Below are 144179 nucleotides of genomic sequence, written 5' to 3'. Positions count from 1 at the left end.
CAGGGTATTCTCGGTAAGCCAGTGGTTGAGATGCAGAGTTTGGGGGCAAAAGCTCAGCTAAAGTTTTCAGCTAAATTAAAAGTCATGTGAAATAATAAAAAGCACTATATATGAAGTAAAGACAAAGCAGATGAACTACTCCAGAAGATGTTCTCCTGATATAATGGCAGGCAATACTTTTTCAATATCAAGATCCTATAGAAATGGTGGGGTATAAGGTAGTTCACAAATGGTGTAAGAATTAAGCTCAGAGCATAGAGTGGGAAGAACACTTAAATGACTCAAAGAAAGCCGAAGGTAGGCTGCAGAATTCACATGGGAGGTTTTTCATTGGGTGAGCTCATATGAGGCAAAGACTAAAAATAGTCCTCACTGAACTTATGTAAGCTGTGCAGGATCTGAGGTACAGGATAGGATTCCTTAGGTAGATCAAAATGGATAAAAGTTTGCATAACTTCTTGTCTTTGACTTTGAATGGGATGAGGTAAAGGAAAAGACAGAGATGCATCTTGGAGTATCTTAGAGATTTAATGCCCAATTAATCATACTTCAAGATCCGCACTAGACTGACCAGGAATATAGAGCTTTGTTTAACAATCAGCGATGGATTCAATCAGTAATATGTACATCGTAGTCATGCTTTGTTAATTGTGTAGTCATTTTGTTTAGTAGAAACTCCAGAATTCAGGTACTATATTCAGCGGTCAATGAGCAAGGGAGATTGGGTATTGCAGCATGACGAATAGGGTACAGCCACTCCACATGTGCTGGTACTACGGTCCAAATGTCGATGACCAAGAACCCCCAAGGCTGTTACTTATTAGACTATTAGAATATACAGCCCTAATATTATGGGGAAGAGATTTAAACATTTTAATAAATAACACATTAGATAGATCCACTGTCTGAGAAAAAACTAAAATGCGTAATAAGGGAAGGTGCCTTAAGAATCTTTTAGAAGATTTGGGACTCATAGATTTATGAAGGAGGAGGATGGGACAGTAAAATTTTAATTCATTTCAGAGTAAAAATAAATATGGTCATGGATCCAAATTACATTATTGGTTCATTGACCGTAGATATGCAGACTAAGTAAAACAGGTCAGATACACTCCAGCATTTTTATATGATCACGCAATGCTCTGGTTGGAATCAGCGGTGGTTGGTAAATCTTCGGGTAATAAATGGATCATGGAGAGGTGACTGTTATCCTGAACAGATTTAATCAGGGAACTTCAAAACGGTAGAGTATATGAATACACATGGGATTACATGGCCAGGTCACTGGGGAAGTTTGGTATACCGCCTGAATATCTAAGATGGGTGCAATTGATATACACAGGACCCATGGTGCGGGCCCGGATCGGGAATCACATATCTGGTACATACCCAGTGGGTAGAGGCACCCGTCATGAATGCCCGCTGTCACCCCTGCTCTTTGTGCTCGCGTTAGAGACTCTGACCATCAAGCTACGGATAGAGGCAGAGCAAACAGGGATCAGACTGGATAATGTGACACACGTGCTATCAGCATATGCTGACAATATAATTCTATATGCCAAGGACTTGCTCAGTGATCTAGGACCGATCCCCGAAATCTTCAGTCAATTTGAGCTAGTCTCGGGACTGGCCATCAATGAGACTAAATCACATGTCTTCTTCTTTCATCCTGGCGTGCGCCCAGACAGACTGCAATTTGGGCAACTCTCTTTAACAGTTGCACAGCATACCTCCAAATACTTAGGTATAAGTAATTGAAAGTCTACCATGCAAACTGTAAACGTGCCAAGGCCACTTATATTGCTTCTACTATCACCCTTGCACAAAACTGTCCTCGGACTCTTTTCGCCACCGTAAAGAAACTTACAGGAGCAGACACCACTCCTTCTCTGCCGGCCTTGGATGGCACACAATGTAATGTCATTGCGGATTTTTTCATATCTAAGGTTGAGGGCATCTATCAATCTTTGGCCTCCCTCTCATTGCCAACTGATTCCCTCCAACCTGGCCCTTCTTGTAGTGTTTCTTTCTCTCCCACTGCATTTATTTATAATTGGTTACCATTTGATGACTCCTCCTTCCTGTCGTGTCTAAATAGTATCCGTTCGGGATCTCCTCGGGACCCAGTTCCTATGAAGATACTAAAACAACTAGACCTTGAACCACGGAGATTCTTAATGAGGTTATTAAACATCTCTCTTACCGAATCTCTGGTGGCACAGGAATGGAAACATGCCATGGTCGTCTCCTTGCTCAAAAAATCTGGTGCTGACACCACAAATTTAGCCAACTGTAGGCCTATATCCCTGCTGCCAGCCTGCTCCAAAATATTGGAACGCCATGTCAACACTCAGCTCAATGAGTTTGTTGAAAACGTGGGATATCTCCATCCATCCCAATCAGGCTTTCGCGCTAATTACTCCACCGAATCCGCACTCCTTAGGGTGACCGAGAGACTCCGACACGGTATCGATAGCGGTGAGACCTTTGCGCTTATTCTTCTTGACTTAAGCGCTGCATTCGATACCGTGTCTCATTCCACTCTTCTGGAGTCCCTCCGCTCCCTTGGTGTTGATGGATCAGCGCTTGCCTGGGTGGCCTCATTTCTCAATGAGCGCACCTTTCAGGTTTTCTCAAACAAGGCTGAATCTGCGATTCATTCTTCAGTTTACGGCGTCCCTCAAGGGTCTATATTAAGCCCATTGTTGTTTAATATTTACATCAGACCTCTTGCTTCCATCGTAGAGAACGCCGGTCTGTCCATATATTCATATGCAGACGATACACAGATTGTGTTTTCTCTTTCTAGCAGCAGGGCCCAGGAAGTCTCTGCCCTCAAAATTGGCCTATCTCACGTTGCTGCTTGGATGCAAGACCATCTGCTGAAGCTCAACGGAGACAAGACCGAGGTTATCATATTAGGCAAGCACAAATATCTGTGGGGCTCTAGACACTGGCCCTGTGATATGGGTCCTCTGCCTACCCCTGTGCCTGTTGCTCGTAACCTCGGATTCCTGATTGACGACAAACTCTCGATGAGGCAGCAGGTGACTAAGGTCGCTGCAGTCTGTTTTTCCATCTTACGCTGGCTGCAGAAGATCTTATGGATGCTGCCTGAGTCCACCCGCAGAATTGTCGTTCAGGCCCTTGTGATGTCCCGCATTGACTATGGCAATGTGCTTTATCTTGGAGCGGATAAAGCAACAATTAACAAACTCCAAGTGGTACAAAATTCAGCCGCTCGCCTCTTGCGTAATGTTCCACGGAGAACGTCCGCAATGCAAGCCTTGCGTGACCTACACTGGTTGAGAATCTCAGATCGCGTGACCTTCAAAACACTGTGTTTTTTGTTCAAGACCCATCAGGGTTCTGCTCCTACTTACCTCTAGAAACCTTGTCCAGCCTTATCTACCTGGCCGTTCGCTAAGGTCATCTAATAATGGTAATCTTTTGATTCCAAGAATCCGACTGGCTAAAATGGGAGGTCGTTCGTTCGCATATCTTGGACCTAAGATGTGGAACGCTCTTCCGTTGGCGTTAAAAACAGAAACTAATCTTCTGGCGTTTCGCAAAAAATTGAAGACTTTTCTGTTTTGATCTCTTCATTTCGTGATCTCTTTTTTGCACTTGCTTGTTCTCTTTCTTCAGTCTGTCCCTGGCGCCGGGAAACCCATTGAGGGTAGCTGAGCGCAATACAAATCCAATAAAATAAAATAAAAATATAAATATATACAGAGAAAAGCAAGACTTAATAGAGGGTAATCTGGCCAGGGCGATTAGGGCGATTCGATCCCAGATGGCATTCTAGGTCTCGCTACCACTATCTGTAATGGGACGGATGGCAATCTCTAAATGGTCCCCCCCCATTAATACTATACTACTTTACAAACTTCCCAGTGATAATCCCTGCACCTATATTCAAAACACTTGAAACACTACTATCTGACTTGATCTGGGGAAACGGCCACCGGTGGGTGAGCGTAGCCAAGATGCAGCTTGAGACGGACAGAGGAGGGCTGCGGGCCCCTGATCTCCGTGCATACTGCTATGCGAGCCAATTACAGTGGCTCTCGTTCTGGCTGGCAGGTTGCAATCTGCACGAATTGGTCCACAGAGCTCAGGACCTCAACCGTGGGACTCAGCATTCACTCCTACTGCCCCGATCTCGGGTTCCCGGGATGCCCAAAGCTATTACACACAGCTTTGGCACACTGGAATAAAGCATTACATTACACGCGCCAATGCACCCCATACTCAAACAACATACCACTACTCGGTATCCCTATGCCCACAGGCCTCATCACAGAGCGGAACACCCATAGCTGGTTTGAGGGAGGAGTCACTACAGTAGGGGAACTCTTAAGTGCTGTGGTTCTCATGGATCACACCAACTTTGCCAGGGAAAATAGGGTCCCCAGGAATTTATATATAACATATGCAGTGCTAACCGCATATGTCAAGAGGCACTGGGCTCCTGCAAGAGAGGAGCCTCCGACACATGCACTTGTACAAGCAATGTATCTGATAGGAGAGTGGCGACATTTCACAAGATGGCTATACAAAGGTATTCGGGCACACGCTGGGATCGCGCTTACTGATCTGTGCAATAAATGGTCAACGGAACTAGGGAAGGATCTATCAGATAGGGAATGGACCACATTGTTGGAGTATCCCACGAAGGTGTCACGCAATGGAAATTTTTTATTTATTCAGCATATGGTCCTCCATAGAGCTTACCTCACCCCACACCGCTTACATCGTATGTTTCCGTACATGCAGCAACATTGCCTAAGTTGCAAGGCGGACGATGCAGACGTTCTACATATGTTGTGGTCCTGCCCTGCGCAGCCGGAATGTCAGGGCGGTGGCTGGTATTCCTACAGAGGAGACAGCTGGAAACTGTATACTGGAGATGTACCGGCGACCAAAATCGCGAATGGTACACTTGCGGTTTGCTGACTGAGCATTTATCCTCGCAAAGCGTGCAATAACCATGAGGTGGAAAGCAGCAAGGGGCCCATCAGTGTACCAGTGGCATGGGGAATTGGTGGGATGGGGCAATACGGAGAGTGCTGCCATTAGACGGGAAGAGGCCCCAGGGCTGCGTAAAACAGATATCTCAATGGACTGGGACTTAATGTTAGAAGCGCTTATTTAAAGCCTTAGAACCTGCGCCTGTCCCAAAGGCACATGATACATAGAGGAGTATGCATAAACAGTCCCCCGATGGCACGATCCCAACCCAAAATGTTAATATGTGCAATGCCACTAAATCCAAATAGTATTAATTGTGTCAACATGAGTAGAAGAAGAAACCTGGGTGAACTAAGCGCCATAGGTAGTAATTTTAAGGAAAGCCAGAGGGTGGGGGTATAGGGTTTGATAGTTGTTGAAGTTAACATAGATGCACTTGCCAGAATATCCTGATGCTACAGTGTTACCTCTTAAATAAGGTTCCTGCAAAATGTACTGTAAGAAATGTTGCAAATGCTTGAAGACACTGGAACATTGTGACACACATCTGTAGTTATGCAAGATAATCACTACCAGAACGTTTTTTAAAAAACAGTATATAATGCAATGTACGATTTATGAAACCACCAAAAACTCAATAAAGTGTGTTTTAAAAAAACGAGTATATGAATATACATGCAGGTTGCTGCTTGGAAAACAATGTGTGGATGCATATAAATCCTACATAAGAGGTATAATCACAAAATGGTCAAAATCATTTTTCAAATCAAAAAAGAAAGGGGAGAGATTATTGCAAGAAGAAATGAGAAAACTAGAAAGGTTGTAGTCAAATCCTTGAGAAGGACTATGAATAACTTAATTTGGACTTAGAAACTTGTCAGTATAATTTAACAACACTAAGTGACAAAAACTCAAAGATAAGTGGGAAGCTGGAAACTTGCAATACTACAAGTATGGTGAGAAGGTGGGGAAAATACTTGCATGGAAAGAAAGACACGAGCAATGATATATCATGCATTCAGGATAGTCAGGATGGCCCTGAGCTGACAGTTTTAAGAAATCGGGAAAGTGTTTCAAATGTTCTATAAGGATCATAGATCATAAGCTTCATTCTCTTGGTACAGAGGGACAAAATGTTTTATTACAAGAAATAACAGATAAGGAAATATTTTTGGTCCTATCAAGAAAAACAAGCATTTGCAATGCAATAGGTCTCGCAGTTACACAAGTTTAAGCTATTGGCATTGTAAATGACAATGCCTTTTATTTATGTTTTTAAAACGAAAACAAAAATAAAATGCATTGTTATTTGCAATGTCAATAGCTTAAACTCGCGTAAATGTGAGACCTATTGCATTGCAAATGCTTGTTTTTAGAAGTCATTCCGAATTCGAGAAGCAGATTTCAACTTTTGATAATGGTTTTACTATGTACCTTGACTAATAATCCATGCTGAGGGTAGACGGGATTCACAACATAGAAACTGTCAGTAGACAAGTGCATGCAAGGGGGTGGGAAATTCTGACAAATCAGGTGAGCTCATTTTTATAACAAGGAGAGCCTCGTTGGGTGTAAGGGCAGAAAAGGAAGCCTTTTATCTTCTTTGACTAGCGTAAAAGATGTGCTGTGAATGGAAGGGCCGTGGCTGCTTGAATCAATAAGTTGAGACCCCAGCGGAAAGCTTCCTGGTTAGCCGTTAACTCGTCTTTCTCAATGGAAAGTGCAATGAGCGGGACTAATTGGCTTTCAAATTCTTGGAAAATTGTGAACTGTGATCAAACTTGAAATGTAACCAATCAGATGAACAGATGAAGAAAAAAAATCACCGGCGTGCATGTGCTAAGGCGAATTAAAAGGACCCTGTATGCAAAATATGGCAAGAAAACAAGCATGACATTGGCTTTGATCCCCAGGTCACAAGCATTTGCAATGCAATAGGTCTCGCATTAGGAAAGTGTGAGCTATTAGTATTGTAAATGACACATTTTTTTAATATGTGTTGGCTTTGAAAATATATAAATTAATAGCATTGTTATTCACAAAGCCAATAGCTTACACTTTCCTAAGGCGAGTCCTATTGGCTATGGCAATGCTTATTGGTAGCAAGCAAGGACAGTGCTGTTGTGGTGCTGAGGGATGATGTGGTTGGGCTGAGTGATGTGGTGGTGTATTAGAGTGATGTGGTGGTGTCCCAGAGTGATGTGATGGTGTCCCAGAGTGATGTGGGGGTGTCCCAGAGTGATGTGTTGGTGTCCCAGAGTGATGTGGTGGTGCCCCTGAGTGATGTGGTGGTGTCCCTGAGTGATCTGGTGGTGTCCCCGAGTGATGTGGTGGTGCCCCTGAGTGGTGCCCCTGAGTGATGTGGTGGTGTCCCTGAGTGATGTGGTGGTGTTCCCGAGTGATGTGGTGGTGTTCGTGAGTAATAGGGTGGTGTCCCGAGTGATGTGGTGGTGTCCCTGAGTGATGTGGTGGTGCCCCTGAGTGATGTGGTGGTGTCCCTGAGTGATGTGGTGGTGTCCCCGAGTGATGTGGTGGTGTCCCTGAGTGATGTGGTGGTGTCCCTGAGTGATGTGGTGGTATCCCTGAGTGATGTGGTGTATTCCTGAGTGATGTGGTGGTGTTCCTGAGTGATGTGGTGGTGTCCCTGAGTGATGTGATGGTGTCCCTGAGTGATGTGGTGGTGTCCCTGAGTGTTGCCCCTGAGTGATGTGGTGGTGTCGCTGAGTGGTGCCCCTGTGTGATGTGGTGGTGCCCCCGAATGATGTGGTGGTGTCCCTGAGTGAAGTGGTGGCGCCCCTGAGTGATGTGTTGGTGTCCCTGAGTGATGTGGTGGTGATCACGAGTGATGTGGTGGTGTCCCTGAGTGATGTGGTGGTGTCCCAGAGTGATGTGGTGGTGTCTCTGAGTGATGTGGTGGTGTCCCTGAGTGATGTGGTGGTGTCCCTGAGTGATGTGGTGGTGTCCTTGAGTGATGTGGTGGTGTCCCTGAGTGATGTGGTGGTGCCCCTGAGTGGTGCCCCTGAGTGATGTGGTGGTGTTCCTGAGTGATGTAGTGGTGTCCGCGAGTGATGTGGTGGTGTCCCCGATTGATGTGGTGGTGTCCCTGAGTGATGTGGCGGTGTTCCTGAGTGATGTGGTGGTGTTCCTGAGTGATGTGTTGGTGTCCCTGAGTGATATGGTGGTGCCCCTGAGTGATGTGGTGGTGCCCCTGAGTGATGTGGTGGTGCCCCTGAGTGATGTGGTGGTGCCCCTGAGTGATGTGGTGGTGCCTCTGAGTGATGTGGTGGTGTTCCTGAGTGATGTGGTGGTGCCCCTGAGTGGTATCCAGTGTGTTGTTGGGCCCAGGTCAAGGAATGGAATGGGCCCCTTGGTTCCTGCCTAGTTTAAAATAAAGAAATTATCTGATTTAATGGATCCCTGAGGCCTGTGTCCCGGGGCCACTGCACCTGCTGCACGAACGGAAAGCGTGTCTCTGAAAGCGCGGATGCAAGGGAGGGGAGAGGCATGGTGAGCTCAGCTGTGGTTGGTGTTTACTCAGAAGGACCCTGTAGGACGTTGTAGGTGACAAAGCAAGTCACCACAAAATATATATTAAAAAGAAAATACGCATTGGCATAGTCAATGTGTCATGGGCTGCATGTAGTACAGGGAAGAAAATGGGCTCTTGTGTCTGCTTGAATTATGAAATAAAGCGGTAATCTGGATTCTGTGGATTTTTGGTGCACAGGGCCACTGCTTCTGCTGTACATAAGGAAGGTTCGGCCCAGAAAGTGCAGTTGAATAGGCTTAGGCTTAGGGAAGGGGAAAGAGGAAACGAAAGTTATGTTTGGGGTGGGAAGGCAGAGAAGAACACCTCTTGCCCGGGGATGTAAGGAAAGGACACAGCTGTGAAGGAGCATACTTGGTAATTTCGAACGGGTTGGAAAGGCAGGCAGGATGGAGTGTGGTTGCTATCGTTAGTACACAATTCAACAAACAGTGAAAATAAAACCCAGGAACAAAAGCAGCACGTGAATGTAGATTTAAAATGTAATTGCCGTTGTGGATTATATAACACGAAGGGAGATTGTGAAGCTTACAAATGAAAAGGTAGACAGTGAGTCAGAGTGTGGGGGGGCGGGGCAGGCAGGTGGTGGAGAGTTACTGAAATTCTGTGATCGGGGTTTGTAGTTATTTAGAAATAACAGGGGTGACTAAAAGCACAACTGGCGTGGATGAGATCAAGAGCACACAGGAGCGAAGCTGACCACGCTGGGGAGTAAAACGTAAGTGATAAATTGTGAGGTAAGGAGAGAGAGCTGGATGAAGAACAGACCATGAAAACAAGTAAATAAAGGCTCACGAGAGCGAGGCCAGCAAGTTCGGGAGCGCATTCCTTTGAAGTCTGATGGGGGGGCGGGGGAGCGGGGGAGCGGCTTCCTTTTAAGTCTGATACCGAGGCTCAGACAGATGGTGGTGTGCGAGCGGCTTCCTTTCAAGTCTGATGGGGGGGCGGGGGAGCAAATGGTGAGCGCGCGCCCGGCGCACATTCACTGGCCATAATCCGCATTCTCTGGCAGGCTTTGCTGGAGCTCCTACATAATTCTCGCGGAGCAATGCGCAAGCGCATTGGCTCAGCGAGACCTAAAAACAGCACCCCAATAGCAGACCGGCTAAGCAGGAAGAACACACACCATTACAGTCGCAAGTCAAAGACACTGCTGCACAGTTTGCACTAGAGGATCACAACTGGAAAAGATAAAAGTGCCTTAACTGCAAATAGGTTTATTCTGTAAAAAAAATTGGTTCCTTTAAAATGACAGGTCTACAAACTGAGCTCAAAAGGCAATTCTGTGAGCAAATACGTTGTTTAGTGCTCCTATGGGAGGCTACATGTGAGTCGTTCCCGACTCCATTAAAATGCTTTGTATGTGACCCTTCAAGAGAGTCTGTAACCTTGTTGGGAAGCAAGTACATGAACTCTTAACATACTCTAATCTACTGTATGGTGATATGTATGTTCCCTGTAATACACGTGTGCCCAGGCAAAGTATGTGCCCCTTTATAATACCATGGTCGGCTAAATGCTATGTCCTCCATCCTGGCGAAAACTCAGTTCTATAAAAGGCAATTAATGAGCCCCTACAAGAGGATCTGTTTCCCTGCAAGTATACATTTTGTGCAAATGTGCATGCCAGTCTCTATTTTTGTAACACAGAAGGTCTGTGTCCCTAAGACGTTCTGTATCTCTGCAATATGCGAAGTATGTGCCTCTGTAGGGAATGATGTGCTCTTGCAAGATGCTAAAATACGCCTGCACCCAGAAAGTTCCCACGTGTGTTCTGTAGTTAAAGGTTCTGCAGCTTGCATGCTGCTATCAGGTGACTAGTTAAATGTATACTTGCGTGCCAGGGGCTACATATTTAATCCTTGCACCTGTAAGAGATCCAGGTAAAACGACAGGCTATTAACACCAATATTCTATTGTTTTCCTTTGTAAATTGGCATATCTGCGCTCCAGTAAGACGTTCTGAGTCTATGCATGATAGTAAATATTTGTGCATCTGACATTCTCCGCCCCTCTAAAATGTTACAATGCGCATCGCTGTAAAACATTCAGTTATTACAAAGTGCCTTTGTAAAATGTTTTGCACCCTCACCGGTTGCTATGTGTGATACACATCATTTATTGCCAACATGTGTTACTGTCACAATAAACAAATACAAAATAAGACATAAACGATTAAGGAGCAATAAGTTGTCCGATGGCCCTATTAGGTTTTGATGATGTGACCTCCGTTAAGTCGTTCACCACGCCAGCAACATGGCATGTTCCATTAATAAGTTATTTATTTCATTGTAAGGTGGCTTGAACGCACACCTTCTATGTTATGCAATACTTGTACGATACAAATAATGCTTCCCCATGAAGTTGTTTAGTGACTGAGCCGGTGACTGGGCTGTTATAATACATCACTAGCTGCAACATGAAAATAAGCCACTTAGGGGGGTCCGCTCCCTTGTACAAGTACTGTCAACAGAAGCTCCATCATCTAAACATACTGTTTGACAGTAGTTGTACACAAGAGCTGAAGAATGGAGCATATCTGACTGCCTGGTAAATTTGTATGCCAGGAGAGGTGCCCCCTGTCCCTCTACCCGTCTGACCCCACCTCAGCACAACGCTCCATACCCGACCCGTCCCTTAACCACAGATGAAGGCTCTCGCAGAGCTCGGAGTCGGTGTCGGAGGTTTATTTTCAGGATGCAGCTATTGCAGTTTTATAAAAGCCCAGCCACCGGCACAGTCATGTTACAAAACAAGCGGGGCCACCTCCTCGCCGTGTGCTCCTGGACAGCTCCTGTGCGTGGTCACGCTCGCCGTGTACTCCTTGACAGCTTCTGTGCGGGCCACCTCCTCGCCGTGTGCTCCTCGACAGCTCCTGTGATTGGTGACCCTCGCCTGCACTCCCCGCCGTGTGCTCCTCGACAGCTCCTGTGCGTAGTCGCTTTCACTCTTCGCCAGCTCCCGTGCGTGGTTACCTCGCCGTGTGCTCCTCGCCAGCTCCTGTGCAGGGCGACCGTCGTGCCAAGTGCCTCCTGCAACAAAACCACTAATGACGGGTGCAGATCTCGGGGGATACTTTCCTTCTATTTAATTAACACAATTCCTAGCTGAGCTGTAATCCTTTCTGGCTGCCTACTGCAACTTCAGCAGAATGTACAGGTCACAGCGTGGCTGCTAGGCTGCTGCCGACAAAGAAAAAAAAAACAAGCCGTGAGCTTGCACATGGGCTGTCCAGGCGCCCTCGCTCGCGAAAGTGAAAGCGCGGGGGAGCACGAAAAGAAATGCTGCGAAGGCCGCCATACACATTCACAGCTTATGTCTCCAAAAGCACGCATTCACAGCTCATGTCTTCAATGTGTTCTCAAAGCTCGTGCACCTCTCCTGTCCCACTTCGCTAAGCAAGTTTTCAGGGTCAGTTTTCTCTATTTAGGTAAAGGGGTATTTTTATGTTTCAGGGTCAGTTTTCAGTTTTAGGGTAAAGGGGTATTTTAAGAGTTCTGGGTCAGTTTTGAGTTTGTGGGTAAAGGGGTATATTTAAGGTTCAGGGTCAGTTTTCAGTATTTGGGTAAAAGGGTATTTTTAGGGTTCAGGGTCAGTTTTCAGTTTGTGGGTAAAGGGGTATATGTAAGGTTCAGGGTCAGTTTTCAGTTTTTGGGGAAAGGGGTATAATTAATGTTCATGGTCAGTTTTCAGTTTTTGGGTAAAGGGGTATTTTTAGTGTTCAGGGTAAGTTTTCAGTTTGTGGGTAAAGGGGTATATTTAAGGTTCTGGGTCAGTTTTGAGTTTGTGGGTAAAGGGGTATATTTAAGGTTCAGGGTCAGTTTTCAGTTTTTGGGTAAAAGGGTATTTTTAGGGTTCAGGGTCAGTTTTCAGTTTGTGGGTAAAGGGGTATATGTAAGGTTCAGGGTCAGTTTTCAGTTTTTGGGGAAAGGGGTATAATTAATGTTCAGGGTCAGTTTTCAGTTTTTGGGTAAAGGGGTATTTTTAGTGTTCAGGGTAAGTTTTCAGTTTGTGGGCAAAGGGGTATATTTAAGGTTCTGGGTTAGTTTTCAGTTTTTGGGTAAAGGGGTTTATTTAAGCTTCAGGGTCAGTTTTAAGTTTGTGGGTAAAGGGGTATATTTTTTTTTTTTATTTTTTTTTTTTTTTATAAGACCTTTATTGCACACTTAATTCAAGACATAGTTGAATGCCTACAACCTCTGGGGCCGGTCTCAATCAATTCAGCAACCAAGTTTGAATGTGGAAGTTTACACAGCCGTTTAGCCGGCATCCCTGAGGCCCGGCGGCAATCATATCTAGCGTGCATCATTACTTCGCCAATTTTGTCGGTAGACATAAAGGTCTGCTTTTTAGGTTTTGCCCAGCGAAAGCTGCGCTCTGCGCAGCTTTTCGCGCAGGCGAAATCCTGTTGAGAACTGTAGGGTGCTTTGGGTCGGCCCTCGTCATTGATTGGCTGGCTCCGTAAACGGAGCCTTGCCATTGGACGAGGGGCCTGTCCGTCAATGCCGGACCAGACACGGGGGCGTTCCTGACATTCTTTGCCTTTTGCCGACGTCACGCGACGCCGGGAACGCCCCCGAGTCTGGTCCGGCATTGCCGGCACCTCCCTTGCTCTACTGTCATCACCACAACACTGCGCCCATTTTATCCCAAGCTAAACACTCGGAGAGGCGCAGTGACCGGGTCTTTGAAGGCCGCTCTCCCAATGAAAACAAGTTTTCTCTCCGAGTCAGCACGAGCAGGAAGACGAGCAGCGCGCCTCCCAGCTGGCCTCTCGCATCAGCATCCAGAGCTGCCCTGCGCGGTGTGTAGCTTCAGTGGAGCTTCAGAGTGCAGAGTGGAGCTTCAGAGTGGAGCTTCAGAGTGCAGAGTGGAGCTTCAGAGTGGAGCTTCAGAGTGCAGAGTGGAGCTTCAGAGTGGAGCTTCAGAGTGGAGCTTCAGAGTGGAGCTTCAGAGTGGAGCTTCAGAGTGGAGCTTCAGAGTGGAGCTTCAGAGTGGAGCTGCAGAGTGGAGCTTCAGAGTGGAGCTTCAGAGTGCAGAGTGGAGCTTCAGAGTGGAGCTTCAGAGTGGAGCTTCAGAGTGCAGAGTGGAGCTTCAGAGTGGAGCTTCAGAGTGGAGCTTCAGAGTGGAGCTTCAGAGTGGAGCTTCAGAGTGGAGCTTCAGAGTGGAGCTTCAGAGTGCAGAGTGGAGCTTCAGAGTGGAGCTTCAGAGTGCAGAGTGGAGCTTCAGAGTGCAGATTCAGAGTGGAGCTTCAGAGTGCAGAGTGGAGCTTCAGAGTGCAGATTCAGAGTGGAGCTTCAGAGTGCAGAGTGGAGCTTCAGAGTGCAGATTCAGAGTGGAGCTTCAGAGTGCAGAGTGGAGCTTCAGAGTGCAGATTCAGAGTGGAGCTTCAGAGTGCAGAGTGGAGCTTCAGAGTGCAGATTCAGAGTGGAGCTTCAGAGTGCAGAGTGGAGCTTCAGAGTGGAGCTTCAGAGTGCAGATTCAGAGTGGAGCTTCAGAGTGCAGAGTGGAGCTTCAGAGTGGAGCTTCAGAGTGGAGCTTCAGAGTGGAGCTTCAGAGTGGAGCTTCAGAGTGGAGCTTCAGAGTGCAGCTTCAGAGTGGAGCTTCAGAGTGCAGAGTGGAGCTTCAGAGTGGAGCTTCAGAGTGGAGCTTCAGAGTGGAGCTTCAGAGTGGAGCTTCAGAGTGCAGCTTCAGAGTGGAGCTTCAGAGTGCAGAGTGGAGCTTCAGAGTGCAGCTTCAGAGTGGAGCTTCAGAGTGCAGAGTGGAGCTTCAGAGTGCAGATTCAGAGTGGAGCTTCAGAGTGCAGAGTGGAGCTTCAGAGTGGAGCTTCAGAGTGCAGAGTGGAGCTTCAGAGTGCAGAGTGGAGCTTCAGAGTGGAGCTTCAGAGTGCAGAGTGGAGCTTCAGAGTGCAGAGTGGAGCTTCAGAGTGGAGCTTCAGAGTGCAGAGTGGAGCTTCAGAGTGCAGAGTGGAGCTTCAGAGTGGAGCTTCAGAGTGCAGAGTGGAGCTTCAGAGTGGAGCTTCAGAGTGCAGAGTGGAGCTTCAGAGTGGAGCTTCAGAGTGCAGAGTGGAGCTTCAGAGTGGAGCTTCAGAGTGGAGCTTCAGAGTGGAGCTTCAGAGTGGAGCTTCAGAGTGGAGCTTCAGAGTGGAGCTTCAGAGTGGAGCTTCAGAGTGGAGCTTCAGAGTGGAGCTTCAGAGTGGAGCTTCAGAGTGGAGCTTCAGAGTGGAGCTTCAGAGTGCAGAGTGGAGCTTCAGAGTGGAGCTTCAGAGTGGAGCTTCAGAGTGGAGCTTCAGAGTGGAGCTTCAGAGTGGAGCTTCAGAGTGGAGCTTCAGAGTGGAGAGTGGAGCTTCAGAGTGGAGCTTCAGAGTGGAGCTTCAGAGTGGAGCTTCAGAGTGGAGCTTCAGAGTGGAGCTTCAGAGTGGAGCTTCAGAGTGGAGCTTCAGAGTGCAGAGTGGAGCTTCAGAGTGCAGATTCAGAGTGGAGCTTCAGAGTGGAGCTTCAGAGTGGAGCTTCAGAGTGGAGCTTCAGAGTGCAGAGTGGAGCTTCAGAGTGGAGCTTCAGAGTGCAGAGTGGAGCTTCAGAGTGCAGATTCAGAGTGGAGCTTCAGAGTGCAGAGTGGAGCTTCAGAGTGCAGATTCAGAGTGGAGCTTCAGAGTGCAGAGTGGAGCTTCAGAGTGGAGCTTCAGAGTGCAGAGTGGAGCTTCAGAGTGGAGCTTCAGAGTGGAGCTTCAGAGTGGAGCTTCAGAGTGGAGCTTCAGAGTGGAGCTTCAGAGTGCAGAGTGGAGCTTCAGAGTGCAGAGTGGAGCTTCAGAGTGGAGCTTCAGAGTGCAGAGTGGAGCTTCAGAGTGCAGAGTGGAGCTTCAGAGTGCAGATTCAGAGTGGAGCTTCAGAGTGCAGAGTGGAGCTTCAGAGTGGAGCTTCAGAGTGCAGAGTGGAGCTTCAGAGTGGAGCTTCAGAGTGGAGCTTCAGAGTGGAGCTTCAGAGTGGAGCTTCAGAGTGGAGCTTCAGAGTGCAGAGTGGAGCTTCAGAGTGGAGCTTCAGAGTGGAGCTTCAGAGTGGAGCTTCAGAGTGGAGCTTCAGAGTGGAGCTTCAGAGTGGAGCTTCAGAGTGGAGCTTCAGAGTGCAGAGTGGAGCTTCAGAGTGCAGCTTCAGAGTGGAGCTTCAGAGTGCAGATTCAGAGTGGAGCTTCAGAGTGCAGAGTGGAGCTTCAGAGTGCAGATTCAGAGTGGAGCTTCAGAGTGCAGAGTGGAGCTTCAGAGTGGAGCTTCAGAGTGCAGAGTGGAGCTTCAGAGTGCAGAGTGGAGCTTCAGAGTGGAGCTTCAGAGTGCAGAGTGGAGCTTCAGAGTGGAGCTTCAGAGTGCAGAGTGGAGCTTCAGAGTGGAGCTTCAGAGTGGAGCTTCAGAGTGGAGCTTCAGAGTGCAGAGTGGAGCTTCAGAGTGCAGATTCAGAGTGGAGCTTCAGAGTGCAGAGTGGAGCTTCAGAGTGGAGCTTCAGAGTGCAGAGTGGAGCTTCAGAGTGCAGAGTGGAGCTTCAGAGTGGAGCTTCAGAGTGCAGAGTGGAGCTTCAGAGTGGAGCTTCAGAGTGCAGAGTGGAGCTTCAGAGTGGAGCTTCAGAGTGCAGAGTGGAGCTTCAGAGTGGAGCTTCAGAGTGCAGAGTGGAGCTTCAGAGTGGAGCTTCAGAGTGGAGCTTCAGAGTGCAGATTCAGAGTGGAGCTTCAGAGTGCAGAGTGGAGCTTCAGAGTGCAGATTCAGAGTGGAGCTTCAGAGTGCAGAGTGGAGCTTCAGAGTGGAGCTTCAGAGTGCAGAGTGGAGCTTCAGAGTGGAGCTTCAGAGTGGAGCTTCAGAGTGGAGCTTCAGAGTGGAGCTTCAGAGTGGAGCTTCAGAGTGGAGCTTCAGAGTGGAGCTTCAGAGTGCAGCTTCAGAGTGGAGCTTCAGAGTGCAGAGTGGAGCTTCAGAGTGCAGATTCAGAGTGGAGCTTCAGAGTGCAGAGTGGAGCTTCAGAGTGGAGCTTCAGAGTGCAGAGTGGAGCTTCAGAGTGGAGCTTCAGAGTGCAGAGTGGAGCTTCAGAGTGGAGCTTCAGAGTGCAGAGTGGAGCTTCAGAGTGGAGCTTCAGAGTGGAGCTTCAGAGTGGAGCTTCAGAGTGGAGCTTCAGAGTGGAGCTTCAGAGTGGAGCTTCAGAGTGGAGCTTCAGAGTGGAGCTTCAGAGTGCAGAGTGGAGCTGCAGATTCAGAGTGGAGCTGCAGAGTGCAGATTCAGAGTGCAGAGTGGAGCTTCAGAGTGCAGATTCAGAGTGGAGCATCAGAGTGCAGATTCAGAGTGGAGCTTCAGAGTGCAGAGTGGAGCTTCAGAGTGCAGATTCAGAGTGGAGCTTCAGAGTGCAGAGTGGAGCTTCAGAGTGCAGATTCAGAGTGGAGCTTCAGAGTGCAGAGTGGAGCTTCAGAGTGGAGCTTCAGAGTGCAGAGTGGAGCTTCAGAGTGCAGAGTGGAGCTTCAGAGTGGAGCTTCAGAGTGCAGAGTGGAGCTTCAGAGTGCAGAGTGGAGCTTCAGAGTGCAGAGTGGAGCTTCAGAGTGGAGCTTCAGAGTGGAGCTTCAGAGTGGAGCTTCAGAGTGGAGCTTCAGAGTGGAGCATCAGAGTGGAGCATCAGAGTGGAGCATCAGAGTGGAGCATCAGAGTGGAGCTTCAGAGTGGAGCTTCAGAGTGGAGCTTCAGAGTGGAGCTTCAGAGTGGAGCTTCAGAGTGGAGCTTCAGAGTGGAGCTTCAGAGTGGAGCTTCAGAGTGGAGCATCAGAGTGCAGAGTGGAGCTTCAGAGTGCAGAGTGGAGCTTCAGAGTGCAGATTCAGAGTGGAGCTTCAGAGTGCAGAGTGGAGCTTCAGAGTGCAGAGTGGAGCTTCAGAGTGCAGATTCAGAGTGGAGCTTCAGAGTGCAGAGTGGAGCTTCAGAGTGCAGAGTGGAGCTTCAGAGTGCAGAGTGGAGCTTCAGAGTGCAGATTCAGAGTGCAGAGTGGAGCTTCAGAGTGGAGCTTCAGAGTGGAGCTTCAGAGTGGAGCTTCAGAGTGGAGCTTCAGAGTGGAGCTTCAGAGTGGAGCTTCAGAGTGGAGCTTCAGAGTGGAGCTTCAGAGTGCAGATTCAGAGTGCAGAGTGGAGCTTCAGAGTGCAGATTCAGAGTGGAGCTTCAGAGTGCAGATTCAGAGTGGAGCTTCAGAGTGCAGATTCAGAGTGGAGCTTCAGAGTGCAGATTCAGAGTGGAGCTTCAGAGTGCAGATTCAGAGTGGAGCTTCAGAGTGGAGCTTCAGAGTGGAGCTTCAGAGTGGAGCTTCAGAGTGGAGCTTCAGAGTGGAGCTTCAGAGTGGAGCTTCAGAGTGGAGCTTCAGAGTGCAGAGTGGAGCTTCAGAGTGCAGAGTGGAGCTTCAGAGTGGAGCTTCAGAGTGCAGAGTGGAGCTTCAGAGTGGAGCTTCAGAGTGGAGCTTCAGAGTGGAGCTTCAGAGTGGAGCTTCAGAGTGGAGCTTCAGAGTGGAGCTTCAGAGTGGAGCTTCAGAGTGGAGCTTCAGAGTGGAGCTTCAGAGTGGAGCTTCAGAGTGCAGAGTGGAGCTTCAGAGTGCAGAGTGGAGCTTCAGAGTGCAGATTCAGAGTGGAGCTTCAGAGTGCAGAGTGGAGCTTCAGAGTGCAGATTCAGAGTGGAGCTTCAGAGTGCAGAGTGGAGCTTCAGAGTGGAGCTTCAGAGTGGAGCTTCAGAGTGGAGCTTCAGAGTGGAGCTTCAGAGTGGAGCTTCAGAGTGGAGCTTCAGAGTGGAGCTTCAGAGTGGAGCTTCAGAGTGGAGCTTCAGAGTGGAGCTTCAGAGTGCAGAGTGGAGCTTCAGAGTGCAGAGTGGATCTTCAGAGTGCAGAGTGGAGCTTCAGAGTGGAGCTTCAGAGTGCAGAGTGGAGCTTCAGAGTGGAGCTTCAGAGTGCAGAGTGGAGCTTCAGAGTGCAGAGTGGAGCTTCAGAGTGGAGCTTCAGAGTGGAGCTTCAGAGTGGAGCTTCAGAGTGGAGCTTCAGAGTGGAGCTTCAGAGTGGAGCTTCAGAGTGGAGCTTCAGAGTGGAGCTTCAGAGTGGAGCTTCAGAGTGCAGATTCAGAGTGGAGCTTCAGAGTGCAGAGTGGAGCTTCAGAGTGGAGCTTCAGAGTGCAGAGTGGAGCTTCAGAGTGCAGAGTGGAGCTTCAGAGTGCAGAGTGGAGCTTCAGAGTGGAGCTTCAGAGTGGAGCTTCAGAGTGGAGCTTCAGAGTGGAGCTTCAGAGTGGAGCTTCAGAGTGGAGCTTCAGAGTGGAGCTTCAGAGTGCAGAGTGGAGCTTCAGAGTGGAGCTTCAGAGTGCAGAGTGGAGCTTCAGAGTGGAGCTTCAGAGTGCAGAGTGGAGCTTCAGAGTGGAGCTTCAGAGTGGAGCTTCAGAGTGCAGAGTGGAGCTTCAGAGTGCAGATTCAGAGTGGAGCTTCAGAGTGCAGAGTGGAGCTTCAGAGTGGAGCTTCAGAGTGCAGAGTGGAGCTTCAGAGTGGAGCTTCAGAGTGGAGCTTCAGAGTGGAGCTTCAGAGTGGAGCTTCAGAGTGGAGCTTCAGAGTGGAGCTTCAGAGTGGAGCTTCAGAGTGGAGCTTCAGAGTGGAGCTTCAGAGTGCAGCTTCAGAGTGCAGCTTCAGAGTGGAGCTTCAGAGTGCAGAGTGGAGCTTCAGAGTGCAGATTCAGAGTGGAGCTTCAGAGTGCAGAGTGGAGCTTCAGAGTGGAGCTTCAGAGTGCAGAGTGGAGCTTCAGAGTGGAGCTTCAGAGTGCAGAGTGGAGCTTCAGAGTGGAGCTTCAGAGTGGAGCTTCAGAGTGGAGCTTCAGAGTGGAGCTTCAGAGTGGAGCTTCAGAGTGGAGCTTCAGAGTGGAGCTTCAGAGTGGAGCTTCAGAGTGCAGATTCAGAGTGCAGAGTGGAGCTTCAGAGTGCAGAGTGGAGCTTCAGAGTGCAGAGTGGAGCTTCAGAGTGCAGAGTGGAGCTTCAGAGTGCAGAGTGGAGCTTCAGAGTGGAGCTTCAGAGTGGAGCTTCAGAGTGGAGCTTCAGAGTGGAGCTTCAGAGTGGAGCTTCAGAGTGGAGCTTCAGAGTGGAGCTTCAGAGTGGAGCTTCAGAGTGGAGCTGCAGATTCAGAGTGGAGCTGCAGAGTGCAGATTCAGAGTGCAGAGTGGAGCTTCAGAGTGCAGAGTGGAACTTCAGAGTGCAGATTCAGAGTGGAGCATCAGAGTGCAGATTCAGAGTGGAGCTTCAGAGTGCAGAGTGGAGCTTCAGAGTGCAGATTCAGAGTGGAGCTTCAGAGTGCAGAGTGGAGCTTCAGAGTGCAGATTCAGAGTGGAGCTTCAGAGTGCAGAGTGGAGCTTCAGAGTGGAGCTTCAGAGTGCAGAGTGGAGCTTCAGAGTGCAGAGTGGAGCTTCAGAGTGGAGCTTCAGAGTGCAGAGTGGAGCTTCAGAGTGCAGAGTGGAGCTTCAGAGTGCAGAGTGGAGCTTCAGAGTGGAGCTTCAGAGTGGAGCTTCAGAGTGGAGCTTCAGAGTGGAGCTTCAGAGTGGAGCTTCAGAGTGGAGCATCAGAGTGGAGCATCAGAGTGGAGCATCAGAGTGGAGCTTCAGAGTGGAGCTTCAGAGTGGAGCTTCAGAGTGGAGCTTCAGAGTGCAGCTTCAGAGTGCAGCTTCAGAGTGCAGAGTGGAGCTTCAGAGTGCAGCTTCAGAGTGCAGAGTGGAGCTTCAGAGTGCAGAGTGGAGCTTCAGAGTGCAGAGTGGAGCTTCAGAGTGCAGAGTGGAGCTTCAGAGTGCAGAGTGGAGCTTCAGAGTGGAGCTTCAGAGTGGAGCTTCAGAGTGGAGCTTCAGAGTGGAGCTTCAGAGTGGAGCTTCAGAGTGGAGCTTCAGAGTGGAGCTTCAGAGTGGAGCTTCAGAGTGGAGCTTCAGAGTGGAGCTTCAGAGTGGAGCTTCAGAGTGCAGCTTCAGAGTGCAGCTTCAGAGTGCAGAGTGGAGCTTCAGAGTGCAGCTTCAGAGTGCAGAGTGGAGCTTCAGAGTGCAGAGTGGAGCTTCAGAGTGCAGAGTGGAGCTTCAGAGTGCAGAGTGGAGCTTCAGAGTGCAGAGTGGAGCTTCAGAGTGCAGAGTGGAGCTTCAGAGTGGAGCTTCAGAGTGTCAAGAGCAATGCCAATAGCTCTAACTTTAACAAAGGCAAAACCATTGCATTGTAAATGCTTGTTAACCTTGGAACCAAACAGCACCAAACAACAAGGGCACAGTCGTCGAATAAAACCACAGAGCGTTCCCAGCGGGCAAACAGACTTGTATCCATCATCAGATCATCATAACAGTAGTGACGTAGTTCATGGCCTCTCCCGGCTCCACCCTCCCTTGCTCTAGTCAGGCATCCACCAAGGCTGCAGATCTCAGCAGCACACATTTCCCAGCCACATGCTAAATCTTAATCTGACAACCCCTCATCCAACTCCTCTCTCGGTGGTTCACAGATGTTTCCTCTGTATACGTTCCATGCCCCCCAGATCTGACCCCATTTCTTGGGGCAACCCCTCCGGACAAACACCGCCTTCTCCGCCACCATTGCGTCATCCATATCATTGCACCAATCTCTCAGTCGGGGCACTACAGGCGACCCCCACAGTTTAGCCACATTGCGCTTCGCAACCATCAGGCCCAACACCACCCAGTCCCGCTGTCGATGGGACAAGTCCGTGGCCTCCCATACGTTTAGCAGGCAGCAGCGTGGGTCTGGCCGCAGGGAAACAGTCATAGTCTGGGAAATAGTGCGGAGCACCGCTGTCCAATACCCTGCCAGCCTCCCGCAGTCCCAGATGGTGTGGTAGAACGTCCCCCTTTCTCCGCAGCCGCGGAGGCAGTACTCCCGATCAGCCTTTCCTATTTTATACAGAACCGTCCTGGTATAGTATGTACGGTGCAGGACTTTCAGTTGCACCAGCTTAAGCCTGGAGGGAATCGCCGACTCGCACGGGGACGAGAGAGCTTCCTGCCACTCCGAGTCGTCAAGGTCACCTATGTCCGCCACCCAACTGGAGCGCAACTTGGACAACATGTCAGGTAGATTGTTAACCAGCTTCCGGTATGTGTATGAGGTGGCTTTTTGGGGCATGTGTTCAGTCAGCAGACGGTCCTCCAGGGGGGTAGACTCCTGCAAAGTCGCACCTGCTGGAATGGCTGCCCCTAGCGCGTGGCGTATCTGCATGAATCTGTACCGTTCGGACTCCCCCATACCATATTTGGACTGTAAAAACCCAAAATCAACGATTCTGTGATTTTTCCAGAGGTCCCCCACCACTGAAATTCCAATGTCGTCCCATGCCTTAAACCCTTTGGTATTGCCCATGTAACCCAACCTATGTGAGTCCCATAGGGGAGTCATCAGTGTAACAGTGTGTGCGCAGTGCAGGTGTCTGTGTGCCTTATACCAGAGTTGGATCGTATGGCGTGTCGGGCCCTGTAGCTCAGACGGGACGGTGCGACCATATAGGTTTCTCAGCAGACCTCTGGGTTCGACATTCTGCCTATCCGCCCTGTAGGCGGGGTCCGTGTGTGGGGCATGCAACCAGAAGTTGATCTGTTTAAGGTGTGCAGCCCAGTAATACAGTTCAATACTAGGGAGCGCTATCCCCCCATCGTACCAGTCCCGCACCAGCTTGTTCTGCGCAATGCGGGCCGGTTTCCCGTCCCAGAGCAGATTAGAAATTGCCGCCGAGATGGCCTTAAAGTAGGCCGGGGGCACCGGAAACGGCGTATTCTCCAGGAGGTACAAAAAACGAGGCAGAGCCATCATTTTAAACAGGGCAGCTTTGCCCAGAAGAGTGAGTGGAAGGGAGCGCCATACCTTGACATCACGAACAAACCGCTCCAGTGGGGGTCTCAGGTTCAAAGCATGGAATACGTCCGGACTAGGAGTAACGTAAATCCCCAGATATTTAAAGGGGGCAGCAGTGTATGCCAACGGACAGCCCCTCGGAAGGGGGGGGGGGTGGCCAACAAGAACGAAAAGAACTGACTTCGACCAGTTAATTCTATAGCCAGATACCCTCCCGAACTTCTCGCAGACATTGAGCAGCTCCGGGACCGACTTCCGTGGGGCCGTGAGGTAGAGCAGGACATCATCGGCGTACAGCGATATCCGATCTTCCCACGTTGGCGACCACCGGATACCCTTAATTGATGGTTCCCATCTAACCCAAATTGCCAACGGCTCGAGGATTAATGTGAACAGTAGAGGAGACAATGGGCAACCCTGTCTCGTTCCACGGCCAAGCGGGAAGGTCCTAGAGATATGGCCATTCGCCACCACCTGCGCCAGGGGGCCAGTGTACAACAGTCGGACCCACGCACAAAAGCGGGGCCCAAAGCCCATGCGTCGGAGCACTGCGAAGAGGTAAGGCCACTCCACCGTGTCGAACGCCATAGTGGCGTCCAGTGAGAGCAGTACCGCAGGTTCCCGTATACTTTCCCTGCGAGCCAAAACCGCCTGCAAACGCCGCAAATTATGTGAGGTATTGCGAGTCTGCATGAAGCCGGATTGGTCTGGGTGTATTAGAGTGACAAGATGGGGGGTCAACCGCAACGCCAGTAACTTGGCTAGGATCTTCGGCTCCGCGTTGAGCAGGGAGATGGGGCGGTAGGAAGTGCATTCCTCTGCCGTTTTACCAGGTTTGTGGATCGGGATGATGGCGGCCAGGCGCTGGTCACTCGGCAGCATGCCCATTTCTAGGCTGTCCGTGAGCATGGCAAGAAGATGGGGGGCTGTCGTCTGGGACGTTTGTTTGTACAATTCCACCGGGATGCCGTTGGGTCCCAGGGCCTTCCCAGACGCCAACGCCTCGGTCGCGTCCCGTACCTCCTGCACGGTAACCTCGGCCTCTAACAAGAGTGCCGCCTCTGGCGAGAGACAGGGGATCGTCAGATCCGCGATGTAGTCATATGCCTCCTCCGTCGAGAACCCTGCCTGAGGGGCGTAGATAGCTTCGTAGTGGTCCGCCAGCAGGCCAACAATGACCTCGGGGTCAGAGGTCGCCCGTCCGTCAGGCAGCGTCAGTTGAGCAATAACCCTGCCCGCCCTTTCCTTTTTATCGAGCCAGGCCAGCATCTTTCCTGCTTTATCGCCCAGTTCATACACTCTATGGCGGGTGGCCTGGAGTGATGTCCTAACCGATTCCCTCTGGTACGCCATCCATTCTATGCGGCACAGCCGAACCGCCTGGGCGGCCCCCAGCGACGGATTGGATTCCTGTCTAGAGATGGCCTCTGTAAGGGCCTCCTCCAGTGCGCTGAGTTCTTGCTGTTGCGTCCTCCTGTGGGTTGCTACCGATGTGATCGCCTGCCCCCGCAGCACCGTTTTAAACGCTTCCCATAGAGTACTCTGGGAGGCCACTGAACCCACATTCTCCTGAAAATAGTGCTCGGCAGTCGCGGTGAGCGATTTTTTCAAAGGGGCATGGTGCAGATAGCTCGCATGGATCGGAAACGTACGGCACCTGTGCGCGTGGCGATTCGTGTACGTGAGCAGGAGAGGGGAGTGGTCGGAGATACCTCTGGGGCAGATGGTCACCTCTTCGACTCCGCAAAGCCCTTCACCGGACATGAACACATGGTCAATTCGCGAGAGGCAGTTATGGGTAGCTGAGTAGTATGTGTAGTGTCTGTCGTGGGGGTGTTTGTATCGCCAGCAGTCCGTCAGTCCTAAGGCGTCTACCAGACCGGAGAGTCGCCCGCCTCCCCGTACCGTCGCAGCCTGTGGGTGTCTATCAAGGGCATGGTCCATCACGTCATTGAAATCTCCCCCTAAAACCAGCGTCGCCGTCGGTAATGCCAGGAGAAAGGAGGCCAGTGCAGTGTGAGCCTCAGTATGTAGGTTAGGCGGGATGTACACAGACACGAAATTAAAGAGCTGGCCTTCCCACTGTACTGTTACCGCTGCGAAGCGGCCCTGAGTGTCCACCCTAGTTTGTGTGCATATCAATGGGAAATTTTTTCTTATAAGGATTCCAGTCCCCCTAGAACCGGACGTAAAGTCCGCATGAGCGACGAATTTGTACCCCCACCTGTCCATCGCTCTAGAGGCCGTGCCCACTAAATGGGTCTCCTGCAGCATAACTATCGCCGGTTTACAGCGTTTCAAATATTGTAGCACTAGGCCTCGTTTTACTCTGTCACCCAATCCTCGGACATTCCATGTGAGTGCCGTCAGTGTTAGAGAGCGGGAGGGGCGTGTCATGGGGAACTCAGGTGTAGCCTGTGAGAGCGTCGCCATCGATCAAGGTGTGATATGAGCCCAGGAGGAACGAATCTAAGGAAGCAACGTCACCTATGAACAAGTCGCCCTCATTCGGTGCCGTGTAGCTTGTGCTGTGCCAAACAATACAACAGGTAAACAAACAACCTAGAGCTAAAACAACCATCCAAACCCCCCCACCCCCCTCCCTGCCTCCCTGCTGTACGGGTCTGAAACCGCCCGCCTCCCCCAACTTAGCAGAGCGCTTTGTCCCATCACAACCCATAGTACTTGCTTGTCGGGGGTGTGAAGCTCTCCAACCCGACGGCAGCTCCGAGCTACCTCAGCCTCCCGGCCCTGCACAGGGCCCAAGTGTCCACAGGCAATGCGTGACAAACGATCGCCGGTCCTCACTCCTCGGAATACTCTCTCTCCTCCAGACCCGGCTCTGCAAACAGGTCTTGGCTATGGCCCTGAGATGGTTCCTGGCCCGATTGTTGCGGGGGGCCTCTGTCGCGTTGAGATCTGCCATCTCGCCTGGGTGCCTCCACTCGCCTCCATCCGTCCAGCCATTCCCTCGCCGCTTCTGGCGTGTCGAAGAACCATGCCCTGTGATTGTCCACGACCCTCAGTCGTGCCGGAAATAACATCGAGTATGGTATGTCCTTGTCCCGCAGGCTTTTCTTGACGTCGATAAAAGTCTTACGTCTTCGGGCCACCTCAGCCGTGTAATCAGGGAAGAACGCTATAGTGGAGTTCAGCACTTTGATTGGGGCGGAATTCCTGGCCGACTGGAGTATGGCATCCCGATCCCTGAAGTTAAAGAGTCTAGCCAGCACCGGCCGCGGCGCCGCCCCAGGCTTCGGCGTCCCCCCCGGGACTCTATGCGCCCTTTCGACTGAGAAGAATCGGGAGAGACCCTTCGGCTGCAGCTTAGTCGTGATGAGCTCCTCCACATATAAATCCATCGAGCGTTTGCCTTCGGATTCCGGAATGCCCAGGATGCGGACGTTGTTCCGTCGTGACCTCCCTTCTTGATCGTCCAGGCGGTCTTGTAGCTTTTTGGCAATCGCCTCCAACCGTTCAGTGGCCAACTGTAGTTCAGAGGTGTCCTCCACCAGCGATTTAGTGACCACCTCCACCTGGGCCACCCGCTCCGTCATTTTGTGGAAATCCGCCCTCAGCAGCCCAACATCAGTCGAGATTGCTCCCACTGTCGCCTGCACGCTCGTAAGCATCCTCATCAGGTCCTCTAAAGTCACTTTCTTGGTCCCCTCACCTACCGGACTCTTGCCCCCCGAGGGACGACTCTCGGAGAGAGGTGCGGCACTTTTTTCAAAGGCATATTTTTCCAGCTTCGCCTGTGCAGCTGCGCTCCTGTGACCCCTGTTAGCCATGACTACAGGTCGCGAGCACGAGGGGGGCCGTTGTAGAGGATCCTCGTGACTGAAAATGGCGCTGAACGTGAAAGCGCTCCCACTCCTCCGGGTATGCTGCGCGATAGTGCTGTTGGGCAGGGGGCAGCGGTCAGAGTCCTCCGGCGCGCGAGGGCCCCCGAAGGACCTCGCAACTCAGGCTCCTGTGTCGCTCCAGGCGGCTGACGTCCCCACAGCCTCCTTCCTTTCGTGGCCAGAATCAGAGCCAGGCAACTGCAGGCGCGGAGGCCTCAAAGATCCACCAAGTCGTGCGTCGCGGGCCAGGGGGGTGCAGCTTTCGCGCCCAAAAGTCCGGGAATCTGGCTCAGCGCCAGGAACTACCGCCACTCTCAGCCCTGGGGGTCAGGGGCACCTCACTCTCCCCCGCACTGCCAGGTTATCGCACCCTCCTTCACAGGACGCACTGTCCGCCGCCCGGCAGTCTGTTATGGAAGGGCGGTCAAGCGCTCAGTTATCGCCGATTATCAGCCCCACCGCTCACACAGGCAATGGCGCACTTCGCTCCCGCTCTCCCGTCCTGGCCTCGTACCTGCCGCCGAGCCGGTCACAGCGTGCATGTGGAGCCTCCACGCCCCAGGGCAGTCCGAACGTGCTGGAGGGCTACTCCTTCATGGAACCCTCGATCGCAATGTCACAGCACTGATGTGGGAGCTGCAGACACTTCTGCAAAGGATCGGCACTTCCAGCACCTCCTTCCGGTATAGCCTCCCGTCTCGCGGCCACTTCCGGGCGGCGGGCAGCGCTACGGCAGGCCGGGGCTCTCTCACCCGGCAGGGCCGTCACCGAAGCACTCCCGTCACACCGGTAATCGAAGTCCAATTTTAACCGGGGAAGCGCCGGCCGGCGTCGCTAAAGTGCCTCACGCCGAATCTTTCGCCTGTGGCACACTGGAGGCGGATTTTGTGTCGGATCAATGGCAAAGGAGCTGCCTCGGTGTGAGAGCTCTCTCACTACGCAGCCATCGCTGTCGGCTCGTAGCCACGCCCCTCAAGGGGGTATATTTTTAGGTTCAGGGTCAGTTTTCAGTTTTTGGGTAAAGGGGTATATTTAATGGGTCAGGGTCAGTTTTCAGTTTTTGGGTAAAGGGGTATATTTTTGGGTTCAGGGTCAGTTTTCAGTTCTTGGGTAAAGGGGTATTTTTGGGGTTCAGGGTCAGTTTTTAGTTTTTGGCTAAAGGGGAATATTTAGGGTTCAGGGTCAGTTTTCAGTTTTTGGGTAAAGGTGTATTTTTTAGGGGTCAGGGTCAGTTTTCAGTTTTTGGATAAAGGAGAATTTTTTGGGTTCTGGGTCAGTTTTTAGTTTTTGGCTAAAGGGGTATTTTTAGGGTTCAGGGTCAGTTTCCAGTTCTTGGGTAAAGGAGTATATTTTTGAGTTCATGGACACTTTTTAGTTTTAGGGTAAAGGGGTATTTTTAGGGTTCAGGGTCTGTTTGGGTATATAAAGTGTGAGAATTTTTAAAAAAATATTACAAATATTTGAAATTTTTGAGTGACAAATACTTGCTATATTTTATGCTAATAATAATTTTTTGAACTACTCAGCAAAAAATATACAAAAAAATATGTTTATAATATTTATACAATATATATAAATATTTGACAATTTTTACTCAACATTATACTAAAGTAGCTATTCTAATTTATACATGGTCAGTCTTCAGCACCTTTCCAGATATTATTTTCACTTGAGTAGGAATAGTAAATAATAATTGGTCAGTGTCCAGCAACTTCTCTGATAATACTTTGAGTGGAGTAGGAATAGCAATTATTAATTGGTCAGTGTCCAGCATATTTGCATATAAATTTATTTAGTGTGTTATTATATTACAAGACAATGCAAAATGGATGTTTTTACAAAACTTTATTACAATTTTTTTATTTTTTCATGTGTAATACAATACAATCACTATCAAATATAACATAAAGATTTTTAGAAATGTTGTATTTGCAGAATAACACATTATCATTTATGTACATGTTTTAATTTGTGACACAAAAATTTTTCACAACATTTTTTATGTCAAAACAAAATCTTATTATCAATCACTTTCTGTTACAAGTATTTATATTGAAATAAAAAATATACCAGTTATTTTTCTGTTTCTTCCATTTATATTTAATAATGTTAATATTATATATTAATATTATTAAATATTTAATTTTTATATTTACATTTGTATAAAGTAACATGACAATTATTATATTTCCTCAAGATATGGAAATACTAATTAAGACATTTTTTTACACATATTTCTGACAATGTTGTTTTTAAATTATACATATAAATATATTATGTTGTTAACTTTATAACTGTAAAGGGGAATAATATGTATAATAATAATATCTGGTATTGGTAAAAGATTATTTATGCAATTATATACTTTTATAATACTTAGAAATTATTATTAAAAATGTATAATTAATTAACAAAAATAATCACAAATATAATTATTATTATTAATTAATTAACTTAAACATTTATCTTTTCTTTTCACAAATACATACATTCAGAGAAATAAAAATACATTATTTAAGGCAATTATTTATATAGTAAATGGTTATAAATTTTATATTAATAATAATAAATAAGTTATATTATTTATTATTATTAATTATTAACAAAACAATTATTCATGTTTAGTTATAAAGAAGCACACAATTTTTCTTATAAATGTACACAAAAATAAATTTTTTACATATATTAGTTCAAGTGTTACATACTTATTTAATATTATTAATATATATTAATTAATATTAATTTTTTTTTTTTAACAGTTTAAATTATAATGAGTCTACTGTATTAATTTGTTACAATAACAATGTGTATGTATTATATTTTTAGACTATAACATTGTATTTTCTATGATACCTTCTCAAAATTGGTTTAAGGGGACTACTTTTTTACCGCGTAAGGTTATTGTGCTTATTCAGGACTGGAGAAGCTCGCGGTTGGGTGTTGCTTCGTGTGGAGAGAGGTAAGGTAAATTTTATATACTATTTATGACTGAGTGGTAATGTGTGAGGGTATATTCGAACTGTGTAGTGTTTTTGAGTGTATGTATGGTTTGTTTATGTAGCGTTTAGGTGTAATGTCGTCGTTATAGATGCGTCGTGTATGTTTTAGTTATAGTGTTATTTGAATTGTTAGGAAATGTCTTTTTACATGCTTAATGTTAATTGTGAGTGTATTTACAAATGTTATAGGCTATTTGTGGGTGTTTTTCGTTATGTATGTTTTTTTACAGGTTCCGGTTCCTCGCATGAAAACTACATGGAAGGAAGCGTGTTCTTTTTTTGGAGATACTAATGTATGACTTATTATGGTTATATTTTTACGTGTATCTCCTATTTTTCGTGTTTGCCAGGAGCGGATTTTAATATTTTTTACCTTTTTTCGGGTTTTTTGAGGGTTTCGTATTGGATTGATACATTGGTATGCGTCAAGGTTTTTTTTAAGTTGTGTGTATATCACTTTAAATAATAAAGTGTCCACACTACTGTTTTCGGGATTTCCTGGATCGTTTATTTTATTTTAACATTATTTTCGGGTTTTTGGTGGTTTTCCATATTGGATTTCTCTTACTTTGTAATGGATTGTATGGATTGTATTTTGCTTCATTACGTCTCTGTCATCTACAAAAATTGTAAGTAATTTTATATTTCTATTTATTGGGTGGGAAATGTCGATCTTTATGTAATGTGTATGTGTGATGTAATTATAAATATTGCATATTTGTTCAGAAATAATGTCCAACATTTTGATAAGTTAGTAAAACAAATATGTATTATTTATAATTGTTTTGAAATGTTTATGATTGTTATATGTACCATTATTGTAAGAAGATATTAGTATATTTTGTAGACATTTTTATAGTAGGGTTTTAGCTATTATTGACAGATATTCTAATCCTCTAGTTGTAGGGTATAGTGTGACTTGACTTTGCAGTAGTCGGAACATTTGTTTAGTTTGTTTACTTAGTTTTGGACCAATTTGGGTCACTGATTGTTCCATTCTTAGTTCTTGATAGCTTTGTTCTTTTATCAAAGCTTGTAGTAGGTTATGGAATGTGGGTCTGGTTCTGCTTGTCGTAGCTTGGAAAGCATTATGCCACCCTTCTACACTGTTGTTAGTTTTTGCCTCTTGGTTTAAAGTACTAAGATAGACATTCCACCAAGGGATTTGGAATTTGGGTTGGCGTCGATGTCCAGATCTGTTTAACCTTCCCACCCAAGTATCTTCGAAATAATCCAGTAATGGGGTTAGTTTATCTTCATTTCTCTTGTAATATGTGCTGTCAATTAATAAATTATAGTGTTCCGCTACATCGGTAACAGGAACGTAGGCCAGTGCTATCAATTTTTTAATTTGATAGGCAAAGGTGCTATCTGTTGAGTACAAAATACTTAATGTTGATTTTTGGAGATGTCTCCATATGCTCTGATTGAAATGATAGTAACAACCCTGGATTGCTGTGTGGGGAAATATTTTCAAAATGCTATTAATCATAGCTAATTAGAAATCAATAATTATTTTTTCTGGAAAATAATTATTCATTTCATTTTTGAGAACATTTAATATTTCTGTGTAAGTGTTTTGCTGTTTGTTTGGTAGCAAACAGTAAATGAAAGGGATGTTATAGTTATGATATAACCCGTGGATGGAATATAGTTGATAAAAAGGTTTTGGGAATGGTTTAAATGTTCCATCCATCATCCATTGGGGACACTGTTGGATTTTTCTTAAATTACTTGCAGTTGCAAACATTATGATTCTGTTTGTACTGCTTTCATTGTCAAAAAGGATACATTTGTCTTTATTGTGTGTGATGGACATTTCTGGTGAAATGATAATTTCCTCAAAAGTAGTAGGGTTGGGTGGAGTTGTGGAAGAGCGTCTTTTAGTGTATGCAATTGTGCGTTTTAGTGAGTCAATAGAGGGTAGTTGACCTGAAGCATGGGCTGGGACTTTTAACAGTTCCTCTTTAAGGATTTGTGTTGTTGGTTTATCACTTTGTGTGCTAGCAGTCTTTATACTTTCTAAAGCATCTCTTATTTCAATTTCTGTGACATTGGGGGGATGATTGTGTTCCCTGGTAAATAGCACATTAGTTTCCTCTGTAGTAGCCCTTCCATAACATTTGTTGGAGTAATATTTTGTACATTTCCAGAAAACTTTTCTACCACTTTGTCTTTCCTGACTATAAACATAACCCATATAACATAACAGTAATTTATTTTTCTGTGACATTACAAATTCTGCACCTTCTGTCATTTTGTTTTACTTGTTCTAGGAAAGAGTACAAAGAAACAAAATCAAATAACATATATTTCACTTAGTGGTGCAAACATAATTAATGTTGTATTTATACTTACGTTTACTAAAAGTAGTAATCACAAATGCAGAACTGTATTTTGAAAGACTTTCTTGTATGTATTTCTTTATTTTCTGTTGGTATGAAAATATAGAAATGCTAAGTTAATGTTTATACATAACACACGTTTTTCCTAGGAGAAAGCAGTTTTTTAATTTGCTTAGTACTACATTTGATGTGAACATTACATATACTTACTTGTTTAAATAGTTGAGTTGTAGTATTTGGTGGAGTACATCAAGGTAGTCAAGTTTAGATCTGTAGAGAAGATAGAATAAATACATGTCACATATTATAAAATTTATTTTTTACCGTTGGGAAATTGGAAATATTTAAAAGTATACTAACTTCTAAATATGTACTTTTCTTTGCTGTAGGTAGAATAGATGTATGATGTATTCACAATATCTGTAGAGGAAATATAAAATACATAACATGGTGTTAAGAACATAGTTCTTGTTTTTTTTTCTGAAGTTTTAGACTAATTGATGTATACTTACATTTTTTACAAGGGTAGTCTTGTCTTTTGGTATAGTTGATGTAGGATGTTTTTATTGGATCTGTAGGGAAGATGTAATATGCAAGATATGTTGTTTAGAAACTAGCATTTTTTAATTTGGTTGTTTAATAACAAAAACATATATACTTACATGTTTAATTAGTGTAGTTCTATACATTTGTAGTGTTGAAATCGGAAAATCGCTGAATATCTGTAAATAAAATGTTTTAAGTAAAGTATGAATCTTGTGAAATAGTGTTTAAAAACAGCTGTTGTTGTAGAACAGAGCATTAATATATACTTACTATCTTATTTTGCAGGGGAAGAAATAGGAGCAGGTATTAGGATTTTGTTTTTAGTAGTTTCTATCAGAAAAGTAGGAGGAGATAAAAATGACATAAGTGGAAGAGTTAGGAGATATAAGTAAAATAGTAGACTACTAATTTAGATTTTTAAATAATGCAATGTAACTTACTTGAATGATTAGCTAGTGAGCTGGATCTTTAAAGATGTTTGTTCAGGAACAAAATCTTCATAGTGTTGGCATCTTCTTTCTATAGAGTTAGCAGCAGCAAATGGTAGAATGGATTTATCCCTTTTATAGTATGTGTATTTTGTGTGCTTGAATTTGATTGGTTGTAGGATGAAAACAAGAATTGTATAGGCTAGTTTGAATTTTTTTTAAGTTAATTGGTGTGTTTGGTGATGTGAGAATGGTGGTATGTGGTGGTTTCCGCATTAAAGCAGGTTAGTTGTTAAATAAAATAGATGTGTAAGTATAAAAATATTATGAAAATTTGAGTTACATGTAAAGATTCTTTTTCAAATGATATAACAAATTTAATATAATGTATAGGAAATGATGATAAATAGTAATGTTATAAAAGTAACAGGTATTATATGTAAAATGTTTTTTGTATAGAGCAATGACTTTTATAGACGAGTAATATGGTATTTTAGACATGAAAGGGTACAAAAAATAACTCGATATTTGTTTAGAAACGATATTTTTGTACTCTATATTTTAGTAGTCGATATTTTGGTAGTGTTAGGTGTAATTTCATGAACAACGATATATTAGTAGTCGATATTTAATAAGACGATATTTATGTACTCGATATTCTAAGTACTCGATATTTTGTAGTCGATATTTTTGTATTTTGTGTAATAAGTATACAAAGTCGATATTTTTGTAGTCGATAATTAATCAACGATATTATTGCTAGTCGATAATGTGACCGTCGATAATATTTCAGTGATCCACCCATAGGGGTCTCAAGGCACTGGGAGTCGTCGGGGAGATTAAGTGTGCTATTGCCCAGAGTCACAGGATGCTGAGCTGTCGTCCGTGATCGAACCTTGAGCCCCGTGCTCCGGAGTCAGCTGCTCTGGCCACTGCACCACTTCTGTCCAGTTACGGGGGACATCAAAGAAGAAATCACAAAGTGTGTGAATCCCTCTGTGAAGCTTAAGATCTAAAAATACCTTCAGTGCATGGGACATGGGCTGGATACTTGCCAAGCTAGCAGTTGGAATCGTATTGCAAGTATTTTACCATTCTTTAATCCACTGTCAAACCTGCTATGCTTAAGAAGAATCATATCTTCACTTTGCATAGGGTATACCGGACGCCACATATGATCTCTAAACTGAATGGGGCATAAGAAGTCTTATGCAAGAATTGTGCCTCCGCTAATGTAGATGACATCCATATGTTTGTGAATTGTCCGGTGTTGAATTTGTTCTGGGGAGAGATAAGTAAAGAAATATCTGAAGTCATAAAACACAAATTTGAGGTAAGCCTTTTTTTATTCATATTTGGTACCCAACAAAATGAACATAATAAGCACAGAAGGAGGACAAATTAATTTTCTACTTGATGTTGATCACCAGACATATGATTTGCAAAAGGAGGCTAGATTCTAATCCTTTGCAGATTAAGGATGAGATTAATGAAGTAAAAAGAGCCTGTAATAGAGAGATAGACCTTAAAAATAAGAAGAAATTTTGGAATTGGCTCCAGTGTCTGAATGGTGGAATTCAAACATGTATAGTTTGGTCCAATGATTACACCAGCATTATGTTCGGATCAGCTGGGATACGAAGCAGACATTTCTTTTATACTTGTCTGCCCTTCACATGAAGGCCACAGAACAATAATCATTATTGCCACTTGTGTGGATGAAAAATACCCACTGGATATATAGTTATTTTGGGCGCCAAACATTCAGAGGTGATATGGACTATATATATATATACATTTACATTGCCGCAACTCTGGTCTAGCTGTTTCCTGTTCAATAGACTCACAATTTTTTTTATATTCAAATCGTGTTAGAGTATTGAAAGGTAGGACCTTTGTCATTACCCTGAAGTTCTGGAGTTTTTCATCACAGAAAAGGGAAGAAATTGTTATATTTCAAACTATATCATGATATTTGCAGTCAATTCTAGGTAATAAAATGTATGGATATGTGCAAGCCACATGCCAGTGGATCCTCTGTATCTCTAGTTTCTAGAAATGTCTGGGGTTAGGAGGTTCCCATGGGAGCCAGCTGACCATGGCCTGAAAACTACATATATGCCTAAGACATTTCCCCCATCAACACATTCACTGGTGTCTAGTGAGTGGATCCCAGCTCAAACCCTAGAAAAACCTATCCATGTCTGATAACCCCACACTCAGATAACCAAGCGGAACACAGATTTGGGTTAAGACTTTGAAGGGATTTGTTCCTCTTTGCGGAAGACAACCATCATGTTTAGGGGAAAAATGCTACAAATCTGACAAATATGTTCAGTACAATCTCCCTGCCCGCCAATCGCCTACCACTGTAGTGTCTGCACACGCAGTTTGTAACTGTCATGTCGACCTGGCAAGTGCATCTACTTGCCAGGCCCGCCTTCCCTTTTCTTACATGTAAGGCACCCCTCTGGTAGGCCCAAAGTACCCCCATGGGCAGGGTACAGTGTGTGTAAAATGTAGGATACGTGCTGGTGTGTTTTACATGTCCTGATAGTTAAATACTGCCAATTTAATTTTTCTCTATGGAAAGGCTATCTGTCCCATAGACGAACACAGGAGTTACTTTGTAACACCTTACAAGTATAACTTTCCATTGGGACCAGATAGAGAAATGGAGTTTAGGCTCTCTGAACGCAGAATTTACTAACACATCTTTTTTGAACAGGGTTTTTAAATTGTGTGTTTGAAAATGCCACTATTAGAAAGTATGATAAACCAAGAAAAATACCAATATTGCCACCTTATTAGAACACTGGATCTCAAGTGATCTCTCGAATGACTGAATGAAGCAGTAATTCTCAATGAACCATATTTCAGAATGAATCAGTTTTTATTCTAAACTTAGATGCATGTATCAATTCAGTATGCAATTTTCGTTTTTTGATTAATGGAACATTTTTTTAGTTCCACACTGAGCACAGATATTAAAGCAATTGACAATAAGTACAAAACATAATTTGACCACAAAATCACAACTCACACTCATCATTCATACCACATAAAACAGTCAAGATATAATACATTTATTTACAATCTATACAATATCACAGTTGTAATACAAACACAGCATTGGAAATGAATAAGTACACAACGTTATTAGTTTTTGAAATGATCAAAGGTTCCTAATGCCGGATGGAAGAGGTCTACGCGTTTCGATAACCCCTGGGTATGGGGAAATCTCATCAGGACCGTGTGCCTGTGAATGGAGAACGAGAGTCTATCAGAGGGGGGGACAAAACCAGCTACCTCACAACGCTACATTGAGAGAAAAGGGCAAATCCTACCTCTTAGTGGAAGACTTTGCTTTTGTGGGTCTCACTGTTGGATAAAAAATGAGGTGGATTTTAAAAAAACCTTCTACAGAGAGGATGCCAGGAAGGCAATTAGTAATCTCAACATGAACATTCACTCGTGTCTACTTACATCGTGTTGCGCCTACTGCGGCCGTTTGTTGAACTGGAAGGACCAGGTTGGTGCGGAAGGCTGGGGGATAAGGAAATGGCTTGTGAGCTTAATTTGAGGGGGGGCGAGCCACTCTGTCACTATATGGTGTGGATTTAACGGAAAAGGGGGGCACTTACTTTTGTATGTTGAGCGCAGGGAACCAGGAAGTGAATTTAGACCCAAATGAACACGAGAGCGAAGTCACCGACTGGATGGTGCCGGTCACTGGACTTACTGAACAGAGATCGACGAGTGCAGACCCCCCCATGAAGACAGCGGACACGACGCTCACAGGTAAAATGTTAACATAAGCAAGTAAATCACTGCAAATTCGGCGATCTTTTCACGCAATTCAGATATCTGATACTTGCTCCATTTCACTGACAGGAAAACAGGAGCACGCAACTGACTCACTCCACGAAACCCGAGATACAATTGAAATCCCTGCGCTCAACATACAAAAGTAAGTGCCCCCCTTTTCCGTTAAATCCACACCATATAGTGACAGAGTGGCTCGCCCCCCCTCAAATTAAGCTCACAAGCCATTTCCTTATCCCCCAGCCTTCCGCACCAACCTGGTCCTTCCAGTTCAACAAACGGCCGCAGTAGGCGCAACACGATGTAAGTAGACACGAGTGAATGTTCATGTTGAGATTACTAATTGCCTTCCTGGCATCCTCTCTGTAGAAGGTTTTTTTAAAATCCACCTCATTTTTTATCCAACAGTGAGACCCACAAAAGCAAAGTCTTCCACTAAGAGGTAGGATTTGCCCTTTTCTCTCAATGTAGCGTTGTGAGGTAGCTGGTTTTGTCCCCCCCTCTGATAGACTCTCGTTCTCCATTCACAGGCACACGGTCCTGATGAGATTTCCCCATACCCAGGGGTTATCGAAACGCGTAGACCTCTTCCATCCGGCATTAGGAACCTTTGATCATTTCAAAAACTAATAACGTTGTGTACTTATTCATTTCCAATGCTGTGTTTGTATTACAACTGTGATATTGTATAGATTGTAAATAAATGTATTATATCTTGACTGTTTTATGTGGTATGAATGATGAGTGTGAGTTGTGATTTTGTGGTCAAATTATGTTTTGTACTTATTGTCAATTGCTTTAATATCTGTGCTCAGTGTGGAACTAAAAAAATGTTCCATTAATCAAAAAACGAAAATTGCATACTGAATTGATACATGCATCTAAGTTTAGAATAAAAACTGATTCATTCTGAAATATGGTTCATTGAGAATTACTGCTTCATTCAGTCATTCGAGAGATCACTTGAGATCCAGTGTTCTAATAAGGTGGCAATATTGGTATTTTTCTTGGTTTATCATTGTTCTGGTGAGGCTTGTCCTTATTGCCAGTAAGCCCAGACCCTGTGTATGGTGTTAATACTATTAGAAAGTAGGCATTTTCTTGTTTAACCCTCCTGTGTGCCTCTGCTGCTTTGTATTGACTGTTTGGTTTTGGAGTGACAGGAGCTGGGGCTGTGCATTCATTGTAGACAGCCACCAGGGAGTTGAAGTGTGTCCTGCCGTTCCTGGGTGACTCATAGCTGACCTGAATAGACCTTGGCTGCATTTAGAGTGGTGGGAGGAGTTTCACTTGCACCTGAATAGGCATTGTCTCCTTTGCACAATGCTGTCTCCACCTCCTGAGGTCATGCTGCACTATAGAGAACAGAACTGGTTTGGACTGGGCTCAGCAACACTGGCCACAAAGAGAACAAAGAGAAACTGGGGTATAAGTATTGGACCCTAAACCCCAGAGAATTAGGTAACTTCTGGACTCAAGCGGAAACTCTGCTAAGGAGAAGAGCTTGAGAGATGTAAGGAGGAGTGCTGGCCCTTTGCAGTGTGTGCTTTGCTGGGTTGGCCTTCAGTGGCTGCTTCTGCCAAGGAGAGGACAAAGACTGGAACCTTGCTGTGAACCTGCTTGAAGAAGAATCTCCAAGGGCTTGTGTGTGTTGGCCTCCTGTTCCGAAGTCTCAGGAATACAAAGATTTCACCTGCAAACCACTGACCAGCACCAGGACTCCTCTTGGGACTCCTGCATTCAAAAGGGTACCAATTTCAGCTCTTGGGCCCTGAGAATTGTGTTGTTCGTGCTGCAAAGCAAGAAAAACAACTCAAACGCCATCAGCGCCGCCGCAAGTGACATTGTGACCCACACAAGGCTAGGGGCGCCTCTTGAGAAATTGCATGACGCACCGCCCTGCCAGCACTGCAGCTCCAATGCGCTTTGACTCCTGCAGCACTCGCACCGATGCCATCACCACCAGTGCCTGTATCCCGTTATCACAGAGCCGATAACCGAAGATGATGTCTTGACGAACTCTTTGACTTCGCATCAACTCACTGGAACTGATGCCTCACCACCAGCGCAGCCTAACTTCCCCTGTCTTGGAGTCGACGCCTTGCCTCATCACTGACTCGAATCCTCATCTCCCTGGTGGCAACCATGGAACCGGCCTCAACCTCGGCACCAACGCCTTACCTCCACAACGCCGTGCATCGACCATAGACTTAATTTTCCAAGTTTCTGTTGTTTGAGGATCCGTGTGACCCTGTACCCGACGCCACGCACCTCATGGTCGGTGCCGTACTTTGGATTTATGCCTGTCACGAAGTTGTAATAGCCCCAGTTGGATCTATTTTGTTTCTACAGGTGATACCTTTGAAATAACTGTTCTAAAGTCATCATTTGATACATGTATGTGGGATTTTTGTCGTTTTGGTCTTGTTTGGTTTAGATAAAGATACTTTATTTTTCTAAACTGGTGTGGTGTCCATTTGTGGTGTTTTCACTTTGTTACTGTGTGTTTTGAGTAGAAATACTTTACACATTGCCTTGGGGATAAGCCTGTCTGTTCGTGCCAAGATACCAAGAGGGTGAGCAGGGGTTATCTAAACTGTGTAACTCCCTTATCCTGACTAGAAGGAAGGGTCCCTATTGGACAAAGGTGCATACCTCTGCCAATTAGAGACCCCAATTTCTAACATCCCGGAATCAAGATATTGAGGGAAATAATTCCTTGGTTAGCTTTCTGAGATTTGAGTTTGTCCATTAGAAAAATGCAACAAAATACTGAAAAGATTTGTAAGAAAAATAAAATAAATCCACATATGTAAATATTTCTTTAGACTGCAATGAGATATAAAGGCATGGTTTGCACTAATACATAAACTTGATGCATGTGTTGGAAAAACAGTTTGCATGGATGCACAAAGAGACCAAAGAGATGCATGTGTATGAAGAATTAATGCAGATTTATTTAAAAAATACTACAGGACAGAAGTGTCAAACACCCAGAAAGTAAAAGAATTCATAATCTATCCAGTCCATTACTGTGGACGAAAGCCAGTCTTAGCAATAAGCATAAATGAAAGAACATATATAAACTTACCCGTCAGGTGAAGACTGCTTAATCACTTCATGCGATCAAGAAAGCCAATAACACTCCAGTTTTTCTTTATAGAAACAATCATAATCGAGAACTTGAGCCCAAGTGGTACAACTGAGGTACATGGTCTAGAATTCCAAGATTGCACTGGAAAGTTAAATAAACACCTAAAACTGGAGAAGAGTGTCCCCGATGAAATCTGCTAACCTTAAACCAAACAAACTCCAGTCCTACCATCTTATCCGGAAGACTCCCTACTACGGGGCGGCCTGCCATGGAGCAGGGTGTCAAGCGTTGTCCAGAGTGACAAGGGTTTGACAGCAGGAGAAATTAACTTTTTTTACTCACTTCACTGTCTCTGAAAACCAATAGCGTTTTGGCAATGATTTTAGCAACACATGCTTTCCAAAAGGCAAATATAATTACAATGTTATTATTTTTTGTAATTATTATATTAGGTTTTTATCAAACGTTGTAATCGTCTGCATATGCATGTTTTGTTAATAATATTTGAGAAAATAATTTCCGTTAATTTATCAAATATATATGAGCTTGCGGGTACAACATATCGCTCAACAGACAATTTTGGGGCGAAGGACAGACAAGTCTCTTATAAATTTATAAATGCCAGCTTAGTGTGGATTTGCTAAAACCTACTCTCTGCTGATGACACCTGGAGATCGCCATTTGTGTAAAACATGTCAAAATATATGACAATGAACTAAAGTGATTTCTATATATTCAGTAATACTTTCCTATGCTCGTAAATAGCTTTTGAGTGGACCTATATATCGTAAGTCTAGATTTAATCGGTTATAATGCGGTGTACATTTCCAATGTTTCATTGCACGTGGCTGTGTATTTTAACCATTATTGTACTTTCAGAGTCGGGCCTTTCTCCAAACTTCAGCCATGCTTTGCTAACAGTACCTCTGCCACATATCATAGAAGCTGTGTTTGAAGAGTATTGTTCATTTGTTCAGAAACTATTTCTCTATTGTGTAAGCAATATCGTTCGACTAACTGGCGATCGGCAGACAGTTCCAGGCTAGATACATGAAATCAGCAAGGACATATGCACACCTGCTACATTGTGATCAGTTGAAGGATCTATCTTATGCAGAATCCTAAGGGTGCAGTAGAGCCTGCTTAGAAATTTAAAGTGTGAATTGTATTGGTTCATGTCTGTGGTTGATAAAACCAACCTAGTGTGTTTGGAGCAATATTGCTAGAATCTGGTGTCTATATCACACCTCACGTCAGTTGCCTACTTTTTAGGGCAGAATAATCTACTGTAAATAGCGTGTTCAGTCTATACTTGCATCAGCTGACTTAGGCCGGCATGTACCAGACCAACAATTACAACTCTATCAAGTGTAGGCACCGAGAACGGGCTGCGAGTTAAGCTAAGAGCAGTAGAGTTAGGTATGCATCTGACCCTCCGCTTTGGCCATAATCCTGACCATTTAGTGTGCACATTTGACTTTATAAGTGTGCTGGGTTTAGGCATACTGCAAGCCTAGGCGGTTTTAAGGTCTCTCTTTTGTACTTGGTCTCTTTCTAAAAGGCAAATTTGGTGCTGTCCTTACCGGGCCCATCCAGTTCATTGTGAAGTGTGAATGTGCTGAACAGAAGTATCTTTCAAGAGCAGAGTCTGCAAAGCCTCCCTTCTCATATGGCAATGTCAAAGTTTTCAGTCGGAGCCTAGGATAACTACCTTCCCAGGCCTAATCAATTGTGACGAAACTTGGCAAAAATATGCTGGGGGGTAATTGTATCCACCTATAACCCTGCCCCAGTTAATTAATTAATTGAAGGCCTATAATTATTCCTGAGCACCAGCTCCCTAAATTAGTTAATGAAAATGCATATATATTTAACTGAGTTTTCTTGCCTAATGAGGGGGTACGTACGTGTTGGTTTGCCTGTGTACTCTGTGAGGGACAAATCTGACTTGGACCAGCTAGCTTGAACTTCGGAGAAGCTGTCATCTCACTTACAACAATCCCAAAATTGGTCTGTGGATATTTAAAGAAAAAGAGCAGTATGTCATCCACTTTTAAGGCTAGCAGAAGACTATCAGTGGGGAAAGTGATGCCTCTCTTAATGGCACTCTCTGAGCTAGCAGGCTAGAGGTTACATTACTACAGCAACAAGCATGTCGTGTATTTCTATAGGTTCTGAATCAGTCCCCCTATTCCTGACCCTATTCTGGTTAAACTAACTATCAAGTTAACTAACAGTCAGCCCATGAGGCAAGAAAACCCCCATGATGCAGATACCGTTATCTGACGCAGTCACACTACGGCACAGGAACGTGTTATCTGATTAGGTCATAACGCTTGAGATCTAATTAGACAAGCGACATTCCTCCAGCCCCTGATAAGGCATACGACGTTCTCATAACAAATCAAACCTATGACAACCTGGACAATCCGTGCGGCCATTGTTTTGATTTCACAGAGAACTTTAGTAAAGAATGTGCTAACGAGCAAGTCGTATGACATCTTTATTGACGTATCTATGTCCATCCTTACGTCAATCTCGGCACCTTTAAGGTATAAATATTGCCGACCTTGCCCTATGCAAACACACGCGTGGTGACAAGACGGAGCAGCCATACTTGCCGAAGCCGAGAGCAGAAGCAGACCCCGCTGGCAGCAGCCCCGCCTTCCTGACGCGCTGAGAGACGCGCTGCTATCTCAAGCCGAGAGACCCAGCACCGGCGTTTCTGGGCAGCCCTCGCAGGCAGCCTGGAATATCGAGAGCAGAGAAAGAGATACCATTCCTCATTCATCCTAACTTCCAGGTACAGAACTGAATAACCCCTCACAGAGAATTCTTTAGTTATTCACTTGGCAAAAACAAACTTAACTTAAACTGTAACTTTCTATTCCCGCCCACGCATTAGACTTAGGTCAGGTACACGGGGTAGGCGTATTTAGAAACACCAGTTGAGTACGTTTAGTCAAATGTATATGTGTATGTAAATATATTTTAATCATTTTAAACATCATATGGCTCAGAAACCATATCAATGTTTTTACAGTATTATTTTATACTATTGCTTTTAATGTATGCACTTTACTTAACTATAAGTATTGCAATAATATCGATCCATTTCTCTTGTACGAGAAAAGAGACTGATCAATAAATAACATCTTTTATTGAACACGCCCGTCTCTTCCTTTTCTCTACATTCTGATGAGACTAAGAATGGACGTACTGACTGAGTAAAATAATTGCCTTGTGCTCACACGACTCTTGAGATTGACTCTTGATTAGGGGAGAGCAAAGTTGTCATGTTCTATGGTTGTCAGAAACTAAATCCCTTCTTGTCTAATCAGGGGAGTTAATTCCTTCCTTGAACATTCGAGAAAGTTTCTAGCGAACTCTGAGCTTAGCTGGCAAACCCAAAAATTAAGTCTAGTATCGACAGTAGTAGACCTAGTTAACGTCTGGCCTAGGCCTTTACTGCTGTAGGTACTATTCCAATGCGCAGAGCCTATTGGGAAAATAGGAGCTACACTACAAGCATTTGCAATGCAATAGGTCTAGCATTTCTGAAAGTTAGAGCTCTTGGTGTTGAAAATGCCTATGTTTTTAATTTTTGTCTTTTTATTTGCAGTGGAGTGATTACATTTGCATAGTGCTATTGCCATTTGTATGGCTTTGTGGTGCTGTAGAACCTGGGAATAGTGTATGAGGGAGGGGAGACAAGAGTGATATGCTGCAGAAAAAAAGTTACAGAATCCTTGAAAAAGCGAAACACATATAGGTAATGCAAGATTAAGTAAAGCATGTGAAATGTAAGCAGAAACAAGAAGCTCTTCTTAAGAAACCAACTTACCTGTTTGGATAGTTTCAGAAAAAAAAAAATCCTAAATCAAGCAATCAAACTACCTTGTGTTCACGTCGTTATACACATACACATACACGGTATTTAGTGATTACTAAAACCCATTCAGTGGCGGCAGTAAAATACAAAAAACTACAGACTGAATGTGTTAATCAGAGTAGCTGACCCTTGTATTGAAATTAGCGTATGGAACTGTTAAAGGAGGGCTAAACTATACTTTATCCAGGACAAAGCAAAAGGTGACTGGGTAAGGTTTGCGCAATAACAAATAATAAAGTGTTCTTCAAGTCAAATGGCTCAAGGGAACAAGGGAAAGTGGCCACCTGCGTCCCCCAGGCGAATCCTCTAGGGAGATAGAGGATTCAAAGACAAAACAAGTAGTTCCCGAGCACAAGCAGATTTCTTGTAGTCTCAAGAGAAAAGATGTCCACTATTAAATCAATATTCTTTCAAACGTCCAATGGGTTAATTCTTTTTATTTTCTCGTCATACATCTGAGAATTCTTCATCATAGTCTCAGTCTTCAAAGTTCATCAAATTCATATAAGACGTAGCCAATAGAAAAACCAATGCCAACACGTGTTTCGTCATGGGGCACAGTCACCCAAATGACTTCTTCAGGGCATAAAGTTATAACAAATATGGAACCCATTTGATGGTGTTAGGGAGTATTCTCCTAGTTCAAATTCCTTACTTGAGAAACTACTGATTTCTGGAATTGGCGTATATATTTTGAGACGTTTTATCTTTATGCCCTGAAGAAGTCATTTGGGTGACTGTGCTCCATGACGGAACACGTGTTGGCATTGGTTTTTCTATTGGCTACGTCTTATATGAATTTGATGAACTTTGAAGACTGAGACTATGATGAAGAATTCTCAGATGTATGACGAGAAAATAAAAATAAAATAAAAAGAATTAACCCATTGGACGTTTGAAAGAATATTGATTTAATAGTGGACATCTTTTCTCTTGAGACTACAAGAAATCTGCTTGTGCTCGGGAACGACTTGTTTTGTCTATACTTTATCCATGCATTTAATAAAACCCTGACTAACCTGCGGGTCTGTGCTAGTGGAGCATGACATTATTGCATTGTTTTAAATCGCAATGCCGATATGATTAAAAATCAGTTTCAAATTGGTTTTAGGAGGACACTGTAGGACCGTGCCAGATGCAGAAAACGTGAAGATACGATTCTGCTCTGTAGCAACAGATGTTTATGGGATGTCAGTTTTATTAATGTGTTGTCAAATAATTACACCTGCACACTGCTGTCTAAGAAAGAAAAGTGTTCACTATCCAAGGCATTAAAGACGTAAACGTTTCATTTACCTGAAAAAACAAAAACGGCGTATCAAAATGAAGTGTGGGAATTCATTTTTCCGACATAACTTTTAGCATTGGACCTGATGATGGACAAGATAACTTTTATTCAGATGAAATCTAGTGCTCTCTTGGCGTCCTTGTTTTGCACGAACTTTGTGGAGAAGGGGCTCTTCTTGGTGGGTCTTCCGTTTTTGGCAGGGGAGCCGCACTGCTGACATCACTGGGGGGCACCACTCTAGGCATGCTGTTTCAAAGAAACACAGAGCTCACAAGCCAGATATGAACGATCAGTACAGCTCAGAGTCCGTAGGTGGCGGAGCGCCGGCGGGCAACGTGAGCCAACACACAGATTATTAAACCTAGAGAGGTTTCACAGACTTCCACAAACAAAGCTGCTGGAGTTCACAAAAACCGAGGCAGGTCCAAAATTCTCTACTCAGTGCCCACCAATGTCGGTTTCGCGAAAGGGATATGTAGATATAAATGAAGGACAACATACAGCAACGCGCACAGTTTCTGTGGTTTCTGCTAAAACAAATGTAAATAAAAGTATTGCTTTTATAGAAATAAAGCAGCCCTTTTCATTAAAATTGGAGCACAACAATACGTGCTTCACTTTTGATACCCGGTGCACATTGTATACTATGGAATTTCCAACATGGCGATTAGGTGCACTCCAAACAATTTAAGACAGAACAACATCGTCCTCTCAGACCTCATTCATGTGCGAATGCTGAAGGTGGAATTTAAGGAACATTTGTGTAATGACTCGAAGTGTGTAGATCGCAAATAATGTCTGTTACCAAAAGCTGAAACCATCTAGTTTGTGGCATCCATTTTGTCAGCTATGAAATTCTTCCATCCTCTGCTGCTCGTCTTTTTCCCTGCCTGTGCTGTCTATTTTAGTTAACTTGCTGACTCAGCTAAAAGCTATATGCATGCCAGAACACCTGGTCTCAGACTCAACTGTCAATCTCTTAGTGCTGCAATAAGCACTCCTGCTCCCCCTCCCACTTTGCTGACTAACTGGCAGATGCATCAACCAAAATAGCTCCCGGTAAAATTGCGAATCGGTAAAACAGGCCGTTATCGAACAAAAAACCTGAAATCCCAATGCATCAACCCCAATACCTAAAAAATTAAAGAATCGCAATAAAACTCCTGTGGTAAATGATCAAATCGCAAAATAGCGATTCGGTAATACCGAGAAAAACATTAGCTCCTGGAAATACCAAATCGCTACTAAAAATTCGCTACGAAATGCATAAAAAATCGCAAATAACGAAAATGCACAAAATCGCTTTTTAGCATGAGCAAAATAAGGGGAATCTCAACCAGGAGGTAAAGTTGGTTGAAGGGAAAAAAAAAGATAAAACAAAATGCAAACAAGTTTATACAATCAGAAACCCTTCAAATATGCCTCTGGAGACCCTGTATGTCTTCCAAAATGGCTGCCCTCTACGTGCTTGCTAGGAGGATGAGAATCAATGCTGCAGCACAGCTTAGGAGGAGGATCCAGGAGAGGGCATTCAGGGTGTGCATCACATTGCTGGGCCAGACTGAGGAACTAATCTATGACAAGTACAGACTGAATCGTGCAATGATCATGCGCCTCATTGCTGACCTGGGACCACTACTGCAGCACCAGACCCGTAGGACCAATGCCATCCCAGCCCACGTCCAGGTCCTATGCAGCCTGCACCAGGTGGCGTCTGGAAGTTTCCAGAGGGTTGTAGCAATAGCCGGAGGCGTGTCGCAAAGCTCACTTTCACGCTTCTTCTGCAAATTCCTATATGCCATGCTGACATTGATTCACACATCACCTTCCCCACAACCTCACAGCAGTTGAACAGCACCAAACAGGACTTCTACCAGGTGGCACAATTTCCCCATGTCATAGGATGCGTTGACTGCACGCATGTGCCCATCTGTCCCCCCTCAGCCAACGAATATATATTCCGCAACCGGAAGTCCTATCACTCCATTAACGTGCAGGTCGTGTGCAATGCCAAGCACATCATAACGGACATTGTAGCACAATTTCCTGGAAGCACACACGACGCATACATATTCCGACAAAGTGGCATCCACAGGCGTTGGCTCAACGGTGAATTTGGAGAGGGACACCTACTAGGTACATACTTATGCCTAATCATTAAATCCATCCTCACATATGTAATTGTATTCATGCCGCTAACCCTTTGCTCCCCACCACCCTGCAGGTGACAACGCAATAGCCTTGCGTGAATATCTCCTCACTCCCTACCTCAACCTAGCAACACCTCAGGAGCAGCGCTACAACGCAGCACATATCAGTACCAGGAATGTGATAGAGCGAACCTTTGGCATCCTCAAGAGTCACTTCCGGATCCTACACAAGACAGGAGGTGCCTTGCAGTATGACCCGGTAACCTGCTGCTGGATAATAGCGGTGTGTACCCTGCTGCACAACATTGCCACAAGAAGGGGGATACCAATAGAGGTGGACGGAGATGACAACTTGTGTGCACAGCAACCCCCCCACAACACCAACAGGCACACGTGCCTAACACAGCTGAAGGTCAAAGGAGGCGGACATACATCACACAACATCACTTCAGAGACAGGTAAGAATGAGCCATCACTACGTAATCTGGTGTGCAAATGTTTAATACACATGAGCACTTGTCAGGTGAATATGAATGATACGTCTACATGACGCAGACTCAAAACATTGTTAAGGATACATATCCGTTGTCATCACGGGTGTATCTTGAAGTAATGTAAGTGGCCCATGGTTACATCACATGGCCAAATACCCGGTAGTACATGGCTATTTACGCCTTCCACGTACCCCCAGCCTCCTGTCGCGTGACTCCTCCACATCATCACGATGTGTGTCAGTGGCTGTGGAGCTGCGTGAACTGCGCCTCCTATCGCTGGGATACGGCACAGAGACCACTGCTGACGCTTGATGCCGCCTCACTCCCCTCCTCCACTCCCAAATTGATGGCACTAAAAGTCCCAGACTGCAGATGCTCCACTGCAGTGGTCACTTGGCCCAAGGCCTTGGCCACATCACCACATTAATGGCCCAGGTCGACATGCAGTGACACAGATCTCCGTGAAAGTACAGCTGTGCTGTTGCAGAGCTTTGTGATGGCCCTAATGGATGCATTGGAACGGAGCGAGTTCTGGCGATGCCTCCTGCACTCGCTGTGTTGCCCTGCTAGGACGGCACAGGTTAGCTCCTGTAAGCACAGTTTGATGTCTCTGTTACCCTCAGCAATGGCTGTGGTAATTTGACGCACAGCGTCTGTCATCGTGCCCATTTTGCTAGCCAATTTTGCCATGTTAATGTTGATTGCTCCCCTGTGTCTCCCCTGCAGGCGCTGAACACGCAACATCCGTGACTCAACCACACCGTAGCCTTGTGTAGGCTCTTCAGATCCCTCTCCAAGTCTTCCTAGGGGCCTGCCCCGCTGTCTCACTCGGACACGTGCTGGTGTTTCAGCTGGCGGAGTGACAATTGACTGTTGTGGGACATTTGTGGCTGCTGGCCTCTGCTCCGTCTCCATCACCTGCAGGGAGGGGACAATTGCCCTGCGGCTTGGTGGTGTTGTCCGCGGTGGTGGTGGTGATGGTGTTGGTGGTGGTGGTGGTGATGGTGTTGGTGGTGATGTGGCATGACTTCCCTGCGGAGTTTCTACATCAGTCCCTGCCGGTGTTTCTGATATGATGAGGCGTCCGCTGTCATCAGAGTTCAGGGGTGATGCATCTGTGTGTGAAACAGTGCATTGTTATAATTTTGTCTAAATGTATGTTTTGCATTCTTTCTACATCATAAATGACATATTTGGACAGACTGTTGGCCCTGTGCTGCTGGTCTAATTTCTTTAACATTGGGGATCATACATGCACACTTGGATGACATGACTACAATTCCCATGATGCAACACTTCGGTGAGGGCATATGCGTCAGGCACTTCTACCTGTGCACTGTGATTGGCCTGGGGGATGGTCATGGGTAGACAACACGCTGCGTATCAGCACTGGCATGCATCTTACCTTGTTCTCCTGGCGCAGCGCCGGAAGTGTCCAATTGGGTGACCCCCACGACTGCCTCAGGCTCAATGGTACCCTCAACGAGGTCCTCAAGGGCTGTGTTGGGTGTTACTGTGGATGTCCCCCCTCCTGTGCCAGCTGCATCCTTCACCCTTTCAGGAATCCTCTCCTTCACCCTTTTTCTGAGGTCATACCACCTCTTCTTTAGGTCGTCTATGCTGCGGTGCGTGACTCCAACAGCATTTACCCTCTCCTTGATGCGCAGCCAGATCTTGCTCTTCTCCGCCTCAGGCACCTTTAGTGACAGCTTACCAAACAGCCTGTCATGCTTGCTGCTCACCCCCTCGATCAGAAGTTCCAGTTCTTTGTCAGAAAACTTCCTCTTCCTCTTTCTGGGCGTGTCTGTGTTTTGGGGTGCATCCTTCTCCTTCCTGGAATGCAGTGGTATTGCTAGTTTGTGGGATCAGTGTTTTTCTCCTCAGCTCCTGTGGTCTGCCTCCTCCTCTGAGCTCCTCAGGGCACTGAATGAAGCATGGGCTGGAAGACTTCCTGGTTGTGATGTCATCAACCGGCTTCCAATGCGACTATTTTTTTGCGAATTCGTTAATACCGAACTCGTAAATACCGATTCGGTATTTGCTAATTCGGTATTCGCTATTCTTTATTTTGGACTCTCGCTATCGGGATTTCGGTATAATTTAACGATTTTTTGCGATTCGGTAAAAAATACCGAATATGTTGATGCATCGCGGAAAACGAATCCTTATTTGCGATTCCTTATTTATCACAAATAAGAACTCGTTTTACCGATTTTCGATGCATATGCCCATAAGTGATTTCCGCATTTGCCCATGTTTGTCGATAGTTATTCCTGTGTAGGTCTGTACCTTCTATTTGTAACTAAATGCTTACCAGTGCTTAACATCAAGTATAAAAGACCCATGGTCTGTGTATTCAAGTCACTACCTCCTGGAACACTCGAGGGTGTTGTATGGACTTGGTCTCACTCGCGAGTGAATAAACTTGTTATTTTCAATTTCAGCTCCAGTGTCAATCTCTATTTTGTTGGTCTGAAGGACCCGTGGACAGATAAAGGTGAACCCCTGCACCGGTGGGCCTCTAAAAAGGCTAATTTCCACAGTTTGGCACCTGAGACGTGGGGCTCATCGGAGACGCGGTAGCCCGAAGGAGTGGTCTTGACGGAAGAATGGAATCTTGCTGAGGCGACATCCTGCATGAGGAGACCCTTGTCTTTGCAGACCGAAGTGTTTTTCCTGTTTTCTCGATATTGACCCTCCGGGTGGTGGCTGGTTCCCGACTGAGATTTCCTTTGGCACCCGTTTTTGCAGTGACCATTAGGTCGACCAAGACATTGGCAGTTGGAGGTTGGAGACTTCTGTTTGGTAAGGTCGCTGAAACAGCACTCTTGGTTTTGGATTTGCTTGGCCAATATTCTGGTTTTGTTTGTTTGTTTACCTAATGCAATAGTTAAAGGCAGGTAATGTGGAGATTGTCCTCTACTTTGATATATCTGGGATAAATAATATTTTACTATAATTTGGTAGCTTGCCTGCTCCTAGCACACTTCGTCGGTTGTGTTGCTGTCTTAGTGGTACCAAAATGGATTTAGAAAGAAGTCAGCCGACTCCCCTAGAGGGGACACCTAATAGGCATATGTGCATTAAATACAGTATTTCTTTCATAATGTATAGTACACTGTGGAACAAATATAAGAAAAAGGATCCTGATCTATGGTGGCCAGTAAATGGGTCATTTGATTTAAAAAAAAATTCAGTATGTAGAGCAGTGTCTGTTTAAACAAGAGTCGACAGATATATTTGATTGTGTAAGAATGTGGGAGAAAGAAGTGCATGAGAGAGTGAGGAAAGAAGAAGCTATAGCAGAAAAAGAACAGAAAAAGCAATCTATAAAAAAGTGTTAGAATTAAAAAATAAGGAAATGAAGGAAATAAAAGAAAAAGAGGAAAGGGAGCGTTGTTTAGAGGTAACTGGCCAGTACCCTATTAGGCGCCCCATTTATCCCATACTTAATAGACCTCAAAATGATTCTATTTTTTTATATAGACCTCCTCCCCCGTATAAATTTCCTAGTGCCCCATGGAAGGAAGTTTCTGATGAGGAGCATTGGTCATCTGGTGAGAAAGATATGGATAAACAAGACGGGCGGAGGACTTGCTCTACTTTAACTACTGAACGCAAGGCCACTCTTAGATCCGCTGCTCGTAAAGCAGCTAGTTGGAGTGACTCCGCCCCAGACCTCATAGCAATGGTTCAGCAATGGTCAGATTTAGAGCAGTTATATTTTTTTGGGAGACGTTTACTTGGGAAGTAATACTCAGTTTTAGAAAACATTCTGATGATCTACAGCCCTCTGATATACATTCTGATCATAAACAGTTAAGTGATGGCACCTTTCTGTCTTCACAGGTGCCTGATCTAACTAGGCGATTGGTTAAATTGCACATTGAGGCACTTCATCTGCGAGAGGAGAAAAAGGCAGCTGGTAAAGCTACAACTGAATAAACAGTTCAGACCCCACTGCAACAAGAAGGAGCTACAGTGACAGATAAAGACACTAGTGATATTGTAGTTACTGTAAAACCGATGCGTAAAGCTGAACTTTGTGTGTTCCTCCAAAAGGAGGGGAAACAAGTGAGGATAAAACTTCAGATGATGCGAAGGGATATTTTATTTATAATTGGGTCTATAACCCTTGGAGTAGGGCAGGCTTATAGCTCTAAAGGCTGCTTTGCCTGATCTGTAAAAAATCTGGCAGCTTTTATGAAGAAGTAGAAGGAGCTATTAGCTCCTGCTCTATTACATTGCCTGATATTGCCATGTTTTTTGGACTTATTTTACCCCCTGATATGTGGAGAACAATTCGGAAGGTAGGCAATATTGCAGCTTATGGTGATACTTGGGTGCATTTAGAGGAAATAGATGTGGCTAGAGAACCTGCGTAGAAACCACAACAGGCGATATTAGATTTTCCCAACGCTATTGTAACTAAGTTAAAAACTCTCATACCCCCTAAGAAAATACATTGGGCTGCATTAGCGTCTTGTAAGCAGAAAGCGGATGAGTCAGTTTCTGATTTCTTTACACGATTTGAAGAGAAATTCCATGACTTTAGTGGGCAGTCATCGACAGATAACACGGGTAAGCATTGGTTCGTCGACAAATTTGTCACTAACATGTTGCCAGAAATAGCTAGTCGCCTAAAGGCCAGCGAGAGTTCATGGACCACGTCTTCCCCAGCTCCCTTTTGACTATGGCTCAGTATTATGAGCGTCAGGAATTGGAAGCAAAAGGCAAGGAGGATAAAAAGGTTAAGGATTTAAAAATGAAAGTTATGTTGGCTCAAGTCTATGGTCCACCATTTAGAGGTAGAGGAAGAGGTGGACGGGCAGTATATACCCCTGGTATACCCCCTTTCTCTCGAGCAACTTTGTCTTCTAATCAGTGTGCTTATTGTAAAGAGATTGGACATTGGCGTTCTGAGTGCGCCCTTTTGCGAGGTGGAGGAAGTATGAGAGGCCGCCCAGGGAATACAGGAAATAGGGAAAACAGGGATAATCATGCCAGATTTGAGGCAGTTGAACACAATCCAACTTCTTTTAATACCTTTGATAGACGAAACCAATACCAAATGTCTGAATATTCGGCTGATGGTCCTAAGGATTCTGATTATGCATAGGAATGCCTAGGATGGGGTAAGGAACCGGTTAAGGTCCCAGAAGATCACATGGGTCCCTATGTCGATGCAAACGTCCTGGGGTCTACTGATCAGTTTCTGGTTGATACAGGAGCTACTCGTAGTGCTCTGTCTAAAAAAAATTGGTTCCTAGGGCTTCCCTGTCTGGCGCAATGATAACATCGATAGAATTCGATGGGACACCTACACTTAGCCCACTGTCACAGCCACTTGCATTTAGTCTTGATAAATTCACTGCAGCATGTCAATTTTTCCTTTCCCCCTAACACAGTGGATAACATTTTGGGTATCAATATGCTTAAACATTTCCATGCTACAATATATTGTTCCCCAGAAGGTGTGAGTGTTATTTTAAATGATAACTATCCAATGGTTGAGAGTTCTTGTCTCATTAAAGAGGATGTTGCTCTGGCATTGTTACCTAGTACTTTGTGGGCTACTTCAGATAAAAATGTAGGACAAATGGTTATTCCACTAGTACATATTCAAGTCAGGAATGTGCTTTGTTGCCTCAACTGCCCCAATATAAAATATCTCGGGAAGGCGAAGAAGCATTATTACATATTGTTCAGGATTTGATCAGAGTGTGGGTTGTGGAAGAAGTCACTTATAACATTAGTAATAGCCCTATTCTTCCTATTTTGAAAAAAGACACTAGCACTAAAATATATTGATTCATCATTGACTTACGAGAAGTCAACAAAATTGTAGTGCCCCAATATCCGGTAGTTTCTGACATCACAACACCTCTTACTATGGTTCCTCCTACTGCAACTACATTTAGTGTCATTGATTTGAAACATGCATTTTTCTCAATACATACTCATCCTGACAGCCGTTATTTGTTCAGCTTCACTTTGAATAGTCGATCCTTCAGATTCTGTAAAGCTCCACAAGAGTATACAGAGAGTCCTAGCATTTATAGCCAGGCATTGAAAAGGCAGCTTCATTCTTTTCCTGTGCCAAAAGGGGTGGCTCTTATTCAATATGTCAATGACAACTTGTTGGCTGCTGATACCCCTGAACTGTGTGAAGAAGGTACACTGTCATTTCTCTCATACCTTGCTTCTCATAATCATAAAGTATCTCGAAAGAAATTGCAATATTGTAGACAGCAGGGGATCTACTTAGGTCACCTCCTGTCTAAGGAGAGACATGCACTCACACCAGACCGTATTCAAGCTATTTTAGACACGCCTGTGCCCCATATTCAGAAGGATGTTCGTGCACTGATTGGTCTTATTTCTTGCTGTAGGCAGTGAATCCCTAGCTTTTCTCACATTATTAAACCCTTTGTCAGGTATCACTGCAGTCCCAGGCAGAAGTCACCGTTCCCCAGGAGCGAAGCTAATGTCTCTACCTTTTCTGAGACTACCACCCTTGCCGCGTAACCATAAAACACACAAGAGAAGGTAGGTAATTCCAGAAAATGAAGAGACCCAGAAATGACGTATCTCCAAGTACATCAAAGAATTTAAAGGAAGGTATGTCCAAGGCAGGATTAGGCAGGATCTGCATAGAAGAAATAAAACATACAGAATTATTGTAGGGTTTCTTAATTGTCTCAAACTTAAAACTAGCTTAGTTACGAATATTGCTATTATGAAGATTGTGTGCCATCCCACCCTTACCTGATTAATGACTGAAGAGGATGCTCAAAGTAGAATCAAAATATTCCTAGGTCTTGAAATCAAAAGTATCAGGAATAGGAGGGTTTTCATTGGTCAAAAAGTGCATAAAAAATAAATCGGAGACTTCCAGTGCAGGATAGTGTGGGGAAGAGAGTAAAGATATCTTTTTCTGTCCTCAAACCCCCTAAAATCCTCTTTGAGTAATGTCTGAAAAAACGGAGTCCAGAAAATAAGTCCAATCCTCACGCTGGCCCGTTCCTGCAGCGTCAGAGGAGACAGACGAAAGAAACATTAATCATCGCGCACCGCGCGGGTAACAGGGATCCAATTACGAAGGAGTCTGGAACACGTGGCAAAAAAATCCTTAACGCGTCCTCGCGTTTACAAATGTTCCTCTTCAGCCAAAAGATTGTGGCGCTTCGGAGCGCTGAATAAAGATTTGTTTTTCAATAATAGGCAGAGCACCCAAAAAAGAAAAACACATGCAAAACGCGTTTTCATCCAGCACGCGTTCGCGGAGCACATTAAGAAGTCCAGCGGCTAAAAGTCGTCACAATTGAAAGGTCGAGGGAGTCTGAAAGCCAGCAGAGATACAAGGAGGAAAAAGCGTAAATAATTCACGAACAGCACACGAACAAAAAATAAGGCTGGAAACAATAAAAGAGCTCAGTATTCACCAATATATCTGGAACTCCAAAAAGGCACGGACAGGGAGTAATCAAGAGTTTCTAAGTCCAGGACACATTCCAGGGAAGCTAGCAAGAAGGCCAAGCGCTGCTAGCTTACACCTAGAGGTTTAAGAACCTCCCCATCACCTGATCAGTCCCAAGGCAGTATGGGACAGCACACAACCCTGTTCCCTGGCAGCGTTATGTAGTGTGATTAGAGAACAAGTCGCTCGAGATCTTACACCCTTGTTGGCCCTTTTGACTAACGGCACTCCGATGCCTCTCCCATGGACTACTGAATGCCAGAATAATTTTCAACAGTTACGTCACGCACTTTGTTCTGCACCAGTATTAGGAACTCCAGACTACACTAAGGCCTTTACACTCTATGTACAGAAGAGGGACGGTCATGCTCTCTCAGTTTTAGTACAGACACACGGTGATAAGCAGCGTCCTGTGCATATTTCTCAGCTGTCCTTGATCCAGTTTCTCGTGTGCTGGCTGGTTATTTTCGAGCGGTGCCAGCGACAGCTGTGTCCATACGTCAAAGTTAGGGAATAGTCTAGTCAAATAGATTGCTTGTGCTAGTACCCCATTCAGTTGATGCTCTGTTAAATCAAACGGAAGCCCAACCTTTGACTAGTGCCCATTTGACAGGATATGAATTACCACTTTTGGCCCCTTATAACACGTTGAAAAGATATTTGACTGTAAATCCTGCTACATTATTGCCATTTCCATCTACTCGGTCAAAAGAGCTACTTGACTGTATAATCCTTACTGAAGAACAAACAAAGGGTCGTGTTGACCTACAAGATACACCTCTTTCTAATGTTGATGGAGAACTGTGGGTTGATGGGTCTTGTCTGAGGTTGCCTGATGGCACGACATCTGCTGCTTATGCAATTACAATACTTCAGACAGAAGTTGAGACAGCTTGCATCCCACAGAAGTCATCTCAAGCAGCTGAGTTGATAACGCTGACAAGAGCATGTGAGCTTAGTACTGATCTGCTTGTTAACATCTACACTGATAGCCGATATGCTTCCGGAGTGGCTCATGATTTTGGGCAACTCTGGAAGGAAAGAGGATTTCTTACTTCACATGGGACACAAACATTGCATGGAGAATTAGTACACAATCTCCTTACTGCCTTGATATATCCCAAGAAAGTAGCGATTGTTAAGTGTAGCGCAAACAAGAAAGTGACTGATAAAATAGGACGAGGCAATGTCTTTGCGGATCACACAGCGTGTGAGACCGCAATGCAGCAAAGTACTACACCCATGTATGTAGTTAAGTCACAGGCTGAACGTTGGCATGATGCCAGGCAAGGGGTGCTGGACATGCAACGATCTGCTTCTGTTGATGAAATAGACCAATGGTCTAAGGAGGGAACATTGGATGACGAGGGCTGTTGGAGGAATGAAGAAATGACCAAATGGAAGTTACCCACAGCCTTTTTACATCCTATGATTCACATGGGCCAGCACATATTGGAGCATCCTCAATGACGAAGCAATTTACGCAAGTTTGGGATTATCCAGATATTGCTGGCACAGGTAAAAAGATAGTCCAGTCTTATCTGATTGGTCTTCAGTATAATCCTGGAAAAGAAACATGAACTGCAGCAGGAGGGTTTGCCATATCTACTGCACCTTTTGAGGTCCTTCAAATGGATTACATCCAGGTTGAACACTGTAATAATCTGAAGTATGTCCTAGTGGTGGTTTGTGCCTTTAGTAAATGGATAGAAGCATACACTACGAAAGATAATACAACTCTTACTATAGCAAAGGTGGCATATGGCATTTGTCAAATTTTGTGGAATGACAACGGACCCCATTTCATTGGGAAAGTTGTTGATTACCTCATGAAATGATTGGGAATTAAGCAGAAGTTCAATGCTGCTGTTCACCCACAATAAGCAGGGCGAGTAGAACAACACAACTCTACCCTTAAAGTAAAACTGGCCAAAATACAAGCTTCCACATCTTTAAAAAGGCCTGATGCACTACCCTTAGCATTGCTATCTCTGAGATCGATACCACATACACGATCTGGCCTCACACCGTATGAGGGGTTTTTGGGAAGCCAATGAATATTTGGGGGATTTCTAAGCCACACCCTATACATGATGTACCCTATGTATTGATGAATGACTATTCGTCTCATTTGACTGACAGTTTGTCTTCTATTTATCAACAGATTCGGGAGACCCTTCCAGACAGGTCGCAGGGTGAGGGCCAAATCTACAGCCCGGGGACTTTGTTTTAACAAAGTCCTTTCAGTGGACCAGCTCCCTAGCACAGAGGTGGCGTGGCCCTGAGCAGGTGCTCATAGCAAACAGGACTGCTGTGCGAATGACCAACCGGAAAAACTGGGTGAATGCAACCCACTGCAAAAAAGGTTGCCGGACCTAGTGAGCCCAGCTGTGTTGGCAGATCATTGCAACATCCTGGACACAGAGAAAGTACAAGCCACGTCACCTGAAGGACCTAAGGATGTTTTCCTGGACCACGTGATCCCTGGTACATCTAGATATCTGATGCGACCCCGGAAGAGAGAAACGACGTTGCTGAAAAAAACGGTTTGAGTCACTGTCCTCGGTTAGTGAAAGCCTGAGTTACAAAGGGGGGGTACTCTTTTAGTGGCTACTCTTCTCAACCTCAGCCAAGAAACCAACGTCTGCCCAGGACCTTAGCGCACCATCTGTTTTGTTGTTCAACGCTGAGATGAACATGCCTGCGGAAAAGAAATCAATTGCTGTAAGAGTCTGTGATCGAAGGAGTATGTTCATTATTAGACTCACTTCAATTATTGTTCTGATTGCTACAATAACATGAGTTGTAGAGGAAGTAGCTCCTGCTCGAAATCTACTGACTGCTACTACTCCTGTCCCCATCGAGCATGTCTATTACCTTATCATGAGCAAAAACACAGCCTGTCTTATCTCAACAATACGTTCATTCAAATGTTGCATCACGCCCATAATGCTACGAACATCTCCAACTGTTGGGTGTGTGGAATGATGCCAGATCATCAGAAAAAGGGAGGAACGCCTTTTATTCCTGTGCCGTTTTCACACAATGGCTCCTGCAAAGCCTGGTTTATGCTACTATGGGCTTCTAAAGTTGCTAACATTACTTATGCTGATGTAGGTGGACTGAATGCCCAGCTGAACAGAGCTTGTTATCCTGATGAGGAAGGAGATCCACAAGCTAAAGGAACTGTATGGGAAATGGAGGAGTATCGAAGAGGAAATTCCTCCACGCACTATGTTTTCCCTAACTCTCGAAATGTCAAGGGTAATGGACCTCCTGTTAAAGCTAGAGCTCAAGCAGACCTTTGTGTGAGCAGTATTGGCAGTATTCCTATGGGGAAAAGTGACTGTACTATGGTGTTAAATGTTAATGGACAATAGCAGTTTTTTGTCATCACATAACACCAATTTCATTTATGGAAGTAAAGGCTATTACCACCTACCTTGTGGGTGGTCTGGAAGCTGCTACGTGTCCTTTTCGCTACCACCTGTATTTTTGGTACCGGCATCCTACCACAAAGACTATAAACTATATAATGACATTTCTAAGAGCCGAAATAAGAGGCCAATAAATCATGATGAGGTGGATGAAACTGATACTGCACTGCAGCAGTACGTTGACTTTAATTTGGGACTATTCTTCTTTGTTGGTGCAGCCTTAAACAGCAGAAAGATAAGGCGTTTGACACGTGTTGTGGATGCTGTAATCAATCAGACAGCCATGGCACTTGGAAATACCACAGAAGAACTACAAATTGCAATAATTGTGGCGCTCCAAAATAGGATGGTCCTTGACGTCATCCTGGCCGACCGTGGTAGAGCATGCCGCATCATTGGGAGCAGCTGCTGTGTATATATTCCTGAACACGCCCCTTCAGTTTTTGAAGTGATTTCCAAGCTGCACAAAATAGCCACTGAAGTCCATCAGGATTCAGGGACATGGACTTTGACTGGATGGCTATGGACTATGTTTACTGTATGGGGTTGGAAACTATTGTCAGCTCTATGTATATTTACTGCGATTCTTTTAGTTTTTTGCTTATGTATACAATGTGGCCTGATGCTTTGTTCCCTTTGCATTTCTACTTGTTCCTCATGTATACCGACTAAATGAAATTTCACAAACGTAAATGCTCACTTGGTAATGGACCAAGAAATGACTGAATTAATGCAGATAGATATGCACAATGTTTTCCGTACTCCCTCAAAAGTATGCGAAGATGTCTTCAGCATATGCTAAAAGGGCCGTCTGTGGAAATCGCAAATAATCTGTTAGCATAAGCTGAAACCATCTAGTTTGTGGCATCCTTTTTGTCCGCAATGAAATTCTTTCATCCTCTGCTGCTAGTCTTTTTCCCTGCCTGTGCTGTCTATTTTAGTTAACCTCCTGGCTCAACTAAAAGCAATATGCATGCAAAAGAGTTTGTAGCTGCCAGAACACCTGGTTGCAGACTCAACTGTCAATCTCTTAGTGCTGCAATAAGCACTCCTGCTCCACCTCCCACTTTGCTAACTAACCCCAGATTCATCATTGTCCCGTTTTGCGAGTCCTTAATAGCGATTATTAAGGAATCGCTATTAAAGACTCGCAAAACGGGATTCATGTAGAAATCGCAATTTTATTTGCGATTCCTACATCTTCCTTATTTGCGATTAGCAAATTGCTAATCGCAAATAAGGAATGACTCCCCATCCAAATGAGGATGTGATTTCAAGGGTGCCAGGGGTGTCCAAAGGACACCCTGTAGCACCCCTGAAATGTAAATGTAGACTGATGTTGTGCACACACATGTCCAAAGGATGTGTGTGTGTGTAACATACAACTTAGAAAAATGCACTAAAGTGCATTTTTCTAAGTTTTCGCTATTTATCACGAAGTCAGACTTCGTGGTAAATAGTGGCCAAAAATAGCGATTTTGCAATTTTTAAAAGGTTCATGAATAGCATTTAAGGAATCTCAAATTGAGATTCCTTAAATGCCATCGCAATTTGATAAATCGCAATTATTTGCGATTTTTCAAATTGCGAGTTCATGAACCATTGTTGAATCTCAAATGCCATTTTTTCGGGCGCAAACAGCCGAATTTTGCGATTCACACGGTTTGCGCTCGCAAAAATGCTTGATGAATCTACCTGTAAGTGATTTCCACATTTGCCCATGTTTTTCGGTAGTTATTCCTGTGTAGGTCGGTACCTTCTATTTGTAACTACATGCTTACCAGTTCAGAAAATCAAGTATAACAGACCCATGGTCTGTGTATTCAAGTCACTACCTCCTGGAACACTCGAGGGTGTTGTATGGACATGGTCTCACTCATGAGTGAATGAACTTGTTATTTTGAATTTCAGCTCCAGTGTCAATCTCTATTTTGTTGGTCTGAAGGACACGTGGACAGATAAGGGTGAACCCCTGCTCCGGTGGGCCCCCATAAAGGCTCATTTCCAGAGAGGATGCAGGTTTGCAACATGGCGATTAGGTGCAAGCAAACATTTTGAGACGGACGGAACGTCGTCTTTTGAGTGCGCAATGTGGTACTCAAGAAAGATTTGTTTAAGCCCTTGCATGCTCGTGACGGAACCATTCCGTCACGAGGCACGGTGGTGCTGTACTGGTGACGGAATGGTTCCGTCACGGCCCGGCTGCCATGCCTGCGCGGCGCTGATTTCGCGCCTGCGCTGAGCGTTCTATTAGGCGGGCGGAGCCGTGACGGAACCATTCCATCACAGGCACAGTGCCACCGCGGCTCCTGACGGCGTGGTTCCGTCACTAGCATGGCGGCACCGCGCGGCCCCCCCTTACCCCTAGCGCCGCGGCGGAATTACCGCCGCAGCCAAGGGGTTAAATCATCAGAGTGAACAGGACAAATCTAATTAAGTGGGATCCTCATTGAATCACAAGCAGGATATGAAATAAGTAGTCCAGAAAGGAACACATAATTACCTACCACACAAATAAACTGTAGTTGGCCTGGCTCCTTAGAAAAAAATGGAAATGATGTATCGTGCACCAGCCAATCTGGAGCCAGGAAAAAAAGGGCAACAGAGGAGTGAAAAAATGGCAGGCAGCAGGCGGGATTAGGTGGGATTACCCTCTGTAGAGTGTTTACCAGAGGTCTTCCAGACAGCGCATGCACTGCCTAGGCTCGACCTAAAAAGCAGAGCCAACAACAGGCATCCTTGCTTATGTCAAACGGGCTGGAGATATTTCCCTTCATTGGTACTCTGGTACTAGAGTCATCATACAACAGTTTAAATCAGGTTTGTAATATGATGGCTCCCACCGATTCTGCATCTCACCACTGTAAGGGAAGCCACATCATTTCAATGTTTGAGGAGGTAACAACATCTATATTTGTCAAGATTTCTTGGAAAATATATATCCAGCGGGCCGCAAAAGGCCTTAGTTGTTTCGTCTTCCTTGCTTACAATATTTTTTTAATTTCTTACACTAGGTTTAGCATAAGAAAAAAGAAACCCAGAATATAGGGCAGGTCATACACATCATGGTGGGTGGCCAACCAATTTACTAGAGGCCTGGCCTGACAAATTTAGAGATGTCTGCCTGCCTGCCTGGTGGGGATCTCTCTGATGTAAGTGCTTCCACCACTAAGGTGGATGCACTTTTGTCTCTACTACTGCCTGCCAAGAAGTCTGCTGTGTTTTTTATCAGCTCGCTAAGTATTTTTTTTTAAATAAACTAATACACAATCAAGGTTTGCTTCTGAAAAAGAAAAACTCACTGGCCCAGACGCATAGTTTTAGCAAAGCACGTGGGAGTCATTGATTGTTTTCCTAGCAAGGAATGGCTGACATGGGTAGGGAAAACCACAGACAAACAATTGTCCAAAATAGAACGGTGTGGTTCCCACCATTGTGGCTAGCAGAGGCTCCTCTAGCAGAAACTTGGTGGTTCTACCACCTATAAATGGGGCAGAGCGACCCAAAAAGTTTTCACATGGAGCATATGCTATTTTTTGGTTGATGCATCTGCAAACCTAAAACGACCTCCGTCCCCTTTTGATTGTTTTTATTCAAGATGCTCATCTCTGTTTCACCTCCCTTATTTGACTAGTTTCCAAAGATTACATGGCTGACATTTATTCTGATAAATTGAAAAAAGAGTTTTGGTATACATTTCTGAGAGGAAATGTCCGCTCCACTGCAATGCTTTAACTTGCTTGCAATATTTCTGTCTCCATAATAAATGTGAGAAAGATTACTATGACAGTTTGGGAAGGGTGACTTTTTTAACGCAAGGGGGAGTTCGACATTACTCTCTTCAGGAAAAATAACGCTGTTAGGGACGATGCGCCCCCCGATTAGGAAAATTAGTCCTTTCTCTTTAGGTCTTGCTGAAAGCATTGCTTTAGCAATGCTTGTTTGGCGAGATTATAGTAAATCTACCCAAACTGCGGATTAGCTACAGTTCATGTGAGCCAGGCGCGTGCACATCACATCACACACCATTTGTTATCAGCTTTTGAGCCTCTGCATCAGACTTCAAAGGATCCGCCCCCCCCCATCAGACTTCAAAGGAATCCGCTCTGCTCCTCCGCCACCCCACGCAATGCCGAGGGCTTGTTTTTCGCTGCTCTGACTGCATGCTTGTTTAATGTGGTGGATACTCACTGCCATCTAGTGGCCATGTTTTATTGTGAAAAGCTTCAGTTTTTCCAGTAGGTTCATATAAGATCACTGCCGGTCTCTTGTTTACTTCTTTAGGTGCGTTGTTATTATTTTGTTTCAGTCTTTCCCCACTTGTTTAAGTACTAATGAAAAAGCTTCGTAAAAATGCATTCCATGTACCGACATGAAACACTTTTTTACAAAGCATTTTCATTTGTACTTAAAAAGCAAAACAGCAGCTGCAAAGAGTTTTACACGAAAATCTGACACAGCAATCGTTGGCCATACTGGTTTTGAGATTTATTTTTTGACCATACAATATTTAAGCGCTATTTGCCACTGAAATGATGTTGCCAGTTCTTGGACACCAGTCTTCCAAATGTTTTCCAGACCCTTTTAGTTTCCAATTGTGTCTCTCCTCTTAGAACACAGTGCACACACCTCATCTTTTGTTTTCATACACTAATTACCTCCCAGTCATATTCATTATACTGCGTCCAAGTTTTCTTCATCAGCGAGGAGATATATAGCCAATCAACTCAGCTGGTCAGCCGGGAAAATAAAACACACCAGAAATATTTCTTTGATGAAAAATATCAAATTAGTCCAGGGCTCCAGCCTCGCGCCGCTTCCCAGCCTCGTGCGTTTCCTATCCTCATGCCGGACCACAGCCTTGCGCACTTCCCAGCCTCGTGCCGCATCCCAGCCTCGTGCAGCTTCCCCTCTCATGCATACACCCCTTCTTCGGAGGTCTCCCGTGTGCCGCCTAACCCCTCTGTTTATTTCTTTATTGCATACACAAACAACCCCCCCACACACAACCCCCCCCCCACACACACACACAGACCCCCCCACACACACACCCACCCCCACACCCCCACACACAACCCCACACACACACAACCCCCCACACACACAACCCCCACAGACACACCAAACCCCCCACACACACAACCCCCCCACACACACACTACCCCCCACACACAGCCCCACACACACAACTCCATACACACAACCCCCCACACACAACTCCCCACATCCAATCCCCACACATACACCCCCACACACCCACACATCCCACACACACACCCACGCACACTCACACACACATGGAGACCCACACCCCCACACCCCCACACACATAACACCCCCACACACATACCCCCCCACACACACCCCAACACACACAACCCCACACACACAACCCCCACACACACATAACCCCCCACACACACAACGACCCCACACACACACACACCCCTCACGCACACAACCCCACACACATACAACACCACACACATACAACCCCAAACACACACTACCACACACAACTCCCCCCACACATAACTCCCCCCACGCACACACAACCCCCCTCACACACCCACACAACCCCCTCACACACACACACCCCACACACAACCCCCCACACACACCCACACAGCCACCCACACACTCATCCCCACACACACACACACACACACATTCCCACACACACACCCCACACACACAACCCCCACCCACACAACCCCCCCACACACAACCCCCCACACACACAGCCCCTCACACACAACCTGCCACACACCCCCACACACACAACCCCCCACACACAACCCCCCACACACACACAACCCCCACACACACAACCCCCCACACACACCCCACACGCACACAACCCCACACAAATACAACCCCACACACATACAACCCCACACACATACAACCCCAAACACACACAACCACACACAACTCCCCCCACACACACAACCCCCCCACACACACAACCCCCTCACACACAAAATCCCCACACATACACAACCCCCCACACACAATCCCACACACACACAACCCCTCCACATACAACCCCCCAGACACAACCCCCCAGACGCAAGCCCCCACACATAACCCCATACACACACAACCACACAAACACAACCACAACCACACACACAACCACACACACAACCACACACACAACCACACACACAACCACAAGCACACCCACAAGCACACACAACCACACTCAACCAGAAAACCACACACACAACCCCACACACACCTCACACACACACCTCACACACAACCCCACACACACAACCCCACACACAACCCCACACACAGCCCCCACACACAACCCCCACCCACACACATACCCCCACCCACACAACACCCCCACACACACAACCACCCCACACACAACCCCCCCACACACAACACCACACACACACAACCCCCCCACACACACAACCCCACACACACACAACCCCCCCCCACACACACAACCATCTATCTATCTATCTATGGCCCTCACTCTATCTATCTATCGCACTTTATCTATCTCCCTCACTCTATCTATCGCCCTCACTCTATCTATCGCCCTCACTCTATCTATCTATCGCCCTCACTCTATCTATCTATCTATCGCCCTCACTCTATCTATCTATCTATCGCCCTCACTCTATCTATGTATCTATCTATCGCCCTCCCTCTATCTATTGTCCTCCCTCTATCTATCGCCCTCCCTCTATCTATCGCACTCACTCTATCTATCTATCGCACTCACTCTCTCTATCGCCCTCCCTCTATCTATCTATAGCACTCACTCTATCTATCTATCGCATCACCACAGCATCACTCAGCACCACCACAGCATCACTCAGGGGCACCACAACATCACTATGCGCTACCACAGCATCACTGAACGCCACAGCATCACTCGTTGCCACCACAACATCACTCAGCGCCATAACAGCATCAATCTGTGCAACCATTCAACAACAACTGGTTCAAATATGTTCTCTCAATATTTCAAGCTTTATTACAAATGTCACAAAAAAAGTTAATATTTCACTTCTTGGATTTTCGTCACAATAAAATACACTGAACATAATCTTCACAAAAGTCATTTACAAAAGTTTAAACTATTGCCATTATAAATTACAATAACTTTTATTTAAGTATTAATTAAAAAAAATAAAAGCCATTGTTATTTGTAATATCAATACATCTAAGTCACGTAAATAAAACACATATTGCAGTACAAATGCTATAGGTGTCACGTTTGCGAAAGTTAAAACTATTGGCATTGTAAATGGAAAAGCTATTAATTTCGCTATTTTCAAAACCAACACATTAATAAAAAAAATTGTCATTTACAATACCAATCGCTGAAACTTTCCTAATGCGACACCTATTGCATTGCAAATGCTTGTTTTAACATGGCACCACACTGAAGTCGCACATCCACGCTGAACGTGTTTATGTGAAGACATCGCCATCATGGTCACAAAAAGCAACTGCGGATTTTTATGCGAGGAGGCCTGCTTCACGTCACAAACAATTTTCTAGTCGAGTCCCTGTGAGTCAGTTCTATCTTTCACAGGCGACAGAACAGCCTGAGCAAAAAAGCAATAAACTTCGGGCAATTTAAAAGCTAATCACATCCATACTGCAAAGTCTGCATGAAGCCGAGATCAGGCAGAGGTCAGCTTCCAGCGGGTTTCAATTTCTGGCTATCAGTTTAGCAATTCAGATGTCTGGGTCAAAAGCAGGTTGGCAGGCACCCCTCCAAGCTCGCCTCGTGAAAAGCAGACACAAGCTGTCCTTCAAGCGTGTCCAGTGCAAAGCAGACTGGACCTATTCTCAAAAACAGTCTCGCGATATACTCCTATCAAAACATTTTCAATTATATTATATGAGTTATTCTCAAGGGTGTCTCATAAAAATATCTTTCCTCAACACTACACTGTAAAATTAGACAGAACCTCTTGCCAAGACTGTTTCATAGAAAACACATAATAGCAGACTTATTATTCAACACTATCTTGTAAAAATGAGAAACATCTTCTCATGACAGTGTAAAGTTTCCTTTAAACAATATGTCGAAGCTCCTTTTTCATTTGTATCATTCTTTAAAATAAATTTTGAGTGCTGTGGCAATGGAAAAATATGAGAAACACCAGCCATTTAAATGTGCAATAAAAAAAGCTCATAATCGGAAATCCAGCAGATACAAGTTTCTTGTTTACCCTGAGAACGGCCTTCATGCATTAATACATGCTTAGTGGGTGCCTGGGTCAGGGGACAATAGCCACTTCCCCCACTGGCTATTTTGCATCGTGACTGGTGGCAGTTTTACTGATCACACGAGTACAGCCACTTGAAAAGTAGTGCATTAAGCGCAAGTGCATTGTATCTGGGCTTCTAAGTAATTCCTTTACTTTTATACTTTTGCCAATTTTTTTCGCATTTTTTCAAAAAAGAATAAAATAACAAGCATTTGCAATGCAATAGGACTCGCATTATTAAAGTTAGAGCTGTTGGCAATGAATATGTTATTAATTTTTCTTTTGTATCTGCAATAATAAATAGACTCCTTATAAGCAAAGCAACCTATTTATAATTTACCAAAATGCAAAAAGATACAGCAGGTTATGCAAATGATAGGAAATATATGGAATACAATGTAGTTAGTTGCGAATGTGAATAATGTAACAGGTATGGAAATGTTGTTAAGAATATGAAGGTGATATGTATTGTGTATGGTAATAGTTGTGTAATGTTAGTATTTTGGAAAACATGTGTATTGTTAGTTTGTAGGCGAATGTTTTAGGCATTATATGAATTGTAATATCGTCAAAACTGAATGAACAATATAAAAGGTAATCATTTTTTATTAATAAACCAAACTGTTAAACTTTTTATTAGTACAATATTAGTGTTACATTCCACAAACCAGTAAATATGACATGTTTATATCTTTCCACAAAATATAGTTAGTCTGGTGTGATATCTTTTGTGATTTCTGTAATACTGTCATTGCAAAAAATTACTTCGAATGTCCTTGGAAATCCTTCCCTATGGCAGTTCAAAACTTTGAATATGCAGGTATGTGTGTTGCTACCACAATAAAAACTCATAAATGTTTTCACATCTTTTTTCTGCGTCTTTCAGAACCTCTATTGCAGTCCATCATCATTCGACACCACAGCACATTTATTACTTGAGCTATCGTTGTCAACCGTTTTCATCCAAAGTTCCAATTGTTCAATCGTTTTGGCTGTAGCAATGGTGTAATTCAGCAAGGGATTACCAAAAACCCAAAGTTGTTCCTGGATTTCCTTGTTCCTTACACAGACTACTATAATTTTAGCACAAATCATCTCATCTGCCATACCATGAAAACTGCACAATATAGACAGTGCCCTAAGTACTGTAACTTGGGGCCAGATGTAGGTGGGTAAATACCGATCGGTAACACCGAAATTCGGTACATTTCAGCGTTACCGACCGGTATTTAGCCATTCCTAATGTAGGTAAGGAATCGGTAAATAAGGAATTGGTAAATACCGATTCCTTAATACCGATTCCTTGTTGCTCTTGCAGTTAAGGAATCAGTAATACAGATTCCTTAAATGCAATGTAGGAAGCACATTGAGGAGTGCTTTTGAGCCTTAAGAAATCGGTACTTACCACCAACTTCAAGTTGGTGGTAATTACTGATTTTCCTTAAAAAAGCACTTTTTTGCTTTTTTTTTAAGTGCCATGTGGCACACATCTGTGCCCTTAGGGCATGTATGTTCACCACATGTGCACACATGTACATTTCAGGGGTGCAACAGGGTGTCCTTTGGACACCCTGGCACCCTTGAAATACCTCCTGGTATTACCGATTCGGTGATACCGAATCGCTAATACTGAATGTCTTCACATTCATTCCTATGGGCCTCCAAGCCCATAGAAATGAATGGGTAGGTATTCCTTATTACCGAATCTCAATTACCGATTCTGTAATAAGGAATATTAAGGATTCAGTATTTTTTACTGAATCTTTACCTACATCAGAAATACCATTTTCTTAATAGCGAATCGGTAAAATTAGCTATTAAGAAATCGGTATTTCTCATTTACCTACATCTGGCCCTAAATCATCTAATTACTTTGCTTCACGTTGACTTCCAGTATAGAATTTCAATCAAACCAATACAATACTAATGACAGGTTTAAACCTCTTTTCCATTCTCATTAAAGCTTCCATAAATTAATCATGGTCCCCATCATCCTGGAACCTCACTTGTGCCAAAGTTCTAAAGATCACTTGCCTCTCAGAACCTAAACAATGTAAAAATATGATTTTCTGTCTTTCAAATGACATACCAGCTCCAATGGCTTGCATAAAAATCAAAAACTCTTCTTTCCATCTGGCCCATGGAATAAGTGGTTCACCTTATTCTGAAGAAATTTGGGAGGAGGATCAAATTGCATAGTGATATCAATAGCAACAAGAAAGAATTATAACATTGTACCTACAAATTTCTCCTCAAATAATCTTTTTAAAACCCAGCCAAATGTTCCACAGGCACATGGTGTGCGTATGTTGCGGTCTGAGCGCTGTATGATTCCTTTTTTCCCATTTTCCTTACTGGTGGGTTAGCGGGCGGGAACACTGTGGGCGGGTTTGCGGGCGGGAACACTGTGGCCGGGTTTGCGGGCGGGAACACTGTGGTCGGGGTTGCGGGCAGGAACACAGCGGACTGACATTGCGGGCTGAGACATTGCGGGCGGGACCTTGTGGGCGGTTACGCTGCGGGCGGGATTAATAGGCGGGACTCCTGAGGGCGGAAAAATTGCGGGCAGAAATGGGTGGGTAGAAGCTTGCGGGCGGGATTAGGAGGCGGCACCACTTTAGGCGGGAATTCCATCTTGACGCTGGGTAGGTGGGCAGGCATCTCCCTTCTGTTTTCTGCCTTGTGAGAGGTGGGTGGGAAGGGCCTTGGTTACTATTTAAGGCATGTGCTCCCTCCTTTCCTTGCTTGGGTTCTCTACCGGTTTTCGGCCCCGGAAGTACTTTGGCCTTGCTATCCTGGCGTCCTGCTGTCTGGATCTTGTGTTCCCTGCTGCATGGTGATTTCTACCTTTGGACTCCTGTTTTTGGCCCATGATTGGATTCTCTTTTGCTGTAAAGGACTTGTCTGTTTTCCGGCTGAAGCAGACTCTTCGTGGGACATCATTTCCTCTACAGTTTTAAATTGGATATACCAGGAATCATCTTGGAGGGCTTGAAAACAAGCAGTGGATTTCTTGTGGACTCTAGGCGAGATATATTGTCCATATTTTTCAGTTATTTATTTTTGTTATTCAAGTGCACTGAGAAGGGATTTTGCCTAGCGGGTTTTTTGGTCACTCGTATTCTGGAGGGGTTCATTTTTTTCCCGCAATCTGGAAGAACCTGGTGTTATAGAACTGCCCTTTCGGGGATACTCTTCCTCATCCCTATTTTCTTTCATTCATCAAGACACCTCAACATTGCCTTTAGAGCGATTTCCACATTCCATTTTGGGTATGTGAAGGATAAAGGGGAAGGGGTATATAGGGTGATATCATTGTTTGCATAACATTTATTCCAGTGGGTCTATCCTTTCTTTCTAATCTGCTATCTCTTTTTGTTTCTTCTTGCTGCAGTATGTTCCTGGTACGGAGATGTGGTATGCCTGCAGTCTAGAGGATGGCCATATAAATACCTGAATCACCTTGAATAGTTGACGTTAACCGGTTCTTCCCCGGGTGTGTTGCCCGCTCGGGTTATTGTAATTGAATATCACTCGAGGGGTTTAGGCACTTTAGGGGGTGACTCGGACCATCTTCGCTCCTGTAGTACCTGTGTTATCAGGTAAGTGGGGTCGGAACCCAAGCCCACGAATTGCATACTACCCGAGCGAAGATGGATGTGGACCCATTGCCCAGGAGCATTGGGGGGGTCCTTCTTTACAGGAATTGGCCCAGGCTCTCACATCTTTACATCAGGAGGTGAGGGGTTTGAGGCAGGAAAATCAAGGATTGCAAGGTGAATTAAATACCTATAAAGCTAAGGAACGGGTGGGGGTTGGGAAAACACCGGTGCAACCCGCCACTTTCCTTTATGATCGTGCCTCTAGTGGCTCAGGTAGTGTGCCAGTTGCAGTTACGGTTAATACACCTGTATCAGTGCCTTTGGCAGTCCATGAGCGTTTTTCAGGGGACAGCAATAAATACGACATATTTATGAATCAATGCCATTTGCACTTCATGTGCAGACCAACGGCTTTTCCCAATGATGCAGCAAAGGTTGCCTTTGTGATATCTTATTTGGCTGGTAGAGCTGCATTATGGTCTGTTCCCTTGGTGGATAATGATGATCCCATTCTATATGTTTTTAAGTCTTTTAAGGAGCAGATGCGACGTTTGTTTGCGAAGCATACTTTTATGCAGGCTAGCGATGCTGAGCTCCTTAAGTTACGACAGGGTAAACAGGACCTATTGGTGTATATAGCCACTTTCAATCATTTGGTATCAGAGACACATTGGCCCAATGAAAACGAACTTCTCTTTTTTTATCAGGGTCTATGTGAGGAGTTGAAAGATGTGATATCACAGATTGTTGATCTCCCTGAAGACTGTACTGAGTTTTTTGACCTAGTGGCCAAAGTGGATCACAGGTTATCAGAGAGGAAGGGGGAGAGGTATCGCTTGCCCATGTCTAGGTATTATGCTGGTCGTAGCGAGGTTAAACTGAGGCAGGAGAAAAGAATCATCCTGAGCCTATGCAGATAGGGGGTGTACGAGGTCCCCTGTACAAGGAGGAGAAAGAGAGGCGACGAAGGCTTAACCAATGTTGATATTGTGGTGGGAACGGGCATTTTGCACGTAAATGTACAGTTAAGCCCTCTTCAGTGCCGGTACGGAAGTACGTATCCTTTGTCGAACAGGGAGGAATGTTTACTGCACAGGAAAATGTACATGATTGTAATCCTTATGATGTGGCAGGGTTGGTATCTCGAGTACCGCGTCATTTTACTATTACAGTTACCTTGGTATTATCTGGTAACAAAAGAAACACCTTTCCTGTTCTCCTTCATTCCGGTGCCACTGGGAATTTTATGGATATACAGTTGGCCAAGACATTTGACATCCCTTGTGTTTGTAAGACCCACCCAGAACCAGTGAGGGCAATTGTTGGCACTGAATTGTCCCCCGGATTGATCATGAAACAAACTGAGCCACTAATTCTGATCTGTGATAACGGTCACTCAGAGTCTCTGAGCTTTGATCTTATTGATGCCCCGGCCTTTGGTGTGATTCTGGGGGTGCCCTGGTTGCAAATCCATAATCCCAAAATTGATTGGGTGAGACGTACAGTTACCCTGGACTCAGGATATTGTTTGCAAAATTGCTATCAGAAGGCTTCTAATTGGGTATCCCCTTTGGTATGTGCTACTGGATGTGCCATGGCAGGTGCTGGTATTCCACCAAACTTTATGTCATTTGCGGATGTCTTTGATACAGTCAAATCCGGTGTTTTACCACCTCACCGTTCTTTTGACTGTCGCATAGACTTGGTTCCGGGGGGGGGCGAGTTTGCCTTGTAGCAGGATTTATGCCTTATCCGAACCAGAAACACAACATCTCCAGTTATATTTGGACGAGATGTTAGCTGCATGTTTTATTCGGCATTCCTCATCCCCCGTTTCCTCTCCTCTCTTCTTCATACCGAAGAAGGGAGGAGATTTACGCTCTTGCATTGATTATAGGGCATTACATTTGGTGACCATTAAAAACAAATACCCTCTCCCATTGATTTTGGTGTTGTTGGACCAGCTACGGCATGCTACCTACCATCTTTACAAAACTGGACCTGCGGGGGGCTTACCATCTCATTCGTCTCCGTGATGGGGACGAATGGAAGACCACCTTCAGAACGAAGTTCGGTCTTTTCGAGTATTGCATTATGCCCTTCGGGCTGTGTAACACCCCCGCACCGTTCCAGTTTTTTATCAATGAGGTGTTGAGGGATTTGTTGGATATTTGTGTCATAGTGTATATCGATGACATTCTGGTCTTTTCACAGCATGTTGGGGATCATGAAAAACATGTGTCTCAGGTCTTACAGCGTTTGCGGGATAATCTGTTGTTTGTGAAACTCGAGAAATGTATCTTTTAAACATCGTGTATGGAATTTCTGGGTTTTATTATAACCGCTGTAGGCATACAGATGGATCCTAAAAAGACGGAAGCCATTACTACCTGGCCTAATCCTACATGTGTTAGGGATGTTCAAGTGTTGTTAGGATTCGCCAATTTTTATTGCTGATTTATCTCCCATTTTGCAGAGATAGTTCCACCAATAAATTCATTACTGAGGAAAGGAGTGGTGTTTCAATGGACAGCGGTGGCGCAGAAGGTCTTTCATTCTTTGGTGGAGCGTTTTGTCACAGCCCCTATTTTGCATCATCCTGATCCGGCACTGCCTTTTTTTGTGGAGGCGGATGCCTCATTGTATGCAGTGGGGGGGTATTATCGCAACGTGATCCTGAGACCGGTCACATGCATCCTCTTGCCTTTTTCTCAAAGAAATTGCTACCAGCTGAACAGAATTATACGGTGGCAGAAAGGGAATTACTGGCTATTAAGTTAGCCTTTCAAGAATGGCTACACCGTTTATGGGGTGCAAGACATACTATCACGATTTATAATGACCATAAAAATCTGGAGTTTTTTCGTTCTGCTCGTGCCTTGACACCCCGTCAGATGAGATGGGTTACGTTTTTTAACAAATTTGATTTAACCATCACATATAGACCAGATGCTCAACAAGCAAAATCTGATGCCCTGTCTCGTATTCATGTGTCACCATTATGTAGGGGTGTTTCCCTTGGTGAGGGTCCCATGATACCGGCTGAGAAGATTGTGGGTTGTACTTCTTTTCAGGAGTTCGAAGACAAGATCAAGTCGTTGTTATCATCTATTGATCTGTCTCCTTGGTTGATGGATACTTCTTTGCAATTAAGAGACGGATTATTGTTTCATGGTACTCAGTTGTTTATTCCCCCGGAGTTACGGAATAAGGTTTTGGAGTAGTGTCATTCATCTTCTCTTATGGGTCATCCTGGAATGACTAAGACGCGCTAGATGTGTCTTCACTGGTTCTGGTAGGCCTTACTTTCCCATGATATCCATGTGTTTGTTACCTCTTGTCCGGTTTGTGCCATAAACAAGGCCTCACATACTCCTCCTGTAGGGTTGCTGCATCCATTACATGTTCCTCCTGCACCATGGCATACCATTAGTATGGATTTTGTTACCGATTTGCCATTGAATGCAGGTTGTACTACCATCTTGGTGGTTGTGGATTTATTTACTAAAACGGCCCATTTTGTGCCATTACCCAAGGTTCCAACGGCTCAGGAGTTGGCTACGGTCTTTATTTCTCAGGTATTACGTTTGCACGGTATACCTACTGCCATGCAGTAGCAGGAGCCAACCTAGTACCAGGCAGAAGTCTAAGTGGTAACAGTGGGGGAAGCGAACAGGAAATGACGCTTTGTGAAGAAGGTACGGTTTGGGTGGCTTTTGATCCGTCGCTCGTGCCTCTGAAGCTGCTAGTTGGCCCAGACTGTGGAGACTGTTAAACTACCCCTCCTAACAAGGTAACTGACTGTTGCTTACCGACGCTGCTGCCATTTTGCGGATGGACGCTTGTCAGGGGCTTGCTCGCTCTGAAGGACACGCTGCCTCGGCCAGGATTGCTGAAGAACTCAAACTCACAGGCACAGTGGACTAAATGCTTGTAGATCGCCGACCTGCTGATAGGTGGCACTGACTGCGCCGGACATTCATCGTCAAAATTCAGCCAATACGTGGTCTCCTCATTCAGAATATGCAATAGTTTTTTTTTTTGTAAAATGGATCCAAAAAGAGAACAATCCTGCGAGTGGTGCGCGCGCGTGCCACAGCGAGACATGTGCTTTCTATTATTGCGCCCGTGTCTGGGCACGATAATTGAAACCACATGACGGCCGGTGCTCGTAACAGACACCAATAGGCCATAGGCCATGGGCGGAGCAATGCGCCCGCCTTTGGCCAATTGCGTGCTGTCTTTTATAAACAGACGCATGCAAAGGCCAATAGCCTGGGCCAAAAGGAAAAGCATACATGTGTGATTCCTAGGTCAGTCTCTTAAACCCCGTTTTTCCCCTACTAAATGTCTCACGCTGCGCAAGCAATGCTGCGCACTGCAACGCTAGGCGCGAGACCTAAAAACCTTTCAGCCTGTTAGATTTGCCAATGCGTATTCAATTTTTTTATTCTTTCCTCAGTATAAACTATATCTTTGTATCACTGCAATTCAAAACCAACCGCACCTAATTCCACCAGAAACAGCCTGTGCAGTTCTATAAAAATGACATGATATGATTATTTTTTTATATATTTGAAATATTATTGCACGCATATGCCTGCCATCTTATTTTTAAACCTGTTTTTATTGAGTTTTGTAACAGTACAGGCACATATCAAAGTGTAGCAATCGCTGATGTGGCTCAATTGTTACATCAAGTGCGTTGCTGCAGAATATTATCACATAAGTAGAAAGAGAAGAGAGGTTACATGTATGATTAAACACTGCTTAGATCAGATTATCAGAAGGTAACAGTTGGTACAATAGGCAGGTATAGTGCCATGGGTTTATTTATTTATTTATTTAGTTGTGTGTTTTATAAAGCGCACAGCTGCCCCAATGGGGCGTCCCGGCGCTGATAAGTCTGGGAACAGAGGGCGTAGGAACAGGGGAAAACATTATGTGGAAAAAAGGTGAGTCTTCAGAGACTTTCGGAATGCCGATTCTGTTTGGCAAGCACGTAAGGCAACCGGAAGCTTGTTCCAACACTGAGTGGCGCAAACCTCGAATGTTTTCCCTCCAGCACGAGTTTGTTTGAATCTTGGAGTTTCCAGGAAAAGTAGGGAATTAGAACGTAATGTCCTGGTATTAACATACGGCCGCAAAGTGCTTTTCAGATGGGCCGAACCAGTGCCCTTAGAAGCACGAAAAGCCAGAGTCATGGCCTTGAATACACATCTCTTAGCAATGGGCAACCAATGCAGTTTACGAAGGTGTGGAGAGATGTGATGTCTAGCAGGGATTCTCTCCACCAGCCGAGCGGCAGCATTTTGGACAGTCTGTAGTTTATGACATAGGCCTGCTGTGATACCAAGGTATAGTGCGTTGGCGTAGTCAAGATGAGATGTTATCAATGCTTGGACCACAGTCTTACGGCAGTCCACCGGCAGATAATTGATAAGCCGGGTAATAGTCTTGATCTTCGCAAAGCAGGATGCTGCTACTGTTTGAGCCTGGGCATTAAAACTAAGGTGATTATCCCAACGCACTCCCAAATTTCTCACAGAGTCTTTGGGTGTGGGGGCTTGGCTCAGATCCTCTGGCCACCACAGAATGGGATCCAAAGGGGATGGTGAATTAAAAAACAGGATCTCCGTCTTTCCTGCATTGAGACGGAGGGAGTTGGAGTCCATCCAGCTGGAGATGTCCCTGAGACAGGATTTCAACGGATCAAAGGCAGAGGCGGAGGGTGTATCAAAGGTGAAAAGTAGCTGAATGTCATCAGCATAGGAGGTGGATTTAATCCCAGTTTGCGCAATCAGTTTAGCCAAGGGGGTGAAATAAACATTGAACAAAAGCGGGCTCAGGGATGAGCCCTGTGGAACTCCCCATTTGAGTGGTCTAGCGGATGAGGCATAAGGAGAGGTGTATACCTGCTGTGTGCGGTCGCATAGATCAGAAGAGAGCCACTGCAGCACAGTTCCGCCTATACCCAGGTCCCCCAGTCTTCTCAGCAAAATCTTATGAGAGACGGTGTCAAATGCCGCTGAGAGATCCAGAAGCACTAACACAGCCCTCGACCCCCGGTCCAGCACCCATCTCACCGAGTCAGCCATTTCGATAAGGGCTGAGTCCGTGCTGTGGCCCGACCGAAAGCCGTGCTGAGAGTCATGTAGGAGCCCATTGGATTCGATGTAATTCGCCAGCTGGGAGTGTGCCAGTTTTTCCAGGATCTTGGCTGGGGCGGGCAGAAGAGAAATGGGCCTGTAATTACTGGGGTTGTCAGGGTCTAGATTGGGCTTCTTCAGAATGGGGACCAGGGAAGCATGCTTCCATTTGGCGGGAAAACTGCCCGTTCTCAAAGATTCATTCCAAATATGGTTCAAGTAAGGATTGAGCAGGGGTGCCAATTTCTTATATTGTTTGGCTGGCCAGGGGTCATTTGGAGAACCAGATTTGCATTTGAGTAATTCTTCCATAGTGTCGGCTTCAGAAATGTCTGCAAATTCTAACAAAGTGGACGACTGTAGCGTGTAAGTAGTGGATTCCTCCTCCGATCCTTCTCTGTTAGAGATAGGGAAGGAGGTGTAGATATTCTCAATTTTTTCCTCAAAGAATTGCGAAAGTTTATGGCACAGAGACTGGGAGGCAGGCTGAGTCCGAGTCAGCGCGTTAGGGTCTGTAAAGGATCTGACTATGTTAAAAATCTACCTGGCGCCATTTCTAGTGTGTTTAATTCTAGAGGCCAAATAGTCCCTTTTGTGCTCCTCAATCATTCTACGGTATTCTTTGAGGGCTGTCTTATAGATGGTTTTACTGTCCAGGGAATAATTTTGCCTCCAGAAGCGTTCGAGAGATTTACACGAGGCCTTTTTCTGACGAAGCTCGTCGGAATACCACGGTGCTGATGGTGCAGCCCTATAGGTCTTGATAGGTTTAAGAGGGGCCAAAGCCTCAAGGGCCTGACCGATCCAGGCGTCCAAATGGTCAATACCCCTGTCGGGGTCAGACGACGGGATGGGTTGGGGGTTCAATAAATAATTGAGACTCAATCAAGACTTTTTGCTCCAATTGATGGAACTATTTGCCCCCCATATTATCGCCACGAAACATTTCCTGTTATTAGGAGACTTCAATATACATAGTGAGATTACGTCTAATTTGGAGGCCTCTATGTTCCTCGCTGACCTTGCCACTTTAGGATTAGGAAAGATCAACGCGGGTCCTACTCACTCAGCGGGACATACGTTAGATCTTACCCTGACCAACTCCTGTAACGTCCTTTGTGAGGCTCAAAGTCCATGGTCAGATCATTCTCTTATTGGCATCCAAATCGGTCAACACTGCCCCTTCCACAAAGCTCCCAATAGTTTTAGGAAACAGTGGCATAAAACCAGTACCTGGTAACCAGGAATCAGGGAACATTGAGGATTGTTTAGCTAGCTACCATACCACAGTAAAAACAGCCATAAATCAGCTGGCCCCACTGAAACAATACCCTAATTCGCCCAGATGATTACATGTAGTCTCGTACTCGCAGGAACGGCGTAAGGAGAAATGTTTCTGTAAAAATTTGGAAAGACGTTGGGGTCACTCCCATGATTTAAATGACAAAGAATGGTTTAAGACCTATATAGTTCGTTACCAGAAGAACGTAAAAAAACGCTCGTAAAGCCCACATTACGTCGCAACTCAATCAGGTAGGGAATGCCCCTAAAAAATTATATCAAATCCTCAAATATTTTACAAATCCGAGGGCCTGCAACACTGAAGTTTCTCCATCTCTAGGACTTTTCGATAAGATTGCTAATCATTTTGAACAGAAAATCAATTTCATCTATGATAAAATTACTAAAGACAGGAGACCTTTGAATAACACTCTGTCCTCCTTCTTTGACCAACGGACACCTTCTGGAGAGTTTTACTCTTCTTATAGTAGATACAGGGAAGACACTGTTGAATACGGCAAAATCTGGCTCATCTTTGGATATTATTGCAGCTAAAATCTCCTTTCTATTCGACAAACAGTTGGCTCCGTCTATCTGTTCTATTCTTAACCTCTCTATGAGAGAGGGCCAACTACCGTTAGAATGGAGGGCCGCACAAATAATTCCCATTCAAAAGAAAGCTAATGCCCCAGTAGAGGTTCTGTCTAATTACCACCTGATTTCTCTCTTGCCTTTGCTGAGTAAGCTATTGGAAAAACATGTTAATAAACAACTTTCTGATTATATCAAATCCACTGGATGCCTTGACTCCTCACAGTCTGGGTTGAGGCCAATGTACAGCACCGAGCCAGCATTGATTGCAGTCACTGATAATATAAGACACTCCCTCGACAACGGCCAGGCAACACTATTAGTACTGCTGGATTTGTCAGCGGCTTTCGACAAGGTAGCCATTCTTCTCAGGAGACTCCGTGAAATCGGCATTCGTGAGCGAGCCTATCAATGTATTTTGTGTTTTCTTACCCACCGGACACAGACCATTAATCCCGGCTCTTTCCGCTCACAGACAATGTTATGTTATCTTATGTTATAAAGATTTATAGAGCGCATGGCTGCCCCAGCAATAGCTATTTAGCGGATAGATGCACAACGATATTGATTAAGAAAGTTGAAATGAGGATCAAAAGTCTCTTGATGCTTTATAGGTGCTCAACAAGGTGGCGTCGAGGGCCCAACGACGTCAGACTAAATACTGAGAACGTGAGGCCAGAGGGTCTCTGGTCTCATCCCTTAGTTGGCACACAAATTGTTGTCCCTCCTTGAAAACAAGAAAGTGGACACGCCTCGAAAGACAGTGCTTAAGAGTTTAACGCTGCAAATGATCATTTAAAACTATCAATCAGTTTTGCAAAAAAGAACTTTAATATGGAATAAATGTGAACTGCAATGAACATTGAATGGAAGTCACTTTCTTGTTTTCAAGGAGGGACAACAATTTGTGTGCCAACTAAGGGATGAGACCAGAGACCCTCTGGCCTCACGTTCTCAGTATTTAGTCTGCCCCAGCAATAGGGCATCCCAGCGCTAGCGGAGCGAAAGGTAGGAAGGTCAGAGACTAGACGGATGTAAAGAGCCAGGTTTTAATCAGCTTCCTAAATGTCCAGTAGTTGCTGGTGCTGCGGGTAGTCAGGGGGATGGAATTCCAGAGTGCAGGTGCCTGAGCTTTAAATGAACGTCCTCCAGCTCTACAGCGGCGGACTCGTGGAATGCACAGCAGATGTAGATCGGCAGAGAGCAGTGCCCGCCTAGGGACATAGGCTGTGCAAAGCTCCTGTAGAATTCGGGGACTTTGATTATGCATGATCCTGTGAGCTATACAAAGGGTCTTAAATTGAATTCTTTGTCTTATGGGCAACCAATGGAGACGATGAAGAAGATTAGCGGTGCGGCATAACCTGGGTACAGCAAAAAGAATTCATGCCGCAGCATTTTGTACACGTTGGAGTCTGGCCGTGACAGTTTTATTAGTGCCCAGCAGTAGACCATTGCAATAGTCCAGACGAGAAAGCACCACCGACTGCACTATCAATTGACGGGTGGAGGCGTCAAAGAAGCCTAGAATAGTTTTGAGCCTGCGCAGGAGACCAAAGCAAGTGCCCGTCACCTTCTTAGCATGAGGCTCAAAAGTGAGGGCAGTGTCCATCACGACCCCAAGATCTTTAACAGTGTCTTTAGGATGTGGGGGGGAGCCCAATGCCGTTGGCCACCAATGGGGGTCCCATTTATGGGTGTCACGGCCTACCAGGAGCAGTTCTGTTTTATCAGAATTCAGCTGTAGGTAGTTCATAGTCATCCAATCAGAGGTGGCCATGATGTCCTCACGGAATTTCAGTTGGTCAGTAACCGGGTTGTTAGTAAAAGTGAACACCAACTGGGTGTCGTCCGCGTAAGATGTCATTTTGATGTTACGTTCTTTAGCTAACAAGGCCAGAGGGCGAACGTACACATTGAACAGCGAGGGCTCAAAGCCCACCCCTGGGGGAAGCCGCACTTCAGAGGGTAGATATTGGAAAAATGAGGGGGGGCGTGAACTTGGAAAGAGCGTTCCGACAAGAATGCCGTGAACCAGGCCAGAGCCTCGCCTTTGACTCCGATCTCTTCCAAACGTTGGAGGAGAATTTTATGGGAGACCGTATCAAAGGCGGCACTAAGGTCAAGTAAAACCAGTGCCGAAGTATTACCTTCATCTTGTGCTGCCCGAAGCTGCTCAGTAACAGCTAAAAGCGCTGATTCTGTACTGTATTTAGAGCGGAACCCGTTCTGAGAGCTGTCCAGAATAGAATTAGACTCTAGATAATTAGTCAGGATGGTGTTCACATGGGATTCCATAATCTTGGCCAAATATGGAAGCAAAGATATAGGTCTAAAGTTCTCTGGTAAGGATCAATCAAGAGTAGGCTTCTTAAGTAGCGGTACAACTTTTGCATGCTTCCAAGACTTGGGAATCACAGCTGTTTGGAGGGAGTTGTTGATAAATATCCTACCCTCTGATAGCAAACAGTTGTGAAGTTTTCTAAAGATCTCAGGTTTTACAGGGTCATCAGGGGAGCCGGATTTGACTTTTGATGTTAAAATGACTAAGTCTTCAGGGGACACAGGTGACAAAGTCTCTAAAGAGTCCGAGGCTACCCAGGAAGTGTAAAATGCCAACAGGCATTGTTTAGCGTCTAAGGCACTGTAAATAAGGTACACCTTATTAATAAAGAATTTTGCCAGGGAGTCGCATTGGGTGTTGGAGGAGATGGTATCATTGGAGCCTCTACATTTGAAAAAATGAACTTATAGCAAACTACGAATTAATAAGTGCCCAAAACTCTCAAGAAACATATGTGAATAAAACTCTAAACAGAGAATAATCGTGCGACCATACACGTATTCTGATAGACCAAACAGCACAATGTATAATGATATATAAAAAAAAAATTAATTTATAGAAAATAGTGATTACTTTTTTTCTTTTTCAATTACATATATTTAAATTCCATTCAAGTAGTACTGTTCCGTGCAATTAAATTTTAACCAAAATACAGAAAACACACAGAGAAATGACATAAGCATTAAATCACAATAGTTCAGTCAATATGCTAATATGGTAGGCAAAAGCGGTTGGTTCTGACTACGCGCGTTTCGGCATTCTGCCTTCATCAGGTGACCGTCATTCGCATATAGACTCAACAGGACAAAGAACTGTAAAAGATCCAAAAAAATAATATATATATATATATATCTCTGTACATATTAAAAGTTGAAGGTCGCATTATAGAAATTTTACAGACAAAGTGCAGTTATTTATCAGAGAGAGTAGGTCACTATATACACACACATTTTTATATACATAATATAATAAACTATTTACAATAACGCAGCTCAGACAGTAGAATATTTAAGTTTATCTGATGAGGTAAGTTTGTGTCTTAATATACATTTTCCTATTGACCAGACAGTTTACATTGCATCTCAATATACCGGAGAACAGATTCAGGTAGTGTCCTATATAAGCTCGGGGCAGTATATGGAGTATTTTCATAGATTACCACCATTTCTCATTCGACCATTATGCACATTAGGGATATGACACTCAGGAAATAACACCACGGACTCTTACCAACTATTGTTTATGAGATATTAACCACTATGGTGATGCATGTTAGGGGTTTCTTTTAGGAACCTATTCGGGATTTATTTTTTACAAGTTTCTGAGTAGTTTTTTAGCGATTCGCCTCATTCTACATATACTTACACAGTTATGTATCAGCTTAACTTGGATCTGACGATGGATTCTTCTATGGAGACCTCATCTGGTCTATTGTATATATAGGTAATATATGGCTGCCTGAAAATCCTAGATGGAGTGAAGATAGGTAGATAATCATTCGGTGAGGACATATACCCCATTGCTAATACTCTTTCTTGTGTAGTATAAACCTATATCACGGGCAACATACATATCAAAGATTGTATGTATATGTAACACTATAGGATTATTTCCTTTGGTGTGCACAGAGTATAGTAAAAATCCCAGTGAGTATTTACCGTTTTCTCGGTTGCTGATATGCAGAAAACAGAAGACTTCAATCATTATTCTGGGCAGTGGGCAGGATACAAACGGTAAAGATACCCAGGACTTGATACTTCAGCTATGTCTACATGAGGAGAACGTCATGAATAGAATTCGAATTCATCAGTTACAATAGATGTTTACTATATATAATCAAGGATACCAAAAAAATACTCATTGTAGTTATATTACCTTTTTATGGGTAATTGGATGTCGAAGAGTGGGATCATGTTCCGGGAAACGGTTAAACGAGAGAGGCCGGCACATCTAAGTTTTAGACATAAGTTTTCTGCCAAGTTGTCAAAAAAGATGGCGTATGTTTTAATACTATGGAGTGTTTTAAGGTTCTAAACAAGTAACTCGATAGAAGGGATCATACCTTAACTGTGTAACGAGATGTTTCCTGTTATTAGTATAGGTTGTAGATATGGATTCATGACGTATAGGCAGAGTTACAGATCCTAAAAGGGCAAGACATAAGACAGGCGTAAAGTATAAACTAGTATCCGCCTCACTGACCTTAATTTAAAAACACTTGAGTGCCGCTATCATACTACGAGGATCCTTACCGTTATTTATACGTGCGTCGTCATGAAGCCTGACCTCCCAAACCGTCCTGGATATGCAGAGAATGGATAAGCTCAAACTTGAGCTATATATCCCTGGGGGGTACCCGCCAAAAAGGTTCCTGATTGAATGCACCTGACTAGATTTCGGCGCTTACTCGATGCCGTCATCTTCCTACGATAGTATTTCATGGAAACAATCGGCGGACCAAACCGGCCCCAAAGCGAATGGTAGAGAATAGAAAACGGACTAAACACACTCGTTTGTAAGATGAAATGCGTGATAACGTTATTGTGTCTTATGGACATTTAGTAACTCTATTGGGCCCGTCTTTACAGTTGTAATGACAGTAACGTCTTTTAGCTTAACAAGAGAGTTTATATAGATAGAAACGTAGTGATGTTAAACGTAATAGAGAGATCTAGCTGCATGGTGTAGTCTGCAGATACATATGGGTTTATAATAAATAGCCTAATAGAATATTAATCACAGTGGCCATATCGTAATGGCCATATCTGTGTTGATCATTATCAGAATATGGTCTATGGGTAGAATACACAGAAAGTATCAATCCGGGAACCAAATATTGGGTAATTAAAAATGATAGTAATGAATCATTTTTAATTACCCAATATTTGGTTCCCGGATTGATACTTTCTGTGTATTCTACCCATAGACCATATTCTGATAATGATCAACACAGATATGGCCATTACGATATGGCCACTGTGATTAATATTCTATTAGGCTATTTATTATAAACCCATATGTATCTGCAGACTACACCATGCAGCTAGATCTCTCTATTACGTTTAACATCACTACGTTTCTATCTATATAAACTCTCTTGTTAAGCTAGAAGACGTTACTGTCATTACAACTGTAAAGACGGGCCCAATAGAGTTACTAAATGTCCATAAGACACAATAACGTTATCACGCATTTCATCTTACAAACGAGTGTGTTTAGTCCGTTTTCTATTCTCTACCATTCGCTTTGGGGCCGGTTTGGTCCGCCGATTGTTTCCATGAAATACTATCGTAGGAAGATGACGGCATCGAGTAAGCGCCGAAATCTAGTCAGGTGCATTCAATCAGGAACCTTTTTGGTGGGTACCCCCCAGGGATATATAGCTCAAGTTTGAGCTTATCCATCCTCTGCATATCCAGGACGGTTTGGGAGGTCAGGCTTCATGACGACGCACGTATAAATAACGGTAAGGATCCTCGTAGTATGATAGCGGCACTCGAGTGTTTTTAAATTAAGGTCAGTGAGGCGGATTCTAGTTTATACTTTACGCCTGTCTTATGTCTTGCCCTTTTAGGATCTGTAACTCTGCCTATACGTCATGAATCCATATCTACAACCTATACTAATAACAGGAAACATCTCGTTACACAGTTAAGGTATGATCCCTTCTATCGAGTTACTTGTTTAGAACCTTAAAACACTCCATAGTATTAAAACATACGCCTTCTTTTTTGAAAACTTGGCAGAAAACTTATGTCTAAAACGTAGATGTGCCGGCCTCTCTCGTTTACCCGTTTCCCGGAACATGATCCCACTCTTCGACATCCAATTACCCATAAAAAGGTAATATAACTACAATGAGTATTTTTTTGGTATCCTTGATTATATATAGTAAACATCTATTGTAACTGATGAGTTCGAATTCTATTCATGACGTTCTCCTCATGTAGACATAGCTGAAGTATCAAGTCCTGGGTATCTTTACCGTTTGTATCCTGCCCACTGCCCAGAATAATGATTGAAGTCTTCTGTTTTCTGCATATCAGCAACCGAGAAAACGGTAAATACTCACTGGGATTTTTACTATACTCTGTGCACACCAAAGGAAATAATCCTATAGTGTTACATATACATACAATCTTTGATATGTATGTTGCCCGTGATATAGGTTTATACTACACAAGAAAGAGTATTAGCAATGGGGTATATGTCCTCACCGAATGATTATCTACCTATCTTCACTCCATCTAGGATTTTCAGGCAGCCATATATTACCTATATATACAATAGACCAGATGAGGTCTCCATAGAAGAATCCATCGTCAGATCCAAGTTAAGCTGATACATAACTGTGTAAGTATATGTAGAATGAGGCGAATCGCTAAAACACTACTCAGAAACTTGTAAAAAATAAATCCCGAATAGGTTCCTAAAAGAAACCCCTAACATGCATCACCATAGTGGTTAATATCTCATAAACAATAGTTGGTAAGAGTCCGTGGTGTTATTTCCTGAGTGTCATATCCCTAATGTGCATAATGGTCGAATGAGAAATGGTGGTAATCTATGAAAATACTCCATATACTGCCCCGAGCTTATATAGGACACTACCTGAATCTGTTCTCCGGTATATTGAGATGCAATGTAAACTGTCTGGTCAATAGGAAAATGTATATTAAGACACAAACTTACCTCATCAGATAAACTTAAATGTTCTACTGTCTGAGCTGCGTTATTGTAAATAGTGTATTATATTATGTATATACAAATTTGTGTGTATATAGTGACCTACTCTCTCTGATAAATAACTGCACTTTGTCTGTAAAATTTCTATAATGCGACCTTCAACTTTTAATATGTACAGAGATATATATATATATATTATTTTTTTGTATCTTTTACAGTTCTTTGTCCTGTTGAGTCTATATGCGAATGACGGTCACCTGATGAAGGCAGAATGCCGAAACGCGTGTAGTCAGAACCAACCGCTTTTGCCTACCATATTAGCATATTGACTGAACTATTGTGATTTAATGCTTATGTCATTTCTCTGTGTGTTTTCTGTATTTTGGTTAAAATTTAATTGCATGGCACAGTACTACTTGAATGGAATTTAAATATATGTAATTGAAAAAGAAAAAAAGTAATCACTATTTTCTATAAATTAAATTTTTTTTTATATATCATTATACATTGTGCTGTTTGGTCTATCAGAATACGTGTATGGTCGCACGATTATTCTCTGTTTAGAGTTTTATTCACATATGTTTCTTGAGAGTTTTGGGCACTTATTAATTCGTAGTTTGCTATAAGTTCATTTTTTCAAATGTGTTGTCTTCCCTACCTATGGCAAACCTATTAGTGTAGGGGTCCCCTGTTTTTCAAATAATATATTCTCATGGCCTGTCCATGAGGGGAGGTATAGTTCCTATCTGGCATTTATATGTTAATGCAGCTAATCTATCGAGTACCCTAAAGTCCTATATACCTATGTTTCCTATAGACTAATATTGTACATCTTATATCCCACATTAGGAATACATTTTCACTGTATAATTGTTTTTTTTTTCCTTTTTTCTTTTTGATGTACCACCTTTTCTCCAGACCATTGGACCTATTTACTTGAGTCCTATTTCCTGTACCCAATTGTTCCCTCCTAGGAATATAAGTAACCTTTTTATCTACATTAAATTCCACCTTCTCTCTGATCCAATATCTCTGACATGGCCACTCTAAAATCTTTTGGCTTTAGTGACGAAGATTTCGCCTCTATGGTGGGATCCTCAGTAAATTTCGACAATATAAACCCCAACAACATGGATAAAAATGAAGACCTTGTCAAACTTTTGGCCCTCAAAAAAAAGTCCATTAGAATAGAACTCCACGGCAAATACATTTTGGATTACTTGAAAGCTGGGGTCATACCCCAAGGCCTACAAGTAAGAAACATACCAGGTCTCTTTATCCAGGTTAAACACTTCCTAGAACGATGGTCCCTCATCGCCAATCGGTGTTCGAGGAACCTCATGATGCTTATTGTTGAAACAGCTAAGGAAGTGCTGGTGCAATTAATCCAAGAGATACATGACTTAGAGAGTAAAATCAAATCATCCACAGTCATCACAGACATTAAAAAGAAACTAGAAGAGGTAGAAACTGAATTAAACTCTTATAACGAATATTTAACAAAGCGTAAAATGGATAAACTCCAAAAAGATCTACGCTACTACAGCAAAGAGAATGTATACCAATATCTGAGAGACAATTTCTATGACCAATCTGATGAATTTGGCCAAGATATGGTAACCAAGAGACGGATGTTAGACAAAAAAAGGTTACGACATTCTCCAATACATCAGATTCTGACAGCAACTCTAGTATGTCTCCCTATCAGGGTGGAGGTCAGAGATTCATACAAAGATCCAATCAAGGATATCGTCCTTTTTTAGGGAGGCGCCCCCAGAACAGAGGCAATTGGCGACCAAATTACCGATCCCAATCTCGATCCCATTACCAGTATCAACCGAATTTCCAACAGCGGGGACAATATCAGGCACAATATCAGCCACAATACCAGGACCATCAACCTCAGAACCCCAACCGATATCTGGAAACACGAAACTCTCGATATTGGAGAGAGTAAAAACCATCCCGATATTCAATCTGAGTAAATATGAGGCAGATACAGCTACCATTTCGGTTTTATCGAAAGGGCTATCCTTTGTCCCCCACTCTGGGCTCAATAAATTCGAGCTATACAATGATGTTATGTAATTCTTCCATAAAATCCGTCTCAAAGACTTCTTTGTCAATAAAGAACATACTGCCCCAGAAGACAATAAATCAGGTTTAGCCCCTAAATCAGTTTTCACACCTATTCTTGACCAAGTGTCCCCTGAAATACGGATTTTCGAACAAGTAGTCATTAACAAACTTCAAATAGCAACAAAATATATACAGAGTACCCCGTTTAACATCAATCAGGATGAGTACAGAGCATTACAGCAACTAAAAAATCTGAAAGAGATTACTGTAAAGAGCTGCGACAAAGGGGGAGGGATAGCTATCCTTGACACTGAAAAATATATTGAAAAAATCGAAGATATGCTCAGTGACAACAACTTCTATAGTAAAATCCCTAGAGACCCTACTCCTAAAACCAGAAATAAGATCCACAAAATAACATCTAAAGCGCTACAAAATGGAGATATCTGTAAAAAGGAGTACGAATACCTGAATATAGATAATCCCAGGATGGCGAGCCTTTATGGCACCCCCAAAGTGCACAAAAATGAATTTGACCCCCCCTTTCGACCTATCGTGACTACTATTGGCAGTATAACGGAACCGTTATCCAAATATCTTGATGCCATCCTACGCCCCTATATCTCAGAGATACCTGGTTATATACAGGACACTCATCACATCATTAACCAACTTGAGGGGACAGCTTTTAATGCCCATAGACAATGGATTGTGACTCTTGATGTTGAGAGTTTCTACTCCAACATCCCCTGTATCGGTGCTATAGATGCAACGAAATGGTTTATTGAAACGTACAACGTTGACTGCAACACTAATTTCATTCTAGATTGCCTAAAAATTATCCTTGATGACAATGTGTTTGAATTCAGAGGCACCCTCTACAGACAAATCAAGGGGGTGAGTATGGGCGCGGCTTGCGCCCCTACTATTGCGAACATCTACGTGGCATATTTCGAAAAGTGTAACATCTTTAACAAAATAGCCCCTTTTTTCGAATCCGTGTTTTACTGGTCGAGATATATCGACGACGTTATCTTTATATGGGACGACACTAAGGATAACCTGGATGAATTCATTCTCTGGCTTAATGCTTGTGACATAAATCTGAAATTTACTGCTCACACAAGCAATACTGAGATGGAATTCCTCGATATTACCATTAAACATGATCAGGGCAAACTTTTCGTAGATCTCTTTGTTAAACCTTCAGCCCGTAACACAATCCTTCACTATGACAGTTTTCACCCGTCTACCCAAAAAAACAGTATCCCCTTCAGCCAATTTCTAAGGCTGAGGAGAAACTGTACGAAATTGAAGGATTTTGATGACAGAGCAATAATCATGGGAAAGAAATTCGAGGAGCGCGGATACCCCCATCGCCTAGTACGAGAGTCCTATAAAAGGGCGAGATATTATGACCGCCAACACCTATTGCATGGTACAAAACGTAAAGAAATGACCAATTTGGTTTTTGTCTCTAGGCCTTCTGTGTTGAACAACCAAGTAAGGCAAATAATATATGCAAACTGGCATATTTTGAATGCAAATAAGACATCCCAAGAAAAATTGCCCAAACCGTTTTTGCATATCGCAAAAATATAAACATTAAAGATATGGTGGTGAGATCGCGCATGCCCATATCTGCAGAATGTACTCAAAGAAGTCTAACCACCCTAGAACCAGTAACTGGCAACCACAGGTGTGGAACATGTAAGGTATGTCCTCAGGCGATTGAAACAACTGAAATGATACATAATGGCGTCAAAATACAGATTAAGGGCATGACAAATTGTAAATCGAAAAACATTATTTACTTGCTTTTATGTCCCTGCAACAAAGGTTACGTTGGCGAGTCCTCCAGGTCTCTCTACACTAGACTCACTGAGCACAAATCTGCAATAAGGACCCGCAAGATGAATGCACCAATGGTGAGCCACTGTGTTGAGTGCAACCATACACCAGAAGATATCCGATGGATAATCTTGGAACGAATTGAGGCACGAGATGGCCTATGTCCAGATAAGATTCGCAAAAAACGTGAGGTATTCTGGATTCTTTCCTTAGATACTGTTGCTAGAGGCCTTAATCTGGATATTCCGTGGGAGCAAGCAATCCTATGAATGACGAGGAATCATAATAGATAGGAATTCCATTACTGTACCGCCGGACATGAAAATGATGATATAGGATATTCCATTCATTACTATCATTTTTAATTACCCAATATTTGGTTCCCGGATTGATACTTTCTGTGTATTCTACCCATAGACCATATTCTGATAATGATCAACACAGATATGGCCATTACGATATGGCCATTGTGATTAATATTCTATTAGGCTATTTATTATAAACCCATATGTATCTGCAGACTACACCATGCAGCTAGATCTCTCTATTACGTTTAACATCACTACGTTTCTATCTATATAAACTCTCTTGTTAAGCTAGAAGACGTTACTGTCATTACAACTGTAAAGACGGGCCCAATAGAGTTACTAAATGTCCATAAGACACAATAACGTTATCACGCATTTCATCTTACAAACGAGTGTGTTTAGTCCGTTTTCTATTCTCTACCATTCGCTTTGGGGCCGGTTTGGTCCGCCGATTGTTTCCATGAAATACTATCGTAGGAAGATGACGGCATCGAGTAAGCGCCGAAATCTAGTCAGGTGCATTCAATCAGGAACCTTTTTGGCGGGTACCCCCCAGGGATATATAGCTCAAGTTTGAGCTTATCCATTCTCTGCATATCCAGGACGGTTTGGGAGGTCAGGCTTCATGACGACGCACGTATAAATAACGGTAAGGATCCTCGTAGTATGATAGCGGCACTCGAGTGTTTTTAAATTAAGGTCAGTGAGGCGGATACTAGTTTATACTTTACGCCTGTCTTATGTCTTGCCCTTTTAGGATCTGTAACTCTGCCTATACGTCGTGAATCCATATCTACAACCTATACTAATAACAGGAAACATCTCGTTACACAGTTAAGGTATGATCCCTTCTATCGAGTTACTTGTTTAGAACCTTAAAACACTCCATAGTATTAAAACATACGCCTTCTTTTTTGAAAACTTGGCAGAAAACTTATGTCTAAAACGTAGATGTGCCGGCCTCTCTCGTTTACCCGTTTCCCGGAACATGATCCCACTCTTCGACATCCAATTACCCATAAAAAGGTAATATAACTACAATGAGTATTTTTTTGGTATCCTTGATTATATATAGTAAACATCTATTGTAACTGATGAGTTCGAATTCTATTCATGACTTTCTCCTCATGTAGACATAGCTGAAGTATCAAGTCCTGGGTATCTTTACCGTTTGTATCCTGCCCACTGCCCAGAATAATGATTGAAGTCTTCTGTTTTCTGCATATCAGCAACCGAGAAAACGGTAAATACTCACTGGGATTTTTACTATACTCTGTGCACACCAAAGGAAATAATCCTATAGTGTTACATATACATACAATCTTTGATATGTATGTTGCCCGTGATATAGGTTTATACTACACAAGAAAGAGTATTAGCAATGGGGTATATGTCCTCACCGAATGATTATCTACCTATCTTCACTCCATCTAGGATTTTCAGGCAGCCATATATTACCTATATATACAATAGACCAGATGAGGTCTCCATAGAAGAATCCATCGTCAGATCCAAGTTAAGCTGATACATAACTGTGTAAGTATATGTAGAATGAGGCGAATCGCTAAAAAACTACTCAGAAACTTGTAAAAAATAAATCCCGAATAGGTTCCTAAAAGAAACCCCTAACATGCATCACCATAGTGGTTAATATCTCATAAACAATAGTTGGTAAGAGTCCGTGGTGTTATTTCCTGAGTGTCATATCCCTAATGTGCATAATGGTCGAATGAGAAATGGTGGTAATCTATGAAAATACTCCATATACTGCCCCGAGCTTATATAGGACACTACCTGAATCTGTTCTCCGGTATATTGAGATGCAATGTAAACTGTCTGGTCAATAGGAAAATGTATATTAAGACACAAACTTACCTCATCAGATAAACTTAAATGTTCTACTGTCTGAGCTGCGTTATTGTAAATAGTGTATTATATTATGTATATAAAAATTTGTGTGTATATAGTGACCTACTCTCTCTGATAAATAACTGCACTTTGTCTGTAAAATTTCTATAATGCGACCTTCAACTTTTAATATGTACAGAGATATATATATATATATTATTTTTTTGTATCTTTTACAGTTCTTTGTCCTGTTGAGTCTATATGCGAATGACGGTCACCTGATGAAGGCAGAATGCCGAAACGCGCGTAGTCAGAACCAACCGCTTTTGCCTACCATATTAGCATATTGACTGAACTATTGTGATTTAATGCTTATGTCATTTCTCTGTGTGTTTTCTGTATTTTGGTTAAAATTTAATTGCACGGAACAGTACTACTTGAATGGAATTTAAATATATGTAATTGAGGGGGGCGTGGCTAGCAGCCAAGCATGGCGGCCGCCTAGTGTGAGAGCTCCCGAGGGCACTGCAGCCTTTTAAAATATCCGTCGCAGATATCCATCACCACGCACGCCTGAAGCGGCGGCGTTCGAGTCCGGGACCCAAGCGGCGCCACCGGTCCAAGTTTCAAGAAGATCGATGCACCGGAGCCTGAGCTGCACCGTGTGACGAGTTGGGGCCTACAACCGGAGAAAAAGCACCGGCCTTGCGTGGCACCCGGACCCCGCCGGAAGTGCGACGGGGCCGGCCAAAGGGAGGGGGCGCACCCCGGTGCCTCCCATAACAATACAAACAAGCCTGAAACTCCTGGCTGCGTCCTCCGGTACTACTACGATCTCCTGGTGGGACCTGGACAGTGCGGAGGTCGGTGCAGACACAGCCTAGACCGCGCGGCACAGAGGCGGCGTCCTAAGTCACCTGAAGCACCTAAATCCCCCGCTTTCCCCCCCCCCCCCCGCGAGTACTCACCTGGCGGCACAACACTGCGGGGGACAACACCAGTCATCGCCGGGGAGACGGGGAACAGTGGGCTCGAATACTATCCCAGCACTGACGCCGGCTCGACGGTGCCCCAGGGGGACGACGATCTGCCGGACATATCCGCGGGAGCGTGGGAACCCCCCCCCCCCAGGCCTGCGACCGACTAGACGACATCAGCAGAGTCGGCGAAGTCGCCACAACGGCAGTATCCCAACACACAGCGGCCTAACCAGTGGGCAAGAGGGGCCAACGGCCCGGGCCGGTGCAGTGCAGGAGAGCAAGGGAGGGACCGCAGTGACCGCCCCGTCCCGCAGAAGGACTACCGGAGGCGAAGGCTCGGACCGCATCTGTGGCTCCTAGACTCCCACACACACAACCGGGGAGGCCAATCACTATCCGACTGACACCACCTGCCGGGGACCTCCATAGACTCACAGGCCGCGGTCGCCTGGGAAATAATTCTATCACTCGAGGATCCCAGCACCATGGCGGGAAAAGGCCTTAGGAGCGGATCCACGCAAGCCAAGCTGGATAAATTCGCCTACGGACATCAGGGACAACAGCAAGCTACAGGGCGACCCTCTGCAGGCCATACCCAGGAAGCAGACAAACCGACAAAAATAACGCTGGAAGACGTCATGAAAACTCTCACGGAAGTGAAAACTACAGTGGGCGCCATCTCCTCAGAAGTGTCTCTGCTGCGAGCGGACTTTCGCAAAATGGCGGAGAGAGTGACACAGGTAGAAGTGGTCACGAAATCACTCGTGGAAGACACCTCGGAGCTCCAATTGGCCATGGAAAGGATGCAAAAAGTTACCAAGCTCCTGCATGACAAGCTGGACGACCAGGAAGGGCGATCACGCCGTAACAACGTGCGCATCCTTGGACTTCCGGAGACAGAGGGGAAGGGGGCCATGGACCTCTATGTGGAAGACCTCATCAAGAGCAAACTCCAGCCCAAGGGCCTGTCGAATTTTTTTTCGGTGGAAAGAGCACACAGAGTTCCGGGAGGCCCACCAAAGACGGGGGCGGCTCCGAGGCCGGTGCTAGCCCGGCTCTTCAACTTCAGAGACAGGGATGCTATATTACAGGCTGCGAGGAATTCACCACCAGTGCGCATTCATAACGCAACATTAGCATTCTTCCCAGACTACACGGCAGAGGTGGCCAGGCGACGTAAGTCCTTCACGGAGGTTAAGAAGGCACTGCACGACAGAGAACTGCCGTACTCCATGATATTCCCAGCTAAACTACGAATAGTGGCCAAGGGGAAGACCTGGTTTTTTGATACACCGGAGGTGGCTCAAGAATGGCTGGAGGGCTGGAGACCGGCGGGGCAACGGCACCGCTCACAACGAGACCGCCCGAGAAACCAAACGACGCGAACACCACCACATCAATCCTCCCACTCGCCAAGCCAGGGAGAAGGGACGGAAATAGAATCGGACCTCGAGAAGGACCCGCTGGCCTCTGGGCGATTGACTCCGGTGTAGCATTGAACTGTACGCATTATTGGAGTTGTGTGGGCCGCGGGACTGTGGCTCGGACGTGGCTGAGTAGGGTGGGCACAGGCGGTGCCCAGAGGGGACTCACCAACCCTACGAGCAAGTAAGATGACTGAGGGAGGGATGAAGCACTCTGCACAGTTGGGGAAGCGGGCGGGGTTTTGTCCGTGGAGCAGGGTAGCAGGGAGGGGGGATGGGATTGAAGTTTATATGTTGAAATGTTTACTCTTGTTTATAGTCATCATTCACTGCCTACATTCTGATGTCACCCTGACACCTGCATGTCTCCTACGCAGTACGACACTAATCGAAGCATGGGTTGGGACACAGCACGCGCTATGTGTTGAACTCCCTTACCAATCTAATGACCAGGCCGCTTAATCACACGCCCCCCGAGGGCCACTCCATGGCTGGGAGGGCTCCCCCACTACGCATAATGACATGGAATGTCCGGGGTCTGGGTGACAAAATCAAGAGAGGCTTGGTCCTCCAGGCTATAAAGCGGCAAAACCCGGATGTAGTCCTCCTGCAAGAAACCCACCTCACGGGATCCACATGCAAAGCACTAGACAGACGTGGATACACAATGGCGGTCCACGCCGAATTTACTACTGGCTCCAGGGGGACAGGCATACTGGTTAGACGTTCTTCCCCCTTTATGGTGTCCCGCCGTGTGGCGGACGACCAGGGCCGCTTTGCCGCGATCCATGGGCAGTGGGAGGGCAGGGCCCTAAATGTGATTTCAGTATATATTCCTCCAGCCCTGCACTCTGTGGCCCTGCCGGCACTGGGCAGGTTCCTTCTTGATCTCCCTGATGGTGGCACGATTGTTGGGGGGGACTTTAACGCAGTCATGGATCCCCTTAAGGACACTTTTCCCTCCAGAATCCGACTGCGAGGTGCTACGCCACTGTGCGAATTCGCAGATGCCCTAGGCCTAGTGGACCTCGGGCGGCAGCTGCACGCTGAGAACACCCACTACACTTACTACTCAGCGGTACACAATAGCTTATCTCGCATAGACTACTTCATGACGCTGGGGTTGGGACTTGACATGTTCGAAACAGTGGACACACTTCCCAGGGGGGTCTCAGATCACTCTCCCGTTGTCCTATCACTGACCACTGGAGAGAATCGAAATGCTCGGCTCTACCCGATCTATCCCAATTTCTTGAAAATCCCCAAGATTCGGAAAAAACTCAAACTGGTGACGTCATTATATTTTGCTGAAAACACGGGCACAGTAGAATCGCCCTCCACCCTGTGGGAGGCATACAAGACTGTCCTCAGGGGGGCGGCCATTGCGGCAATTACGGGACACAAAAGGGACTCACGAAAGGAACTCATAGACCTGGAACTTGCACTTGACACAGCCAATAACGCTCATATGGCAGACCCCTCTCCGTCAGCAACACATACACTCATGCTCCGGCAGCAACAATACCTAACTCACCTCACAACAACAGAAAAGGGTAACATCGCAAACACCAGACATAGAATCTACGATGTAGGCGACAAAGCGGGTCGTATGTTGGCATGGCTGGACAAGAGAGGGAATGGAATACGAGGCATTCATAAGATCACCACAGAAGATGGGCGGACATTGGTACATCCTGAAGAAATAGTGGGCGAATTAGCACGACACTATCAGGCGATCTATACACCGAAAGGGAGGGTCACACAACGAATTGCGGAAGCAACACTCACAGACATTGCCATCCCCAGCATCACACAAGAGGATAGTGACATCCTGGAGCTAGACCCAACGGAGGAAGAAATCCAACTGGCAATCCAGGCGCTACAATCGGGTAAGGCTCTGGGCCCTAATGGGATACCGATAGAGTGGTACAAGACCATGGCTGCTGACCTCGGTGCCCCATTACTGGCCATGTATTTAGAGAGTAGGGACAAACTGGAGCTGCCGCTAGATCAGCGCACGGCCACGATTGTAGCAATACCCAAGCCCGGGAAACCACCGACGGCGTGCACATCGTACCGCCCGATATCGTTACTGAACGTAGAGGCCAAAATTCTAGCTAAACTTTTAGCCACCCGCCTGCTACCCCATCTCAGTGCCCTAATCCACCCTGATCAATCGGGCTTCATGCCCCACCGGAGCACTGCGCTGAATCTCAGAAGGGTCCATGGAGTGCTGGCCCGTTCGCACCTTCTTACGGAGCAGGCGGTGATTCTCTCTCTCGACGCCAAAATGGCATTCGACTTAGTAGAGTGGGAATACCTCTTCGTGGTACTGGAACGCATGGGCTTTGGGCCGAAGTACATATCATGGATACGACTACTATATACGAAGCCCGTTGCACAAGTGGTGGCCAATGGCCACACATCGCAGAGATTCCCCCTGGGCAGAGGAACCAGGCAGGGCTGCCCTCTATCCCCCCTGCTCTTCGCGCTGGTGCTTGAACCATTGGCCATTCAAATCAGATCAACACCGCTTTTCACGGGCATTAAGTGGGAGGAGGGATGGGAAGACAAAGTCTCGCTATACGCAGACGATATGCTCATATATATGACCGCACCCGAGACCGGCATCCCAGCCCTACTAGATCTCTGTGACGCGCATGGGCGGGCGTCGGGATACACTCTCAACTGGTCGAAATCCACCATTTACACGTTAAAAGGCCCAGAGCCGCGGCTGCGGGGGAACTGTCCTACGCTTACGTCGTCGGTCTCTTTCAAATACCTAGGCATTGTTATCGCGAGCGGAGAAGCAAACTTTTTTGTAAACAACCTGAAACCACCCATTGATCGTCTGCGAGCGGATGTCAAACATTGGGCGACCCTTCCCCTGACCTTATTGGGCAGGGCAGCGTTATACAAGATGATGGCCCTCCCAAGACTCCTCTACGTCCTGGAAAATACTCCGTATAGGGTACCACAACGTTACTTCCAACAGATTGTGGCGCTGGTCACTGTCCTGCTCTGGAACACAGGCCCGGCGCGTATAGCGTATGACAAGCTGGTAAAGAGCTGGTACGAGGGAGGCATAGCGCTCCCCAACATTCAGCTATACTACTGGGCGGCACAACTCAAGATTATAAACAGTTGGATCCATGCCCCGAAGGACGACCCGGCCTTTCGGGCAGACTGGTCACAACTTGGGACGGACTGTATGCTGTCCGTGCTTTACAATAAATCGCAACTGAAGGTCCTGATCGGCCCGACCAAACATACGGCAGCGCTATGGCATGTTGCACAGGCCCGTCTGGGATGGGCAGGCCGCCTCACTAAAATGACGCCCTTGTGGGATACGAAGGCGTTGGGGAACCTGAGAGGCTGTAAAGGGTTTGAACGGTGGGACTCAATAGGTATCTCTACAATAGGAGACCTCTGGGATACTGACACGGTAATATCATTTCCACAACTGCAACAACAATATCACCTTGGCCCCACAGAAACATTTAGGTATGTCCAAATTAGGCATGCATTGCTGCAGGCAATCCCTGCCGGCACCACACTGCCGGAATCCTCTCCTTTGGAAGACAGACTGCTAACAGATTACATGCTCCAAAGCGCCACCTCCTTTACATACAAAAAGCTGATCAACAATCTTAAGGACCCGACGCTAAAGCTTAAGGGTAAATGGGAAGGGGAACTAGGTGAGACAGACGAATCTGAATGGAACGAGGCCCTGGCCTCCCCGAGGGAGGTAGGAATCTCTAGTAAGCTCAGACTGGTACAACTTAAAATCCTGCACCGCATATATTACACCAGGACATTGCTACACAAAATACAAAGAGCACCACACCCCTTCTGTTTGCGAGGATGCGGAGAGGAAGGGACACTGTTCCACACACTATGGGAATGCCCACAAATACGCGAATTCTGGAGACAGGTGCTCCGTTCCATCTCCCAGGCCCTCAACCTTTCCATTTTGCCCGAACCACGTAAGTGCCTTCTAAACATCTGGGACCCAAACGATCTGGGTAGATATCAGCTGATTTGGGCGTCACTGGCAATGACAGTAGCAAAACGAGATATAGCACAGAAATGGGGGGCACCGGAAGTGCCCACCGCTAATAGATGGGCTAAAAACATGGACATCCTAATGGTGACGGAAAGAGAGGTCTATGTGATTCGAGCAGCGCCCCGGAAATGGAATAAGGTGTGGACGGCATGGAACAAATACAGAGGGGAACTTTGTGAGCCCTTACCGGAGGAAGAGGACTCAGACTCAGAGGGGGAGGAAGAGTGACTAAACGGCTACGGGGCGATGGCCTCGGGGACATGGCAAGGCAACTTGGGAGACACTGCACTGGCCTTTCTACTACAATGCGAATGGCGACACAGGTTGTGTCACATTGTGAGGGAGAGCAAAGGGTGATGATGACACAGGGATTGGGGGGATTGTTGGGGAGTTTATTGTTAATGGGTTAAATGGAAAGAAATGTAGCCATCTCTGGGGTTGGGAGGAAGGGTTATCAGGGGTATGCACTTTAAAAGGGAACGATGTTCCATATCAAGGGCTCAAAAGGAACTAATGCCGGAAAAGAAATACTGTCTTTGATGGAAGATTGTAGCCCGTAATTTACTGCGTTGCTAACTTGTACGAACTGTACTGTGTACCGATTGGATGTATGTAACTGATTAACCAATATTCCTTCCTCGAAATAAAAATAAAAGATTGTTAAAAAAAAATAAAAAAAAAATATGTGTAATTGAAAAAGAAAAAAAGTAATCACTATTTTCTATAAATTAATTTTTTTTATATATATCATTATACATTGTGCTGTTTGGTCTATCAGAATACGTGTATGGTCGCACGATTATTCTCTGTTTAGAGTTTTATTCACATATGTTTCTTGAGAGTTTTGGCCACTTATTAATTCGTAGTTTGCTATAAGTTCATTTTTTCAAATGTGTTGTCTTCCCTACCTATGGAAAACCTATTAGTGTAGGGGCCCCCTGTTTTTCAAATAATATATTCTCATGGCCTGTCCATGAGGGGAGGTATAGTTCCTATCTGGCATTTATATGTTAATGCAGCTAATTTATCGAGTACCCTAAAGTCCTATATACCTATGTTTCCTATAGACTAATATTGTACATCTTATATCCCACATTAGGAATAAATTTTCACTGTATAATTGTTTTTTTTTTCCTTTTTTCTTGTTGATGTACCACCTTTTCTCCAGACCATTGGACCTATTTACTTGAGTCCTATTTCCTGTACCCAATTGTTCCCTCCTAGGAATATAAGTAACCTTTTTATCTACATTAAATTCCACCTTGTCTCTGATCCAATATCTCTGACATGGCCACTCTAAAATCTTTTGGCTTTAGTGACGAAGATTTCGCCTCTATGGTGGGATCCTCAGTAAATTTCGACAATATAAACCCCAACAACATGGATAAAAATGAAGACCGTGTCAAACTTTTGGCCCTCAAAAAAAAGTCCATTAGAATAGAACTCCACGGCAAATACATTTTGGATTACTTGAAAGCTGGGGTCATACCCCAAGGCCTACAAGTAAGAAACATACCAGGTCTCTTTATCCAGGTTAAACACTTCCTAGAACGATGGTCCCTCATCGCCAATCGGTGTTCGAGGAACCTCATCATGCTTATTGTCGAAACAGCTAAGGAAGTGCTGGTGCAATTAATCCAAGAGATCCATGACTTAGAGAGTAAAATCAAATCATCCACAGTCATCACAGACATTAAAAAGAAACTAGAAGAGGTAGAAACTGAATTAAACTCTTATAACGAATATTTAACAAAGCGTAAAATGGATAAACTCCAAAAAGATCTACGCTACTACAGCAAAGAGAATGTATACCCATATCTGAGAGACAATTTCTATGACCAATCTGATGAATTTGGCCAAGATATGGGTAACCAACAGACGGATGTTAGACAAAAAAAGGTTACGACATTCTCCAATACATCAGATTCTGACAGCAACTCTAGTATGTCTCCCTATCAGGGTGGAGGTCAGAGATTCATACAAAGATCCAATCAAGGATATCGTCCTTTTTTAGGGAGGCGCCCCCAGAACAGAGGCAATTGGCGACCAAATTACCGATCCCAATCTCGATCCCATTACCAGTATCAACCGAATTTCCAACAGCGGGGACAATATCAGGCACAATATCAGCCACAATACCAGGACCATCAACCTCAGAACCCCAACCGATATCTGGAAACACGAAACTCTCGATATTGGAGAGAGTAAAAACCATCCCGATATTCAATCTGAGTAAATATGAGGCAGATACAGCTACCATTTCGGTTTTATCGAAAGGGCTATCCTTTGTCCCCCACTCTGGGCTCAATAAATTCGAGCTATACAATGATGTTATGTCATTCTTCCGTAAAATCCGTCTCAAAGACTTCTTTGTCAATAAAGAACATACTGCCCCAGAAGACAATAAATCAGGTTTAGCCCCTAAATCAGTTTTCACACCTATTCTTGACCAAGTGTCCCCTGAAATACGGATTTTCGAACAAGTAGTCATTAACAAACTTCAAATAGCAACAAAATATATACAGAGTACCCCGTTTAACATCAATCAGGATGAGTACAGAGAATTACAGCAACTAAAAAATATGAAAGAGATTACTGTAAAGAGCTGCGACAAAGGGGGAGGGATAGCTATCCTTGACACTGAAAAATATATTGAAAAAATCGAAGATATGCTCAGTGACAACAACTTCTATAGTAAAATCCCTAGAGACCCTACTCCTAAAACCAGAAATAAGATCCACAAAATAACATCTAAAGCGCTACAAAATGGAGATATCTGTAAAAAGGAGTACGAATACCTGAATATAGATAATCCCAGGATGGCGAGCCTTTATGGCACCCCCAAAGTGCACAAAAATGAATTTGACCCCCCCTTTCGACCTATCGTGACTACTATTGGCAGTATAACGGAACCGTTATCCAAATATCTTGATGCCATCCTACGCCCCTATATCTCAGAGATACCTGGTTATATACAGGACACTCGTCACATCATTAACCAACTTGAGGGGACAGCTTTTAATGCCCATAGACAATGGATTGTGACTCTTGATGTTGAGAGTTTCTACTCCAACATCCCCTGTATCGGTGCTATAGATGCAACGAAATGGTTTATTGAAACGTACAACGTTGACTGCAACACTAATTTCATTCTAGATTGCCTAAAAATTATCCTTGATGACAATGTGTTTGAATTCAGAGGCACCCTCTACAGACAAATCAAGGGGGTGAGTATGGGCGCGGCTTGCGCCCATACTATTGCGAACATCTACGTGGCATATTTCGAAAAGTGTAACATCTTTAACAAAATAGCCCCTTTTTTCGAATCCGTGTTTTACTGGTCGAGATATATCGACGACGTTATCTTTATATGGGACGACACTAAGGATAACCTGGATGAATTCATTCTCTGGCTTAATGCTTGTGACATAAATCTGAAATTTACTGCTCACACAAGCAATACTGAGATGGAATTCCTCGATATTACCATTAAACATGATCAGGGCAAACTTTTCGTAGATCTCTTTGTTAAACCTTCAGCCCATAACACAATCCTTCACTATGACAGTTTTCACCCGTCTACCCAAAAAAACAGTATCCCTTTCAGCCAATTTCTAAGGCTGAGGAGAAACTGTACGAAATTGAAGGATTTTGATGACAGAGCAATAATCATGGGAAAGAAATTCGAGGAGCGCGGATACCCCCATCGCCTAGTACGAGAGTCCTATAAAAGGGCGAGATATTATGACCGCCAACACCTATTGCATGGTACAAAACGTAAAGAAATGACCAATTTGGTTTTTGTCTCTAGGCATTCTGTGTTGAACAACCAAGTAAGGCAAATAATATATGCAAACTGGCATATTTTGAATGCAAATAAGACATCCCAAGAAAAATTGCCCAAACCGTTTTTGCATATCGCAAAAATATAAACATTAAAGATATGGTGGTGAGATCGCGCATGCCCATATCTGCAGAATGTACTCAAAGAAGTCTAACCACCCTAGAACCAGTAACTGGCAACCACAGGTGTGGAACATGTAAGGTATGTCCTCAGGCGATTGAAACAACTGAAATGATACATAATGGCGTCAAAATACAGATTAAGGGCATGACAAATTGTAAATCGAAAAACATTATTTACTTGCTTTTATGTCCCTGCAACAAAGGTTACGTTGGCGAGTCCTCCAGGTCTCTCTACACTAGACTCACTGAGCACAAATCTGCAATAAGGACCCGCAAGATGAATGCACCAATGGTGAGCCACTGTGTTGAGTGCAACCATACACCAGAAGATATCCGATGGATAATCTTGGAACGAATTGAGGCACGAGATGGCCTATGTCCAGATAAGATTCGCAAAAAACGTGAGGTATTCTGGATTTTTTCCTTAGATACTGTTGCTAGAGGCCTTAATCTGGATATTCCGTGGGAGCAAGCAATCCTATGAATGACGAGGAGTCATAATAGATAGGAATTCCATTACTGTACCGCCGGACATGAAAATGATGATATAGGATATTCCATTCATTACTATCATTTTTAATTACCCAATATTTGGTTCCCGGATTGATACTTTCTGTGTATTCTACCCATAGACCATATTCTGATAATGATCAACACAGATATGGCCATTACGATATGGCCACTGTGATTAATATTCTATTAGGCTATTTATTATAAACCCATATGTATCTGCAGACTACACCATGCAGCTAGATCTCTCTATTACGTTTAACATCACTACGTTTCTATCTATATAAACTCTCTTGTTAAGCTAGAAGACGTTACTGTCATTACAACTGTAAAGACGGGCCCAATAGAGTTACTAAATGTCCATAAGACACAATAACGTTATCACGCATTTCATCTTACAAACGAGTGTGTTTAGTCCGTTTTCTATTCTCTACCATTCGCTTTGGGGCCGGTTTGGTCCGCCGATTGTTTCCATGAAATACTATCGTAGGAAGATGACGGCATCGAGTAAGCGCCGAAATCTAGTCAGGTGCATTCAATCAGGAACCTTTTTGGCGGGTACCCCCCAGGGATATATAGCTCAAGTTTGAGCTTATCCATTCTCTGCATATCCAGGACGGTTTGGGAGGTCAGGCTTCATGACGACGCACGCATAAATAACGGTAAGGATCCTCGTAGTATGATAGCGGCACTCGAGTGTTTTTAAATTAAGGTCAGTGAGGCGGATACTAGTTTATACTTTACGCCTGTCTTATGTCTTGCCCTTTTAGGATCTGTAACTCTGCCTATACGTCGTGAATCCATATCTACAACCTATACTAATAATAGGAAACATCTCGTTACACAGTTAAGGTATGATCCCTTCTATCGAGTTACTTGTTTAGAACCTTAAAACACTCCATAGTATTAAAACATACGCCTTCTTTTTTGAAAACTTGGCAGAAAACTTATGTCTAAAACGTAGATGTGCCGGCCTCTCTCGTTTACCCGTTTCCCGGAACATGATCCCACTCTTCGACATCCAATTACCCATAAAAAGGTAATATAACTACAATGAGTATTTTTTTGGTATCCTTGATTATATATAGTAAACATCTATTGTAACTGATGAGTTCGAATTCTATTCATGACGTTCTCCTCATGTAGACATAGCTGAAGTATCAAGTCCTGGGTATCTTTACCGTTTGTATCCTGCCCACTGCCCAGAATAATGATTGAAGTCTTCTGTTTTCTGCATATCAGCAACCGAGAAAACGGTAAATACTCACTGGGATTTTTACTATACTCTGTGCACACCAAAGGAAATAATCCTATAGTGTTACATATACATACAATCTTTGATATGTATGTTGCCCGTGATATAGGTTTATACTACACAAGAAAGAGTATTAGCAATGGGGTATATGTCCTCACCGAATGATTATCTACCTATCTTCACTCCATCTAGGATTTTCAGGCAGCCATATATTACCTATATATACAATAGACCAGATGAGGTCTCCATAGAAGAATCCATCGTCAGATCCAAGTTAAGCTGATACATAACTGTGTAAGTATATGTAGAATGAGGCGAATCGCTAAAAAACTACTCAGAAACTTGTAAAAAATAAATCCCGAATAGGTTCCTAAAAGAAACCCCTAACATGCATCACCATAGTGGTTAATATCTCATAAACAATAGTTGGTAAGAGTCCGTGGTGTTATTTCCTGAGTGTCATATCCCTAATGTGCATAATGGTCGAATGAGAAATGGTGGTAATCTATGAAAATACTCCATATACTGCCCCGAGCTTATATAGGACACTACCTGAATCTGTTCTCCGGTATATTGAGATGCAATGTAAACTGTCTGGTCAATAGGAAAATGTATATTAAGACACAAACTTACCTCATCAGATAAACTTAAATGTTCTACTGTCTGAGCTGCGTTATTGTAAATAGTGTATTATATTATGTATATAAAAATGTGTGTGTATATAGTGACCTACTCTCTCTGATAAATAACTGCACTTTGTCTGTAAAATTTCTATAATGCGACCTTCAACTTTTAATATGTACAGAGATATATATATATATATTATTTTTTTGTATCTTTTACAGTTCTTTGTCCTGTTGAGTCTATATGCGAATGACGGTCACCTGATGAAGGCAGAATGCCGAAACGCGCGTAGTCAGAACCAACCGCTTTTGCCTACCATATTAGCATATTGACTTAACTATTGTGATTTATTGCTTATGTCATTTCTCTGTGTGTTTTCTGTATTTTGGTTAAAATTTAATTGCACGGAACAGTACTACTTGAATGGAATTTAAATATATGTAATTGAAAAAGAAAAAAAGTAATCACTATTTTCTATAAATAAATTTTTTTTTTATATATCATTATACATTGTGCTGTTTGGTCTATCAGAATACGTGTATGGTCGCACGATTATTCTCTGTTTAGAGTTTTATTCACATATGTTTCTTGAGAGTTTTGGCCACTTATTAATTCGTAGTTTGCTATAAGTTCATTTTTTCAAATGTGTTGTCTTCCCTACCTATGGCAAACCTATTAGTGTAGGGGTCCCCTGTTTTTCAAATAATATATTCTCATGGCCTGTCCATGAGGGGAGGTATAGTTCCTATCTGGCATTTATATGTTAATGCAGCTAATCTATCGAGTACCCTAAAGTCCTATATACCTATGTTTCCTATAGACTAATATTGTACATCTTATATCCCACATTAGGAATAAATTTTCACTGTATAATTGTTTTTTTTTTCCTTTTTTCTTGTTGATGTACCACCTTTTCTCCAGACCATTGGACCTATTTACTTGAGTCCTATTTCCTGTACCCAATTGTTCCCTCCTAGGAATATAAGTAACCTTTTTATCTACATTAAATTCCACCTTCTCTCTGATCCAATATCTCTGACATGGCCACTCTAAAATCTTTTGGCTTTAGTGACGAAGATTTCGCCTCTATGGTGGGATCCTCAGTAAATTTCGACAATATAAACCCCAACAACATGGATAAAAATGAAGACCGTGTCAAACTTTTGGCCCTCAAAAAAAAGTCCATTAGAATAGAACTCCACGGCAAATACATCTTGGATTACTTGAAAGCTGGGGTCATACCCCAAGGCCTACAAGTAAGAAACATACCAGGTCTCTTTATCCAGGTTAAACACTTCCTAGAACGATGGTCCCTCATCGCCAATCGGTGTTCGAGGAACCTCATGATGCTTATTGTCGAAACAGCTAAGGAAGTGCTGGTGCAATTAATCCAAGAGATCCATGACTTAGAGAGTAAAATCAAATCATCCACAGTCATCACAGACATTAAAAAGAAACTAGAAGAGGTAGAAACTGAATTAAACTCTTATAACGAATATTTAACAAAGCGTAAAATGGATAAACTCCAAAAAGATCTACGCTACTACAGCAAAGAGAATGTATACCCATATCTGAGAGACAATTTCTATGACCAATCTGATGAATTTGGCCAAGATATGGGTAACCAACAGACGGATGTTAGACAAAAAAAGGTTACGACATTCTCCAATACATCAGATTCTGACAGCAACTCTAGTATGTCTCCCTATCAGGGTGGAGGTCAGAGATTCATACAAAGATCCAATCAAGGATATCGTCCTTTTTTAGGGAGGCGCCCCCAGAACAGAGGCAATTGGCGACCAAATTACCGATCCCAATCTCGATCCCATTACCAGTATCAACCGAATTTCCAACAGCGGGGACAATATCAGGCACAATATCAGCCACAATACCAGGACCATCAACCTCAGAACCCCAACTGATATCTGGAAACACGAAACTCTCGATATTGGAGAGAGTAAAAACCATCCCGATATTCAATCTGAGTAAATATGAGGCAGATACAGCTACCATTTCGGTTTTATCGAAAGGGCTATCCTTTGTCCCCCACTCTGGGCTCAATAAATTCGAGCTATACAATGATGTTATGTCATTCTTCCGTAAAATCCGTCTCAAAGACTTCTTTGTCAATAAAGAACATACTGCCCCAGAAGACAATAAATCAGGTTTAGCCCCAAAATCAGTTTTCACACCTATTCTTGACCAAGTGTCCCCTGAAATACGGATTTTCGAACAAGTAGTCATTAACAAACTTTAAATAGCAACAAAATATATACCGAGTACCCCGTTTAACATCAATCAGGATGAGTACAGAGCATTACAGCAACTAAAAAATCCGAAAGAGATTACTGTAAAGAGCTGCGACAAAGGGGGAGGGATAGCTATCCTTGACACTGAAAAATATATTGAAAAAATCGAAGATATGCTCAGTGACAACAACTTCTATAGTAAAATCCCTAGAGACCCTACTCCTAAAACCAGAAATAAGATCCACAAAATAACATCTAAAGCGCTACAAAATGGAGATATCTGTAAAAAGGAGTACGAATACCTGAATATAGATAATCCCAGGATGGCGAGCCTTTATGGCACCCCCAAAGTGCACAAAAATGAATTTGACCCCCCCTTTCGACCTATCGTGACTACTATTGGCAGTATAACGGAACCGTTATCCAAATATCTTGATGCCATCCTACGCCCCTATATCTCAGAGATACCTGGTTATATACAGGACACTCGTCACATCATTAACCAACTTGAGGGGACAGCTTTTAATGCCCATAGACAATGGATTGTGACTCTTGATGTTGAGAGTTTCTACTCCAACATCCCCTGTATCGGTGCTATAGATGCAACGAAATGGTTTATTGAAACGTACAACGTTGACTGCAACACTAATTTCATTCTAGATTGCCTAAAAATTATCCTTGATGACAATGTGTTTGAATTCAGAGGCACCCTCTACAGACAAATCAAGGGGGTGAGTATGGGCGCGGCTTGCGCCCCTACTATTGCGAACATCTACGTGGCATATTTCGAAAAGTGTAACATCTTTAACGAAATAGCCCCTTTTTTCGAATCCGTGTTTTACTTATCGAGATATATCGACGACGTTATCTTTATATGGGACGACACTAAGGATAACCTGGATGAATTCATTCTCTGGCTTAATGCTTGTGACATAAATCTGAAATTTACTGCTCACACAAGCAATACTGAGATGGAATTCCTCGATATTACCATTAAACATGATCAGGGCAAACTTTTCGTAGATCTCTTTGTTAAACCTTCAGCCCGTAACACAATCCTTCACTATGACAGTTTTCACCCGTCTACCCAAAAAAACAGTATCCCCTTCAGCCAATTTCTAAGGCTGAGGAGAAACTGTACGAAATTGAAGGATTTTGATGACAGAGCAATAATCATGGGAAAGAAATTCGAGGAGCGCGGATACCCCCATCGCCTAGTACGAGAGTCCTATAAAAGGGCGAGATATTATGACCGCCAACACCTATTGCATGGTACAAAACGTAAAGAAATGACCAATTTGGTTTTTGTCTCTAGGCATTCTGTGTTGAACAACCAAGTAAGGCAAATAATATATGCAAACTGGCATATTTTGAATGCAAATAAGACATCCCAAGAAAAATTGCCCAAACCGCTTTTTGCATATCGCAAAAATAAAAACATTAAAGATATGGTGGTGAGATCGCGCATGCCCATATCTGCAGAATGTACTCAAAGAAGTCTAACCACCCTAGAACCAGTAACTGGCAACCACAGGTGTGGAACATGTAAGGTATGTCCTCAGGCGATTGAAACAACTGAAATGATACATAATGGCGTCAAAATACAGATTAAGGGCATGACAAATTGTAAATCGAAAAACATTATTTACTTGCTTTTATGTCCCTGCAACAAAGGTTACGTTGGCGAGTCCTCCAGGTCTCTCTACACTAGACTCACTGAGCACAAATCTGCAATAAGGACCCGCAAGATGAATGCACCAATGGTGAGCCACTGTGTTGAGTGCAACCATACACCAGAAGATATCCGATGGATAATCTTGGAACGAATTGAGGCACGAGATGGCCTATGTCCAGATAAGATTCGCAAAAAACGTGAGGTATTCTGGATTTTTTCCTTAGATACTGTTGCTAGAGGCCTTAATCTGGATATTCCGTGGGAGCAAGCAATCCTATGAATGACGAGGAGTCATAATAGATAGGAATTCCATTACTGTACCGCCGGACATGAAAATGATGATATAGGATATTCCATTCATTACTATCATTTTTAATTACCCAATATTTGGTTCCCGGATTGATACTTTCTGTGTATTCTACCCATAGACCATATTCTGATAATGATCAACACAGATATGGCCATTACGATATGGCCACTGTGATTAATATTCTATTAGGCTATTTATTATAAACCCATATGTATCTGCAGACTACACCATGCAGCTAGATCTCTCTATTACGTTTAACATCACTACGTTTCTATCTATATAAACTCTCTTGTTAAGCTAGAAGACGTTACTGTCATTACAACTGTAAAGACGGGCCCAATAGAGTTACTAAATGTCCATAAGACACAATAACGTTATCACGCATTTCATCTTACAAACGAGTGTGTTTAGTCTGTTTTCTATTCTCTACCATTCGCTTTGGGGCCGGTTTGGTCCGCCGATTGTTTCCATGAAATACTATCGTAGGAAGATGACGGCATCGAGTAAGCGCCGAAATCTAGTCAGGTGCATTCAATCAGGAACCTTTTTGGCGGGTACCCCCCAGGGATATATAGCTCAAGTTTGAGCTTATCCATTCTCTGCATATCCAGGACGGTTTGGGAGGTCAGGCTTCATGACGATGCACGTATAAATAACGGTAAGGATCCTCGTAGTATGATAGCGGCACTCGAGTGTTTTTAAATTAAGGTCAGTGAGGCGGATACTAGTTTATACTTTACGCCTGTCTTATGTCTTGCCCTTTTAGGATCTGTAACTCTGCCTATAAGTCGTGAATCCATATCTACAACCTATACTAATAACAGGAAACATCTCGTTACACAGTTAAGGTATGATCCCTTCTATCGAGTTACTTGTTTAGAACCTTAAAACACTCCATAGTATTAAAACATACGCCTTCTTTTTTGAAAACTTGGCAGAAAACTTATGTCTAAAACGTAGATGTGCCGGCCTCTCTCGTTTACCCGTTTCCCGGAACATGATCCCACTCTTCGACATCCAATTACCCATAAAAAGGTAATATAACTACAATGAGTATTTTTTTGGTATCCTTGATTATATATAGTAAACATCTATTGTAACTGATGAGTTCGAATTCTATTCATGACGTTCTCCTCATGTAGACATAGCTGAAGTATCAAGTCCTGGGTATCTTTACCGTTTGTATCCTGCCCACTGCCCAGAATAATGATTGAAGTCTTCTGTTTTCTGCATATCAGCAACCGAGAAAACGGTAAATACTCACTGGGATTTTTACTATACTCTGTGCACACCAAAGGAAATAATCCTATAGTGTTACATATACATACAATCTTTGATATGTATGTTGCCCGTGATATAGGTTTATACTACACAAGAAAGAGTATTAGCAATGGGGTATATGTCCTCACCAAATGATTATCTACCTATCTTCACTCCATCTAGGATTTTCAGGCAGCCATATATTACCTATATATACAATAGACCAGATGAGGTCTCCATAGAAGAATCCATCGTCAGATCCAAGTTAAGCTGATACATAACTGTGTAAGTATATGTAGAATGAGGCGAATCGCTAAAAAACTACTCAGAAACTTGTAAAAAATAAATCCCGAATAGGTTCCTAAAAGAAACCCCTAACATGCATCACCATAGTGGTTAATATCTCATAAACAATAGTTGGTAAGAGTCCGTGGTGTTATTTCCTGAGTGTCATATCCCTAATGTGCATAATGGTCGAATGAGAAATGGTGGTAATCTATGAAAATACTCCATATACTGCCCCGAGCTTATATAGGACACTACCTGAATCTGTTCTCCGGTATATTGAGATGCAATGTAAACTGTCTGGTCAATAGGAAAATGTATATTAAGACACAAACTTACCTCATCAGATAAACTTAAATGTTCTACTGTCTGAGCTGCGTTATTGTAAATAGTGTATTATATTATGTATATAAAAATTTGTGTGTATATAGTGACCTACTCTCTCTGATAAATAACTGCACTTTGTCTGTAAAATTTCTATAATGCGACCTTCAACTTTTAATATGTACAGAGATATATATATATATATATATTATTTTTTTGTATCTTTTACAGTTCTTTGTCCTGTTGAGTCTATATGCGAATGACGGTCACCTGATGAAGGCAGAATGCCGAAACGCGCGTAGTCAGAACCAACCGCTTTTGCCTACCATATTAGCATATTGACTGAACTATTGTGATTTAATGCTTATGTCATTTCTCTGTGTGTTTTCTGTATTTTGGTTAAAATTTAATTGCACGGAACAGTACTACTTGAATGGAATTTAAATATATGTAATTGAAAAAGAAAAAAAGTAATCACTATTTTCTATAAATTAAAAAAAAATTTATATATCATTATACATTGTGCTGTTTGGTCTATCAGAATACGTGTATGGTCGCACGATTATTCTCTGTTTAGAGTTTTATTCACATATGTTTCTTGAGAGTTTTGGCCACTTATTAATTCGTAGTTTGCTATAAGTTCATTTTTTCAAATGTGTTGTCTTCCCTACCTATGGCAAACCTATTAGTGTAGGGGTCCCCTGTTTTTCAAATAATATATTCTCATGGCCTGTCCATGAGGGGAGGTATAGTTCCTATCTGGCATTTATATGTTAATGCAGCTAATCTATCGAGTACCCTAAAGTCCTATATACCTATGTTTCCTATAGACTAATATTGTACATCTTATATCCCACATTAGGAATAAATTTTCACTGTATAATTGTTTTTTTTTTCCTTTTTTCTTGTTGATGTACCACCTTTTCTCCAGACCATTGGACCTATTTACTTGAGTCCTATTTCCTGTACCCAATTGTTCCCTCCTAGGAATATAAGTAACCTTTTTATCTACATTAAATTCCACCTTCTCTCTGATCCAATATCTCTGACATGGCCACTCTAAAATCTTTTGGCTTTAGTGACGAAGATTTCGCCTCTATGGTGGGATCCTCAGTAAATTTCGACAATATAAACCCCAACAACATGGATAAAAATGAAGACCGTGTCAAACTTTTGGCCCTCAAAAAAAAGTCCATTAGAATAGAACTCCACGGCAAATACATTTTGGATTACTTGAAAGCTGGGGTCATACCCCAAGGCCTACAAGTAAGAAACATACCAGGTCTCTTTATCCAGGTTAAACACTTCCTAGAACGATGGTCCCTCATCGCCAATCGGTGTTCGAGGAACCTCATGATGCTTATTGTCGAAACAGCTAAGGAAGTGCTGGTGCAATTAATCCAAGAGATCCATGACTTAGAGAGTAAAATCAAATCATCCACAGTCATCACAGACATTAAAAAGAAACTAGAAGAGGTAGAAACTGAATTAAACTCTTATAACGAATATTTAACAAAGCGTAAAATGGATAAACTCCAAAAAGATCTACGCTACTACAGCAAAGAGAATGTATACCCATATCTGAGAGACAATTTCTATGACCAATCTGATGAATTTGGCCAAGATATGGGTAACCAACAGACGGATGTTAGACAAAAAAAGGTTACGACATTCTCCAATACATCAGATTCTGACAGCAACTCTAGTATGTCTCCCTATCAGGGTGGAGGTCAGAGATTCATACAAAGATCCAATCAAGGATATCGTCCTTTTTTAGGGAGGCGCCCCCAGAACAGAGGCAATTGGCGACCAAATTACCGATCCCAATCTCGATCCCATTACCAGTATCAACCGAATTTCCAACAGCGGGGACAATATCAGGCACAATATCAGCCACAATACCAGGACCATCAACCTCAGAACCCCAACTGATATCTGGAAACACGAAACTCTCGATATTGGAGAGAGTAAAAACCATCCCGATATTCAATCTGAGTAAATATGAGGCAGATACAGCTACCATTTCGGTTTTATCGAAAGGGCTATCCTTTGTCCCCCACTCTGGGCTCAATAAATTCGAGCTATACAATGATGTTATGTCATTCTTCCGTAAAATCCGTCTCAAAGACTTCTTTGTCAATAAAGAACATACTGCCCCAGAAGACAATAAATCAGGTTTAGCCCCAAAATCAGTTTTCACACCTATTCTTGACCAAGTGTCCCCTGAAATACGGATTTTCGAACAAGTAGTCATTAACCAACTTCAAATAGCAACAAAATATATACAGAGTACCCCGTTTAACATCAATCAGGATGAGTACAGAGCATTACAGCAACTAAAAAATCTGAAAGAGATTACTGTAAAGAGCTGCGACAAAGGGGGAGGGATAGCTATCCTTGACACTGAAAAACATATTGAAAAAATCGAAGATATGCTCAGTGACAACAACTTCTATAGTAAAATCCCTAGAGACCCTACTCCTAAAACCAGAAATAAGATCCACAAAATAACATCTAAAGCGCTACAAAATGGAGATATCTGTAAAAAGGAGTACGAATACCTGAATATAGATAATCCCAGGATGGCGAGCCTTTATGGCACCCCCAAAGTGCACAAAAATGAATTTGACCCCCCCTTTCGACCTATCGTGACTACTATTGGCAGTATAACGGAACCGTTATCCAAATATCTTGATGCCATCCTACGCCCCTATATCTCAGAGATACCTGGTTATATACAGGACACTCGTCACATCATTAACCAACTTGAGGGGACAGCTTTTAATGCCCATAGACAATGGATTGTGACTCTTGATGTTGAGAGTTTCTACTCCAACATCCCCTGTATCGGTGCTATAGATGCAACGAAATGGTTTATTGAAACGTACAACGTTGACTGCAACACTAATTTCATTCTAGATTGCCTAAAAATTATCCTTGATGACAATGTGTTTGAATTCAGAGGCACCCTCTACAGACAAATCAAGGGGGTGAGTATGGGTGCGGCTTGCGCCCCTACTATTGCGAACATCTACGTGGCATATTTCGAAAAGTGTAACATCTTTAACGAAATAGCCCCTTTTTTCGAATCCGTGTTTTACTGGTCGAGATATATCGACGGCGTTATCTTTATATGGGACGACAATAAGGATAACCTGGATGAATTCATTCTCTGGCTTAATGCTTGTGACATAAATCTGAAATTTACTGCTCACACAAGCAATACTGAGATGGAATTCCTCGATATTACCATTAAACATGATCAGGGCAAACTTTTCGTAGATCTCTTTGTTAAACCTTCAGCCCGTAACACAATCCTTCACTATGACAGTTTTCACCCGTCTACCCAAAAAAACAGTATCCCCTTCAGCCAATTTCTAAGGCTGAGGAGAAACTGTACGAAATTGAAGGATTTTGATGACAGAGCAATAATCATGGGAAAGAAATTCGAGGAGCGCGGATACCCCCATCGCCTAGTACGAGAGTCCTATAAAAGGGCGAGATATTATGACCGCCAACACCTATTGCATGGTACAAAACGTAAAGAAATGACCAATTTGGTTTTTGTCTCTAGGCATTCTGTGTTGAACAACCAAGTAAGGCAAATAATATATGCAAACTGGCATATTTTGAATGCAAATAAGACATCCCAAGAAAAATTGCCCAAACCGCTTTTTGCATATCGCAAAAATAAAAACATTAAAGATATGGTGGTGAGATCGCGCATGCCCATATCTGCAGAATGTACTCAAAGAAGTCTAACCACCCTAGAACCAGTAACTGGCAACCACAGGTGTGGAACATGTAAGGTATGTCCTCAGGCGATTGAAACAACTGAAATGATACATAATGGCGTCAAAATACAGATTAAGGGCATGACAAATTGTAAATCGAAAAACATTATTTACTTGCTTTTATGTCCCTGCAACAAAGGTTACGTTGGCGAGTCCTCCAGGTCTCTCTACACTAGACTCACTGAGCACAAATCTGCAATAAGGACCCGCAAGATGAATGCACCAATGGTGAGCCACTGTGTTGAGTGCAACCATACACCAGAAGATATCCGATGGATAATCTTGGAACGAATTGAGGCACGAGATGGCCTATGTCCAGATAAGATTCGCAAAAAACGTGAGGTATTCTGGATTTTTTCCTTAGATACTGTTGCTAGAGGCCTTAATCTGGATATTCCGTGGGAGCAAGCAATCCTATGAATGACGAGGAGTCATAATAGATAGGAATTCCATTACTGTACCGCCGGACATGAAAATGATGATATAGGATATTCCATTCATTACTATCATTTTTAATTACCCAATATTTGGTTCCCGGATTGATACTTTCTGTGTATTCTACCCATAGACCATATTCTGATAATGATCAACACAGATATGGCCATTACGATATGGCCACTGTGAATAATATTCTATTAGGCTATTTATTATAAACCCATATGTATCTGCAGACTACACCATGCAGCTAGATCTCTCTATTACGTTTAACATCACTACGTTTCTATCTATATAAACTCTCTTGTTAAGCTAGAAGACGTTACTGTCATTACAACTGTAAAGACGGGCCCAATAGAGTTACTAAATGTCCATAAGACACAATAACGTTATCACGCATTTCATCTTACAAACGAGTGTGTTTAGTCCGTTTTCTATTCTCTACCATTCGCTTTGGGGCCGGTTTGGTCCGCCGATTGTTTCCATGAAATACTATCGTAGGAAGATGACGGCATCGAGTAAGCGCCGAAATCTAGTCAGGTGCATTCAATCAGGAACCTTTTTGGCGGGTACCCCCCAGGGATATATAGCTCAAGTTTGAGCTTATCCATTCTCTACATATCCAGGACGGTTTGGGAGGTCAGGCTTCATGACGACGCACGTATAAATAACGGTAAGGATCCTCGTAGTATGATAGCGGCACTCGAGTGTTTTTAAATTAAGGTCAGTGAGGCGGATACTAGTTTATACTTTACGCCTGTCTTATGTCTTGCCCTTTTAGGATCTGTAACTCTGCCTATACGTCGTGAATCCATATCTACAACCTATACTAATAACAGGAAACATCTCGTTACACAGTTAAGGTATGATCCCTTCTATCGAGTTACTTGTTTAGAACCTTAAAACACTCCATAGTATTAAAACATACGCCTTCTTTTTTGAAAACTTGGCAGAAAACTTATGTCTAAAACGTAGATGTGCCGGCCTCTCTCGTTTACCCGTTTCCCGGAACATGATCCCACTCTTCGACATCCAATTACCCATAAAAAGGTAATATAACTACAATGAGTATTTTTTTGGTATCCTTGATTATATATAGTAAACATCTATTGTAACTGATGAGTTCGAATTCTATTCATGACGTTCTCCTCATGTAGACATAGCTGAAGTATCAAGTCCTGGGTATCTTTACCGTTTGTATCCTGCCCACTGCCCAGAATAATGATTGAAGTCTTCTGTTTTCTGCATATCAGCAACCGAGAAAACGGTAAATACTCACTGGGATTTTTACTATACTCTGTGCACACCAAAGGAAATAATCCTATAGTGTTACATATACATACAATCTTTGATATGTATGTTGCCCGTGATATAGGTTTATACTACACAAGAAAGAGTATTAGCAATGGGGTATATGTCCTCACCGAATGATTATCTACCTATCTTCACTCCATCTAGGATTTTCAGGCAGCCATATATTACCTATATATACAATAGACCAGATGAGGTCTCCATAGAAGAATCCATCGTCAGATCCAAGTTAAGCTGATACATAACTGTGTAAGTATATGTAGAATGAGGCGAATCGCTAAAAAACTACTCAGAAACTTGTAAAAAATAAATCCCGAATAGGTTCCTAAAAGAAACCCCTAACATGCATCACCATAGTGGTTAATATCTCATAAACAATAGTTGGTAAGAGTCCGTGGTGTTATTTCCTGAGTGTCATATCCCTAATGTGCATAATGGTCGAATGAGAAATGGTGGTAATCTATGAAAATACTCCATATACTGCCCCGAGCTTATATAGGACACTACCTGAATCTGTTCTCCGGTATATTGAGATGCAATGTAAACTGTCTGGTCAATAGGAAAATGTATATTAAGACACAAACTTACCTCATCAGATAAACTTAAATGTTCTACTTTCTGAGCTGCGTTATTGTAAATAGTGTATTATATTATGTATATAAAAATTTGTGTGTATATAGTGACCTACTCTCTCTGATAAATAACTGCACTTTGTCTGTAAAATTTCTATAATGCGACCTTCAACTTTTAATATGTACAGAGATATATATATATATATTATTTTTTTGTATCTTTTACAGTTCTTTGTCCTGTTGAGTCTATATGCGAATGACGGTCACCTGATGAAGGCAGAATGCCGAAACGCGCGTAGTCAGAACCAACCGCTTTTGCCTACCATATTAGCATATTGACTGAACTATTGTGATTTAATGCTTATGTCATTTCTCTGTGTGTTTTCTGTATTTTGGTTAAAATTTGATTGCACGGAACAGTACTACTTGAATGGAATTTAAATATATGTAATTGAAAAAGAAAAAAAGTAATCACTATTTTCTATAAATTAAATTTTTTTTTATATATCATTATACATTGTGCTGTTTGGTCTATCAGAATACGTGTATGGTCGCACGATTATTCTCTGTTTAGAGTTTTATTCACATATGTTTCTTGAGAGTTTTGGCCACTTATTAATTCGTAGTTTGCTATAAGTTCATTTATTCAAATGTGTTGTCTTCCCTACCTATGGCAAACCTATTAGTGTAGGGGTCCCCTGTTTTTCAAATAATATATTCTCATGGCCTGTCCATGAGGGGAGGTATAGTTCCTATCTGGCATTTATATGTTAATGCAGCTAATCTATCGAGTACCCTAAAGTCCTATATACCTATGTTTCCTATAGACTAATATTGTACATCTTATATCCCACATTAGGAATACATTTTCACTGTATAATTGTTTTTTTTTTCCTTTTTTCTTTTTGATGTACCACCTTTTCTCTAGACCATTGGACCTATTTACTTGAGTCCTATTTCCTGTACCCAATTGTTCCCTCCTAGGAATATAAGTAACCTTTTTATCTACATTAAATTCCACCTTCTCTCTGATCCAATATCTCTGACATGGCCACTCTAAAATCTTTTGGCTTTACTGACGAAGATTTCGCCTCTATGGTGGGATCCTCAGTAAATTTCGACAATATAAACCCCAACAACATGGATAAAAATGAAGACCTTGTCAAACTTTTGGCCCTAAAAAAAAAGTCCATTAGAATAGAACTCCACGGCAAATACATTTTGGATTACTTGAAAGCTGGGGTCATACCCCAAGGCCTACAAGTAAGAAACATACCAGGTCTCTTTATCCAGGTTAAACACTTCCTAGAACGATGGTCCCTCATCACCAATCGGTGTTCGAGGAACCTCATGATGCTTATTGTCGAAACAGCTAAGGAAGTGCTGGTGCAATTAATCCAAGAGATCCATGACTTAGAGAGTAAAATCAAATCATCCACAGTCATCACAGACATTAAAAAGAAACTAGAAGAGGTAGAAACTGAATTAAACTCTTATAACGAATATTTAACAAAGCGTAAAATGGATAAACTCCAAAAAGATCTACGCTACTACAGCAAAGAGAATGTATACCCATATCTGAGAGACAATTTCTATGACCAATCTGATGAATTTGGCCAAGATATGGGTAACCAACAGACGGATGTTAGACAAAAAAAGGTTACGACATTCTCCAATACATCAGATTCTGACAGCAACTCTAGTATGTCTCCCTATCAGGGTGGAGGTCAGAGATTCATACAAAGATCCAATCAAGGATATCGTCCTTTTTTAGGGAGGCGCCCCCAGAACAGAGGCAATTGGCGACCAAATTACCGATCCCAATCTCGATCCCATTACCAGTATCAACCGAATTTCCAACAGCGGGGACAATATCAGGCACAATATCAGCCACAATACCAGGACCATCAACCTCAGAACCCCAACCGATATCTGGAAACACGAAACTCTCGATATTGGAGAGAGTAAAAACCATCCCGATATTCAATCTGAGTAAATATGAGGCAGATACAGCTACCATTTCGGTTTTATCAAAAGGGCTATCCTTTGTCCCCCACTCTGGGCTCAATAAATTCGAGCTATACAATGATGTTATGTCATTCTTCCGTAAAATCCGTCTCAAAGACTTCTTTGTCAATAAAGAACATACTGCCCCAGAAGACAATAAATCAGGTTTAGCCCCTAAATCAGTTTTCACACCTATTCTTGACCAAGTGTCCCCTGAAATACGGATTTTCGAACAAGTAGTCATTAACAAACTTCAAATAGCAACAAAATATATACAGAGTACCCCGTTTAACATCAATCAGGATGAGTACAGAGCATTACAGCAACTAAAAAATCTGAAAGAGATTACTGTAAAGAGCTGCGACAAAGGGGGAGGGATAGCTATCCTTGACACTGAAAAATATATTGAAAAAATCGAAGATATGCTCAGTGACAACAACTTCTATAGTAAAATCCCTAGAGACCCTACTCCTAAAACCAGAAATAAGATCCACAAAATAACATCTAAAGCGCTACAAAATGGAGATATCTGTAAAAAGGAGTACGAATACCTGAATATAGATAATCCCAGGATGGCGAGCCTTTATGGCACCCCCAAAGTGCACAAAAATGAATTTGACCCCCCCTTTCGACCTATCGTGACTACTATTGGCAGTATAACGGAACCGTTATCCAAATATCTTGATGCCATCCTACGCCCCTATATCTCAGAGATACCTGGTTATATACAGGACACTCGTCACATCATTAACCAACTTGAGGGGACAGCTTTTAATGCCCATAGACAATGGATTGTGACTCTTGATGTTGAGAGTTTCTACTCCAACATCCCCTGTATCGGTGCTATAGATGCAACGAAATGGTTTATTGAAACGTACAACGTTGACTGCAACACTAATTTCATTCTAGATTGCCTAAAAATTATCCTTGATGACAATGTGTTTGAATTCAGAGGCACCCTCTACAGACAAATCAAGGGGGTGAGTATGGGCGCGGCTTGCGCCCCTACTATTGCGAACATCTACGTGGCATATTTCGAAAAGTGTAACATCTTTAACAAAATAGCCCCTTTTTTCGAATCCGTGTTTTACTGGTCGAGATATATCGATGACGTTATCTTTATATGGGACGACACTAAGGATAACCTGGATGAATTCATTCTCTGGCTTAATGCTTGTGACATAAATCTGAAATGTACTGCTCACACAAGCAATACTGAGATGGAATTCCTCGATATTACCATTAAACATGATCAGGGCAAACTTTTCGTAGATCTCTTTGTTAAACCTTCAGCCCGTAACACAATCCTTCACTATGACAGTTTTCACCCGTCTACCCAAAAAAACAGTATCCCCTTCAGCCAATTTCTAAGGCTGAGGAGAAACTGTACGAAATTGAAGGATTTTGATGACAGAGCAATAATCATGGGAAAGAAATTCGAGGAGCGCGGATACCCCCATCGCCTAGTACGAGAGTCCTATAAAAGGGCGAGATATTATGACCGCCAACACCTATTGCATGGTACAAAACGTAAAGAAATGACCAATTTGGTTTTTGTCTCTAGGCATTCTGTGTTGAACAACCAAGTAAGGCAAATAATATATGCAAACTGGCATATTTTGAATGCAAATAAGACATCCCAAGAAAAATTGCCCAAACCGCTTTTTGCATATCGCAAAAATAAAAACATTAAAGATATGGTGGTGAGATCGCGCATGCCCATATCTGCAGAATGTACTCAAAGAAGTCTAACCACCCTAGAACCAGTAACTGGCAACCACAGGTGTGGAACATGTAAGGTATGTCCTCAGGCGATTGAAACAACTGAAATGATACATAATGGCGTCAAAATACAGATTAAGGGCATGACAAATTGTAAATCGAAAAACATTATTTACTTGCTTTTATGTCCCTGCAACAAAGGTTACGTTGGCGAGTCCTCCAGGTCTCTCTACACTAGACTCACTGAGCACAAATCTGCAATAAGGACCCGCAAGATGAATGCACCAATGGTGAGCCACTGTGTTGAGTGCAACCATACACCAGAAGATATCCGATGGATAATCTTGGAACGAATTGAGGCACGAGATGGCCTATGTCCAGATAAGATTCGCAAAAAACGTGAGGTATTCTGGATTTGTTCCTTAGATACTGTTGCTAGAGGCCTTAATCTGGATATTCCGTGGGAGCAAGCAATCCTATGAATGACGAGGAGTCATAATAGATAGGAATTCCATCACTGTACCGCCGGACATGAAAATGATGATATAGGATATTCCATTCATTACTATCATTTTTAATTACCCAATATTTGGTTCCCGGATTGATACTTTCTGTGTATTCTACCCATAGACCATATTCTGATAATGATCAACACAGATATGGCCATTACGATATGGCCACTGTGATTAATATTCTATTAGGCTATTTATTATAAACCCATATGTATCTGCAGACTACACCATGCAGCTAGATCTCTCTATTACGTTTAACATCACTACGTTTCTATCTATATAAACTCTCTTGTTAAGCTAGAAGACGTTACTGTCATTACAACTGTAAAGACGGGCCCAATAGAGTTACTAAATGTCCATAAGACACAATAACGTTATCACGCATTTCATCTTACAAACGAGTGTGTTTAGTCCGTTTTCTATTCTCTACCATTCGCTTTGGGGCCGGTTTGGTCCGCCGATTGTTTCCATGAAATACTATCGTAGGAAGATGACGGCATCGAGTAAGCGCCGAAATCTAGTCAGGTGCATTCAATCAGGAACCTTTTTGGCGGGTACCCCCCAGGGATATATAGCTCAAGTTTGAGCTTATCCATTCTCTGCATATCCAGGACGGTTTGGGAGGTCAGGCTTCATGACGATGCACGTATAAATAACGGTAAGGATCCTCGTAGTATGATAGCGGCACTCAAGTGTTTTTAAATTAAGGTCAGTGAGGCGGATACTAGTTTATACTTTACGCCTGTCTTATGTCTTGCCCTTTTAGGATCTGTAACTCTGCCTATAAGTCGTGAATCCATATCTACAACCTATACTAATAACAGGAAACATCTCGTTACACAGTTAAGGTATGATCCCTTCTATCGAGTTACTTGTTTAGAACCTTAAAACACTCCATAGTATTAAAACATACGCCTTCTTTTTTGAAAACTTGGCAGAAAACTTATGTCTAAAACGTAGATGTGCCGGCCTCTCTCGTTTACCCGTTTCCCGGAACATGATCCCACTCTTCGACATCCAATTACCCATAAAAAGGTAATATAACTACAATGAGTATTTTTTTGGTATCCTTGATTATATATAGTAAACATCTATTGTAACTGATGAGTTCGAATTCTATTCATGACGTTCTCCTCATGTAGACATAGCTGAAGTATCAAGTCCTGGGTATCTTTACCGTTTGTATCCTGCCCACTGCCCAGAATAATGATTGAAGTCTTCTGTTTTCTGCATATCAGCAACCGAGAAAACGGTAAATACTCACTGGGATTTTTACTATACTCTGTGCACACCAAAGGAAATAATCCTATAGTGTTACATATACATACAATCTTTGATATGTATGTTGCCCGTGATATAGGTTTATACTACACAAGAAAGAGTATTAGCAATGGGGTATATGTCCTCACCGAATGATTATCTACCTATCTTCACTCCATCTAGGATTTTCAGGCAGCCATATATTACCTATATATACAATAGACCAGATGAGGTCTCCATAGAAGAATCCATCGTCAGATCCAAGTTAAGCTGATACATAACTGTGTAAGTATATGTAGAATGAGGCGAATCGCTAAAAAACTACTCAGAAACTTGTAAAAAATAAATCCCGAATAGGTTCCTAAAAGAAACCCCTAACATGCATCACCATAGTGGTTAATATCTCATAAACAATAGTTGGTAAGAGTCCGTGGTGTTATTTCCTGAGTGTCATATCCCTAATGTGCATAATGGTCGAATGAGAAATGGTGGTAATCTATGAAAATACTCCATATACTGCCCCGAGCTTATATAGGACACTACCTGAATCTGTTCTCCGGTATATTGAGATGCAATGTAAACTGTCTGGTCAATAGGAAAATGTATATTAAGACACAAACTTACCTCATCAGATAAACTTAAACGTTCTACTGTCTGAGCTGCGTTATTGTAAATAGTGTATTATATTATGTATATAAAAATTTGTGTGTATATAGTGACCTACTCTCTCTGATAAATAACTGCACTTTGTCTGTAAAATTTCTATAATGCGACCTTCAACTTTTAATATGTACAGAGATATATATATATATATATTATTTTTTTGTATCTTTTACAGTTCTTTGTCCTGTTGAGTCTATATGCGAATGACGGTCACCTGATGAAGGCAGAATGCCGAAACGCGCGTAGTCAGAACCAACCGCTTTTGCCTACCATATTAGCATATTGACTGAACTATTGTGATTTAATGCTTATGTCATTTCTCTGTGTGTTTTCTGTATTTTGGTTAAAATTTAATTGCACGGAACAGTACTACTTGAATGGAATTTAAATATATGTAATTGAAAAAGAAAAAAAGTAATCACTATTTTCTATAAATTAAAAAAAAAATTATATATCATTATACATTGTGCTGTTTGGTCTATCAGAATACGTGTATGGTCGCACGATTATTCTCTGTTTAGAGTTTTATTCACATATGTTTCTTGAGAGTTTTGGCCACTTATTAATTCGTAGTTTGCTATAAGTTCATTTTTTCAAATGTGTTGTCTTCCCTACCTATGGCAAACCTATTAGTGTAGGGGTCCCCTGTTTTTCAAATAATATATTCTCATGGCCTGTCCATGAGGGGAGGTATAGTTCCTATCTGGCATTTATATGTTAATGCAGCTAATCTATCGAGTACCCTAAAGTCCTATATACCTATGTTTCCTATAGACTAATATTGTACATCTTATATCCCACATTAGGAATACATTTTCACTGTATAATTGTTTTTTTTTTCCTTTTTTCTTGTTGATGTACCACCTTTTCTCCAGACCATTGGACCTATTTACTTGAGTCCTATTTCCTGTACCCAATTGTTCCCTCCTAGGAATATAAGTAACCTTTTTATCTACATTAAATTCCACCTTCTCTCTGATCCAATATCTCTGACATGGCCACTCTAAAATCTTTTGGCTTTAGTGACGAAGATTTCGCCTCTATGGTGGGATCCTCAGTAAATTTCGACAATATAAACCCCAACAACATGGATAAAAATGAAGACCGTGTCAAACTTTTGGCCCTCAAAAAAAAGTCCATTAGAATAGAACTCCACGGCAAATACATTTTGGATTACTTGAAAGCTGGGGTCATACCCCAAGGCCTACAAGTAAGAAACATACCAGGTCTCTTTATCCAGGTTAAACACTTCCTAGAACGATGGTCCCTCATCGCCAATCGGTGTTCGAGGAACCTCATGATGCTTATTGTCGAAACAGCTAAGGAAGTGCTGGTGCAATTAATCCAAGAGATCCATGACTTAGAGAGTAAAATCAAATCATCCACAGTCATCACAGACATTAAAAAGAAACTAGAAGAGGTAGAAACTGAATTAAACTCTTATAACGAATATTTAACAAAGCGTAAAATGGATAAACTCCAAAAAGATCTACGCTACTACAGCAAAGAGAATGTATACCCATATCTGAGAGACAATTTCTATGACCAATCTGATGAATTTGGCCAAGATATGGGTAACCAACAGACGGATGTTAGACAAAAAAAGGTTACGACATTCTCCAATACATCAGATTCTGACAGCAACTCTAGTATGTCTCCCTATCAGGGTGGAGGTCAGAGATTCATACAAAGATCCAATCAAGGATATCGTCCTTTTTTAGGGAGGCGCCCCCAGAACAGAGGCAATTGGCGACCAAATTACCGATCCCAATCTCGATCTCATTACCAGTATCAACCGAATTTCCAACAGCGGGGACAATATCAGGCACAATATCAGCCACAATACCAGGACCATCAACCTCAGAACCCCAACTGATATCTGGAAACACGAAACTCTCGATATTGGAGAGAGTAAAAACCATCCCGATATTCAATCTGAGTAAATATGAGGCAGATACAGCTACCATTTCGGTTTTATCGAAAGGGCTATCCTTTGTCCCCCACTCTGGGCTCAATAAATTCGAGCTATACAATGATGTTATGTCATTCTTCCGTAAAATCCGTCTCAAAGACTTCTTTGTCAATAAAGAACATACTGCCCCAGAAGACAATAAATCAGGTTTAGCCCCAAAATCAGTTTTCACACCTATTCTTGACCAAGTGTCCCCTGAAATACGGATTTTCGAACAAGTAGTCATTAACAAACTTCAAATAGCAACAAAATATATACCGAGTACCCCGTTTAACATCAATCAGGATGAGTACAGAGCATTACAGCAACTAAAAAATCTGAAAGAGATTACTGTAAAGAGCTGCGACAAAGGGGGAGGGATAGCTATCCTTGACACTGAAAAATATATTGAAAAAATCGAAGATATGCTCAGTGACAACAACTTCTATAGTAAAATCCCTAGAGACCCTACTCCTAAAACCAGAAATAAGATCCACAAAATAACATCTAAAGCGCTACAAAATGGATATATCTGTAAAAAGGAGTACGAATACCTGAATATAGATAATCCCAGGATGGCGAGCCTTTATGGCACCCCCAAAGTGCACAAAAATGAATTTGACCCCCCCTTTCGACCTATCGTGACTACTATTGGCAGTATAACGGAACCGTTATCCAAATATCTTGATGCCATCCTACGCCCCTATATCTCAGAGATACCTGGTTATATACAGGACACTCGTCACATCATTAACCAACTTGAGGGGACAGCTTTTAATGCCCATAGACAATGGATTGTGACTCTTGATGTTGAGAGTTTCTACTCCAACATCCCCTGTATCGGTGCTATAGATGCAACGAAATGGTTTATTGAAACGTACAACGTTGACTGCAACACTAATTTCATTCTAGATTGCCTAAAAATTATCCTTGATGACAATGTGTTTGAATTCAGAGGCACCCTCTACAGACAAATCAAGGGGGTGAGTATGGGTGCGGCTTGCGCCCCTACTATTGCGAACATCTACGTGGCATATTTCGAAAAGTGTAACATCTTTAACGAAATAGACCCTTTTTTCGAATCCGTGTTTTACTGGTCGAGATATATCGACGGCGTTATCAATCAATCAATCAATCAGGTCATTTGTAGAGCGCGCTACTCACCCGTAGGGTCTTAAGGCGCTGGGAGGGGGGGGGTGCCGCTACTGCTCGAACAGCCAGGTCTTGAGCTTCTTCCTGAAGGAGAGGTGGTCTTGGGTCAGGCGCAGATTGGTCGGAAGTGAGTTCCAGGTCTTGGCGGCCAGGTAGGAGAAGGATCTTCCTCCTGTTGTCGCTCTTCGGATGCGGGGGACGGCGGCGAGGGCGTGGTTGGTTGATCTGAGGAGGCGCTTGGGAGTGTAGAAGTTGATCCGGTTGTTGAGGTAGCTCGGGCCTTGGTCGTGTAGGGCTTTGTGCGCGTGGGTGAGGAGCCGGAAGGTGATTCTCTTGTTGACCGGGAGCCAGTGCAGATCTCTCAGGTGTCCGGAGATGTGGCTGCGTCGGGGGATGTCGAGGATGAGTCTCGCCGAGGCGTTCTGGATCCGCTGGAGTCTCTTCTGGAGTTTGGCAGTGGTTCCGGCGTAGAGGGCGTTGCCGTAGTCCAGTCGGCTGGTGACGAGGGCTTGGGTGACCGTCTTCCTCGTCTCGGTGGGGATCCACCGGAAGATCTTACGTAGCATGCGCAGGATGTTGAAGCATGACGAGGAGACGGCGTTGACTTGTCTGGTCATGGAGAGGGAGGAGTCCAGGATGAAGCCCAGGTTGCGTGCGTGGTCCGTCGGTTTGGGTGCGGTGCCCAGGGCGGGAGGCCACCAGGAGTCGTCCCAGGCGGAGGGTGAAGAGCCCAGGATGAGGACCTCCGTCTTGTCCGAGTTCAGTTTCAGGCGGCTGGTCGTCATCCATTCGGCTACGTCTCTCATCCCTTCGTGCAGGTTGGCTCTGGCGGTGGCGGGGTCGTTGGTCAGGGAGAGGATCAGCTGGGTGTCGTCAGCGTAGGAGATGATGTTGAGGTTGTGTTGGCGTGCGATGGTCGCGAGGGGGCTCATGTAGACGTTGAAGAGGGTGGGGCTCAGTGAGGATCCTTGAGGGACGCCGCAGATGACTTTGGTGGCCTCTGACTTGTACGGTGGTAGGCGGACTCTCTGTGTTCTTCCGTCGAGGAAGGAGATGATCCATTCCAGTGCTTTCTCCTGGATTCCGACGTTGCTGAGGCGCTGCACCAGGGTGCGATGGCAGACAGTGTCGAAAGCCGCGGAGAGGTCTAGGAGGATGAGGGCCGCTGTTTCTCCGTTGTCCATCAGGGCTCGGATGTCATCGGTGGCAGCGATGAGGGCGGTCTCGGTGCTGTGGTTCGCTCGGAAGCCGGACTGTGAGGGGTCGAGGGATCCATTCGTCTCGAGGAAGGCGGCCAGCTGTTTGTTGACGGTCTTCTCGATGACTTTGGCCGGGAACGGGAGGAGCGAGATGGGACGGTAGTTCTTGAGGTCGGTGGGGTCTGCTGTGGGTTTCTTGAGGAGAGCGCTGAGTTCGGCGTGCTTCCAGCTCTCAGGGAAGGTGGCGGAGTCGAAGGAGGTGTTGATGATGTCCCGCAGGTGGGGTGCGAGGACAGCGTCGGCTTTGTTGAAGACGTGGTGAGGGCAGGGGTCAGTCGGAGATCCGGAATGGATGGAGTTCATGGTGCGGATGGTGTCTTCGGTGCTGATCGGGGTCCAAGTGCGGAGGGTGGTGGTGGGTGGCGTCGTTGCGGTTGTGGCTTGCGTTGGTTGGTTGTTGAAGCTGTTGTGTATGTCCGTGATCTTGTTGTGGAAGTAGGACGCGAGGGAGTTGCAGAGGTCTTGCGACGGGGTGATGTCGTTGTTTCCGGCGTTGGGGTTGGAGAGCTCTTTCACGATGTTGAAGAGTTCCTTGCAGTTGTGTGCGTTGTTGTCCAGCCGGTCCTTGTATGCATTTTTCTTGGTGGCGCGGATCAGTTGGTGGTGTTTCCGGGTGGCGAGCTTGAGGGTGGTCATGTTGTCCGTCGTTGGTTCCCTTCTCCAGGCTTTCTCGAGGGCTCGACAGTTCTTCTTGGAGCACTTGAGTTCGTCGGTGAACCATGGTGTTTTTCTGCTGCAGGATCTGCTGGGTGGGGTTCTCAGAGGGGCGAGTTCGTCCGCGCAGTCGTTGATCCATTTCGTGAGGTTGTCGGCGGCCTGGCTGGGGTTCGCTGAGTTGGCGGGTGGGTGCTGGCTCAGAGAGGCGGTGAGCTGGTCGGCTGTGATCTTGTTCCAGCTTCTTCGAGCAACCTGTTGCTGGAGGTGGTGGATCGTCGTTCTTCTGAAGGTGAAGTGGACGCAGCTGTGGTCCGTCCAGTGGAGTCCTGTTGCGTGGCTGAAGGTGACGTCTTTGCTGGATGAGAAGACGGCGTCGAGTGTGTGTCCGGCGAGGTGGGTGGGGGTGGTCACCAGTTGCTTGAGTCCGAGGTTGTCGAGGTTGTCGAGCAGGGTGATGGTGTTGCGGTCGTTGTTGTTCTCCAGGTGGAAGTTGAGGTCCCCCAGGAGGATGTAGTCGGCGGAGGGGAGAGCGTGCGGGCTGACGAAGTCGGCGATGTCCTCGCTGAATCGTGTGCGTGGTCCCGGGGGTCGGTAGATCAGGGTGCCTCTGAGGGTGGTCTTTGGGTTGGTGTGGATCTGGAAGTGCAGGTGTTCAGCGGTGGTGAGGGTGTCATCGGTGTTGGTCGTGATGCGGATGGTGTCTCTGTGGATGATGGCGATGCCTCCTCCGGTCTGGTTGTCGCGGTCCCTCCGGGTGATCTTGTAGCCCTCTGGGATGGCGATGGCGATGTCTGGGGCTGAGGAGGCGTTCATCCAGGTCTCGGTGATGAAGGCAACGTCGGGGGCGGTGGTGTCGAGCAGGTTCCAGAGTTCTACGGCGTGTCTGTGGACGGAGCGGGTGTACTTGAGGTGGGTGCTGCTGGAGTTCGGCTTGGCGGGTGCAGGGAAGGTCCGGATGCAGGTGAACTTGCAGGCGAGGCAGCTGAAGGGTCCGTGGGTGTGCTTCGGGGCGGCTCGGTGACATCCTGGGATGTGGCCGGTGTTGAGTGCGATGAGGTTGGCGGCGCTGTAGGTTCGTCGGGTCGGCTTCCGTCGGTGGGGGCCAGGGGTCCTGGCGCTGGGCGCGGTCCAGGCGCGGACGGGCGCAGACGGGCTTACCTTTGGCGCGCCTTCGGCGCACAATCGGCGCGCCCGCTGCGCGTCAACGCTGCGCGTTCGCACGGTCGCCATTTAAGGCGAAGTGCGCGGGTGGGCGGAGCAGCTGGGAGGCGGGAGCGGGGAGGGAAACAGAAGAGAAAAGGGGCGGGGCTCAAGGCGGTGGCGGGAAGCGGGGGCAAAGCACGACGAGAAACGGCAAAGAACAAGCACAAATCAAAGTTAAAAACAGGGAAAATAAGACAGCGACACACGATCTGGGAATAAAACAAGCACAAATTCAGGCAAAAGAACGGGTAAAAAAGACAATGACACACGATCTGGTGAAGAAAAAAACAAGCACAATTTTAGGAAAAAACAAGCACAATTTCAGGCAAAGACTGGGGAAACACCAAGGAGATCGCTCAGGGCGGCAGCGAGGCCGGCGCTGAGACAGAGGCAGGCACTGGGGGCACACGCAGCAGCTGGTGGCCGTGCGGCGCGGGGGTGTCCCACAAGTGGGTCACACTCACCTGCGTCGCACGGTCGCCATTTAAGGCCAAGTGCGCGGGTGGGCGGAGCAGCTGGGAGGCGGGAGCGGGGAGGGAAACAGAAGAGAAAAGGGGCGGGGCTCAAGGCGGTGGCGGGAAGCGGGGGCAAAGCACGACGAGAAACGGCAAAGAACAAGCACAAATCAAAGTTAAAAACAGGGAAAATAAGACAGCGACACACGATCTGGGAATAAAACAAGCACAAATTCAGGCAAAAGAACGGGTAAAAAAGACAATGACACACGATCTGGTGAAGAAAAAAACAAGCACAATTTTAGGAAAAAACAAGCACAATTTCAGGCAAAGACTGGGGAAACACCAAGGAGATCGCTCAGGGCGGCAGCGAGGCCGGCGCTGAGACAGAGGCAGGCACTGGGGGCACACGCAGCAGCTGGTGGCCGTGCGGCGCGGGGGTGTCCCACAAGTGGGTCACACTCACCTGCGTCGCACGGTCGCCATTTAAGGCCAAGTGCGCGGGTGGGCGGAGCAGCTGGGAGGCGGGAGCGGGGAGGGAAACAGAAGAGAAAAGGGGCGGGGCTCAAGGCGGTGGCGGGAAGCGGGGGCAAAGCACGACGAGAAACGGCAAAGAACAAGCACAAATCAAAGTTAAAAACAGGGAAAATAAGACAGCGACACACGATCTGGGAATAAAACAAGCACAAATTCAGGCAAAAGAACGGGTAAAAAAGACAATGACACACGATCTGGTGAAGAAAAAAACAAGCACAATTTTAGGAAAAAACAAGCACAATTTCAGGCAAAGACTGGGGAAACACCAAGGAGATCGCTCAGGGCGGCAGCGAGGCCGGCGCTGAGACAGAGGCAGGCACTGGGGGCACACGCAGCAGCTGGTGGCCGTGCGGCGCGGGGGTGTCCCACAAGTGGGACGACACTAAGGATAACCTGGATGAATTCATTCTCTGGCTTAATGCTTGTGACATAAATCTGAAATTTACTGCTCACACAAGCAATACTGAGATGGAATTCCTCGATATTACCATTAAACATGATCAGGGCAAACTTTTCGTAGATCTCTTTGTTAAACCTTCAGCCCGTAACACAATCCTTCACTATGACAGTTTTCACCCGTCTACCCAAAAAAACAGTATCCCCTTCAGCCAATTTCTAAGGCTGAGGAGAAACTGTACGAAATTGAAGGATTTTGATGACAGAGCAATAATCATGGGAAAGAAATTCGAGGAGCGCGGATACCCCCATCGCCTAGTACGAGAGTCCTATAAAAGGGCGAGATATTATGACCGCCAACACCTATTGCATGGTACAAAACGTAAAGAAATGACCAATTTGGTTTTTGTCTCTAGGCATTCTGTGTTGAACAACCAAGTAAGGCAAATAATATATGCAAACTGGCATATTTTGAATGCAAATAAGACATCCCAAGAAAAATTGCCCAAACCGCTTTTTGCATATCGCAAAAATAAAAACATTAAAGATATGGTGGTGAGATCGCGCATGCCCATATCTGCAGAATGTACTCAAAGAAGTCTAACCACCCTAGAACCAGTAACTGGCAACCACAGGTGTGGAACATGTAAGGTATGTCCTCAGGCGATTGAAACAACTGAAATGATACATAATGGCGTCAAAATACAGATTAAGGGCATGACAAATTGTAAATCGAAAAACATTATTTACTTGCTTTTATGTCCCTGCAACAAAGGTTACGTTGGCGAGTCCTCCAGGTCTCTCTACACTAGACTCACTGAGCACAAATCTGCAATAAGGACCCGCAAGATGAATGCACCAATGGTGAGCCACTGTGTTGAGTGCAACCATACACCAGAAGATATCCGATGGATAATCTTGGAACGAATTGAGGCACGAGATGGCCTATGTCCAGATAAGATTCGCAAAAAACGTGAGGTATTCTGGATTTTTTCCTTAGATACTGTTGCTAGAGGCCTTAATCTGGATATTCCGTGGGAGCAAGCAATCCTATGAATGACGAGGAGTCATAATAGATAGGAATTCCATTACTGTACCGCCGGACATGAAAATGATGATATAGGATATTCCATTCATTACTATCATTTTTAATTACCCAATATTTGGTTCCCGGATTGATACTTTCTGTGTATTCTACCCATAGACCATATTCTGATAATGATCAACACAGATATGGCCATTACGATATGGCCACTGTGAATAATATTCTATTAGGCTATTTATTATAAACCCATATGTATCTGCAGACTACACCATGCAGCTAGATCTCTCTATTACGTTTAACATCACTACGTTTCTATCTATATAAACTCTCTTGTTAAGCTAGAAGACGTTACTGTCATTACAACTGTAAAGACGGGCCCAATAGAGTTACTAAATGTCCATAAGACACAATAACGTTATCACGCATTTCATCTTACAAACGAGTGTGTTTAGTCCGTTTTCTATTCTCTACCATTCGCTTTGGGGCCGGTTTGGTCCGCCGATTGTTTCCATGAAATACTATCGTAGGAAGATGACGGCATCGAGTAAGCGCCGAAATCTAGTCAGGTGCATTCAATCAGGAACCTTTTTGGCGGGTACCCCCCAGGGATATATAGCTCAAGTTTGAGCTTATCCATTCTCTGCATATCCAGGACGGTTTGGGAGGTCAGGCTTCATGACGACGCACGTATAAATAACGGTAAGGATCCTCGTAGTATGATAGCGGCACTCGAGTGTTTTTAAATTAAGGTCAGTGAGGCGGATACTAGTTTATACTTTACGCCTGTCTTATGTCTTGCCCTTTTAGGATCTGTAACTCTGCCTATACGTCGTGAATCCATATCTACAACCTATACTAATAACAGGAAACATCTCGTTACACAGTTAAGGTATGATCCCTTCTATCGAGTTACTTGTTTAGAACCTTAAAACACTCCATAGTATTAAAACATACGCCTTCTTTTTTGAAAACTTGGCAGAAAACTTATGTCTAAAACGTAGATGTGCCGGCCTCTCTCGTTTACCCGTTTCCCGGAACATGATCCCACTCTTCGACATCCAATTACCCATAAAAAGGTAATATAACTACAATGAGTATTTTTTTGGTATCCTTGATTATATATAGTAAACATCTATTGTAACTGATGAGTTCGAATTCTATTCATGACGTTCTCCTCATGTAGACATAGCTGAAGTATCAAGTCCTGGGTATCTTTACCGTTTGTATCCTGCCCACTGCCCAGAATAATGATTGAAGTCTTCTGTTTTCTGCATATCAGCAACCGAGAAAACGGTAAATACTCACTGGGATTTTTACTATACTCTGTGCACACCAAAGGAAATAATCCTATAGTGTTACATATACATACAATCTTTGATATGTATGTTGCCCGTGATATAGGTTTATACTACACAAGAAAGAGTATTAGCAATGGGGTATATGTCCTCACCGAATGATTATCTACCTATCTTCACTCCATCTAGGATTTTCAGGCAGCCATATATTACCTATATATACAATAGACCAGATGAGGTCTCCATAGAAGAATCCATCGTCAGATCCAAGTTAAGCTGATACATAACTGTGTAAGTATATGTAGAATGAGGCGAATCGCTAAAAAACTACTCAGAAACTTGTAAAAAATAAATCCCGAATAGGTTCCTAAAAGAAACCCCTAACATGCATCACCATAGTGGTTAATATCTCATAAACAATAGTTGGTAAGAGTCCGTGGTGTTATTTCCTGAGTGTCATATCCCTAATGTGCATAATGGTCGAATGAGAAATGGTGGTAATCTATGAAAATACTCCATATACTGCCCCGAGCTTATATAGGACACTACCTGAATCTGTTCTCCGGTATATTGAGATGCAATGTAAACTGTCTGGTCAATAGGAAAATGTATATTAAGACACAAACTTACCTCATCAGATAAACTTAAATGTTCTACTTTCTGAGCTGCGTTATTGTAAATAGTGTATTATATTATGTATATAAAAATTTGTGTGTATATAGTGACCTACTCTCTCTGATAAATAACTGCACTTTGTCTGTAAAATTTCTATAATGCGACCTTCAACTTTTAATATGTACAGAGATATATATATATATATTATTTTTTTGTATCTTTTACAGTTCTTTGTCCTGTTGAGTCTATATGCGAATGACGGTCACCTGATGAAGGCAGAATGCCGAAACGCGCGTAGTCAGAACCAACCGCTTTTGCCTACCATATTAGCATATTGACTGAACTATTGTGATTTAATGCTTATGTCATTTCTCTGTGTGTTTTCTGTATTTTGGTTAAAATTTGATTGCACGGAACAGTACTACTTGATTGGAATTTAAATATATGTAATTGAAAAAGAAAAAAAGTAATCACTATTTTCTATAAATTAATTTTTTTTTTATATATATCATTATACATTGTGCTGTTTGGTCTATCAGAATACGTGTATGGTCGCACGATTATTCTCTGTTTAGAGTTTTATTCACATATGTTTCTTGAGAGTTTTGGCCACTTATTAATTCGTAGTTTGCTATAAGTTCATTTATTCAAATGTGTTGTCTTCCCTACCTATGGCAAACCTATTAGTGTAGGGGTCCCCTGTTTTTCAAATAATATATTCTCATGGCCTGTCCATGAGGGGAGGTATAGTTCCTATCTGGCATTTATATGTTAATGCAGCTAATCTATCGAGTACCCTAAAGTCCTATATACCTATCTTTCCTATAGACTAATATTGTACATCTTATATCCCACATTAGGAATACATTTTCACTGTATAATTGTTTTTTTTTTCCTTTTTTCTTTTTGATGTACCACCTTTTCTCTAGACCATTGGACCTATTTACTTGAGTCCTATTTCCTGTACCCAATTGTTCCCTCCTAGGAATATAGGTAACCTTTTTATCTACATTAAATTCCACCTTCTCTCTGATCCAATATCTCTGACATGGCCACTCTAAAATCTTTTGGCTTTACTGACGAAGATTTCGCCTCTATGGTGGGATCCTCAGTAAATTTCGACAATATAAACCCCAACAACATGGATAAAAATGAAGACCTTGTCAAACTTTTGGCCCTAAAAAAAAAGTCCATTAGAATAGAACTCCACGGCAAATACATTTTGGATTACTTGAAAGCTGGGGTCATACCCCAAGGCCTACAAGTAAGAAACATACCAGGTCTCTTTATCCAGGTTAAACACTTCCTAGAACGATGGTCCCTCATCACCAATCGGTGTTCGAGGAACCTCATGATGCTTATTGTCGAAACAGCTAAGGAAGTGCTGGTGCAATTAATCCAAGAGATCCATGACTTAGAGAGTAAAATCAAATCATCCACAGTCATCACAGACATTAAAAAGAAACTAGAAGAGGTAGAAACTGAATTAAACTCTTATAACGAATATTTAACAAAGCTTAAAATGGATAAACTCCAAAAAGATCTACGCTACTACAGCAAAGAGAATGTATACCCATATCTGAGAGACAATTTCTATGACCAATCTGATGAATTTGGCCAAGATATGGGTAACCAACAGACGGATGTTAGACAAAAAAAGGTTACGACATTCTCCAATACATCAGATTCTGACAGCAACTCTAGTATGTCTCCCTATCAGGGTGGAGGTCAGAGATTCATACAAAGATCCAATCAAGGATATCGTCCTTTTTTAGGGAGGCCCCCCCAGAACAGAGGCAATTGGCGACCAAATTACCGATCCCAATCTCGATCCCATTACCAGTATCAACCGAATTTCCAACAGCGGGGACAATATCAGGCACAATATCAGCCACAATACCAGGACCATCAACCTCAGAACCCCAACCGATATCTGGAAACACGAAACTCTCGATATTGGAGAGAGTAAAAACCATCCCGATATTCAATCTGAGTAAATATGAGGCAGATACAGCTACCATTTCGGTTTTATCGAAAGGGCTATCCTTTGTCCCCAACTCTGGGCTCAATAAATTCGAGCTATACAATGATGTTATGTCATTCTTCCGTAAAATCCGTCTCAAAGACTTCTTTGTCAATAAAGAACATACTGCCCCAGAAGACAATAAATCAGGTTTAGCCCCTAAATCAGTTTTCACACCTATTCTTGACCAAGTGTCCCCTGAAATACGGATTTTCGAACAAGTAGTCATTAACAAACTTCAAATAGCAACAAAATATATACAGAGTACCCCGTTTAACATCAATCAGGATGAGTACAGAGCATTACAGCAACTAAAAAATCTGAAAGAGATTACTGTAAAGAGCTGCGACAAAGGGGGAGGGATAGCTATCCTTGACACTGAAAAATATATTGAAAAAATCGAAGATATGCTCAGTGACAACAACTTCTATAGTAAAATCCCTAGAGACCCTACTCCTAAAACCAGAAATAAGATCCACAAAATAACATCTAAAGCGCTACAAAATGGAGATATCTGTAAAAAGGAGTACGAATACCTGAATATAGATAATCCCAGGATGGCGAGCCTTTATGGCACCCCCAAAGTGCACAAAAATGAATTTGACCCCCCCTTTCGACCTATCGTGACTACTATTGGCAGTATAACGGAACCGTTATCCAAATATCTTGATGCCATCCTACGCCCCTATATCTCAGAGATACCTGGTTATATACAGGACACTCGTCACATCATTAACCAACTTGAGGGGACAGCTTTTAATGCCCATAGACAATGGATTGTGACTCTTGATGTTGAGAGTTTCTACTCCAACATCCCCTGTATCGGTGCTATAGATGCAACGAAATGGTTTATTGAAACGTACAACGTTGACTGCAACACTAATTTCATTCTAGATTGCCTAAAAATTATCCTTGATGACAATGTGTTTGAATTCAGAGGCACCCTCTACAGACAAATCAAGGGGGTGAGTATGGGCGCGGCTTGCGCCCCTACTATTGCGAACATCTAGTGGCATATTTCGAAAAGTGTAACATCTTTAACAAAATAGCCCCTTTTTTCGAATCCGTGTTTTAGTGGTCGAGATATATCGACGACGTTATCTTTATATGGGACGACACTAAGGATAACCTGGATGAATTCATTCTCTGGCTTAATGCTTGTGACATAAATCTGAAATGTACTGCTCACACAAGCAATACTGAGATGGAATTCCTCGATATTACCATTAAACATGATCAGGGCAAACTTTTCGTAGATCTCTTTGTTAAACCTTCAGCCCGTAACACAATCCTTCACTATGACAGTTTTCACCCGTCTACCCAAAAAAACAGTATCCCTTTCAGCCAATTTCTAAGGCTGAGGAGAAACTGTACGAAATTGAAGGATTTTGATGACAGAGCAATAATCATGGGAAAGAAATTCGAGGAGCGCGGATACCCCCATCGCCTAGTACGAGAGTCCTATAAAAGGGCGAGATATTATGACCGCCAACACCTATTGCATGGTACAAAACGTAAAGAAATGACCAATTTGGTTTTTGTCTCTAGGCATTCTGTGTTGAACAACCAAGTAAGGCAAATAATATATGCAAACTGGCATATTTTGAATGCAAATAAGACATCCCAAGAAAAATTGCCCAAACCGTTTTTGCATATCGCAAAAATATAAACATTAAAGATATGGTGGTGAGATCGCGCATGCCCATATCTGCAGAATGTACTCAAAGAAGTCTAACCACCCTAGAACCAGTAACTGGCAACCACAGGTGTGGAACATGTAAGGTATGTCCTCAGGCGATTGAAACAACTGAAATGATACATAATGGCGTCAAAATACAGATTAAGGGCATGACAAATTGTAAATCGAAAAACATTATTTACTTGCTTTTATGTCCCTGCAACAAAGATTACGTTGGCGAGTCCTCCAGGTCTCTCTACACTAGACTCACTGAGCACAAATCTGCAATAAGGACCCGCAAGATGACTGCACCAATGGTGAGCCACTGTGTTGAGTGCAACCATACACCAGAAGATATCCGATGGATAATCTTGGAACGAATTGAGGCACGAGATGGCCTATGTCCAGATAAGATTCGCAAAAAACGTGAGGTATTCTGGATTTTTTCCTTAGATACTGTTGCTAGAGGCCTTAATCTGGATATTCCGTGGGAGCAAGCAATCCTATGAATGACGAGGAGTCATAATAGATAGGAATTCCATTACTGTACCGCCGGACATGAAAATGATGATATAGGATATTCCATTCATTACTATCATTTTTAATTACCCAATATTTGGTTCCCGGATTGATACTTTCTGTGTATTCTACCCATAGACCATATTCTGATAATGATCAACACAGATATGGCCATTACGATATGGCCACTGTGATTAATATTCTATTAGGCTATTTATTATAAACCCATATGTATCTGCAGACTACACCATGCAGCTAGATCTCTCTATTACGTTTAACATCACTACGTTTCTATCTATATAAACCCTCTTGTTAAGCTAGAAGATGTTACTGTCATTACAACTGTAAAGACGGGCCCAATAGAGTTACTAAATGTCCATAAGACACAATAACGTTATCACGCATTTCATCTTACAAACGAGTGCGTTTAGTCCGATTTATATTTTCTACCATTCGCTTTGGGGCCGGTTTGGTCCGCCGATTGTTTCCATGAAATACTATCGTAGGAAGATGACGGCATCGAGTAAGCGCCGAAATCTAGTCAGGTGCATTCAATCAGGAACCTTTTTGGCGGGTACCCCCCAGGGATATATAGCTCAAGTTTGAGCTTATCCATTCTCTGCATATCCAGGACGGTTTGGGAGGTCAGGCTTCATGACGACGCACGTATAAATAACGGTAAGGATCCTCGTAGTATGATAGCGGCACTCGAGTGTTTTTAAATTAAGGTCAGTGAGGCGGATACTAGTTTATACTTTACGCCTGTCTTATGTCTTGCCCTTTTAGGATCTGTAACTCTGCCTATACGTCGTGAATCCATATCTACAACCTATACTAATAACAGGAAACATCTCGTTACACAGTTAAGGTATGATCCCTTCTATCGAGTTACTTGTTTAGATCCTTAAAACACTCCATAGTATTAAAACATACGCCTTCTTTTTTGAAAACTTGGCAGAAAACTTATGTCTAAAACTTAGATGTGCCGGCCTCTCTCGTTTACCCGTTTCCCGGAACATGATCCCACTCTTCGACATCCAATTACCCATAAAAAGGTAATATAACTACAATGAGTATTTTTTTGGTATCCTTGATTATATATAGTAAACATCTATTGTAACTGATGAGTTCGAATTCTATTCATGACGTTCTCCTCATGTAGACATAGCTGAAGTATCAAGTCCTGGGTATCTTTACCGTTTGTATCCTGCCCACTGCCCAGAATAATGATTGAAGTCTTCTGTTTTCTGCATATCAGCAACCGAGAAAACGGTAAATACTCACTGGGATTTTTACTATACTCTGTGCACACCAAAGGAAATAATCCTATAGTGTTACATATACATACAATCTTTGATATGTATGTTGCCCGTGATATAGGTTTATACTACACAAGAAAGAGTATTAGCAATGGGGTATATGTCCTCACCGAATGATTATCTACCTATCTTCACTCCATCTAGGATTTTCAGGCAGCCATATATTACCTATATATACAATAGACCAGATGAGGTCTCCATAGAAGAATCCATCGTCAGATCCAAGTTAAGCTGATACATAACTGTGTAAGTATATGTAGAATGAGGCGAATCGCTAAAAAACTACTCAGAAACTTGTAAAAAATAAATCCCGAATAGGTTCCTAAAAGAAACCCCTAACATGCATCACCATAGTGGTTAATATCTCATAAACAATAGTTGGTAAGAGTCCGTGGTGTTATTTCCTGAGTGTCATATCCCTAATGTGCATAATGGTCGAATGAGAAATGGTGGTAATCTATGAAAATACTCCATATACTGCCCCGAGCTTATATAGGACACTACCTGAATCTGTTCTCCGGTATATTGAGATGCAATGTAAACTGTCTGGTCAATAGGAAAATGTATATTAAGACACAAACTTACCTCATCAGATAAACTTAAATGTTCTACTGTCTGAGCTGCGTTATTGTAAATAGTGTATTATATTATGTATATAAAAATTTGTGTGTATATAGTGACCTACTCTCTCTGATAAATAACTGCACTTTGTCTGTAAAATTTCTATAATGCGACCTTCAACTTTTAATATGTACAGAGATATATATATATATATTATTTTTTTGTATCTTTTACAGTTCTTTGTCCTGTTGAGTCTATATGCGAATGACGGTCACCTGATGAAGGCAGAATGCCGAAACGCGCGTAGTCAGAACCAACCGCTTTTGCCTACCATATTAGCATATTGACTGAACTATTGTGATTTAATGCTTATGTCATTTCTCTGTGTGTTTTCTGTATTTTGGTTAAAATTTAATTGCACGGAACAGTACTACTTGAATGGAATTTAAATATATGTAATTGAAAAAGAAAAAAAGTAATCACTATTTTCTATAAATTAAAAAAAAAATTATATATCATTATACATTGTGCTGTTTGGTCTATCAGAATACGTGTATGGTCGCACGATTATTCTCTGTTTAGAGTTTTATTCACATATGTTTCTTGAGAGTTTTGGCCACTTATTAATTCGTAGTTTGCTATAAGTTCATTTTTTCAAATGTGTTGTCTTCCCTACCTATGGCAAACCTATTAGTGTAGGGGTCCCCTGTTTTTCAAATAATATATTCTCATGGCCTGTCCATGAGGGGAGGTATAGTTCCTATCTGTCATTTATATGTTAATGCAGCTAATCTATCGAGTACCCTAAAGTCCTATATACCTATGTTTCCTATAGACTAATATTGTACATCTTATATCCCACATTAGGAATAAATTTTCACTGTATAATTGTTTTTTTTTTCCTTTTTTCTTGTTGATGTACCACCTTTTCTCCAGACCATTGGACCTATTTACTTGAGTCCTATTTCCTGTACCCAATTGTTCCCTCCTAGGAATATAAGTAACCTTTTTATCTACATTAAATTCCACCTTCTCTCTGATCCAATATCTCTGACATGGCCACTCTAAAATCTTTTGGCTTTAGTGACGAAGATTTCGCCTCTATGGTGGGATCCTCAGTAAATTTCGACAATATAAACCCCAACAACATGGATAAAAATGAAGACCGTGTCAAACTTTTGGCCCTCAAAAAAAAGTCCATTAGACTAGAACTCCACGGCAAATACATTTTGGATTACTTGAAAGCTGGGGTCATACCCCAAGGCCTACAAGTAAGAAACATACCAGGTCTCTTTATCCAGGTTAAACACTTCCTAGAACGATGGTCCCTCATCGCCAATCGGTGTTCGAGGAACCTCATGATGCTTATTGTCGAAACAGCTAAGGAAGTGCTGGTGCAATTAATCCAAGAGATCCATGACTTAGAGAGTAAAATCAAATCATCCACAGTCATCACAGACATTAAAAAGAAACTAGAAGAGGTAGAAACTGAATTAAACTCTTATAACGAATATTTAACAAAGCGTAAAATGGATAAACTCCAAAAAGATCTACGCTACTACAGCAAAGAGAATGTATACCCATATCTGAGAGACAATTTCTATGACCAATCTGATGAATTTGGCCATGATATGGGTAACCAACAGACGGATGTTAGACAAAAAAAGGTTACGACATTCTCCAATACATCAGATTCTGACAGCAACTCTAGTATGTCTCCCTATCAGGGTGGAGGTCAGAGATTCATACAAAGATCCAATCAAGGATATCGTCCTTTTTTAGGGAGGCGCCCCCAGAACAGAGGCAATTGGCGACCAAATTACCGATCCCAATCTCGATCCCATTACCAGTATCAACCGAATTTCCAACAGTGGGGACAATATCAGGCACAATATCAGCCACAATACCAGGACCATCAACCTCAGAACCCCAACTGATATCTGGAAACACGAAACTCTCGATATTGGAGAGAGTAAAAACCATCCCGATATTCAATCTGAGTAAATATGAGGCAGATACAGCTACCATTTCGGTTTTATCGAAAGGGCTATCCTTTGTCCCCCACTCTGGGCTCAATAAATTCGAGCTATACAATGATGTTATGTCATTCTTCTGTAAAATCCGTCTCAAAGACTTCTTTGTCAATAAAGAACATACTGCCCCAGAAGACAATAAATCAGGTTTAGCCCCTAAATCAGTTTTCACACCTATTCTTGACCAAGTGTCCCCTGAAATACGGATTTTCGAACAAGTAGTCATTAACAAACTTCAAATAGCAACAAAATATATACCGAGTACCCCGTTTAACATCAATCAGGATGATTACAGAGCATTACAGCAACTAAAAAATCTGAAAGAGATTACTGTAAAGAGCTGCGACAAAGGGGGAGGGATAGCTATCCTTGACACTGAAAAATATATTGAAAAAATCGAAGATATGCTCAGTGACAACAACTTCTATAGTAAAATCCCTAGAGACCCTACTCCTAAAACCAGAAATAAGATCCACAAAATAACATCTAAAGCGCTACAAAATGGAGATATCTGTAAAAAGGAGTACGAATACCTGAATATAGATAATCCCAGGATGGCGAGCCTTTATGGCACCCCCAAAGTGCACAAAAATGAATTTGACCCCCCCTTTCGACCTATCGTGACTACTATTGGCAGTATAACGGAACCGTTATCCAAATATCTTTTTTTTTTTTTTTTTTTTTTTTTTTTGAAAACCTTTATTGTACAAAGAAAGCTCACAAATACGGGCCTACAACCCACGAGGGCTGGCCACCACATGGTAGATAACGTAATAAATGAAAGACAAAGTTGCAGCAGGATATGTCACCAGGAGCACAGGAGAAACAATAAGAGCATAGAGCAATCAGCAAGAACAGGACAATAAAAGGTTAATTTTCTAATGCGGGGTGGGGAAACAGAAGAATCATGGGCCGTGCAAAAAACAACCAGGGAGGGGCCGCGGCAAGCCGCCATCTTACGATCACAGAATGACAAAAGAGGCCATACCAACATAGCTATCAAAGAGTATAAACGTAATCGGAATATAAAGAAACGACAATGGCATCAATCAAATCGCACCTACCCGTCGCCGCCCCCACCTCAAATTGAGGAGACATGATCAAAAAGGCCCACATAACAAAAGACAATACGATACGCATCCCAACAAAATAAAAGGACCCCCATAAAGGAGGAAAAAGGGGAGAGGGAAAAAGGGAACGAAAGAAGGGACTCCCACCAAACCACGCACCCCCAGGAGTGAAAACAGGATAATAGAGTCCGGCAAGTGACATAGCAAAAATCGATACCGAATTACCCAGCGAGCTACAATCAGATACATACCGGAATACGAAAGTCACAGAAACTCCCCAGGGGGATACAGGAGGAGACGGAGTCCCGGAAAAAGTGAACACACAAGAGCCATAGAACAGAAAAAGAGAAAATAAGGGAGGAAAAAGACCCCCCAATACGGACAGACCCCCCCAACCCGCCCCTAAAGCCCACCCTGCACCCCTGCAGAAGGCTACGGCCTACCCCCCCGCAGCGTGCCTGTCGCCCTAATTAGAACCCGAAATATAGCGGAGCAAAGTTAAGTCGGAAACAAAGACAAAAATGGGAAGGGAAGAGAAGGAAACGAGGGATGGGAAACACACACAGACATACACGGGGGAGGGCCGGGAGACAGGAGTAAACGCACCCAGCCACCCGCCTGAGTCGAGGAGCCAGGTCCCCGGGAAGCCAAAGAACATCGGGTTAAAGTCCAGGGGCACCAGTCAATCACACAGAACCATACCGGGACAGGTTGACCGTCCAAACCAGTGCAAGACTACCGCACACAGATGCCAATATACATCAGCCCTGTCCTTGTTTGTCCAAAGTGGAAACGGTCCGATCCAGCGAGGACCAGGTTACGAAGAACAGGAGACAGACAGCAGGAAGATCCAATGGCAGTCCGGAAAAGGCACGTAAAGTGAAACACGGACGATCCAGGAAAGTCACGAAGTGTAGCAACCGATGCAGGCACAAGTCCAAGGATATGTCCAGGAGAACCGACCCATCTGGGCCAGCACAGGAGACATCGCCGGGCAGCAGCGACCGAAAGGAAGCGGGAGAGTCATGAAGGCCAGGCCAAGTAAAATCCAGCTCCCGGGCCCGAGAAAAAGAAGGTAGCGCAGGAGGAGGAGGCGCCATCAAGTTCCGTACAGCAGCAGATGCGGTCGGAGCCGGGGCCAGTTCCGCCAGGATAATTCCAGCCGCACCCCGCGGCGGCACAATCACATCTGGCCGTGGGGGCCCAGGAGGCCCGCCGTGAGGAACCATCTCCGAAGCTAGGATAGGCGCGGTCACACAGAGCCGCCAGGAGAGCAGGGTGTCCAGTAACTCCGTAAGTGTAGGAAAACATTCACAGTATCCGGCACCCGGGCCATGCGGCGGGCCCCCAGCGCTCGCCCAGGCCCGGCCAAGACACTCGGGGTCGGTCGCCATTTTGAGAGTCCGACAAGGCAGCGCGGCTGTAAATCTCCGCCGGGGCGGCAGTAAGGCAAACAAAGTCCCGCTGACCGGCAACAGAGCACCCCGGGCAGGAAGGGGGGCCAACAGAAGAAAGGGATTCGCCGGCCACCCAACGCCGCCGGTCCCGTTCTCCGAGTCCGGGCGGCAAAATCAAAATGGCCGGACCGGAGAACAAAGGGAGAGCAAGCCGGACACACGAGGAGCTTCGACCGCGGAAGGCAGCGCCTCCACCATAGGCCTCCTCCCCACAGGAATCGGCCAGGAAGGACCTCCGGCCCACACGAACAACGGCCCTTCGACCACCTCCTCCGCGCCCCGGAGGGCAGATCCGCAGGCTCCGTCTGGCCCGGGAGCCGGCAAGAAGATCCAGGCCAGTCCGCCTCCGACACCCCAACACAATCGGGGGCACTGCACCGGATCCACAGCAGCCAGGATAACCGGAACAAGAGGTAAGTGCCTGCAAGGCGTCGTAGCACCACCACTCAGCAAACAGGGCTTCCCGGGGCAGGATTACAGCAGGATAAATGTGAAAACCCAGGCGGGCGAACGGAGCCGAGCTAAAGCGCGGCCATCTCGGTCGCGAGCTAGGCTCCTCCCCGTTAT

The sequence above is a fragment of the Lissotriton helveticus genome, chromosome 12, assembly GCF_964261635.1.
Source record: "Lissotriton helveticus chromosome 12, aLisHel1.1, whole genome shotgun sequence".
Classification (NCBI taxonomy): domain Eukaryota; kingdom Metazoa; phylum Chordata; class Amphibia; order Caudata; family Salamandridae; genus Lissotriton; species Lissotriton helveticus.
The sequence above is the reverse complement of the archived record's forward strand: the minus strand, read 5'-3'. Positions refer to the sequence as shown.